At 34.1% G+C, this 140,081-nt stretch overlaps 2 protein-coding genes and 1 long non-coding RNA gene across 7 annotated transcripts; 1 reads left to right on the top strand and 2 right to left on the bottom strand.

The window, feature by feature from the left end:
* Positions 1-26,021: 26,021 nt before the first annotated feature.
* On the bottom strand, positions 26,022-41,464 carry LOC123666544. 5 transcript variants are annotated; one of them, XM_045600655.1, is made up of 6 exons: positions 41,294-41,464; positions 39,600-39,922; positions 29,938-29,991; positions 28,457-28,571; positions 26,631-26,813; positions 26,022-26,451 (listed from the first exon to the last, which is right to left on the bottom strand). In XM_045600655.1, the coding sequence occupies exons 2-6, from the start codon at positions 39,822-39,824 to the stop codon at positions 26,075-26,077; spliced, it is 954 nt and encodes a 317-aa protein (XP_045456611.1). In that variant the 5' UTR covers positions 39,825-39,922; positions 41,294-41,464; the 3' UTR covers positions 26,022-26,074. The 5 variants fall into 5 exon arrangements, with proteins under 5 accessions (XP_045456611.1, XP_045456610.1, XP_045456609.1 ...); XM_045600654.1 differs by having other exon boundaries at positions 39,600-39,914; positions 41,363-41,464; XM_045600653.1 differs by having other exon boundaries at positions 41,363-41,456.
* A 747-nt stretch (positions 41,465-42,211) lies between these two features.
* LOC123666499 lies at positions 42,212-67,877 on the top strand. Its single transcript, XR_006745255.1, has 2 exons — positions 42,212-42,460; positions 67,797-67,877. It is a non-coding gene; the product is annotated as an uncharacterized LOC123666499 (long non-coding RNA).
* An 80-nt stretch (positions 67,878-67,957) lies between these two features.
* LOC123666498 (guanine nucleotide-binding protein G(I)/G(S)/G(T) subunit beta-1) lies at positions 67,958-84,054 on the bottom strand. Its single transcript, XM_045600585.1, has 8 exons — positions 83,998-84,054; positions 80,619-80,764; positions 73,619-73,789; positions 73,080-73,202; positions 72,026-72,227; positions 70,947-71,163; positions 68,960-70,018; positions 67,958-68,431 (listed from the first exon to the last, which is right to left on the bottom strand). Exons 1-7 carry the CDS (start codon positions 84,052-84,054, stop codon positions 69,912-69,914), a joined length of 1,023 nt encoding a protein of 340 aa, XP_045456541.1. The 3' UTR covers positions 67,958-68,431; positions 68,960-69,911.
* Between the last annotated feature and the right edge of the window lie 56,027 nt (positions 84,055-140,081).

Genomic DNA, 140,081 nt, shown 5'->3' with positions numbered 1-140,081 from the left:
TCGTGAGCGTATATAATATACTTTGATTGCAACAATTTCAGTTATTACGAGTAAGTACATGTAACTTAATAACAGTTATTACAAGTGATTTGACATCGCTTAAATCATGCTTTGGCAGGTAAGTCGAGATTCAATTTTATAAAAATTTAACTTTAATTGTTATGGTTTAATAAATTTTTAGGATATTACCGCAGTTTTTGAAGTAATAATTAAATTAGTAAATAAAAACTCCAATCTTGATGGCCTCATGATGGATGAATAAATCCTGTGTTTCCTACACAAAAAGTCCGGAAACATTCCTAGAACAAAAACAGACGCAAAAAACCACGACATACACAATATATATACTACCCCACGCCCACTAGCCGTGCCCGCGACTTCGTCCGCGTGGAATTCAACAAAAAAGTTATTTTTCAGTTCGTAGAGTTGTAATATAAATAAATTTCTAAAATAAAAGTAGCCTAAGTTACTCCTTATTACATCAGCTATCTGCCAGTTAAAGTTCCGTCAAAATCAGTCCGGCCGTTTCAGAGATTAGCCGGAACAAACAGACAGACAGACAAAAATTGTAAATAATGTTATTTTGGTGTTTATATGTTAATATTGTCAACAAACAGTCCAATTTTATTCATTTGCATAGATTTGTCTTGAATAAATACGTTACAGCACAACTCGTGCAACTAATAATATCAGTAACTACTGCGCAAGTCCATCACTAAATAATTACACAGTCATCCGATCCTATGGTAGTCAATTTAATGCCCGTGTTATGGCTAAGTTACGTACAAATATACTTTAAACGACAGTCTTTTATATATTTATTTAAGCATGCTAACAATGTACATAATTATTTTTACATTGTTATATATAGAGAATGAAAAACAAACAATAATATAATTAATCAGGACATTGTGCGGAATTAAATAAATATGTATGTTCATCCGACAACACACTTGCAAACTTATGATACATCTTCAGCTTACAAAGGAAGAAATAAAACTATAACAAAAAAAGTTGATAGTATTGTAATAAATATTACACATTGGCTTACCAATCCAGGATTCATGTTCTGCTGTTAATTTAACAGCAGAGTCGGGCTGGCGAAGCTGCTGCAACAGGACTCCAGGGTACGCGATGTTGGCTCCAGTGCCGATCATGTACATCACTACACCGCTGACGGCTAGCAACTAGAGGAAAATAAATAAAAATAAATAAATATCTTATAACATACACTCACGGTTGTCTGTACCTATAGTAAGCAAATATATAACTGACAGCTATAGCTAAATATCTAATATATAAAATTCTCGTGTCGCGGTGTTTGTAGTTAAACTCCTCCGAAACAGCTTGACCGATTCTCATGAAATTTTGTGTGCATATATTGGGGAGGTCTGAGAATCGAACAACATCTATTTTTCATCCCCCTTAATGTTACTGGGTAGTCCACCCCTAATTATTATTATTTTTTTATTTTTAGATAAATTATTTATTTTTTATTTTATTGTGAGTTGGCGTTAAAAAATACATATAACCTTAAATTTTTACCCTTCTACCACCAACCCCTATTTCTTAATAGCGTTTAGCGGCAAGACAACGTTTGCCTGGTCATATAGTTTTTTTTTTATAAATTTACATAGAAATAATACATATATAAATACAAATTTTACATCCAGACTCAGGTGGGGATCGAACCTACCCCACCTTCCACCCGCGGAGCAGAAAGCAATCCTTACAAACTGCACCAACGGGCTAATCACCGGAGGAAAAGGAAAACTGTCATAGAAAAACGTGTCATGTCCATGTATTCTGCAGTTATGAACAGAGTTAAAGATAAGTGTTCCGTCTATTGAGGGTTGCATTGTGATTCCACTGATACTGTAAGCGCTCTTGATTGTTAACAAACTAATACAGGACTACCGAACTGGTCGGATGAAGAAGTAGTAGATTCCAGATTCACGGGTCTTATTTTTGCTTCTGGCAGATACTTGTACAGATAAAAATATTTGTTATTGGTCTGGGTGTAATCACCATGCTTCAGGGGTACGCAAAGCGGTCGTTTTCGAAAATTAAGCGACAGTCGAGCAGCGTTATGGGTTTAAGTTAAAAAATCACATGCAATAAGTATTAGTAAGTGAATGAGTCACCGATCAATCGGTCACCAACCCGCCTTCTCAGCGTGGTGACTATGGGCAAAAGACTTGAATTCACGCCATTTTTAGCGCGAACTTGTCAAGGCCTACGTCTAGCAGTGGACTGCGATAAGCTGAAATGAAGTGAATATGTAAGAAAGTACCATCTCTAGTTAGTAGGTAAGTAAGGAGGTTCGGTTTAAAGAATCTTTATTTTTTTTTTCTCATAAGACATACAATTTCAGTATATAGTCACTTAAAATGAGAAACATTAAAAATAATATGAAACGGTATAGTAATGTTCGGTGCGTGTGTCTATATGTTTTGGTGTGTGTGTGTGTGTGTGTGTGTGTGTGTGTGTGTGTGTGTGTGTGTGTGTTTGTTTGTTTGTAGACGTGTGTGTTTGTTTGTTTGTAGACGTGTGCGTATGTGTGTGTGTTGGTGTGTGCGGTCGTCTGTTGGTGCATGCCTGCGTATGTAGCGTGTATTTGTGTAGCGTGTGTTGTATTATTGTAGGATTGTAAGCTATAACATTCACGTGATGATATACAGATACGATACGGCAATAAAAAGCGTTTTGAGCTGGGCAGACAGTTAAGATACTTCAAGAACCGTTCGAGCTACACTGAGATTGGTGCCTCTCAAAAATACAGATGTAAAAAAATTATAAAAAATAATAATAAATAAATCTTCCTAAATAATCATTATAGGTACTTTATAAAACAAACCATAAAAAATTAATCACTTTTGATCGCAATAAACAACTAGGACGAAAGTACCGTTTTTTTATTTTTTTCGCCATTTTGTTATTAAGACGTACACGCCTCTGCTATGTGCATTGGGACCTTGGGACGGGTTGCAAATAAATTCAAGTAATTAATTTTAGATTAGGCAACTGGTTAGGTAGGTTTTTTGTTTTTTATTGTTCTTGTTAGACTTTATAGCCACATAAATATATAATCTAGGTATTATGTAATAATGTCTTTTTAACCGACTTCAAAAAAAGGAGGAGGTTACTCAATTCGACCGTATATATATATATATATATATATATATTTTTATGTATGTTCGGAGATAACTTCTTCGTTTATGAACCGATTTGGATAATTCTTTTTTTGTTGGAAAGGAGATATTCATAGTTTGGTACCATGATAAGGAAACCAGGATCTGATGATGGGATCCCAGAGAAATCGAGGGAAACTTTCAAAAATCGTAAGGGTGACTAGTAAATTTAATCATGTTTTCATTAAGTACTATAAAGCACTACTATTTAATAAAGGTCTGGAGTCGATCTGATGATGGAGAAGAAAGATAGTCGAGGGAACTCTTCAACAATTAATAGCAATTACCTGCTTTTTGAACTTAATTCGTATTTATTGATGAGAACTTTGAACCTGTATGAGTTATAAGTGCCATTACAGTCTGATGATGGAGACAAAAGTTAGTCGATGGAACTCTTAAACGATTTATAGCAATTACCAGCTGTTTCAACTTAATTCGTTTCTATTGATGAGAACTTTGCATATGTATGAATTATAAGTGCCATTTCAGTCTGATGATGGAGACGAAAGATAGTCGAGGGAACTCTTCAACAACTTATAGCAATTACCTGCTGTTTGAACTTAATTCGTTTCTATTGATGTGAACTATGCCCCTATACGAGTTACAAGTGCCATTAAAGTCTAATGATGGAGACGAAAGATATTCGAGGGAACTTTTCAACGATTTATAGCAATTACCTGCTGTGTGATCATCTGTGTCGCAGGACCAGGTTTGATGATGGAGCCCATAAACACTCGAGGGAATTTCTCAACAATTTACAGCAGTTACCTTTTGCTGTTTGACAACCGCTTTGATATAATGGTGCATGTGCCGTGTCGGCGGCGCCTAAACACCGACGGTCGCGGGTTCTATTCCCGCTTGGAGTGGATATTTATGTTTATACAAATATTTGGCACCGACTTCAAAATTATAAAATATTTATTTAATCATTTCTGAATAACTAAATCAAAATACGAATACCTTTGTACCAAGTAAATTTATTTTTCACTTTTTAGTTTCCTTTTTGAAGTCGGTTTTTTTTTTGTTAAAAATTATTTTTTTTTTCTTATTTTGACGATACATTACACTTTAGTATTATAATATAACACTGCTGAGGCCTCTTTTTCCATATAGAAGAAGATCAGAGCTTAATCCACCACGCTGCTCCAATGCGGGTTGGCGGATATATTCTCTACTATGAGTAACGATCGCTATCAGGTGTACATGATAACTTAAACCGGGACCGACACCTTAACGTGCTCTCCCAGGCACGGTCGGGAGGCCCACAAGGACTAATAACCGCATCGGAAATAAATATTTATAAACACAAATATCCAATCCGAGCGGGAATCGAACCCATGACCGTCGGTATTTAGGCACCGCCGACACGGCATACGCACCATTAACCCAGAGCGGACGATAGATTATTGAGAGAAAAAAATATTTTTAACATACTTTTAAAATAACAGTAGTGTGTATAGTACAGAAATATAATCTCGTCTTACTATTAGTTAGTTGTCAATTAAAACGCAATGTCAACCCATTTTGGAACCGTCGGCGTCGACTATTAGTCTTGATTACCATTCGCTCTTATCAACTTTTCTTTTTGGTCTTTATTGTCAAAACAAGGTTAATAAAAGGAAATTAAAAAAAACACGGAAGAAATAAATAAATATCTTATTTAAAACATACTCACACGGTCGTCTGTTCCTAAAGTAAGCAACTTAATGCTTGTGTTATAGGTAACAGCCGGCTGATAATGCTGATATAGTTACAACCTGAATGACAGACCTGTCTCAAAAACGGCGAGACCCGCTGTTTCTCGTACAGCGCGCTGTCTGACGCAGCGAGCTCATATTTCGTGTCAGCCATCTTGTATTACTGGTTCGTGTCTTGCATTTTACGGTGATGTTGATGATGGGTCTGAAAATAATCATTATTATGCAATTTGTATTGTACTCAAATAATATAGAATTACAAGCTGTGCTTGCGACTTTGTTGGCACACATTTTTCCCCCTTTCTCAGGGAATCCTAGTGGATTTCGAATAAAATAATAATAAAAAAATAATAAGTATTAAAATTAAAAAAGACAGGCAGTCCAATAATACATCATCTTCATCATCATCATTTCAGCCTATCGCAGTCCACTGTTGGCCTCCACAAGTTCACGCCAAAAAAAGCGTGAACTCGTGTGTTGTCCATAGTCATCACGCTGGGCAGGCGGGTTGGTGACCGCAGGACTGGCATTGTCGCGCCGAAGACGCTGCTGCACGTCTTCGGCCTGTGTATTTCAAAGCCAGCAGTTGAATGGTTATCCCGCCACCGGTCGTCTTTTTAAGTTCCAAGGAGGAAGTGGAACTGTGTTATCCCTTAGTCGCCTCTTAGGATACCCACGGGAAGAGAGGGGGTGGCTATATTCTATACGGCCGTAACCACATAGCACACAATAATACAACTTTAAATTAATTACCAGTTGCAAAATAGCCTGCATTTTTTTAAATTATAAACATAGATTTGCAACAGTATGCTGCCACATGGGTGTGTTCCTGAGAGTGCACATTAATAATTCTGTTTGCTCGCCAACGAAAAATAAAACCGACTTGAATTCCATCGACAACTAACACAACGCAGGAAGACGAAAAAATAATCAAGCAAATACGTCTTATCAAAGATTACTCAAAGTGTATAAGGTTTCGATCAAATTTAAATGGGACCACAAGACAAGCACAAGCTTTGTCTTTTTTCTTTGATTAAAACAAGAATGATCAAAATCGGTACATCCAGTGAAAAGTCATACGGCATAACGCAACGTAGGTCGACGAAAAAATTGTTAAGTGAACACGTTAGTAGATATAATTCGAAAAGTACTTATCAGAGCTCAATTAAATTTAAATGGTATCACATGACAGACACCACCTTTCGATAAAGAAAAATCTACGAAATCGGTCGACCCAGACAAAATCGTATTGAGAACCTCCTCCTTTTTTGGAAGTCGTTTAAAAAAGGCTAAACAGAATTCTGTCATGTTCTGGGCATGTCTTCTTGTGCTGTATGACTAACTACTACCAAAACTGGATGTCATTATACTGGGAGTGTTTAGAGTGAGGTGGTATTTACATAATTAATATTGTACAGCATTACACATAATTCATATTTTTTAACCGACTTCCAAAAAAGGAGGAGGTTCTCAATTCGACTGTATTTTTTTTTTTTTTTTTATGTATGTTACATCAGAACTTTTGACCGGGTGGACCGATTTCGACAAATTTTTTTTTAATCGAAAGGTGGTGTGTGCCAATTGATCCCATTTAAATTTATTTGAGATCTAACAACTAGTTTTCGAGTTATATCTAATAATTCGTTTTTACTTGACGCTTTTTTCGTCGACCTACGTTGTATTATACCGCATAACTTTCTACTGGATGTACCGATTTTGATAATTCTTTTTTTGTTGGAAAGGAGATATCCCTAGTTTAGTACCATGATAAGGAAACCAGGATCTGATGATGGAATCCTAGAGAAATCGAGGTAAATTCTCGAAAATCCGCAATAAATTTTTACTATGTGTACCGATTTTGATAATTTTTAATTTTATCGAAAGCGGATGTTTGTCATGTGGTCACATTTAAATTTTATCGAGATCTGATAACTGCATCTTGAGTAATCTTTGATAACGCGTAGTTACTTGACTATTTTTTCGTCGATCTACGTTGTATTACTCGTCGATGTAATTGAAGTCGGTTTTTTTTCGTTTGCGAGCAAACACAATTATTAATTATAAGGTACCATATCTATATATAATATTATAAAGCTGAAGAGTTTGTTTGTTTGTTTGAACGCGCTAATCTCAGAAACTACTGGGCCGATTTGAAAAATTCTTTCAGTGTTAGATAGCTCATTTATCGGAGAATGCTATGGGTTATATATTATCACGCTAAGATAAATAGGTGCGGAGCTCCAATGAAGAATGTTTCAAAATCGGGGTTTTTTTTTCAAGTAAATAATCCACGCGGACGAAGTCGCGGGTAGGAGCTAGTTTATGTAATAAATAGGAAGTAGGAACGTAGACGTCAGTATAAAGACCTCAGTTTAAGGTCAAGTCCGGGCAAGCACCTCGAGAGCTAACAAATTAACAATAGTTTAATTCCTATGTACTTGAACAGGAATCGTATTTTATTTATTAGTCGACCTTCAATAAAACAATCTAAAAAAAATGTTTTACATAATTTTACATATTAAGTAAATGTTAAAAAAAATTCGTTACTGTTTTCTGTTTTTTTTTAATGTTTATAATACAAATTAATAATCAGTAAAATAGTGTATATAAAAGTTTATATATAACGTTATATGAACTGTTAAGTAATGTAGTTTAGGATATTTAGAAGATTACCTATAAGTGTTGAAATTCTAACCAGTTCACTCTGTAAAGTGATGATTTAAAAGTGGTTTTGAACTCAAAATAAAGATTTTTTTTATTTTGATTCTGTTTCTGTGATACAAAACAGTTGATTTAACAAAACTATTACTAGCGACCTCTGTCCGTCATATTTTTTTACACGATAACTAATGGGAACATATCATATACCAAAACTTCCGAAACACGCTGCCTCTTTTGATATAAGTACTATTCCGATCGGTTCAGTAGTTTTCGCAGTATAACAGAATAAAAAAAACGGCTCTTCATTCTCATTAGTATAGATAAGTATCCTGGCGCTATGATACCTACTGTTGCATATCGGGGGGACTTCCCAAAGGTGAATAAATTTTGATAATCATAATTATTATGCTGTTATTGTTATAATCATAACTATTAACTAAATAAAATTAGTTTAAATTTAGGCGTATCTAAATTTAGTAAATTGTTGGGGAAGCTTAATAAAAAATTTCGTCAAAAATATGGTTTTAATAAATTTAGAATAAAATAAGCAAAAATCCAAAAATATCCCATCAATGGAACCACGAAATTTAAAACCGACATTTGTGGATTAAACACAGACTATCGTATTTTATATATTTAATATTATCATAATTTACATATTAATGATTTTCTATCACTCATCTTTCCTTGTGATAATACTAAATTTTAACATCTTTGCAATTTAAATTTAAATTGATTTTAAGAATCTAAGACAAAATGGCCTCGTTTGTTTTATTTTACGATCTACTTTTAAAATAAAATACTTAATAACCGAAAATCATAATTTATATCTTAAGTTTATGTTTTATATGAGTTTATATATTACAACATTTAAATATGCGGGTTATTCGTACTACATTTTTGAGGGTTTCTTTTCTATATTTCAATACATTTACTTTACGTCAACCACTAAATCTGATTTACGTTTATGATTATTGCAACTGTTCTTCTGTAATATAAACAGAATGATATTTTGTAAATGTTAGAAAGATTTTAAAATCTAAGGGTAGTTTCTAATATTAACTCTTGAATTGGTACATTGCATTAAAGGAACTATAAACAACAAGAGAACTAACACATGTCTAACCTAACCATTTATGTGTTTATATAATAAGCAAGTAGGTTTATGAGTAACTATTAACTAATACTAGATACGCCTCGCAATTTTTTTTTTTTTTAATATAACTAGGTCGGTATACAAGCGTACGGCTCACCTGATAGTAAGTGATTATCGTAGCTTATAGACGCCTGCAATACTAGAAGCAGGGCAAGCGCGTTATCGACCCTACCCCCAGTGGCGTAGCGTAGTGGCGGGGGCGGCTCGCCCCGGGCTGACTTTTTAGGGGGTGGCAAAATTTAACAATACTTAAATAATAAAAATATCTATTTAACAATTTAATATTATTTTTATCGCAATTATAAATTGGTACCGATTGAAAGGAGCACGGAATTTTTCATTACCTATTTTGTGGCGAAGTCGGGGAATCCCTTTTCCTTAAATGATATTTTGTAGCGACTGGCAACGTCTATACTTGTGGGAATTCCCCTTTTATAACCAATAATCAGCGAGAATGACTTCTATTACATACAGAGTGTAAAGGACAGCTTTATAAATTTTTTTATTTAAAATATAACCTGTACAATGCAAAATAATGATAACTAGTCTTGATGAAAAGTTTTCTATAATAATATATGTAATGTATAGTATACATTAAATTGAAATACCTAAATAAGAGGACGACAAAAGTTTTTCCGCCCCGGACAGCCAACAATCACGCTACGCCACTGCCTACCCCCAATCCCTTTCAGGAGCTCTGGTCACCTTACTCACCACAGGAACATAACACTGTTTAAGATCAGTATTACTTAGCTGTGATCTTCTATAAGGTCGAGGTACTTTCTCAGTCAACCAGCTCCGTATTTTTTGCAGGATATTTCCGCGGGATTTGATTTTTTAAGGACAAAAAGTTTCCAGTGTCATAGCTTTTTGTATGAACTTATATCAGGCTAGAAATCTTTTCAAAATAATTTAAAGTGGCTACATAATCAATAATATACCTATACTTACTACAAAAAAAAATGAATATCCTTAGGACACAGACTTCTTACAGTATTATTATAAACTAGTAGAGATGAAACCGCTCACCACAACAGTATCACATATCATATAAAAAAATATATATTAAAAAATTGTTATATTTTGCTCAAAATACGTAATTTTTATTATCTAGAAGCCCTATCGCCCCCTATAAGCTGTGGAGTTGACACTGTGTTTTAATACTTAAAAAAAAAAACTTATACTATTAACTTTTGACAGAACAAAGTTTTTCCGGGAGCTAGTTGTAAATAATTATATAGCTATGGCTATACAAAAATTAATCCTTGCTTCCTTGGTTCCGCTATAATTGAAAGCATTTTACTGACTTAATTCATTTGTTTTGTTAAGTTTTTTAATACTTTGCAGAATGTTATTACGGGGTATAAATATTTCAGAAAAACTATTGATACGTTCAATTTTACTCGTTTGAAAGTCCATCTTTCGGTTTAGCTTCTCTATGAAAAAAAATCTCAAAATTCACACAAATCTCATAAATTCTCATAGATCTCATAGCCTCTCAAAACTCGGTATGAGAATTTGGTCTGCATTTGCCAATTCTTTTACTTGATTAATGGGTTTTTTTTGTCGTCGATTAAAAACTTTTTGTCAAGGTTCTAGCAGAATATATGAATAATTTATATTAACTCTAAGGTCACTATTATGACCACATAAACATATTTATTTAATCTGTCAACGATATTGCGAAATATAAGAAAGAATAAATTTAAGATAATTTAAAATATCTGTAAGCCTATTACGAGTTGGTGTAGAAGTACGCGTAACTTTTTTAATGTATTATATGTAGACTTTGTTGTTTAACGAATACAATCATAAGAAGTACGTCAAGAAAATAATTACCGACGTCATTATTCACAACATCATTATATCGATCAAACACAGTACAATATTATTATTGAAGTTTTTATAGCTGGCAAAACGGAAGTGACATGTCGTTTGTGTTAATAATTCAAAGTCATTACCATGGAGCATCTATGCTCCATGGTCATTACAGAAATTGTCGTTTATGATAAAAATGGTTAGAAAAAGAAATCAAAATGAATTAAGGATTGAGTTTGATTGAGTAGTGACTTTAAAAAAAAAATCGAATTTGAAATACAATGAAGGAAAAGAAATATTATTATTTCTTTTACAAAATGATCTAGTTTTCATTACTGTAAAATTCAATAAAATTATGCGGTAAATGGAAGCGTATGCGATGTAGACAAACTTAAATGCCTATTCATACATACATATTAATAAATTTATGTACGCTATTACACATAGGGTAGGGTCTAATAACCTATCGACGAAGTAAATATGTTTCTTACTTTAGATAATTGTTTTATATATACAAACTGACATATAAATGTCAGGAAATAATAACTGACAAGTCAAGAATCATAGCAAGTGTTCCTGGCTTTTGTCTAGAAGCTAAATTAATATTTACAGATGATTTCTGTTGTAGTGATAACTAGAGTTGTATTTATGCTGATGGGTGTGGGATCGACTCCAGGATTCTCTCTTCTTTACACTTATTTGAAATTATATGGGATTAGGGTCCAGCAGGATATATCTTACTCAAAATCTGCAGCAGCCCAATCGGAGACATACTTTAAGTTTACAGAAGATCACAACCAAATAATATTGATAAGTAAGGAAGCCAGAACTTCAGGAAGGGTTGAGGGCTCGAGGGTAGGGTCGACAATACACTTGCAATCATTCTAGTATCCGCTTTACATTGGGCGAAATGTACCTTTTCTTGCCTAGTGGTATATCTTTGCTATATACTACACTATACTATAATCTACGCAAGATTGCCGGTGTAGGCTGGATAAGGATTGCAGAAAACCGGGATGTCTAGCGCAAACTTGAGGAGGCCTATGTCCAGCAGTGGAGTGCAATAGTCTGAACTGAATTGACTGTCACTATAACCTTTTTGATAAAATAGGTAAGTTGTGTATCGGTGTGCATGACCTTCAGACGACTATAAGGGCAAACATACAGACAAAATAACATCTCCAGAACTCGAACCGAAGCAAGAAACCGAAATTTCGTTCGGTTCTTAATTTATATAACGTTGTCTATATCTTGGAACAAGATCTAAAAAGTGAGTTTCATAATTAAAAAAGCGATAATAGGCACGAGTAGGTATGTTGCTTTTTATCTCGTACTGTGCAGCTAATTAAAAAATAAATTGCTTTGATATTTTTTATGGACAAATGTATTCTTATTACAGACTTCACGTTTACTTTATGAACAAAAACAGTAGGTCCTTGAGGTAGGGTACAGCAGAAAATATCCTGCTCAGAATATGGAGTATCCCGTCTGGAGAAGTACCTCAGCCTAATAATACTGCTCCCAAGTAGTATTGTGTACCTGCTGGTGTGTAGGGTAGCCAGAGTTCCTGTAGAGGATGGGGTGTAGGGTTTCGGCAAAGCAATTGCGATACTTCTGATGTTGCAGGCGCAACTTACTTAGTCCAATAAAAAAAAAAAAAAAAACGAATAGAGTTTAATTTATTTTCTATACTTTTAATATTTTTTTATTTGAATATCCCATTAAACGCCATTGTTGTAGTCGATGGACAAGCGTCTGATAGGCTTGTGTTTGACCACTATTTCACCTGATGATAAGTGAAAATGCTGTCTAAGATTACACGCTTACCTAGAAGTAACCTATGCACTCGCGACTTAAAGATACCCAGGTTATAGTTTTCCGGAAACACAGACAGATAGATTATAGATTAGTTCTAAGTTATATTTTGACGCGCGGTGTTGCCTGCGTAGCATTTACGTAAGTTTAACCTTGCCAATCTCATACATACCTATCATACGAGGACATATTATGCAGGGTATAAATTAAACTGACAACTGTATTTTTTCGTGTGTTACATCAACTTTTAACTTGGTGTACCGCTTTTGAATTATTATTTTTTTAATCGAAATCTGATACTTGTCACGTGGTCTCTTTAAATTTGATCGGGATCTTGATGAATACTTTTTGAGCTATATCTAATATTGTGTCTTTACACCCTACGTTGTTTTATTTATCGATGTCAAGTGAAGTCGATTTCAAATCAATTACATTATTATCGCAAGCATTAAAGTTGTACTTAGTGTATGTTATGCTACGCTTCAGCCTGTAATATCCCACTACTGGGCATAGGTCTCTTTCCCCATGTAGGAGAAGGATCAGAGCTTAATCCACCACGCTGCTCCAATGCGGGTTGGCGGATATATACTATGAGTACCCTACTATGAGTAACGATCGCTATCAGGCGTACATGATAACAACCGGGACCGACGGCTTAACGTGCTCTCCGAGGCACGGTGGGGAGACCCACAAGGACTGCACAAACACCCAGACCACGGCAAACACCTGTATGGCCAATACAAATGTTTTTCCTGTGCGGGGATCGAGCCCGCAACCGCCAGCGCAACAGGTAGGTACAATCCATGGCTGTAACCGTTGCGCCAACGCGGATACTAATCCGCGTTGGCGCAATAAATAAATAATGGTTTAATAAATAATGGTTTAATTTAATACCTTTCACTTGAATCCATCCTATCCTTGATATGATTTGTGCTTTATACCTACATTCACAGAGCTATTGCCAAATTGATCTTGAAAAATTATACACGTTTTCAAATCACTTTTGTAAGCTCCGAACGGGACAAAACAGACTAACCAACGAACTCTTTCGCTTTATATGTCATTAAGGGCCTGTTTCGCCGGTTGTGGATATACTTTATCCTACACATAAGTCACGAATAAACTTTAACAGCAGGTGATAATATAAGCCATTAAGAACTGTATCTTCTCAATTATTAAACTGCGTTTTACATTCATATTTGCGAGTAGAAATATCTCATAAATATAGTGGAATTTAATAATAAAAAACGAATAATATATCAAAAACTTTTATCCATTGGATAACGTCATCCGTCAAATAGTGTTATCTCCGATCGGCGATACAGGCACTATAGATGTAATGGTCAATATCGTACATATACATACACTAGCTGTGCCCGCGGCTTCGCCCGCGTTGAAATCAGTTTGTCACAAAGTTTTCCCAGCAAACTTCCAGTGAAACTCTCATCAAAATCGGCTTTGCCGTTCCGTAAACCTTCCCCTTGAAGCCCTCTCTCCGTTTGTTTCCTCAGATTTTGAGGGAATCGGTCACATACGCTTTTGGGAACTTTGTTTTATAATACACTAACTGTTGCCCGCGACTACGTCCGCGTGGTTATGAAGATATGCATTACTATTAAGATGCTTAACGCAAATTATTTTTTTATTTCAGTCACTTGAAATGCTTATCACTCTGAGTAACTTTTTCAAAGGCACAATTTAGTATAATTTAATAGTTATTTTTATAAAACCTCTCTATACACCACATTTTTAGTTTTTTTTTCAGGCTTCAGTATAAATAACCTATCAGGCGAACCTTATAGCTGCTGTATATGTTTCATACAAAGTATCAACCCCAGATAACTCCCCTTAGCGGTGGAATATCGCAAACTCCGTTCTTAGCGGACGTCTACTAACTATAACCTCGTACCTCCCTGCCAAATTTCATCTTTGTGCATCTTGGATGGATGGACCATCCAGTGGTTTTTGAGTTCTCGTGATGTCAATCAGTGACCTTTCTCTTTTATATATATAGATTACGATGTATTATTTGGACACTTCCTCGCCATCTATAGAGCATACATTTTAAATTTCAAGTCTCTTACCTTAATAACATATGACTTTCATATAAACTTCCAACCCCCGTTTTATCCCCTTATGGATCGAGTTTCGTAAAATCCGTTCTCAGCGGATGTTTACGCCCTATAACCTATCTGCAAAATTTCAAGTTTGTAGCTGTTATAGTTTCGGAGATTTCGTGATGAGTGAATCAACCTACCATCCCCCGTTTTAACCCCAAAACGGAGTTGATTTCTAAATATACATTATTTGGACACCTTCTCACCATCTATAGAGCATACATTTTAAATTTCAAGTCTCTTACTTCAAAAACATAGGACTTTCATACAAACTTCCAAACCCCGTTTTACCCCCTTAGGGGTCGAGTTTTGTAAAACCCTTTCTTAGCGAATGTCTACGCCCCATAAGAAGCCTATCTGCCAAATTTCAAGTTTGTAGGTGTTATAGTTTCGGAGATTTCGTGATGAGTGAGTAAACCTACTATCCCCCGTTTTAACCCCAAAATCGAGTTGATTTCTAAAGATTCATTAATTGAACACCTTCTCATCATCTATAAGGTATATATTTTAAATTTCAAGTCTCTTACTTCAAAAACATGGGACTTTCATACAAACTTCCAACCCCCTTTATACCCCCTTAAGGGTCGAATTTTGTAAAATTCGTTCTTAGCGGATGTCTACGCCCTATAAGGAGCCTTTCTGCCAAATATCAAGTTTGTAACTGTTATAGTTTCGGAGATTTCGTGATCAGTGAGCCGACCTACTATCCCCCGTTTTAACCCAAAAAGGGGTTGATTTCTAAAGATACATTATTTGGACACCTTTTCACCATCTATCTATAGAGCTTACATTTTAAATTTCAAGTCTCTTACGTCAAAAACATAGGACTCTCATACAAACTTCCAACCCCCATTTTACCCCCTTAGGGGTTGAGTTTCGTAAAATCCGTTCTTAGCGGATGTCTACGTCCTATAAGGAGCCTACTTGCCAAATTTCAAGTTTGTAGGTGTTATAGTTTCGGAGATTTCGTGATGAATGACCTTTCGCGTTTATATATATTATAGATAGATAATGACGCGTATAAGAGGAATAATCGAGAAATAGCTCCGATAAAGTGCAGTGATTGCATTTTATTCCTTGCAGTTTTATAGTCATTGTGTATTTTATAGCTCGTTATGAAATATTCTTTAATATTTTGAAGGCCAAGTTTACTTTAACTTTTATGTTTAGAAAGTAATCGGCGGATTTAATTTAAAGGTAGAATAAAGGCATACGTAATGTGAATGAGACGAAGTTAGAACGTGGACGGGACGGGGATGGAACGTGGTTGGTAAACACTTACTGGCATTTTCAAACAATTCATCATTTTCACTGCCAGATACAGACATTGAGTCAGTAACAGTAGGTAAATGGACATGCTTCCCTACTCTTGATCCTGGAACGAACCGTGCGACTGTACATACGCAGCGGAATCACGGACGGCATGGGTCACGTACGGAACGGGACGTGCTAAACATCATCGCCGACGTTATTTTTTCCTCCTCGCGCGCTTCACGTTCCCGTCCCGTCCATGTGTCCGTAACGTATGCTCTTGCGTCTACATTTTCTATGAAACGATATTTCTAAAACGTCACGCCCCGTTCTGCCCGATCACACATTCACAAATGTAGGAATATAAATATTTTATTTTTACTAAATGAACGAATTTGTCTGGCTACGGCAGTAAAGAATATAGCAACCCCTCTCTTCCCGTGGGTGTCATAAGAGGCGAGAAAGTGTTAACACAGTTCCACTCATCATTACATCATCATGACAGCCTATACAGTCCACTGCTGGACATAGGCCTCCACAAGTTTACGCCAAAAATAACGTGAACTCATGTGTTTTGCCCATAGTCACCACGCTTTTTAAGTTCCAATGTGGTAGCGGATAGTTCCACTACCACCTTAGAACTTGAAAAGCCGACCTATGGCGGGATAACCATCCAACTGCTGGCTTTGAAATACACAGGCCGAAGACGGGCAGCAGCGTGTCGGCGCGACAAAGCCAGCCCTGCGGTCACCACCTGCGTGGTGACTATGGGCAACACACATGAGTTCACGCCATTTTTGGCGCGAACTTGTGGAGGCCTATGTCCAGTAGTGGACTGTGATAGGCTGAAGTAAAATAAACGAATATCTTAATTTATTATTATAATGCATAATATGTGAACTACGTACAATAATTTTTGTTTCAAATATCTTACTTATTTATGACAAATAAAACTACGTGGGATTCAGCTGGTAACAAAGCAGATTAAAGCAAAAAAAACAGCAAAACACTATCTCAGTGACTTCCTTCAACACACACAAAAAAAATTACAAATTGAATAGGTTCGAATTCCTTTGTCTCATCTAAGCAATTTAGACTTGAATGAAAAACAAATTTATTCCTATTTATAATGCGAGAAAAGAATGGAAGAAATAAATATGATGCTTATGACTTATAATAAGGATTTTTTTGTTATACTCTTGGGTTCATTAATTGGCCAGTAAAAGTAGCCGTTTTTTTTTATTCAACCTTGCACTAAACTTACTGACCATGAAATTACAAAATGTTGACAGATTCAGGTGGAGCTTCAAGCGCCATATTGAAAAAACTCTATGGCCGGTATCTTTGAAACTGCACTTGAGGGCAATAGATTTTGTCTACCGTTTACAATTTATGATCCATTCAACGAACCGGTAGAAGAGTATAGATAGTTTTAAATGTTATCAGTTTGAATTTCGTAGAGACGTGACGACTCTTTTTTGACTTATATCTAATAACACGTATTTACTCGACATGACCGTCTACCTACGTTGTATTATAACGCGTCGATTTTTTTTCGTTTGCGAGCAAACACAATTATATAACGCGCTGCGTTGGCGCAACGGCCACAGCCACGGATTGTGCCTGTTGCGCGTGCGGTTGTGGGTTCGATCCCCGCACATGACAAACATTTGTATTGGCCATACAGGTGTTTGCCATGTTCTGGGTGTTTGTGCAGTTCTTGTGGGTCTCCCCACTGTGCCTCGGAGAGCACGTTAAGCCGTCGGTCCCGGTTGTTATCACGTACACCTGATGCGAACGTTACTCACAGTAAGGAATATATCCGCCACCCCGCATTGGAGCAGCGGGGTGGATTAAGCTCTGATCCTTCTCCTACATGGGGAAAGAGGCTTATGCCCAGTAGTGAGATATTACAGGCTGAAGCGTACAGCTATGTAAAACACATTTTCGACGGTAGCTTTTCATGAAGTATAATTAATTAATTGAAACAAATTAATATCATTTTAATTTAAATAAATAAAGTAATAAATAAACGGTTCACACTCAACCAGTAGAATTTTCTCTTGGGAACACACAATCCACATGTACAACCGCCCAGACCGCGACAAACATCTATAATATGGTCAATATAAATTTTTGCCAGTGCTTTAAAAAAGCTTATTTTTGATTCTGTTTTTTGAGTAAAAAATCTGAGCTGATGTTTAAAATATTATTTAAATAACGGTTAATCGCTAGAAACCGCTAACATTTTGTAATTAATGTGAAACAATTGTGTAAAATTTAGGATAATTATGTGATAAGCTATACATACGTAGTTTTAAATCTTTTAAAAGTATATAATATAAAAATGTTATCCGTTATTTCAAAGCACGTAATGATTTTTAAAATACAAACTTAGCACATAAAAAAATCTGGCTCAGTCTGTAACTGAACTGATGACTGTTTATCAGCCCACGTGTTCTATCCATAAAAGTTTAATTTTTATTTATAACATTGAAATTATAATAGTTTAAAAATTAAGTTATTGTTTCATCTATAATAATATGAGAAATATTACTAATTAGTTTTAATAACTATAATTATAACGAAAATAGCTTCCTTCTGTTATTTTCGTTATAATTATTACAAATACTATACAATCATGTTTACAATTTACAACTATAATTACAAAATCTAATAAATAATAATTTATCTTAACTTAGAATCACACTCAAACTATTTATTATAGAGACACTTTATTATACATTTAGCTTTTACTCGCGGCTTCACTCAAATCGATTTTTTACTAAAAAGTCTTCTAAAACCAAGAATATGTGTACAAAGTTTCATCAGTAGTTTTCGCGTGAAAGCGTAACATACGCACTTACATTCACATTTGTAATATGAATTAGTGATAGATAAAATATATATATAGTACTTACATTTTTGTCGGTTAAATATTTTGATTTAAACCATGAACTCGACACCATAAAATCACATATTAAAACCCCATGTCCGATGGGACTCGTCACTACAACAGCTCAGACCACACTAACGTCACTAACCCAACAACACGCGCGTGCCTGTGTGCATGAACTTGCATAAAAAAACTGCCAAGCGTTTTATTATTGCGTGTGCTAGGTTCCGTATAAAACAGAGAAATATATATAAATAAAAATGAATCGCTAAATGCTAAACTCGAGGACGGTTTCCGGTGAATTTTTTTCTTTAAAGTTTTTCATGCTGTGCAGAAGGTTCTTACGGAATTAAAAGTTTAAAAACTTGGACAGAAAATTATAAAATATTCGAAACGTAATAATTATTTGTTATTATTTCACTTATCGAACGTGTGTAGATTCACAAGGCATGACAACGACTTCTGAGTCGGTAAATACTTAATACAATGTATTGATCTTTTTTAACCGACTTCAAAAAAAGGAAGAATTCGACCGAATTATATATATATCTTTTATGTATGTTCGGGGATAACTTCGTCGTTTATGAACCGATTTTAATAATTGTTTTTTGTTGGAAAGCAGATATCCCTGGTGTGGTACCACGATAAGGAAACCAGGATCTGATGGTGGGGTACCAGAGAAATCGAGGGAAACTCGAAAATCCGCATAACTTTTTATCGGATTTACTGATTTTGATAATTTTTAATTTAATCGAAAACTGATGTTTATCATGTGGTCACATTTATATTTCATCGAGATCTGATTACAACTTTTGGATTGATCTTTGATAATGCCTATTTATTTGACTATTTTTTCGTCTACCTACATTGTATTACTTGTCGATATAATCGAAGTCGGTTTTTTTTTTCGTTTGCCTGCAAACAAAATTATAGACAAACTGTATACATGTGCGTAAACTTAAAAAAAATGTCAAGCGTTTTATTATTGTGTGAGTTTGGTTCCGTATAATTATAACAGTGAATATTCATTGTTTTTTTTTTCAAATCTCTTAAATATCATATTATTATTTTAGCGTTAAATTATAGTATATTTAATCACTGACAACCGTTCTAATATAGTTGTGCGATAAGACGGGCATCGGTTCGCTCCCGCTCGACGTAGATAGTAGCTCGATCTAGACCCTCGTGGAGCTCTGTACATGATTTAGCTTAACCTCTTGAACTATATTGAGAAAACGTATTCGTCCAGCAGTGGGGTGATTACACAGTTAATAACTATTATACTGATGTAATTGTTTAAAGAGCTTAAAAGAGCTTAAGTAATTTTTGTTAGTTTGTATTGAAAAAAAAAATACTATTAAACATATCCTGGAATTCTTTCACTGTCCAGTAGAAGTAGAATGCTATGTTATCACTTAGTGAGATAGGATATATTTTAACGGTTGAAAAAAGGACAGTCGATATAATAAAGTCCATCCAAGCGAAGCAATGGCGAAAAACTAGTCTAATATTAAATATTAAAATCATTCATATTTTTGATATATAAAAATATTTTATGTACATATATTTCTCTTTTGTATTTATTACACAATGAAGACGGGTTATCGCAATACTGGACCTTGAAATCATTATTATTACGTGACGAAATAGCGCGCGATAAACGTCTGACGGATCATACGTTAGTTCTGAAATTTAATTCATTTACATCGAATTACGTGTACGCTTTGATTTAAATAATTTATTATAAGACTATAAATAGTATATATCTTGTGGAGATAGGGCACGGCAGGAAATATTCTTCATGAAATTTGGAGCAACCCGCATGCAGGAGTATTTCAACCTTATGAAGGTCACAGCCAAATTATAGTGTTCAATAATATAGTGTTGTTATTGTTGTGACTAACGTGGCCATAGCACCTAGTGTAGGTCAAAGGTAGGGTTTGAAATTTCTTGTTGATGTTTCTGGTGTTGCGCGCGGAACCCTAGTGGTGTAATAGAAAGAAATGTATTTTTTCAGTTTTCAAGTACCACCTAAGTACCAGGTACATGTTCTACGTTCTATGTACATGAAAACGTATGAGTGTTGAGCATGAAATCTTTGAGAATATTTTTTATTATCTGTTATCTAAAACTAATATTGTATAATAAAATTGTAATCAGCCGATGTATGTGCATATAAGGCTTTTGATAAAAATGTATTTAGTGGACTTTATACTAACAATAGAAGACAATTTTGTTTACTTTTATTTCTTTTTATTAGTGAATTGAGTTTTATGAGTCAGTTTTTAAAATTCAATTCAATCTTGTTTTTAAATAAAATGATGTAAGTTTATTTAAGTATTTTTTAAATGGTGATGTATAAATGCGAAGAAATTTAATAAAGAAATTCACAAAATGCTTCAAGATTAAACACACTATATTTGTAATATTTATTGCTATAATAACGATATAAGTAGAGTGCAACCTTGCGTACCGAAGTATCGGGAAGCCAAAATTTATTTATTTTTTTTATTTGTAAGGATAGCCAACTGTTCACACTGATTCATAAATATACAACAATAAAATGACCAACAATAAAAATTTTTTTTCGATAGATTTTTTCTGTGACGGTGGCAAACAAGTGTACGGTCCACTTGATGGTAAGCAGATACTATAACCTGTGAACGCCTGCAACAATAGAAGCATCGCAAGCGCGTTGCCGATCCTACCGCCAATCTCCCCAGCACCTCTGTTCATCTAACAGGAATATAACACTACTCATTTAGCTGTGATCTTCAGTAAGGTTGAGGTACTTCTGGTGTAGCAAGCGTCTAGTTACGGTAACCACTTACCATCAGGTGGGCCGTACGATTATTTGCCGACCTAGTTGTATAAAAAACAATATTTATGAGTGTCACAGACTTTCAGTTTCCTGATTTTACATCACGAGTACCAAAAACAACAAATTTAACATAACTACGGCAATTTCTTGCGTAAATTATGTTTAACACCTAAAGTACCTAAGTATGTTTAAACATCCGTATAAAAACTGGTCACGAGGTTTTATTGGGTATATTGTTTTATTTTGATTTGATTGACTGGTCCGTTGGTGCAATTAGATTCCGCTCCAGGTTCGTGGGTTCAGTTATGCTGATCATGAGTGTAATATTTACACATGTATGTGATAATTATTTTTTTTTTATAAAAATGTATATCACCTAAAACTCAGGCATTAAGTGTCTACTTTAGGAACAAAGGACCGTGTTAGTATGTAAAACACGTTTATTTATTTATTTTATTATTATTGCCATTATATGATATTAATGTAAATATAATTAATTATATTTAAATAACGATTGAAAATTGTTTTTAAAATCCTACATGAATGAAGTATATTTTGTTTTCGATTTTGAGTAAAGCAATATATTGTAGGTACAAAAAAGCATTGTTCAAATGTTCGATAATAACGGTGCAAATAGGACTCATCTATGCTAAATATTCATATGACGTTCAACTTTTATTGATCTAGAAAGTTTAAACGTTTTACCGGTGCGCATAGAGAACCATAAAATCAGGTTGTACGGAAAGTCCTCGGCTGGATTCTGCAAGGTCTGAAACGATATACTGTAACATCTGGTTAGAAATTGAAATGATTAATTAGTCTGATTCCTAATTTAGAAATAGCTTTTTTATACGTCGATTAAAAAATTAAGGTTCTTAATTTGAATGTAAGTGTAATTTGAATCTGTTTTGCTTTTTTGTTCTTTTTTAAATTAGATTATTAAAAAATTATTAGTTTTTTTTTTGATTCGACCGTCTCTGACTACAACCACACATTTTACTTTTCGTTTATAAAGAAAATTTTAATGATTACGATAAATTCGAAATTTTTAAAAAATAATAAAGATTACAATTAAATAAATCAATCATGGCTATAGACATTAAAATTAGTAGGATACAGTTAAGATGAATTAGAGGAAGGAAGTAAAGAAAGATGGTCGCAGCTTGCGGCGCTTAATTTTCTTTTAGAATGTAGGTAACATTAATACAAAGAGAAAGTTCTAGTTCATTGACTTACAGGGTCGGGGCGATTAAGTAGTGATCGCTTTGCGCATCGTGCAGGACTTGCAGTAGTGCAAACAAAAATGTTTTCATTTTTAATACAAAAATAAAAAGTAAAAGAAGGTCAGCCCTCAATAACCGTGCCGATAACAATATCTCTGGGGTCCTCCATAATAAGGTGTCTTATACTAATGTGTTTAGATGACAACCGTATGTATGTCACACTACAAATATGTTGCGTACATTTCGCACTATACTTAATTTTTATATAACTACTTTCAAATTCGTGACTACAAATGATGTAATGATTTAGGTGATGTTTTAAATGTTATCCTGTACCTGTATGAGAATTGAGAAGATTGCACTCTAATATTAATTTAGTTCGTGTGTTTAGTTTGGTTCTTTATTAGGTCTGATTTTTTGGAAATTTTAATTGATCTGAAGAGGGTAAAAATACAATTTTTATTTTTACGATTTAAGAAACTATTTAAAAGAAAATCTATTTTAAATTAATTTAAATATATCGTACATAGTCATAGCAACTGGCTCAAATACACATGTTAGCCACGTTAATCCTGCTCATGTTAAAAGTATGTCTGTGTACACCTAACTCTTGTCTAGGAAGCGGCAATATAACAAAAAACTGTAGATAGTTACACATGCAGCCCAGACGTCCGTGTTAAATTAGTACGTGACTGTTCCGCTGACTGCATTGCCACTAGCTCATAGAACTAACTCCGTGTGACAAAACATAGATATTAATTAATTCTTGGACTTGTTTGAAGCGACATGAATGTAATAATATACTGTGTGAGAATTAGAAATATACCAACCTCGAAATCGGCAACATGTTTCTCATTTTATTTCTTAAGTTTAAATATATTAAGTAGTTATTTAAAAACTCTATGCCTAAGAGTAAAAGTTTGACTAGATTGTATTAATATTATTTTATATTTTAAATTGTTATTGTTGTCATTAGCACAAAGTTGAAAAATTGTTAAAAACATTTTAATGACCAATAAAGAAGGTTCCTTTACTTATTCCTTATAATTAAAGAATTAGTTGCTTTTGTTGGCGCAATTTTTACAATAACGGCTTTTGCATTAACTGTCATGGCCTCTTGGTCCCTTCTCATGAGAAAAATTTGCATAGGTTTCATACCGATGATGGTTTGTTTTTAAAGAGTAACAGCGGAGTTTCTTGCCGATTTTTCATTGCAGAATCTACATTCCGAATCGGTGTTAACTTTTAACCTTATAGTTATAATAATTTAGTGTGCAAAATTACGATTCGCAAGTGCTTTTGAAGCCTTGAATTAAGTTATTTTTGATTTTAATTACGGTCTAGGCGTTTATGCTTATGTGATGTGTGCTTTTGAACCACCGATGCAGGTTCTACATCCTACTGGGAGTTGGTGAGTTCAAGACATTTGTTTGTTTTCATACACACACACTTCAGCCTATTGTAGTCCACTGCTGGACATAGACCTCCATAAGTTTGCTCTAAAAATCGCGTGAACTCATGTGTGTTGCTTATAGTCACCACGCTGGGCAAGCGGGTTCGTGACCGCAGGGCTGAATTTGTCGCACCGAAGACGCTGCTGCCCGTCTTCGGCCTGTGTGTTTCAAAGCCAGCAGTTGGATGGTTATCCCGCCATCGGTCGTTCCAAGTTCTAAGGTGGTAGAGAAACTGTGTTATCTCTTAGTCGCCTCTTACGACACCCACGGGAAGAGAGGGGGTTGTTTGTTTTATTTAATTTTAATACTACAGAAATGACAAAAAATAAAGTTTATTTTAAAATTATGATTATCAACTTGACTGTTGTTTGACTTCATTCTAAGTTTAATTTTTCTATTCTTCCTATAACTTGAAGACACAGATCTGACGAGTAATTTTTGAGTTATCCCTAATCATGCATATATATTTAATTAGCTATTTGTTGACTACCTACCTGACTACCTTGTATTACTTTTCGATGTAAATTGGAGTCGGTTTTTTTAAAAATTAAATTAGTAATAATTTTGCGTTTTAATAATGTACGACTCATTTTCTTTTTCAAGAGGTAATTGTAATTATTAGCAATTGAAAAACATCATAAATTCTTATCATTTTTATTTTAAACTAACAAAAATACCACAGACACAAAATAAATAGTATTGTACACAGATTCTGTCGATTTAAATACTATTTCAATAAAAGGATTTTTAAAATAACGAATTAATAAAAAAATTGCGTATTAATACAATTTTTACAAAGTAATGATGTAATTATTTTTATTTTTTTAATGTTTTGTAAATAATTATTAGTAATAAAAATTTTAGTAGGTTTATTTATGGATGTTAAAATTATTACTTTAGAACATAAATAATTTCACGTCTAAATATAAACATTGTACATTTTTTGTGTGTTAATCAACGTAGGTACTATTATGACTAGTCCATGAACTGATTCATAATTTTAATGAAAACAAATAATTACGATAAATTAATAATAATAAAAAAGATCAATATTTGGTACACAAACTAAATGCGTAAAATAATCAAATGAAACAATACAAGAACATGTCACGTTAAATTTAAAACGTTCGAAAATGAATTTAGTTTTATTTACATATAAAACTTAATAATTTCGACTTGAAAGAAATCTTCATTCTTAAAAGATTAATACTTAACTGAGTATCTAACATTATAAATTCCGGATTTAGGGGAGGACAACCGGGGCTACAGCCCCGGAGCCTCACAATAGAGAATTTAAAAAAAAAAAAACAAATTTAGACTAGTAAACAATTTTTCCTTTCATATTTTTTTTCGCGTTTTACCTTTAAAAAAAATTGTACATTTTATTTGGAAAATAATTTGGAGCCAAGGGGCCTCCACTCCTTTGTTGCCCCGAGGCCTCGAGACCTCTAAATCCGGCCCTGAATATTACTTAAAAATTTATTGCACATATTATAGATTATTTACTTATTTTTATGAGTTTGTATTAAAAACTTTTTCTTATTCTACTCAGGACCGGTTTCACCGTTAGTGGATTTCCTGTAACTAGCTTCTGTCCGCGACAGTGTCCGAGTGGAATAGGTAACTTTCACCTGCGACTTCGTTTACGTAGAACTTGCGAAACTTTTTAAACTGTTTACGCAGCGCACGCAGCGGAAGGTCTCAAAAGTAAAAAATCATTGGTGCTCCGCTCCTATTAGTCTTAGCGTGATGATATATAGCCTATGGCCTTCCTCGATAAATGGGCTATCTATCTAACACTGAAAGAATTTTTCAAATCGGATCAGTAGTTCTAAGATTCGATGGTAAAAAATAATATTAATCTGTTTGATACCATCATCCATCAAAATAGTCAATCCACAACCAGTAAAACAGGTCCTAATTTTATTCCATAATATGGCAATTTTATAATCTCTTTTATAGATTATACAATTTTTAAAAATCAGTGTACCCAGCAGACACGTTACCAACGCCATCTAGCGACACTGGTCGGTAATAGTCCTTCATTTCGCCCCAACCTCTCGGCGCTACGTTGAAATTCGGACCGCACACTAGCGGTAAACGCGGGCTTTTGGGCGAGGCATAGACATCGTTTAACTTCGTTGGCGCTAGTGGAACTGGCACTTCTAGGTCTTGTATGGTTATCGATGGTGGTGTGACTGGGAATGGCTCCATTTTGGGTAAATTAGATGTATGTTTCAAAGCTGACTTTGGATATGTTTTCTGGTTTCGTAAGCTGGACGGCGGGCGGTAGGGCGTGTCATGGTTGGCGACGGGCGTCACTGAGGTCGCTGTGTTTGATGTGTTGCGTCCTGGAATATATATATATATATAAAATATGTGGTTTAACATGAATATAAAGAAAAATCTCTGTGACGCGTAATATTTCCAAAGTCGGACAACGTTGAGATGTGATTGTATGACTACTGTAATATAAATAAGTTCATATAAATAAGTTCAAGAAAAACGTACTTCAGTACAGTAAACCTACCTCTGCCTTCGTGCACCCACTTCACCGACCGCTTCTTCCGGTTCACGTACATACTCTGACCCTTGCTCATGTGGTTGCTGGAGTCAGACAGGGACTTGGAGATCGTTCGCGCGAGGTCCATCTGCTCCTTGACCGTTGGATGCACGCCGGGCACGTAGAACGCCGATGATGCGAAAGTTTTCTCTGGAAATAGTGACATGAGATGTTAATTCATCTTTATAGTCAATGTTTCCTAAAGAAATTGGTTGAAGAATCTTTGGTAGAAGATCTTTATGCTAGGAAAACTTATCAAATATTCCTGACTTCTGATGATATTCCCCCCTCCCCAAAATACACTGTTTTATACATTAGTATATAATTGTATAGTAATGATTATCTATTAAAGCGACTACCAAAGTTTTTTCCCTATAATCTAAAGTAACCGATTACCGCCATTACTATAAATATCCTGACGGCAGATTTTCTAAGTGCTTGCGATAAATTGCATGATAGATATTACACATTAACTCAGCTAACGACTTGTCGGTGCTCACTGATCTCGACATTACAGTGGTCGGAAGATATATAATGTAATAAGGAGATAGGCAGCCAATGAACACTTAATGCAATATTTTTTGCTTGAAGATGTTTTTGGCTACGTAGTAAATATTGTAGCACTCTAAAATAAGCAACAGAATTTTTCACTGCAAACAATTTTACAAAACTGTACAAAACAATTGATAGATTTTTCATCTGTTACAGAATGTATTCGTTGTCTTGTATGAGACAGATTGTGTTTATGGTTTAATTTGATCTTTTCAGTTTCATGAGAGCTAATATATTGATATCCAATTTATTCCCCGATTTTAAATAGCACATTTACCACTCAAGCCATTATCTCTAGTACTAATTCTTCATCTGGCATTGACATTACCGAATTGAGCAGACGTCTAGAGTTTATTAAAAGTATGCAATTCAATTCTTCGTCATATTGCTTATGGGTTTTAATACATGTGTTAAGATAGAAAACAATAGTTTAGTTTTTATTAACAGATCAAATTATCCATTACCTAAACTACGTCTAGATAGGACTAGATGTGAAGGTGAGATCTCGAGTTCAAACTATTTATAACAGCGAAGCAGTCCAAAAGTCTCGCCTCGCTCTTGGTAGTTCGGCGCAATAATTGGCAGTTATTTTTATTTACAATCCTTGGTATAGATTCCATTATGACTACTTGAATTAAAATAGATTATGATACATTTTTCGAGTAGGAAACATTTAGTGCAATAAGTCTTTCAAGACTTCAATATACGAGAGTGTTCTTATTGATTTAAAGAGCTTAATATTATAACTCTCTGAAACTATTCTAAAAGTTTACAGCATACGTACATATCAGACATTCGAAGCTTACTTTTAAAATACCTTTAGTGGTCGTCAGATAATATGTTACTATCATTGGATAATAAATTATGGATGAAATTAAGTTTCACATTTCTGACAAGTATTGATCTCAATAGTATTACTCTTCTAAAATTCTTATATTTTTACGTTTTTATGTCAAGATTTCAGTAAATGGTCTAGAAAAGGCCTTTGAATTTTAACAGATTATCTGGTGTTCGTGCTTTGTTCAATTTTTTGAATAAAACTGCATTTCGTAGAGCAAAAAGAGTCGAGATCGGGGGTAGAATCGAGAAAGAGTTTGCAATGCCAGGAACGTTGAAAGAGTTTTGCTGGCAGCCAAGGGGTACACCGCCTACGATAGTACTTGTTTCGTAAGCTTTTTGCCACTTTAGTTGTATAAAAAAGACAAAGAAATAATAAAACACAGTTTAAATTTTAAGCTTACCAAATTTTCGGTCTTTTTTGATGATGTGTTCCTCAGCGTCAGGAGCGGGTGTGAAGATCTTGTTCAAGTCGACTTCTTTGTCGCCTACGATTATGGGCTTGTTTTCCAAATCTTCCTGCAATTTGTGGATTATGAATAAACATATTATATATAAATGAAGATGTTTTAATGAAGTTTTGAATGGTACCAGACAAATGGCGCACATTTGAGCCCACGCGAAATATGTCCTTTAAAGTACTCATTTAGGACATGAAAGATGATTTCTCTGTACAAAAAACAATGAACATGTTGTTTTTTTTTTTAATTCATTATATGGAAAGTTATATTCTGTATATACAAATAACAATATAAAAAAGTTTTTAGTCAAGTCTAATTTTTCCCAACCTCTAGTAAAAAATTCAATGAATGAGAAATTGAGAGACATTAATATTTACTACTTTTGATTATACTTTGTAAAAAATAAATAGCATAATTTTATAATGACAATAAATTTGTAGCAGATATATTTTATATGATATGACGTCATTTCTAAAATATTTAGAAGTCACACAGTGCACAAATCCAAACGGATTAACACTCATAAAAATGTATAATACTATACATACAAGAATTTTCTATAGAATCTAGATTTAAGAAATTAACTCATCGTAAACTAATAACAAAAAATAATTATTCAAATATCTTTGTAGTACTAAAAAGAAAATGTACAAAATTAGTATTTCAAAACTGTCTATACTGTCTATAACACATAATCAAAGTGAGTGTTTACAAAATGTTTTATTAATAATCAAATACTAAATAAAATGTTGACAACACCTGACGTAAAATAAGCTGATGTTAAAAGCGTGAAATTAAATATGCATTTTATCGTAGTATTATTAAACTGTTAACAGGCTCGCTTATAAATTGACATGTGACGTACAATGTACAGCACGAGAAATTAATTTAGTGAGGTCGTAAAACGTAAATAAATAAATTAAATATTAAAAAAGTAATGTTAATAAAAACTGCTATATTGTTAAATACAAACAATAAAACACTTAAAATAAATACTATTGCGTAGGTTGGGCACGGAGTCTACTATATCGACTTAGTCAAAATTGTCAATGATTGATCATTCTTTCTGTCTATTATGGCATCAATGTCACGCTATAATTAGACTGTCCTGATGCTACAATGACGTCGTGACAAGAAAATTGAATTAGTAATACTAAATGAACCATTTCGTATATAAAATAATGTAAAATAATTTAAAATTCAATTTGTAGTTCTTAGTATCTAAAATTTATATTATTTTTGAAAATTTTCTTATAACATATATAAGTTACTTGAAACATAAAAAAATATGTTAATTCTCATAAGAATGACCATCTTTCGACCATTTTGACACGACTGTAGCAGCAGACTTGTGTTCCTGACAAACTATGCGATATTTACAATTGATGAAACTAGTGACAGAACAAGATCTAGGATAGTCTTACAGCGAGAAGATCGGGGAGTTCTACCGATTCGGTGCTGGGGACTTCGACGTCGTTCTGTTGGACATTGGTAGGTTCAGTTAATTTATCATTCACTTTATATTCAGAATAATAAGATATAATGAAGTCTCTATTTTCTTGTAAAATTAATTATGAATCGTAATAATTACTTAGCGTAACCTGTTTAAAGACTAAAAAAAAGTTACGATAAATAAGATATTAAATATTGTCAAACATTATTTTCGTCTGTCTGTCGATTAAAATATTGAGCTAGGATTGAGTAGACAATAATTTGGAATCTTCTTTCTTCTTCCTCCGTTCGGTCCGTAAGGTATTGATAGCAAGGGTAGGGACAGCAGGGTGTATCTTGCTCAAAATCTGACCTGAAACCTTGACCTTACAGAAGATCACAGCTAAATAATGCTGCTCACAACTAGTGTAGTGTTCCTGTGGTGAGTGAGGTGACCAGAGCTCCTTTTATTGGCTTTATTATTACGATTTTAACGTGCTTCGGAAAATTCGAAATTTTTCGATTTTTTGTACATTGTTTGGACTTGTTAGTTTTATTATGAGTACACTACATAGTTACACTGACAGACGTTTTTTTGTTTCGAGAACTATCAAACGAGGTGAGGTTAAATTAGTCGTTAGGTTTTCTGAAATTTTCCAATTATCTTAATTACTTTTCTAATTTTCTTAATTATAATTCGTAAGAACCTTCTACAAAGAAAGTACTTATTAGAAAATTTAAGGAAAATAATTGCCAAATTGAAAATACATGTCTCAAAATTCGTGTAGAAAGAAATTGAGTTATTAATTTTTATTTATATGGATAGATTAGTTAGGCAATTTTCGATCATAAAATCGATACGGCTTCACTATCTCTGAAATTGGGTTGCATAGCGACAGATCGCGTCTATTAGTTTAAACTATGGTTTTGGCGCACTTCCAAGGAGCGCTGTCATGGTAATTTACTATAATACAAAAAAAAAAAAAAATAATTTAAATTTTTAAAATGTGATCGTAACTTACAATATCTTTGATCAACTTGACATAAAATTACGCTTCACAATGAAGCGAGGCAAACACAATGTGAAATCATGAGGAGATTGATTGTTTTTATGTATTTTTATGAAAAAAATGTGGAATTTTTAATTAAAAATTATTTCCTTCATTCAATAGTTAGTCTTTTGAAATCTAAACAATTAATCACGAAACATCAAATGAAAAAAAATGAACGCTTCCGTATGTTAATACGGTATTTAAAGAAATCTAAACACTAGACTACTTTAGTAGTTAATATTTTAAAACCTAATTTTTATTATGAGTTCAAGAAATACATATTCCAATATCAAACTCATTTTGTATAAATTGAAGTAAGAATATTCGTCGAAATTATATGATTATACATAGTATATGAGTATTTTGTTTTTTTACAAGCAGTTTATATTGTTTCATAATGTACTTTTTTTTACGTGGGGAAAATCCATTATGGACACCCTCCAGCGCGGGGGCGTCAGAGGGTTATGTCAGACTTCTACTGACTAAAAAACCACCACATGTGAGCAGTCTTTCGCCTGGGTGGAGCGAGATGCTGTCGCGCTAGCATTCGCCACCTCGCCCCGGTGGTATACCCGGACAAAGCCTCCGAGCCCCGGCACAATGGTGGGGTGGCCTCGCTCACAACAAGGCCACCCCTCAGACAACACAAAGGTCTAATCAGGTCAGTCTAGGTAATTTATAATAAAAATATCATAATTATATCTGATATCGTATTTAAGTATATAAGATTCAATAGTACTCGTATGTAGCTGAAATATTTTTTTATATTATACAACATTACGAGTGTGTGTTGTCTGGCGGTTGCGGGTTCGAGCCTTGCACATGACAAATATTTTTATTGGCCATACAGATGTTTGCAGTCGCCTGGGTGTTTATTTAGTCCTTGATCCTCACCGAGCAAGTTAGCTGACGGTACCGGTTGTGATCATGTATACCTGATAGCGATCGTTACTAAGTAGGGAATATATTCGCAAACTCGCATTGGATCAGCGTGGTGGATTAGGCTCTGATCCTTTTCATATACGGAGTAAGAGGCCTATGCCCAAAAGTGGGATATTACAGGCTGAAGCGAACATTTATGTCTGATAATTTTGAGTGACAGTCTTTTGATTGTTTTGTTAAAAGTTTACTATGCAGTGTGGTGTGTCTACAATTAAACGTACTCGTACGTTTTAAATCGACCTAAAAAGAGCAGGGGAGGTGCTAAATCTTCGACTTAAATGTTTTATGTATGTTAATTCATAACTTTTTACAAGATGTACAGATTTTGTTGTTTTGATGGTGTTTCTCGTGTGCTCTTATTAAGATTTGTGCGAAATCTGATAAGCAGTTTTTGAGCTATCTTTTGATATTGAGTTTGACTGCGTTTATGATGTTATTATGTTAGAACTTGCCGATGTAAATAGTCAGTTTTTTTGTGTTTTAAAACAAATACAATTAGTATTTGATTGATGTTAAGACTCTTTAATATCAAGGTGTTTATTTTAAAATGAATTCTGAAATATTCATAATGAAACGATTTCCATAAGTTTATCGGGACTCATACTGAATTAATTAAATATAATTTTACCGATACATCAGAATTGTCACAAGTGCTCTAGTTTCGTAATCAAATTAAACTAAAACGTGTAATTAATCCATTCATCTGTGTAATACCTCATTACTCGGTACACGAGGTACGGAGCCAAGCAGCTGCGAGATTCGATGCAGCTTATATTTAAACTTTTTATCATAATTTACAGCTGACAGGTCTAGGTGACGTCTAGGTGACATCTATGTGACATAAGTTAATTTGAGAGATTGATTTACTCTATGGATTCTCAAAGTGGTCGAAATCAGTTTTTTTAGGAATCTAGATAAACGAAAATTGAATTTAAGGAGCGAAAGGATTTAATAATCGATCATTACCACAAGTTCTTATTTGAAACAAGATGGGTTTTGTGTATCCACTTGTTACAACATTAATATTTAACGAACTACAAAATTTTAAGTTGTTATCCTACTATTTTGTATGAAGAGGAAAAAAAATCAGAGGGTTTTAAAATAGTAAGGCTATGAGGGCTCTAGCCTCTACGTAAAGGTTCATAAAAGTTCATTTTGGATAAGGGGTCTCGTGTCCAATAATAGTCTGAGAGTCTTTGATTTACAATGTTTCATATATCTGTGAATTTTATAACTAGAGGTAATTTTAACTAAAGCTCCATACAAAATGTATCAAAAATTTATCGCTAGTTGGCAAAACTATCGATATAGGTAGGCGCAGGCCGGCAGTAGCGTTAGCGGTAGCGGTATCGACTGATACATATAAATTACGCGTCACGTTGTTTGTCCGCGATGGACTCCTACACTACTTAACCGATTTTTTTTTATGTCACTAGGTCGGCAAACAAGCGTACGGCTTACCTGATGGTAAGCGATTACCGTAGCTTATAGACGCCAGCAACAACAGAAGCATCGCAAGCGCGTTGCCGACCCAATCCCCAATCCCTCCCAGGAGCTCTGGTCACCTTACTCACCAACAGGAACACAATACTGCTTGAAAACAGTATTATTTAGCTGTGATCTTCTGTAAGGGCGAGGTACTACCCCAGTCGGGCTGCTCCATATTTTGAGCAGGAAGTTCCTGCTGTGCCCTACCACCTATTATATTTAAAAAAAATAAGGTGATACGAAGTTCGCCAGGTCAGCTAGTAAGCTATATAGATTTTTGTTGTGGCCTAAGCGATGTTGCTTGTGTTGTGCTTCTCTTTGAACCTCATAATTAAACACAGAATCCTATTTTATTGGGGGCAGTTGAGTGTAAGGCATTAATTGTTATTACAACAAAGAATTTCTTACACATAGGTATTTTAATATTCTTTTAAATATGTAGGAGATATTATATATTATTAGGTGTGCTTAAAAAAGGCTTATGCATAATTACGACGTGTGAATGACCAACGAGGACTTGTGAGAATATGTATTTACATGTTATTACAAATAATAACCCACCAACTCGTAGTGAATCAATGAGGTAGATTAAGTTCAAAGTGTCTAGCCCGACCATAATGGGGGGCACTTTGCAATAACCTTGCATACTGCTCCGGATTTGGATTCGATTCCCTTTCCGAATATAGCTGTAATATACGAATGTTTGTTTCTAAGTGTTATTAATATGTACGTTTGTTACGAAAAATTTACTTGTAGTTGGTCGTTGTTTAAAACATAAGCATACCTTAGGAACAAATGACCATCTTTGTATTTACAAACGAAAAAAAAAACATCTATAAGTGGGCCCTATATGTGGCTAAAAATTCGTCTAATTTTTATTGACATTACATAAAGAATTCCATAATAAACCTATAAAGATACAACATGTACGCTATTACAATATATAAGTGTATAAAGTTTTTAAAACAGAAGAACGGCACGTGTTGGCGTTGCAGGTTCAATGCCCAGTTGTGTATTGGGGTCGCTTTGGCGTGTGCTCTCAGTCAATCAAAACAATCATAGGAATTTATAGTATTCGTATTACTAATAGTCACAATGAGATGAATGTATTTGCTTGTAAGCAAAGGATTTTAAACTATTAAATAATTTTATTAATAATCTTTATTATATTTCGCCTTTAGAAAGATATTCAGCTAGTTCATAGTTCTAGTACTCCAGTTTCAGAGAGAGCCATTATTTTATTGTCTTTTCATTAGTTAAATTTCAACTTTACGTAAAAAAAATAAAGTTTTTATGGTTAATAAAAGTAATAAATATGAATATAATTGCAGTATTTACGTAAATTTGCAAAAATAATTGTGTTTGCTCGCAAACGAAAAAAAAACCGACTTCAATTACATCGACAAGTAATACAACGTAGATCGACGAAAAAATAGTCAAGCAACTACGCGTTATCAAAGATTACTCAAAAAGTAGTTATCAGATCTCGATAAAATTTATATGTGACCACATGATAAACACCAGATTTCGATTAAATTAACAATTATCAAAATCGGTACACCCAGTAAAAAGTTATTGCGGATTTTCGAGAGTTTCCCTCGATTTCTCTGGGATTCCATCATCAGATCCTGGTTTTCTTATCATGGTACCAAACTAGGGATATCCCCTTTCTAACAAAAAAAGAATTATCAAAATTGGTACATCCAGTAGAAAGTTATGCGGTATAATACAACAAGTAAAAACGCATTATTAGATATAACTCAAAAAGTAGTTGTTAGATCTCAAATAAATTTAAATGGGACCAATCGGCACACACCACCTTTCGATTAAAACAAAATTTGTCGAAATCGGTCAACCCGGTCAAAAGTTCTGATGTAACATACATAAAAAAAAAAAAAAAATACAGTCGAATTGAGAACCTCCTCCTTTTTTGGAAGTCTGTTAAAAATACAGTCGAATTGAGAACCTCCTCCTTTTTTGGAAGTCGGTTAAAAATTTAAAAAAATTTCCAAGGCGTGATTTGATATATTACTATGTTTCATTAATAAGTTATACTTATAATACAAATATTTCTATAAAATTAGGCTAGAAACACCAGTACATAAACATCAGACTTTTAGAACGGAGCAGCTGTAAATATCAATCCAAGAAAACCGGGCGTATATTTAATAAATAATATAATTGATTGGTACTAAACTCCATTTTAATAAATGAATAATAGGTAGACGGTAATAGATGTTGCCAGACTACTCGTTAATATTACGGGCACTTACTCGTATTAAAATGGCGCTGACCGCGTTTATTGATTATTTTAATATTGTTTACTTTACATTACTTGTAAATTTATTACAATTACGCTGCATTTTTACGTTTTAGATACTGAACCGAACCTAGTCTCATCTAGGACGTTGGAACTTTATTTATTATTGTGGACAATTCTTAACCCGCCAAACTGCGTGACAGTTTATCGATAAATTTAGCAAATAATCGATCAAGCTGATTCACTGCAGGTCGGCGAATATGGTCTGTGACAACAACCAGGACCGAGAGATTTATGTGAGGCAAGGTGGAGCGACCCACAACGACATACACCCAGAACAGAAATAGATATGTTTGCAAATACATATTGCAATTTTATGGCCGTTGGAGCAGACGGGTATTGGAGTGGAGACCGCGTTTTGGCAAACGCAGTGTGGGACGTCCTCCGGCCCGTTGGTCCGACGATCTACGTAAGATTACCGGTGTAGGCTGGATGAGGATTGCGGAAAACCGGGATGTCTGGCGCGAACTTGGGGAGGCCTATGTCCAGCAGTGGACTGCAATAGGCTGAACTGACTGATATTGCAATACATATTGTAATACATTTGTGTTGTGTGTCATATGTTACTCCTAGGATCATGTGTATTAAAAAGAGGCTACATCTCAAAATCTGAACAGGCCCGACTGGGGAAGTACCTCGACTATTCTACTACTACGACTTACAGAAGATCACGGCTTACCAACACCGCTCTCTATTGTTGTGTTCCTGTGGTGAGTAAGGTGACCAGAGCTCTTCCAGAGATTGGAGGTAGGGTCAGCAACACGCCTGCGATGCTTTTGGTGTTGCAGGCGCTTATAGGGCACGGTAATCTCTTACCATCAGGTAAGCCGTACGGTTGTATGACGACGAAAAACAAAATGAAATGTGACTAGCGACTAGTAAATACAACAAAGAGTTATAGACTAAAAATATATAACAGAAAACTGAGTCATCTTCAAAAAAACATTGGAAGTATTTACCGCTGCGATCATAACATCAATTATTTGCTTCCATTAAAAATTTATGTTATGATTGATTGGAATTTGTGAAACGGCGCTCTATTACAGCCGTTTGTTAGGATATTGAATGAGTATGCATTGGAAATGGTAATGTTTCTCAGTGTTAATGTTCTATACTAAAAGCTTGACACGTGAACCTAGTTATTTATACTCTGTTGTCCATCAGAGAGGCTGATAAAACACGTGTTTTTCATACCTTATTAGTTCGATGTTATCAATAAAATAATTAAATAAACGCCTCACACAGGAACGCCCACTAGGCACTCCTGTGTCGGAGGTCCGGATACACACAAGCACAAACGCCCAGACCACGGAAAACATCTGTATGACCCACACAAATGTAAATTATTAAAAAAAAAACCTAAACTCTTGTGTATACAATACCTACACCTATCTTTTGTTGTAATTCATTTTATAATGGATTTTGTCTTACATGTACATAAACTGTGATAAAAACGATTGACAGTTGCAGTTGGTCGTTTACAAGTGCATTGAAAACATTTCAAATTGTATTTACACGAGGTAGTTTATATGAAATTTTATTTGATTTCCATTTAGCTCTATTAAAAGGAAATCATTAAATTGGTATACAAAATAAAATGGTATGAGGTACACATATTAAAAAAAAAACAGTCCAATTAAGAAACTCATCCTTTTTTAATTTTTTTTTTAAAACTTATTTGTGCCTGGAACATAGCTCTTTGAACTTGTGTGTATGGAGTGATCAATAAATAAGTAAAATGTAGGTTATAAACAGCCACTTGTCTATTAGATATAAATAAAAAGGACGCTAAATGTGTTGCTGAGCACTAGCTGGACCGATTCTCGAAGTTGTCTTGCATAAATACACATTAAAAAACAAATTTAAAAATACAAAATTAAAAACTTCAAAAATTGTAAAGATTATTTCAACGTTACACGTTTGACAGTTCAGTAAGACAATTCAACGGCCCGTGTAGGATTACAATCCTATGTCGTCCGGTAAAACTTATAACACACGATCACAAACGCCAACACGGCGACAAATATCTGTATTGCCTATTACTATATTTATTTGTACACCTACACCGACACAATACCATCTCCTCTGCCCCTAGGTTGCCTGGAAGAGATCGCTTTTCAGCGATAAGGCAGCTCTTTGTACCTTATGATACTTTATTAAAATCGATCTGATATGTATTATTTCTGTTTTGGTGTACAATACAATACCATAAAGTGTATTGTTATGTTATTTTATGTTATATTATCATGTGTGGAATTCGAACCTGGGAAAGATTAGTGGAATAGCCAATTATTCTCACTATAGCGTCAAAGCTTTGGCGTGAATTGACAAATATTCCATACTAAAACGCATCTTAAGAGAGATTGTCATTTGCATATATAACATACTTTTTGCAAATATCTCTGAGTGCAACTAGAGTGCATAAAGAGAATTCGTAAAAAAATATTAAAAATATTACTTACACAATATCTATATTGCTTGTAGCCTATGAGGCTAAATGACAGAATTATCAACTGGAGACAATAATTAATTAAAAAATAGTGACCTTCCAACACTTCCTTATTTTAAATCAAAGTATATATCTCTTAAATGTAACATTTTTATAAGAAATTTTATTTCGCTGCATTAAAATAGTTATCTTAGCATTATTCTATACATTTTTTTAAAACTCTTTGGATCGGATTTATCTCATCACAGGGAAGTAGACACGGCCTACTTAGTAATATTTTTTGAATTTACGCCAACTTTGACGAATTTCCGTGAAAGTTGACACATGTTATTGTCAGTGCGGAATCAAAATTACTTCGACTTTGTTTTAAATTATATAAATCTTCAACTAGATACTAGAAATATCTTAACTGTTAAACTTAATATGTTAACCATTAAAAAGACGCCCTGCGGTCACCAACCTGCCTGCCCAGCGTGGTGACTACGGGCAACACACATGAGTTCACGCCATTTTTGGCGCGACCTTGTGGAGGCCTTTGTCCAACAGTGGACTGCAATAGGCTGAAGTGATGATGATGATGAAAAAGACGCGTTAATATTACCTAACCGCTCTTCAATAACTAAAGTGATAATTGTTAGGATCTAATAAGCAATTATTACTTGTATTATTGCTTTTTATTACGTTTCACGCTTACGTATGTGCAATTATAAATTATGTTAAGTACTTATGGGTAAAATAAACTCAACCTTTCTCTACACGTTTTTACAGTTTTCTTAAAAGTAATTAATTTAATGGTCTCGTTTAATTTAATTATATGACATAAAAATAGCTGTTTAAGTTAGGTAATGATTAAAAAGTTTAAAAGGAGTTATAATTCATGATGATGAAATAACAGTAATTACCGCTTGCCAGGCGTGTTTGTCATCAAGCTGCCCACATTCGAAGTATAGCCACAATTGTTAGATCTGAATGCGTTCAAGGAACAATCTATTTCAACAAACTCTGGAGTCGGGCCAGGCATATTAAATGCAGTCGTAATAAAAGTGATAGATTCTATATAATTAATAATAACTTAAAAATATATCACTTACAGTATTTTCTTATTTATAATTTTTAATACACTCATAATTAATCTTAAAAATGTATGTAATGTCATCAATTGTCGCTTCAAGGTTTTAAGAATCATGACTTGACTACAAATTGTTTAATATTATAAATTAATGTCAGTGCTTTTAAATAAGTTAGTAGACTATTAATCTAGCTACATTATATATTAAAATTATACTTAAATAGATATAAATATATAACAACAAACTCATATATACCGAATATCACAGGGCCCAAGGCGTCTGCTTGCGGTACACCGGTTAGAAGCTTAGATCTAAATGAAAAGATATAACTTACCCAACTTACAGGGAACAATTTATAACTGAGGTTAGTTAGGAACTCTTTTTTTTTAGGATCGAACATGTCAGACGGTTTGAAGCCACGTTTCGTGATGAGAGAGCTGTTGACGCTGGAGGAGCTTTTGATGTCATCGAAGCTATCCCGGTGAACCACGCGGTCGTTGATCTTGTGAATACTGGACATCTTGTTTGATGAATACTGGCTCTCGCTTATCGTCATCATTTTTCAAAATTATATCTGTCCCTTTTTAACACTATTCGCTCGATATCACTGTCTCACTCTGTGTAATCCAGTCGAATTTTTCGTTTATCACTGCAATTCTAATGTGAACATTGGCGTCAATCAAAGTTTTGTAAATTTAAAAAGAAATGACTAATGTTTTGTGTGTTTGTGCGCCAAGGAGACGATATTGTTTCAATTCGACATCTATTACAATATATTAAAGCATATTTTTCCTGCTTAACGTCTTTTTCGTAACTGTATTTTTTACAATGTATCTTGAATCTTATAGTTCGTTAAATTTGATCGTTATTTTATTTGAAAATTCCTTTTCTAATTGCAAGGAATAATGGCTTTTGTTGCTTTAGAATTAAAGACGTATATCGTATCGAATTGCTTATTCTCAAAATAACCTAAAAAACGGTTGCCTGGCCGAAATCTACGCGTTTTGTTTACGAAATGAGTGTTTTAGTTTTACTTTAGTTTCGTTTAACCTTAATGACGGTAACCTTAATTACACCCTTTGTCGATCAATAAACATTTAAACTTTTCTAATTATACTTTACATAAAATTAACACAACGTTTTTTGTTTGATTCGAGTTAAGGTGGGAGTCGTTAACCTCATGTCCTTCACCTTACCGTTAAAATTTAAATATTCGCAACGCTGTTATTATTTAGTAATACTAGTTTTAGTCACGTTTAAATTTATTATTGTAAATAATCTGTATGTCAGCAAATTTTAAATGTTGAGTTTTTTATTGGCTCTTCCAATGACCACATTTAAAGCCGGTGCTATCTTTTCGTTTATTGTAAAATATTATTGTTCAATGACGGCTTCTCAAAGGCCTTCTTGAATAACGTATGCTTAAATGTTCTAGTAGAACGTTGAAAGACTACAATTGAAGTCACAAAAGACTATCTCTACTCCAGTTTTATATCCAGTTATAATAAATATAATGATATTTTGAATTTGATTTATGGGTTATTGTGTTCGTCTACGGCCGTTTTATAGATACTTGGCGAGCGCACCGGTTATTGGTCACTTAGTTTTGTTTTTTAGTAAGTTAAAATTAATGTAAATTCAATAAATAGCTAACGAATATACGAAACTTTCAAGTACAAATCACTGCATATAAATATATTTCGCGGTGTAATATATCGGTCTGTATGTGCTTGTATTTCAAGATCAAGTCGGATTTTATCGTCGACGTTATGAACGATAAAATGTTTAATTTACAATTCAGTTGCACGTAAAGTACCGAAGTTAAAATAACGGGGTCATGTACTAGACGAGTGTTATGCCGATCTGTATAATAAATTGATGAAATTGCAAAAGAAAAACAATTTGAAAATAATAACGGAAATATTTAAAAATTCAACTGACCTTGACAAATGCACTACACGTATAAATATTTTGTTTTATATTTTTACTATTTTTAAATTATTTTGAATAAAATTTAAAATATAAAACCTATTTATATGTTGTTTGTAAATAAGAACGGTCTCCCAGGCGCACATAAACTCAAGCACAAACACATACACAACACACACGAGCCACTTGTTGTAATCTCGACGAAGTTTTCTGACGGACTAATACGTCTGAAACGACGTTGCATAACGCGTAGAAAAGCTTCGTTCGGACTAGAGACACTATCGATTACGGTTTTCTTGGACAATCGTTTTATTTCAATAAGTCGTAAAAGTTGACTATACAATTATGATAATGATATTGTTTAATTACGTATTAAAATATAATTACAATATAAAATAGGATCGAATTTTTTGTTATTTATTTTTTTAGCAAATAATATATTTCACTGACATGGTAATTTTGATTCATACATAAAAATACATACTTAAAGTTATCCATACTTAAAATTACACATTTTAACAATAGCAGCCATTAACACAAACATTGTAAAATCATGTTTGCGTGCTGCGTATATTTTGAAGGGAAACTTCATTACGCGCATGAGGGTAAAATTTTTACGGATGAAACGCAATAATAATAATTTTAGCGCCACGAAGATGTGCAACGTTGTGGTCGAACAACAGAGCCACCTAGCGTGTACTATAGAAACTACAAAACGGTTACATTAATATCGATAGTGTTACATTCCAAACTAACTAGATGGCGCTGAAACGGAAATCTACAGATTCGGATTTGTATTAATATAACACATGTCAGATGTGTACTATGTACGCACGCACTTTTTTGTAAAGTTGGTTTGATAGATTACAGTAGGGAATATTCTCTCATTCAATTGCTCAAAATCTGAAGCAGCCACAGATCAGGTAGGCTGTACACTTGTTTACTGGTCTAGTCATGTAAAAAAAATATCCTCGATTTCTGTAACCGATGGTCGCAGTAGCGGCCGCGCGCAGTGCCAACGTCTAATTTGGTCCGCCCGCCGTCTATGTTGCCTCACCACCGAACCACCGACTAATATTTACAATTTTATAGAAAATTTTACAATTGTTCCACTTCAGTACTTCATTATCTTTACGTCTAAATCTATCGATTTCTTAACTCAATATCTATTAGGTTTAACGAAAGAAAACTATTTGAATAAATATTCAAATTATGTTTATAATACTTCGTGATCTTTAATCGCTTTTAAAGATGAACTCCATGAAGGTAAGTTCAGTTCAGTTACCGTGTAATAAAAAATAAGTTTGATTTTTTAAGCATTCATTCAATATTTTATCGGCCATTAGATTTTGAATAATTATTAGTATCATTTTATTATTTTAAGGTGTGTATAATATTGAAACTGCGTATCCTTTTAGATATAGGTACCTAGATCATAAGTTAGGAACCTCTGTTCTGCAGATGTTTCTTTTTTTATATGGGTTCTATATTAATATAAAAACCCAAAGATTTTAGTTGTAGTAAGTTTTTAATGCTATTACTTATTATTAAAGCAAGTTGAAGTACTTCTCGGTCACCAACCTGCCTGCCCAGCGTGGTGACTGTGGGCAAAACACATGAGTTCACGTTATTTTTGGCGTAAACTTATGGAGGCCTATGTCCAGCAGTGGACTGTATAGGCTGTAATGATGAAGTACTTCTAGTACCAAAATTATTATTGTTATGTGTACCGCATGGCGTGTTACACTTCCTACTTACTTTTTTATCATTTTGTCTAATTCTAAAAGGAGTTATGACTCATTTGTAGCAACACAGTCGAGTGACGTGGATTCTTCAATGATGCTGTATGAATGTACTGTTTATTCTTTGGTAGAATCTACTGATGCTTTTTCTTAAGACCATTCATTTGTTGTATATGCTATCTGCACCCCTATTATCTGACCCTTCGTGTCAGAGAAGGTAAATAGCTGACTCAATTAGCGATAAATTACCGAACATCTGGTGCTTTTTTACCCGTACTTATCGTAATACCAAGACCGTTTACCACGGATTACCTCCAATATTAAAAAAATAAGTCGATCTCAGCTACAAGACAAACAGCTATAGTTACAAGGTAAATCCAATTAATTCAAACATTGCAATAGGTGCAAGTTTTTTATAAGTGCGGGGACTCGTCAATGTATGTATGTTTGTATGTAATATTCTTTACTACCTCATATTTCCATAACCACTGAACGGATTTACATAATTGAGGTATCGTTAGGTTCGTCTTAGCTGCCCAAGTGTTCTTAGATAGGTGACATTAAAAAAATCAAACATGGCGGCTGCGCGAAGCCATTGTAGTTAATGAAAAAATTTTTTTTTCTCGAATACTACAATATGGGTATCAAATTGAAGGGCACAATACAAGGATTTTAAAAAGGTATATCATGATTATTATTCTATTTCTTTATTTTATTTAGCTTTTTTACTATACAAGTAACCAAACGTCTCTCACTGTTTCGCCATTAATATTCATGTTATAGAGTCATAGCGTATATCGTTATAAGATATCGTAGTTATATTTTTTATACAACTAGGCCAGCAAACAAGCGCACGGTCCATCTTATGCTAAGCGATAGCCTATAGACGCTTGCGAGATCAGAAGGATCGCAAGCGTCTTGCCACCCCTACACCGAATCCAGCCCAGAAGCTCTAGTCACCTTATCGAAGTCAGCTTCAGAAATACAGCATACGATCTTCTGTGAGGTCGATGTACTTCCCCAGTCGGGCTGCTTCAGTTTTTGAGCAGGATATATCATGTTGTCGCCTACCTCAGTTATCTATGTGTTTTTGCTATTTACGTTCTGATAGTAAAGATTTAAGTAACGATCATTTCACAAGAAAGTAAAGATAACAGCCCAGACAACAATCTGCATGAAATTAACAATAATAAGTTTTAAAAAAAGTGCATTCATTTTTTAAGTTTTATATTATGAATAAACAAACTACTTTTTCCTTTATACTTATGATGTTATTACCTATAAAAAACATGTGTTACTTCATTTGATTTTGTTTATTCAACAATTCCTATGAAACACGTTTTTGGCTTAAATTGTGAGTACTTCTGAGAATACATAACGAGCGCCGATTCATCGCCACAAAATATGACAAGCGACACTCATATTTATGCCTACATATGGCGGATATGTTTCTTTATTAAAGTAATTAACAGTAAAACGCCAAAAGACAATGTTCAAGTAAAGCTGTGTCGCAAATAATGAATCACGACTTTCCCTGTCAGCTGTGTTTGCGGAGCAATAATATGCAAGGCTAAGACATGGTTCACTTTCTCATTGTGTTCGAAACCAGTACATCACGTAAAACACTTACTTGGAAAACAATAGTGTACCTACCTAGTACCGCTATTATTGCCTGGTACAGTGGCGTTTTAGTTAAATAGGCATTCTTTAGGATGAGAATAGTTTGAAGTTGCCAATGTGGTTTATTTAATTAATTTGCGACAAATGAATACCTAGAGGTAGACTCCCAGAGTCGAAAATATATGAAAACGTGGTCACAGGATAGGTAACAAATTGATCTGTATAACATAATGTTTAATTTTAAACTGATGTCATCTCAATCGTCTTGGACCTACTAAGGATTCAAGGCACTTTAGAATGATAGCGACTACGGCCATTTTAGGCAGCTATAACAATTATAAATATTAAAATTAGTATTTATAGAAATACCTATATGTCGGCAGTGTGGGTTATCGCGTACCGATTTGGCAGGATATAAAATGCCTTTATTATATTTTAATAAAAACTTTGATTGAGTTTCAATGTTTATAAATATGTAGGTATGTGTTTGTTAGAGTGGAATCTTCATTCTTCCAACTCAATTTAGAAGCATATAACTTTAACGGATTCAGCTAAAATTTTGTATACGCGTTTAGTTTTGATGACAATGCATGCTTAGCTGTATAACGTCAGTCTAAATCCAACATGGCGGAACACCCAAGATGGCGGAATAGTTACTTTTAATGGACTCCTACATAACTGGTACCAAATGAAAGGGATATGATATCTAAAAGGTAAAAAAATAATGAAATTTAACAATGTAAACAAGTAAATTAAATAACTTGTCTCATCACTCATCACTTCAGCCTATCGCAGTCCACTGCAGGACATAGGCCTCCACAAATTCGCGCCAAAAATTTCATGAACTCATGTGTGTTACCCATAGTCTCCACGCTGGGCTGGTTTCGTCGAACCGAAGACGCTGCTGCCCGTCTTCGGCCTATATATTTCAAAGCCAGCAGTTGGATGGTTTTCCCGCCATCGGTCGGCTTTATAAGTTCCAAGGTGGTAGTGGAACTGTAACAACCACCGTAGCCACACAACCTAACGACTACTTATTAGCTTTTCTTGATTGTTCCTGCTTAGTTTTGCCCAAATTCAGTCTTGGTCTTGCAGTCTGGGTCTTGTTCTTGCGTTTTTGCAAGACCAAGACCAAGAACAAGACCGCGTATTTTTAGCAAGACCAAGACCAAGACTGACCGTGCAAGACTTGAGCAAGAACAAGACATAGCCTGCAAGACTCTTGCGTCTTGCAGCTAGGACTTAGCGCTATTTCACTGAGTAGTTAGGTGTAACAGTTCGGTGTATAGGTAGGTACGCTTAGAAATTCTATGAGACGCAAAAAACTGTATCAAAGAATATGAAAAGCTGGACCTATGCGCATTACGACTAATACCATAAACATAGCGAATAAAAAAATATCTATTAAAATCAAACTGAGTGCATGCATAGTTATGTTTTAACCATCGGCACTTTGATAATGCGGCATCAAAGGTTTTGTACTTACTTCTCAAAGAAATTTGCCGCTTTTCGGAAGTACATGGTTATGATACACGCGCCGGCGGCTTCTTTTGAAATCTAAAACAATCGTTGCCGCCACGCCGAAATCATAGCATTTGACACTATTTGATTGCCGCCATAGGGCGTAGGTATACTCATGCAAAATAATTTCGAATTTTAAGAGTACCTACAGGTGTTCCAAAGAATAAATAAGTTTCAGAGTGCTTAGAATGAAAATGAATACATTATACTGATCACGCAAGTAGTATTATGATTAGGATAAAATGGTAAGGGTAGGTAGTAGATGTCATATTAATTCATTCTAGTAAGTATATATTATAATATTGATTACTTATATGGTTTTAAACTAATTACTTAGGTACTATTATTGTACATTTAGTCATTATATTTCTTAAGTTTTTACAAGAAAAAATAGCAAAAAGTGTTCAAATATCACCCGTTTAATAAATATTGTAGCCACTTTTAAATATACTTGAAACGTGTAAAAAAATTCTACAAAACTAATAAAATAATATAAAAAGCGTAGGTACTGTGCTGTGTGGCTACGGCACTAAAGAATTTAGCCACCCCCTCTCTTCCCGTGGGTGTCGTAAGAGGCGACTAAGGGATAACAAGGTTCCACAATCACCTTGGAACTTAAGAAGCCGACCGATGGCGGGATAACCATCCAACTGCTGGCTTTGAAATACACAGGCCGAAGACGGGCAGCAGCGTCTTCGGTGCGACAAAGCTCGTACTGCGGTCACCAACCCGCCTGCCCAGCGTGGTGACTATGGGCAAAACACATGAGTTCACGTTATTTTTGGCGTAAACTTGTGGAGGCCTATGTCCAGCAGTGGACTGTATAGGCTGTAATGATGATAATGATGAGGTACTTACCTACTAATAAAATAAAAAGCCTGCGATAAGAGTTTTGTATTACTTACCAGCCCGAATATCTCTGAGAGAGATGATGAGAGTAAGTATTTACTAGCTGTGCCCGCGACTTCGTCCACGAGGAATAGTAACTTTGGAGGTATAGTGACGTTCAGGACTTATTTATTTATTTTAAAACTTCTGTCATCAAACATACAAACGAACTCTTCAGCTTTATAATATTAGTATAGATGTACGCCAAAACATTCACTTATATGTAAAGAATAGTGATTGGCACTAATTCTTTACATATATTTTATTCACGCGTCGCGTCTGTACAAGTAGGTAATATTTAGTGTGTGTTTGTACGCCGCACGCGGCATTGTTTGATTTGCGGCGGCATCCTTTTCATAGAGCCGGCACGTGGCGAGGCGGCGCGGTAGAAAGCAAGGAAACGTACTATAAATAAAGGAATTATTTTAATTCCAGTCATTTCCAATTGAGCTGTGCTTCGAGTCTAACTTAATAATTGTTTTTACTAATTCTCGTTGTTTTCTAAAAACGTATCACGTGTACAATTTAATATGAGTGACGAAGATTCAAATTATTCTAGTCCGAGTAACGAGAGTTTGAGTCACAGATCTAAAAGACCCAAAAGCAAATTTGAGGAGTTTTTCGAAATAATTCATGCATCCCAAACTGCCTTCTGTAAATTGTGCCAACATAAAAAGATTGAAATAAAAATGAAAAACAGAAACACTTCAGGCTTAAGGAAACATTTTATTTATTTATTTAACAATTTATGTACACTAAGAAAGCAAAAGGAAATAGCTTTTATAAACAATGCTGGTACAAAGGCACTACTTATCCCATGATGGAATCTCTTCCAGTAGTCCTGCTACAGGAAACTTATAAAACAGTCGCAAAATTAGCGTGTACAATCTAAACATATACATAATAAAAATATAATATAAATACATAATTATACAATATATAAATAAATACATAATAATTTATACACACGTAGATACAAATAATACGATACTTATACATACACGCATACACATATACGATACATAATATAATACATACGATAATAAATTCCAATACGCATAAGGACACTTAATTAAATTGATTTTAGACTAGGATTGATTAAGGTAGAATTTTCTAACTCTTTTCTTAAATAGCGATAGTGTTTTGCAATCGCGAATTTCATATGGTAGGGAATTCCAAAGTCTAACGGAATGTACAGTAAAGGAGTAAGAATAAAAATCGGTACGGTGGGTGGGCATCTGAAGAAGAGAACGTTTAAGTGATCTGCACTGAGAATCATCATCGTGAGAGAAAGAAAAGCGGTCCCGTAGATACGAAGGAGAACGAGGATTAAAAAGAGTCTTAAAAAGGAAACAAAGTATTCTAAAATTTCTACGATGGCGGATAGGTAGCCATGAAGCTGTTTACGAAAGTGACTTACATGATCATATTTTTTTAAGCCGAAAATGAAACGCAAGCATAAATTTTGTAGTCGCTCAAGTCTGTTAAGCAATTCTTCGGTGGTATCTAAGCAAGTGACATCGGCGTAATCAATGATCGGATGTATGAGAGTTTGCACAAGAGAAACTTTAGTCTTGAAGGGTAAAAAATTTTGTAGTGCTTTTAGAGAATGGAGCGAAAAGTATACCTTACGACTGATCTCATTGATATAAGCATTCCAGTTAAGATTGGAGTCAAAAACAACACCTAAGTTCTTAGCCGAGTCGGAAAAAGTAATAGGAACGCCGTTGATGGTAATAGGGGGTAGTTCAGCTATATCAAGTCGAGAGCGAATGCGTTTACTACCTACGATTAATGCTTTAGTCTTTCCCGGGTTAACAGTAAGACCGAAACTATCAGCCCATTCAGTAATACGCCTTAGATCATCATTGATGGAGATAATAGCAGACGCGACATCATGTAACTTACAATGGCGATAAATTTGCAGATCGTCAGCATATAAGTGGTATTTGGAAGATATGACCTTAGTGATCGAGTCAATAAAAACTGAAAAAAGAAGAGGGGAAAGTACGCCACCTTGGGGAACTCCCACAGTAAGGTTACACCAGTTGGAATACGATGTATTTACTTGAACACGCTGTGAACGATTCCGAAGATAGGATTCAAACCAGGCTAACGCGGATAAAGAAGTATTAATAGATTTTAGTACGCCAAGAAGGATATCGAAGTCGATAGAATTGAAAGCATTACTAAAATCAATAAGTATAAGGATTGTAAGCGATTTATTCTCCATGGCTAAGCGAATATCATCAGTTACGTCGATAAGAGCCGAAGTTGTGCTATGGCCTGGACGAAAGCCAGATTGATGTGAATTGAGAAGATCATTAGAGTATAAAAAGAAAGAGAACTGCTTGCGGACAATGCATTCAAAAACTTTAGAGAGAGTAGGCAATATGGAAATAGGTCGGAAATTAGCTAAAGAAGAAGGATTGGTAACTTTAGGCAAAGGAATAACATTCGCTTGTTTCCAGGCTTTCGGAAAGGTACTAGTGGTAAGAGAGTAGTTAAAAATATGGTTAAGAATCGGTAATAAGAATGGAAGAATCAGCGTAATCATTTTCAAACATAACTTGTCATTGCCAGCGGCCTGCGATGAAATTGAAAGGACTGCAGTTTTAATATCTGAATCAGTTATAGGTGTAAAGGAGAAAGGAGTATTGGACAATGGTAATTCTGATAAATATTTTAGAGTGCCTTTTTTGACGTTAGAACACAGTCTCGTAGGAGAATGGGAAAAAAAATTGTTGTGAAAATGGGAAAAAATCTAATATCTTTCCACAAAAAGGAATCAGAAATATTTCTTCCTGTTAAACCAAAATTAAGTGGAGATATCACAAGCTTTTTAGTAACCGCTGGAAGAAGTGGACAGGTAAGAATATTTTTTTAACAGTTAAAAGAATTTTAACTCTGCGTAGCTATTCATGCGATACTTTCAAAAACGCCATTAACTTACGTAAGTATTTTTGAGTTAGTGGTGTTTTCATCTAGGGGTGCGACATATTAAGTATGTAATTATCGTCTTAAATATTTTTTTATAAACACCCATATTTTCATTTAATCGGCCAGTAACAACTAAGTACTTTATTTTGGTAAATTACAGTACAGTGCAACCTTAATATAACAAATATCAATTTAACGATTTTCTCGATTTAACAACAACAAACCTCCTCCTCTTATACGCTCAAACCTAGTATGTTTTAAATAATAACACAAGATTTATTGTTTTGTTTCAGTCGGAAAACAGCAGTGACAACATCACGACAGCTACAGTTGATTGGGTGGTGAAAAAATATCTTCCCTTCTCATTTTTCGATGACGAAGCTACACAAGTATATTTTCGATGTATTTGCCCTAATATGGTGTTTCCTAAAAGGTCTACACTTAGAAGGAAAGTCAAAGAGCGATTTGAAGAGCTTGGAATATGGCATAATTGATAAAATACAAGGTATCACGGTCGACAACGCAACTGCAAATACCAAATTTATGTATGAACTGGGCAAACAGCTGCCGCCACACTTTGATTCAGACAATCAACATTTCCGGTGCTTTGCTCACATTTTAAACCTTGGTGTACAAGATTTATTAAAGACCTTAGCATTACACTGTGAGTCTGACACTAACGCGCAAGATCAGCAGTACGAAGACTATGCAGATGAAACTGAGGATGAGGAAGATGAAGAATCTGCACCAAATATTGCTGACTCGCGTACATCTGTAACAAAGTTACGCAGTATTTCCAGTAAAATAAAAAGAAGTGAGATAGTGAAGAAGAAGTTTCAGTCTGCTTGTGAAGCAGCTGGCGTGCCATCAAATCTAAATGCCATTCTTGACTGTCCAACGAGATGGAATTCCACACATGATATGATTGGATTTGGTTTAAAAGTGAGAGCGGGCATTGACATATTGTGCAGTTCTGTCACCGAATTAAATGATTTTCAAATCACAGCTAATGAATGGCAGGTACTCGAAAAATTACATAAATTTCTAATAAACTTTAAACTTTTAAGTACAAAACTTGGTGGAGACAAATATGTTACATTACCGCTAGTCATTGTATCATTCAATCTCTTGCTAGATAAAATTGGATCCATGGTAAAACAGTTAGATGAGAAACCTAATCGATCTGAAGTGGATGAAAGGCTCATTCTAGCTTTCCAAGCAGCTCGAGACAAAATGCTTAAACATTACAAGAAGAGCAACTGGATTTATTGTACTTCTTTAATTTTAGACCCAAGGCATAAGGCTCAGACTTTTGATCTGACAATGTGGGGGAAGCAACTTAAAACAGAAAGTCTGCGCAAGTTCAATGAACTTTATGAAGAATATAAAAGTCTACACTCACTGAACAAATCTCTGGAATTACCAGAAAAAGAAAATAAAGTATGTGATGAAGATGAAGACGTAATAGACTTTGATAAACTCTATGAATGTCCCTCGACGTCATCTGGATCTTGTCTTCAAGGCTTAGTGATAGACGAGTTGGAGGAGTACCTGAGAAAACCAAGAACTGCCAGCTCGGAAGACATTTTAGATTGGTGGAGGACGCATGAGACAGAGTATCCGATTTTATCGAAAATGGCCCGTGATTTTCTCTCAATACCTGCAACTTCAGTACCTGCTGAGAGGTTATTTTCTAAAGCATCATTAGTAATTAGAAAACATAGAAATAGGTTAAGTGATGAATCAGCCAGATGGTTACTTTGTATTAATTCTTGGTCAAAAAAATTGATATAAAGTATCATAACCTAATGATAAAGCTGTTGATTTGTGTTGTATTTTATTTTTTATTCAAATAAATGATAAATCGTAAAACTCTTTTATTAAATTTCTTATAAGTTGAGGGTTCAATCTCTTTCTAGACAAATAAGTATTGTTCTTTAAAATACAGTCAAGTTATTGTAATTAATTTGTTTTTTTACATGTTTTAGCAAATGTAAGCTTATAAATCATAAATGTTTATTAAGAAACAGTTACTTCCATGGAAAACGACATATAGGTCAGTTGATTTTTCGAATTTCTTATCAAATCTTCAGTTATTTATTAATCTGCTTGATCTTTACTATGGCTATGTTAATTCAAGCTCACAATGTTCCAATTCTAATACGTTTTTCTAAGATTTAAAGTAAACTTTAATAAATAGTAATAGACTAATAGGTAATTGCAAGACTTGCAAGATTCTTGCTGCAAGACCAAGACCAAGACCAAGACTGGGAGCGCAAGACCAAGACCAAGACCAAGACCAGGTGTATTGGCGCAAGACCAAGACCAAGACTGGCTAAGTCTCGTCTTGTTCTTGCATTTGGGCAACACTATTCCTGCTGTAGACTATAATATAGGTAACATTCCTCAAGAAATAGTTTTACGAAATAGCCATTATAATCAGACATGAGCAATCAAACACCGCTTTAACCCTTAGAACAAGGGTGACTGTTTAATCAATATATATCGCTTACGGTAACAGTTTGCCAAAGTCCTGCTGTTAGGACATATCCTTCTTCTCCTATAATCTCTTACACTAGTCTCCATAAGTGACGATTCAGACAGAACTATTTAAGATTCAAATCCATTTTATTTGGATATATAGGTAGGTAACTATTTTTTAAACACAACAAACAAACTTTTCATCTTCATTACATTTGCAAGGAAATATACTTGTACAATATAATTAAAAAAGCATTTTTCTCCTTATTCCAAGTCAGTTAACTTTTTGTAATTTTTTTACTCATGTTACATAAAGTTACTAATAATCCGATTCCGACAATAATTCGAATTTATCCGGAGTGTTAAGAAATAATGTAAAAACTAATTAATGATTTAAATTATGCATGTGTTACATGACATCCTCAGCCTAGTGACAAGGGGTCATGCTACGTGCCTCACGTCATGCTCATCATGACACACGTATCAACACCTGAAGACATGTGATTCACAAATGCGCGTTGTTTTTAAATAAAAGAGATAAAGCACTTTGAACTAGACTAATAAATCCTAGTTGTTTATATTTATCATAACCTACGTCATTTTGATAATTTATATAATTATATTATGCTATAGATGGAGTTAGTTACATTTTGTTGTCTTGTTAACCGATTTCAAAGAAGGAGAAAGTTCTAAATTCGATAGTTTTTTATGTGTAACACACAATATGTAACATTTTTTACGCGTGTAACCTCATAACTTTTTACTGGTTGAACCGATTTTGATGATTTTTTTTTTAAACGAAAGCTGGTGCTTGCCATGTGATCTCAGCTAAATGTGATCTGATGAGTACATTTACAGTATAATGCGTATTTACTTGACTCATTTTTTGTTTACCTACGTCGTATTACCTACATGTCTATGTAATTGAAGTCGTTTTTTTTTTCGTTTTCGAGCAAATACCAATATTGTTGATCCAGGAGCCGTATAACCATAGGAAGTTAGTTCAAGTGTATTCTAATTATTTACTACCTAGTACTACTGGGTAGTAAATAATTAGATTATACGCGTTGGCGCAACGGTCACATTACTGGTTTGTGGCTGTTGCGCTGGCGGTTGTGGGTTCGATTCCGCAATGACAAACTTTGTATTGGCTATGCAGATGTTTGCCGTCGTCTGGGTGTTTGTGCAGTCCTTGTGAGTCTCCCCATCGTGTCCCGGAGAGCACATTAAGCCGTCGGTCCCGGTTGTTATCATGTACACCTGATAGCGATCGTTACTCAAAGTATGGAATATCTGTCAACCCGCATTGGATCAGCGTGGTGGATTAAACTCTGATCTTTCTCCTACATGAGGAAAGAGGCCCATGTCCAGCAGTGAGATATTACAGGTTGAAGCCACTATTAGGAAGGTTTTTAATGAGTTTATCTAAACGAATCACTCACTTGGAAAACAAATTAGAGAAACACTGTTCCTTTCTTCAGTTATTTTTTAAATCTTTTACTTATTTTGACATTCCCGACTTATGATATTCGTTATTTTTTTTTTTTTTAATTTATTTATCAAATAAACAATATTGTACATATTTAATATAAATAGCATTAAAAACCACGCAGGTTTATGACAATGCTATTTAGTAACCAATGAACTAAATATATATATAAAATAATTACATAATTATCCACCCTCCTATTAGAAGCAAGCTGGCAAACTCAAATAAAAAGACGATAAATTGACGATACGTATCTACATAAAGCATGTAAATTATTGTTTTTATAATAAAAAGCGCTTTTTTCAATAATGATTCTACGTTGTATTTTGAATTTTAGGTGATTTAGAGTGAAAAATACAGTCAAATGATACTGCTCTCCAGTGCCGGATTTATATTTTTTATGAGTGTAGGCCACTTTATTTCTGCCGCCCCATGTAGGCCCCTACATACTTTTATAAAATAATAATTTTCCATTGGTAGTAAAGCGATAATATAGGTTTCGATAGGAATAACTTTCTTTCTATAGGGATTTATTGAAAGTATAAAAAAACCATTAAGAAACCAGTGGACGTGTTTGACTTTTATCCTCTGAAATCAAGTGATCGTCCTCTGAAATCTGCCGCCCCTAGGACGCTGCCGTCTCTAGGCCGCGGCCTATACGGCCTATTTATAAATCCAGGACTGCTGCTCTCAAGTACGAGGTGCTGCAGAGCACTAGCGATGCTCCTGAGTAGTGTTGCCCAAATGCAAGAACAAGACGAGTAAGCGATATATATTGATTAAACAGTCACCCTTGTTCTAAGGGTTAAAGCGGTGTTTGATTGCTCATGTCTGATTATAATGGCTATTTCGTAAAACTATTTCTTGAGGAATGTTACCTATATTATAGTCTACAGCAGGAATAGTGTTGCCCAAATGCAAGAACAAGACGAGACTTAGCCAGTCTTGGTCTTGGTCTTGCGCCAATACACCTGGTCTTGGTCTTGGTCTTGGTCTTGCGCTCCCAGTCTTGGTCTTGGTCTTGGTCTTGCAGCAAGAATCTTGCAAGTCTTGCAATTACCTATTAGTCTATTACTATTTATTAAAGTTTACTTTAAATCTTAGAAAAACGTATTAGAATTGGAACATTGTGAGCTTGAATTAACATAGCCATAGTAAAGATCAAGCAGATTAATAAATAACTGAAGATTTGATAAGAAATTCGAAAAATCAACTGACCTATATGTCGTTTTCCATGGAAGTAACTGTTTCTTAATAAACATTTATGATTTATAAGCTTACATTTGCTAAAACATGTAAAAAAACAAATTAATTACAATAACTTGACTGTATTTTAAAGAACAATACTTATTTGTCTAGAAAGAGATTGAACCCTCAACTTATAAGAAATTTAATAAAAGAGTTTTACGATTTATCATTTATTTGAATAAAAAATAAAATACAACACAAATCAACAGCTTTATCATTAGGTTATGATACTTTATATCAATTTTTTTGACCAAGAATTAATACAAAGTAACCATCTGGCTGATTCATCACTTAACCTATTTCTATGTTTTCTAATTACTAATGATGCTTTAGAAAATAACCTCTCAGCAGGTACTGAAGTTGCAGGTATTGAGAGAAAATCACGGGCCATTTTCGATAAAATCGGATACTCTGTCTCATGCGTCCTCCACCAATCTAAAATGTCTTCCGAGCTGGCAGTTCTTGGTTTTCTCAGGTACTCCTCCAACTCGTCTATCACTAAGCCTTGAAGACAAGATCCAGATGACGTCGAGGGACATTCATAGAGTTTATCAAAGTCTATTACGTCTTCATCTTCATCACATACTTTATTTTCTTTTTCTGGTAATTCCAGAGATTTATTCAGTGAGTGTAGACTTTTATATTCTTCATAAAGTTCATTGAACTTGCGCAGACTTTCTGTTTTAAGTTGCTTCCCCCACATTGTCAGATCAAAAGTCTGAGCCTTATGCCTTGGGTCTAAAATTAAAGAAGTACAATAAATCCAGTTGCTCTTCTTGTAATGTTTAAGCATTTTGTCTCGAGCTGCTTGGAAAGCTAGAATGAGCCTTTCATCCACTTCAGATCGATTAGGTTTCTCATCTAACTGTTTTACCATGGATCCAATTTTATCTAGCAAGAGATTGAATGATACAATGACTAGCGGTAATGTAACATATTTGTCTCCACCAAGTTTTGTACTTAAAAGTTTAAAGTTTATTAGAAATTTATGTAATTTTTCGAGTACCTGCCATTCATTAGCTGTGATTTGAAAATCATTTAATTCGGTGACAGAACTGCACAATATGTCAATGCCCGCTCTCACTTTTAAACCAAATCCAATCATATCATGTGTGGAATTCCATCTCGTTGGACAGTCAAGAATGGCATTTAGATTTGATGGCACGCCAGCTGCTTCACAAGCAGACTGAAACTTCTTCTTCACTATCTCACTTCTTTTTATTTTACTGGAAATACTGCGTAACTTTGTTACAGATGTACGCGAGTCAGCAATATTTGGTGCAGATTCTTCATCTTCCTCATCCTCAGTTTCATTTGCATAGTCTTCGTACTGCTGATCTTGCGCGTTAGTGTCAGACTCACAGTGTAATGCTAAGGTCTTTAATAAATCTTGTACACCAAGGTTTAAAATGTGAGCAAAGCACCGGAAATGTTGATTGTCTGAATCAAAGTGTGGCGGCAGCTGTTTGCCCAGTTCATACATAAATTTGGTATTTGCAGTTGCGTTGTCGACCGTGATACCTTGTATTTTATCAATTATGCCATATTCCAAGCTCTTCAAATCGCTCTTTGACTTTCCTTCTAAGTGTAGACCTTTTAGGAAACACCATATTAGGGCAAATACATCGAAAATATACTTGTGTAGCTTCGTCATCGAAAAATGAGAAGGGAAGATATTTTTTCACCACCCAATCAACTGTAGCTGTCGTGATGTTGTCACTGCTGTTTTCCGACTGAAACAAAACAATAAATCTTGTGTTATTATTTAAAACATACTAGGTTTGAGCGTATAAGAGGAGGAGGTTTGTTGTTGTTAAATCGAGAAAATCGTTAAATTGATATTTGTTATATTAAGGTTGCACTGTACTGTAATTTACCAAAATAAAGTACTTAGTTGTTACTGGCCGATTAAATGAAAATATGGGTGTTTATAAAAAAATATTTAAGACGATAATTACATACTTAATATGTCGCAACCCCTAGATGAAAACACCACTAACTCAAAAATACTTACGTAAGATAATGGCGTTTTTGAAAGTATCGCATGAATAGCTACGCAGAGTTAAAATTCTTTTAACTGTTAAAAAAATATTCTTACCTGTCCACTTCTTCCAGCGGTTACTAAAAAGCTTGTGATATCTCCACTTAATTTTGGTTTAACAGGAAGAAATATTTCTGATTCCTTTTTGTGGAAAGATATTAGATGTTTCCTTAAGCCTGAAGTGTTTCTGTTTTTCATTTCTTTTATTTCAATCTTTTTATGTTGGCACAATTTACAGAAGGCAGTTTGGGATGCATGAATTATTTCGAAAAACTCCTCAAATTTGCTTTTGGGTCTTTTAGATCTGTGACTCAAACTCTCGTTACTCGGACTAGAATAATTTGAATCTTCGTCACTCATATTAAATTGTACACGTGATACGTTTTTAGAAAACAACGAGAATTAGTAAAAACAATTATTAAGTTAGACTCGAAGCACAGCTCAATTGGAAATGACTGGAATTAAAATAATTCCTTTATTTATAGTACGTTTCCTTGCTTTCTACCGCGCCGCCTCGCCACGTGCCGGCTCTATGAAAAGGATGCCGCCGCAAATCAAACAATGCCGCGTGCGGCGTACAAACACACACTAAATATTACCTACTTGTACAGACGCGACGCGTGAATAAAATATATGTAAAGAATTAGTGCCAATCACTATTCTTTACATATAAGTGAATGTTTTGGCGTACATCTATACTAATATTATAAAGCTGAAGAGTTCGTTTGTATGTTTGATGACAGAAGTTTTAAAATAAATAAATAAGTCCTGAACGTCACTATACCTCCAAAGTTACTATTCCTCGTGGACGAAGTCGCGGGCACAGCTAGTAAATACTTACTCTCATCATCTCTCTCAGAGATATTCGGGCTGGTAAGTAATACAAAACTCTTATCGCAGGCTTTTTATTTTATTAGTAGGTAAGTACCTACGCTTTTTATATTATTTTATTAGTTTTGTAGAATTTTTTTACACGTTTCAAGTATATTTAAAAGTGGCTACAATATTTATTAAACGGGTGATATTTGAACACTTTTTGCTATTTTTTCTTGTAAAAACTTAAGAAATATAATGACTAAATGTACAATAATAGTACCTAAGTAATTAGTTTAAAACCATATAAGTAATCAATATTATAATATATACTTACTAGAATGAATTAATATGACATCTACTACCTATCCTTACCATTTTATCCTAATCATAATACTACTTGCGTGATCAGTATAATGTATTCATTTTCATTCTAACCCTATACTTGACATTGTGAACTTAAATGCACATTTATTTAAGTTTTTTTTTAAATGGAATGTTAACATCGAATCGCTTTAGTAAAAAATCTAAGTGACTTCGTAGATGTTTCTTTACATAAGAAAAAGAAAATTATGTCCCTCTCGCACACATATTGTCAGTGGTGAACAAAATGGCGAGCCGTCGGTCAACGCCTGCGCAACGCCCTGTAAGTATCTTATTTTATCTAAATATAATTAGGTTAGATGTATAAAATTGTTATAATTTTACTTTCTGAAAGCTTTATGCAATTATTTGGTGATATTATTTTTGAGCTATTTGTTTTGTATATATAGTAATTCACAATTTTTGTTATGTGTGCATTAAAATACGCACTGCCTGGTTCACCGTGAATGACTCAATATTTCTTGTGTATATTTAAATGCACACTGCCAACGTCACAGACTATAACTGTTTGTGAATGTTGTGTCTTAAAGTGCACATTGCCTACTGTGCTACTATATACTCAAGCCTTTGTTCAAACCGAGGTTTTTTTTTTCACAATGCATGACAACAATTTATATTACCCGTTTCACCAAATCCCTATTCCTTAGCTTGCAACACTTTTCTTTCAGATGACTAGGAGTAGAAAAATCCTAGCTTTGGTGCCTAAATGCGGAGTTAAGTCTGATGTGGAATCCAGCGAATCTTCGGAAGATGAATTCCAGATATTATTTATTATTTATTTTATACTTTATTGTACGCCACAAATATATATACAAACAAAGCATAAAAATAGTTACAGACAGTGAAGTACAATGGGCGGACTTATGGCTATTTAGCCATTTCTTCTAGACAACTCATAGATAGATATGTAGGCCTTGTCAAGACATCTCAGAAGACAGTTCCTCTGTCCGATCAGTAGCGTCTTCTGTCGAAAATGTAAACATCGCCGATAGTGATGACTGTGAGTATCAAGAAATATACGCCATTGCTTCTGTCCATGGAGAGACGAGATTCAGACAAAAAACTGTCGATTCTACTACAAACTCACCTTCTATTCTTCTTCGAACTGGTGCATCATTTGAGGAATGAGTACGGTATATTCTCTTTAGGTACTATTAGGGCAAATCGACTTCGAGGGGTAGAGAAAAAATAGCCAAGTGATAAGGATTTGAAGAAAAGGGGCAGAGGGGCTTTTGCTCAAGTCGTGTCTCACGAACATAATATCGCTGTTGTAAAGTGGTTTGACAATAAGTTTGTTTTAGCTGCAAGTACTTATATTGAAGCCCATCCTGTACAGAATGTAATGCGGTACAAGAAAGAAGAAAAGAAGAAAGATCCAGTCACAAGCCCAAATTTAATAAAGCACTATAACGGAAATATGGGTGGAGTTGATCTAGCCGACATGCTAGTCGCTTTATACCGTACTGAGTTGAAAGGTCATCGTTGGTATTTAGTATTATTTTCACAGATTCTGGACATCTGTATCAATAATTTCTGGCTGCTGTATCGTCATGAAAACAGTGGTAAACAAAAACTATTCCCACTCAAGAAGTTCCGAGTCGCATTATTTAGGCAACTGCGTTTATTTGAGAGGAGTTTTCAAATCTACAGCCTGTTGCATTTTCCAAATTTGAGAGAAAAGTAAAAACGCCAGTGGCGGTGAGGCTTGATGACGCTACTCGTTACGGCCTGACGGGACATCTTCCTACTTTTACGACAAAAGACAGGTGTAGAAACTGTACCAAACATCAAACCAAATGTTTTTGTCCAAAGTGTAACGCATGACTATGTATAGTTGAAGGGCGAATTGCTTTATGGATTTACATACTAACAATAGTGATTAAGTTTTTTATATTTTTACACGGTAGATAGATAATTAAGTAAACTTTGATCTCAGAGCATTATGACTGCATTTTGTGATAAAAATTAATATAAAGTATAACATTGTTTTTTTAAAGTAGAACTATATGTGATAATTATGTCGCGACATACCATACTCATAGATTTAGTTCCTAAAAATTCTCAAAACTTATTGATATGTTGTAATTTAGAGACTTTTATTTTAATTATTTTAAGAAATTCATGTTATTTTTTATGTTTTGTTTCTTTTTTAGTTTAGTGATTACATGGCAGTGTGCACATAAAGACACATAATATATCCTGAAAACTGAAATTCAGGGATTTTTTATTTTATTTTTCCTTACATCCTTTTAATCCAATTAAAGCCAAAAAGTAGCAAAAGTTTATTTTTTTTAAGTTAAAATTCTCTGCCAAGTATAGGGCTAAGCACTCTGAAACTTATTTATTCTTTGGAACACCTGTAGGTACTCTTAAAATTCGAAATTATTTTGCATGAGTATACCTACGCCCTATGGCGGCAATCAAATAGTGTCAAATGTTATGATTTCGGCGTGGCGGCAACGATTGTTTTAGATTTCAAAAGAAGCCGCTGGCGCGTGTATCATAACCATGTACTTCCGAAAAGCGGAAAATTTCTTTGAGAAGTAAGTACAAAACCTTTGATGCCGCATTATCAAAGTGCCGATGGTTAAAACATATACTATAATAACTATGCATGCACTCAGTTTGATTTTAATAGATATTTTTTTATTCGCTATGTTTATGGTATTAGTCGTAATGCGCATAGGTCCAGTTTTTCATATTCTTTGATACAGTTTTTTGCGTCTCATAGAATTCCTAAGCGTACCTACCTATACACCGAACTGTTACACCTAACTACTCAGTGAAATAGCGCTAAGTCCTAGCTGCAAGACGCAAGAGTCTTGCAGGTTATGTCTTGTTCTTGCTCAAGTCTTGCACGGTCAGTCTTGGTCTTGGTCTTGCTAAAAATACGCGGTCTTGTTCTTGGTCTTGGTCTTGCAAAAACGCAAGAACAAGACCAAGACTGCAAGACCAAGACTGAATTTGGGCAACACTACTCCTGAGTTGTAACCATCCATAGGCTACCATAACCGCTAGAGACTATTATACACTAATTAGCCGCTCTATTGATACAACAAAAAAGAAAGGTTTTCATCAGGCAGTCAGCACGCCATCTCAATCTTTCCTACTTAAATGAACAACAACGCGCGACGTCAGCGAGTCTGTAAAAAAATCAGACTATTTTAGATATTTTACTGGCCTCATCAAAAGTTGATGCAGTTAGTTAAAAATCGTATCCTTATAATTGCAACGCTAAGAAATTATTGACCCAATTTTCAGTCTATTTTGTCCAAAAGTAACACAGACTAAACAAAAAAACCTGATGAGTATCAGAAATCATCGCTAAAGATGCTAAGAATGTCCATTATCTAACAAACAATATGATTGAAGCTATAATTTGAAGTAACAGTTTCAATAGTTCTAAACGGTCGCGATTTATGGTAACCTTGAAAAATTGCCAATGGGGAGCATGTGCGCCATGCTTCATATGCGAAGCTTACAACCTTGTAACAACGTGCAAATTAGCACAAATTATTACTCATTTGCCAAAACATTCAATATTTACAACTTCTTCAAAAGTATCCTCTATAACATTCGCGATAGGATCGAAATTTATCAGGAATATCATAGTAAACATGTGCACCCGTTAATTCATGAAACTCTGCCAACATACATATCGAACAAATTATTGGCCTGCATTGCTTTGTTGTAGAACGTAGTTTTGTATTATTGCAACCTGCGCTGCATTTTTGCAATTGAAAATCAAAGCACGATTTTGGCAATGAAGTGCAAAATCGTTGGAATATTTTTCATGCTTAAGGTACAGATTATTTGATAAACAGCGTCTAGTGGAGCATTTTACACAAAACATTAGTATTAATGTTTTCTGCAACTGCGCGTAAGAATTGGTTGTTTACTCGTCGTTTTTACCAGATGTCTGTATTTTCGTTGTAACACGAGATATTTTAGTATACGGAATTACTTTTTTAATTTAGATGTTTTGAAGAATCTTAAATCTTCTAATTAATAAATTTAACATGATAATTTTTTTTTTAAATTGTTACAGACTACCTATTTACTATCCTACTGCAAATTTTACTCATTATAAAGGCAAGTCCGTTAGGTGGAGGTATATATGTAGGTATACTATTAGTTATATCTACTCTTTCATCCAAAAATTACAGAACCGATCCGATCAACATCACAGGACATCCCATGGGATTGGCAATTTTGCTGTGAAAATTAGATGACCTAATTTATTTAGGTGCTGTACCTAGCTTGCTTAGATTATATATTATAATTTTTTGTCTATATAAATAAATAAAATTGGAGTGTGCGTTTTAATAGGCATTAAAATAATCGATTTTTACTAAATGCAATGCAATTGTTACATATATACCAAAATAACATTTTTTACAATTTTTATCTGTCTGTCTGTTTTTGTTTCATATTGGCGAATAAAAATATCTCATAAATACAGTAAAATTCAACTGTGAAATATAATAATATATCAAAAACTTTTATCTGTTTGATATCGTTATCCGTCAAATAGCGCTATCCACAACTGATGAAACAGGCCCTATATAGTGAAATAGCGTTGATGAATATTTGCAGTTATGCCAGCTTGATGTAACTGACCTATACCTACGATACTAAAAACTGCATGGAATTTGCATTTGTAGTTGAAACTCGCAGGGTGCGCGCACCATCCAAATTATTTTCACGCAATGTCGTTGTAAATAATTGTGACGATGAATCGGTATTACAAAAATCATACTTACTATTTGAAGTATTCCTGTAATTTTTGTTTAACATTTTTATAACGCATCATTGTGAATATTTGTGTTTATTTATAAACTAGCGACCCGCCCCGGCTTCGCACGGGTGCAATGCTAATACTAAATATACCACAGAATGTCTTTTTTTTTTTTTTTTTTTTTTTTATGTCACTAGGTCAACAAACAAGCTTACGGCTCACCTGATGGTAAGCGATTACCGTAGCTTATAGACGCCTGCAACACCAGAAGCATCGCAAGCGCGTTGCCGACCCAATCCCCAATCCCCCCAGGAGCTCTGGCCACCTTACTCACCAACAGGAACACAATACTGCTTGAAAACAGTATTATTTTGCTGTGATCTTCTGTAAGGTCGAGGTACTACCCCAGTCGGGCTGCTCCATATTTTGAGCAGGAAATTCCTGCTGTGCCCTACCTCAGTTAAATATCTCTCTTTATTTATAGTGTGAAGCTAGCTTATAGTATGGTTATTAACATAATAACAACAACATTCAAATATGCGTCGTTAGATCGACTGTCCCTACGTATAATATCGAAATTGAAAAAAGGCACTTTACATTTTTTACGCTGAATGATTTGTTAAGTATCGATATTGAGTATAAGCTCACGAAAAATGTGATTTTATGTGTATTTTATAGCATTTTCTTCTGTTTTTTCTTTGAAAATATACATTAAAAGTAGTTTTTTCATGCAATAAAAAAATAGAAAATTTTTAGTTTCGATACTGTACGTTGGGACAGTCGAGATTACACGTTGTTACAGAATGCGTCGAAGAAATAAAGGTTCACTGTTCGTTCCCCGTAGGTGACAGCGTGACAATATTATGTATCCTATATGTTGACCCGACTTCTTAATATATTTGTGCCAAATTTGAAGTAAATCCATGCAGTACTTTTTGAGTTTATCCCGGACATACATACAGACAAACAGACAAAAATTCTAAAACTATATTTTCGGCTTCGGTGTCGATTGTAGATTATTAGACCCAAGTATTCTTTTAAAAAAATATTCAATGTACAGTTTTGACTTTCCTACCATTTTATTATATGTAAATACCTAGATGGGTCTTTAATCTAAATTATAGTTTGGTCCTCGTATGTCCTGATGAAAGTTCCAAATGAAAAACGATGATTTTAAAGGAAGTTATCTGGATTCCAGATAGCCCAGATAAAAACAGATAAAAAATGTATGAAAATTTTGGAATCCCTGTTTCAAACACATAATAGTTTCCATAACATCCCATACAATCATCGTTTTTTATTTGGATCTTTAAGCAGGGTTGATAAAGAAGAAGTCAAATTAGTAATGCATATTCCTTATTTTTTTTATTTACTGGTAAGTATTGAATGTTTGAACAGACTTGTATTAGTCAGATATTGAATTGTTTCTAAAAATCTACCTACAATTGTAAAGATTTGTCCTTTGTGACAAGAACTCAATTCAAGACCATACTTATTTCTTTGTCAATGTAGTGTCAGGTCACCAGTAATAAGGAAAGCGAGTGGCTCAGGTATTTTGTTTAGAAATTATCCATCCAAGTATATTCTGCATATAATTTTACACGATAAGTGATCAACAACATATCATACACCAAAAAAAATCCGCGAAACTTGCGGCATCTTATGGTATATATCATCGATTCAGTAGTTTTCGCAGTATAATCTAACAAAAAACCGGCTCCCTTTTGTTAGTATAGAAGATGCTATTATATTATTTATAGACCTAGATGATAGCGCTCATCGTGGCTACACGCAATATTTGAATATGGTTTTTGTACTGTGGCGACATCTATCTCGCGACATGTAAACTAGAGAAAACTGACGCTATATCAAAGTTATCAGAGCGATTGATTATATATACAAGAACCCGACAACAAACGTTGGGGCATTAGCCCACTAGACACAACCCGTCTGGTTGGAGCACCATCGCTCCCCCAAAGTACCACAAAAGTGGCAAACAGATGCAAATTTACATTTCTACAACACCAGGCACACCTTATGGAAAAACTAATACAAATATAGACAAATACAGACTAAATTGTCATAGATCTCATAGCTTCTTATAACTTGGTATGACAAATTGGTCTATGTTTCTATGACGTTTATGAGATATTTTCCATAGGGCATAACAAGCGCTATAGTCATCTTACTTCGCTGTCAAAATAGGGTATCCTCAGATCTGGCTTACAACGGGAGCACAACACTACTTATTCTATAAGGTCGAGATGCTTCCGCAATCGAGCTGCTTCCGATTTTACGCAAAATAACTCCTGCTGTGCTTACAAAAATATATTATTGTCAGTTTTTTTTTTTTTCTTAAGAACATTAAAATCCAAAATATCATGCCCAATTTCTGCCAAGAAAAACCGCCTATCGACCTTTTCATTTTCGCCAGGAACATAAATACTTTACCCATGATATCGTGCATTTTAAACAAATGAATTAAGAATTTTTCATTGATAAATTATACATATGCTACTTTCCATACGCCCAATATGAAAAATATGCTTCCCAAGAATATCTTTACTACAGAATCACGTATTACATTCTTAATTGTATCTAAAAAATTTATATTTTATACGAAGACCATTTAAGACCAGGACATGCAAATTTATAGAAAACCCTTTTGACGGATCCACATCCTTTTTGATTCCATATTTGTAGCCACGGCTTGTCCGTTTGGATCTCATCACTTCACTGTAAAACATAAGAAATAAAATTGGAAATACACGCTGTTGTCTGCCAGTTGTTTACTCACTGAAATATCTCCTCCAGGGTAAAGAAAGACCAAATTAAAATAAACAAATTTTAATTTATTGATAATAATAACTAAAAAAAATATTTTACACAATACATTATAATTAGTTATACACTACTAAGGATAATTATTTTTAAACATATCAAGACGTGGACTAGCAAATAAAATTAACTTATACAAAAAAAAAAAAAACAATTTTTTTTTCTTTTTTAAAGTGTCAAAGGAATAGGTTTTACGTTCTGGGGACAAACATTTTCAAATCATATCTTCCGATGAGTTCAGTATTCACTATACAACGAATCTAATAACTTTTCAATTAAGGTTTGTTTTATTAAATGACCAAAAACCTACCTCGTCTTAGACCTATCAGGTGTACACGCGTCTACCCCATTTTAATTAAAGTTTTACATTATAGTTAATCAGTAACAGGTTAAAATATGGCAGTCCATTCCGATACCACTATGTAAAAGTGAGAAAAATTGGTCTGAATAGAAAATATAAACGAAATAGGAGCCATAAAAACTATTCATTAAATATTTCATATATATATATTAATCATAATAGTGTTATCGTAAGTTTATCATACACCGATCTGAAAAGAAGCCAATACAGTAGAAAACAATTTTTATTTTTTTATTTTTAAAAAAGTCTTATAATCTAGGCATAATTCTAGCAGACCAAGAGCTAACTTTATATAGCCTTTCTTTATCTGTCCAAAGTGACGGATTCCGTGGTAAACATTTTCCCGCCAATACTTTGACACTTCGAATTGGACAGATAAAAAAACATCGTCCGTTATGGGAAACATCCTTACATATAGACAAATATATGCATGCGTAATATTAATCCATTTGTTGAATGGAAACAGTATAGAAAAAAAAGTAGAGAAAAACAGAATTTTACAAACATGTCGGTGAGATATCATATTACAAAATGCGGTGCGTTTTTTTGATATGCCATTCGAGAAATCACTTTTTAGACGCGATGGTTAAAATAAACAAAGAAATATCTAAATCTGTAATCATTTTCGAAAAAATTTGTGCTTCGAATATAAGTTTTACAATTGAGCATGATATATTTGAACCTACATACCAATAGGTAGGCTATATATGTGCGATAAATTATAAGCATATCTTATTTATATCCACGATAACCGTCTGGTGTAAATGTAGCCGTACACTTTGCTTGCCTTAATAATAAACACCTACACTTTACATTGTAACCTATCTAGACAAAAGGCTTAAGTTAAAATGAAAATTAAAAAAAAAAAAAAACAGCGCGACAACCATACATCGACTAAAAAAAGCCAACCTACAATTAAAAAAAAACAAAAAAAAATAATAAAAAGCGCACACTGCTCAATCAATTAAATACTGCGAACAGAGGTTACATTACTCACCGAAAATGTTACAACAACGAAAAATTAAAATTGCGTCGACCGTCCACGATTTTTTTTTTAAATAGCAACACAGAATGTTGAAGTTAAAAATGCCTAGAAATAACGCTTACATTCCTATACCTAGCTTAGTCTAGTAAAATGAACTCGGTTGATGTTAGGACCCGATTTTGATGTACGCTCCTATCGACGCTCGCAACTTGTTGAAATTTTTACAATGCAGAGTTCGATAATCGTTCTTATTTAAGTGAATATAAGTACTATTTTCGTGTGATACATAGACGGGTGTCGTAGGAGCGTATGTATAAAACACGATTGAGTAGTATACGTGATTTTCATTATATTATATACTGTACTCCAAGAGACGTAAAGTCGACATTGACATACATACACTGGTATAAACATTAAGTTCAGAAAAGTGGAAAATTTTATTAACTTTACGATTTTTATGGAATTAATTACAGCGATATATTTCTTTTACTAATCTCATAATTTCTGTTACAGATAATTGCCACGAGCGATGGCTGCGATCATCAATCGAATCTCATTTCACATATGACAATAAATTCAATTTTTTCGAGGAAATCGTACAATCATTTAATGAACAATTCCCATTAAATATTACACATTAAATATATGGATATTGTAGAAAGATAAACAATATCAATCATTAAAACTGTTTATTGTAAACGAGATACAAATCGCCCTACATAAAATCTATTCTGAATTTCAAGGTTTCACACAAATACTTTTTTGGACGTGGCAACGCTGAGTTCAAGATGGCGTCATTGACGGATCCGTCGATGTACTTATCATAACTTTAAGTGTTGCCAGTTAAAAAAAATATTTGTACAAATTATATTAAGATGCGATCAATTTTAGTACATCCAGAGATCTTTACATTAATTCGATCTGTTCTTATATAACCGGATTAAATCTAATAAAACAAAATAATAATTCACATCATAAATTAGCTCAGAATTAATTATTTATTATAAATATATTATGTATATATATGTATGTATACAGCGACGAACAAAATCTTCCCATACAATAAATTACACAATTATATTAATATTTGGTTCTTTAGTTTAAGATGATAGTTTATGCACTCACTTTTGCTTGTGCGATGTTTATATCTGAAAAGGAATAAAAAAACGGTTATAAAATATAATACAATGGTAAGTGTCAGAGATATAAAAGTAACTATCAGCTGTTAACAAGAAAACCATTCAAATTAATTTGGTTTTTTATTTCATTTCCAAATTATACGAGAACTAGCGACCCGCCCCGGCTTTGCGCGGTTGCAAAAACTATGAGTGTTTCTCTACTATATTATGCATGTGTTATGCATAAAAACCTATATAAAACTTCCTCTGGAATTACTCTATTTACTAAAGAAAACCGCATCAAAATCCGTTGCGCAGTTTTAAAGATCTATCTAAGCATACAGACAACGAGATGCGATTTTGTTTTATACTATGTAATGATATTAGTCATATTATTAAAACGTTTAATTTCAAAAATTTCAAGGCATCTTTAGATCGAACTTAAAAAGCAGAGGACCAGTTTAGTAGACTACATCTGAATAAGCGTTCCTCAACTTTAAAAAAAAAAAACAGTCATCATATGTTACTCAGTACCTGATAATAATAAAACAGACTCACCAATCAAAAGAAACAAGTGGGACAGCGTTAGCCGTAGGACAGGCTCCGTAGTCTATACTATCGTACATTACATATATAAATATACCATGAACAGACAGACACACATCTCTCACACTTAGTTAACTATTCCTTAAATGCTTCATCCTTGTTAGAATTTACCTATGTATACAATAAATAAGCGAAAAAGTCGTTACCCCGTTAATGAAAAAACGACTATATTTCAGTCGTAACAGGGTTCAGACTCGTCTCAATCGTCAGATCAGTGTAGCATCGAGTTCAACAAACAAGCGAATATGATCTTTATTTTTAAGGGAGAAGTTTTTAAACGAGTGGGACGTAGGTTTTTTAAAGTAATGTATTAGAAAAAAGCATTTACGCGATCCATTCACACCGCAAATCATTGTTGGGAGATCGAGCGAGGTTCATATAAAATTATAAATGAGGCTTCTAGAATGTTCGGCCGTTTTGTTCGCGTTTTCGCTCTTATATTCTGTGCGTCGTGTTTGATTTTCAATATAACATACATTTTTATATTTGAGCGATACGATTTCTCTATCGATTTAAATCGAATCTCAAGAGGTGAACACAATTTTGACATTCTAACACACAATATAGGTATTTAAATCTTCCACATCAACATATATATCAAATCGTTCAATCTTTTCAAGTTCAAAGATACGCACAGAATACAGAAAACTGTCGTCCAATGATAGAATCCCGCATGAAAATTTTCAATAAAATTCTTCAATTGAACAAAAAACACTTCGTAAAACAAATATTAAATCGCCTACATTAACGAAACGATAATTTTCGAATCATAATATCTTCCAAAATCAAATCAACACACGGTACTCTTTCGTCGGAGATCAGAGGGAGTCCGGAGGGTTGGGGAGTGGGGAGTGTTGGGGAGGATTGGGGAGAGTAAAGAGGTCGCGGTGCGGAGGAGGGCAGCCTAATTCCAGATGCGGAGGAACGAGTCCCAGGAGCCGGTAGCGACGGCCATGCCGTTCTCCGTCACGCCAAGACACGACACGCGGTTGTCGTGGCCGGCAAGGATACCTGCGACAAAAATATTTAATTACTAACAATTATTTGACAAAGCCTCATTCAAATAAGTAACTAATCAATTAAATGCAGTACTATTATTTATGAGCATCATAAAACATAAAGAAATATAAGTTTTAAAAGTAAAATAAAAGTAACATAATAACTTTAACCAGAAGAAAAAACTGATTTTCTTTACAAGAGATAAGTTAGGCAAGAGTAAATAAGTGAAGATGGTTAAGTTTTTAGGAGTGTATATACTCTTTTTACGCTTCAGCCTGTAACCCACTACTGGGCATAGGCGTCTTTCCCTATGTAGGAAAAGGATCAGAGCTTAATCCACCACGCTGCTCCAATGCGGGTTGGCCGATATATTCCCTACAGGTGTACACGATAACAATCGGGACCGACGGCTTAACGTGCTCTGCGAGGCACGGTGGGGGGACCCACGGGGACTGCACAAACACCCAGACCACGGCAAACACCTGATGTTATGGGCTTACTCTTGACCTCAGTCTAGCTCTAGAGCACAGACGAGGTCGAAGACGGAGCGAGTTCGCCCAGAAGAAGCCTGTTCACTCGCGCTTTAAACATGTTCGGGTTGTATGAACTCGGAAATACAGACGCCGGCAGGGAGTTCCATTCCTTGGCTGTGCGCATTAAAAAAGATGATTCGAAGCGCTTCGTACGTATGAAAGGTATATCAATCGAACAGTACAAATGTTCGTCACGTGCGGGGATCGAACCCGAACCGCCAGCGCAACAGGCACAATCCATGGCCGGGGATCGAACCCGCAACAGGTACAATCCATGGCTGTAGCCGTTGTATTTTAATGTATTGCTTAACCGCACCGCTGTAGTGGTACGTGTGCCCCGTGGGCACTTAAGCAGCGGTTCGCGGATTCGATTCCCGTTCGAACGTTGCCGAGGCGCGGCTCCGTACCGGCGCGCTCGCTCTTCATGGAGTCCCACACGTTGCAGTTGAAGTCGTCGTAGCCGGCCAGCAGCAGGCGGCCCGACTTGCTGAAGGCCACGGACGTGATGCCGCAGATGATGTTGTCGTGCGAGTACATGGCCAGCTCCTGGTCGGCGCGGATGTCGAACATGCGGCACGTGGCGTCGTCCGAGCCCGTCGCGAACGCGAAGCCCGACGGGAAGAACTGCGGGTGGCAATGTTGTTTTATATATATATAGATATATACTAGCTGACCCGGCGAACTTCGTATCGCCTAACACAAACTTTATCGTATGGTATTAAAGTTCAAATTGACTTTTAAGTATTATCACAAATCTTTTGTATGGGAGTATAGAAACGTGTTGTTTTTAGACTTTTTCAGTAAATTTAATTTTTTTTTTTTTTAGAATTTCTCTCTCCGTAAGAACCATCCTCGTACTTCAAGGAATATTTTAAAAAAAGAATTAGCGAAATCGGTCCAACCGTTCTCGAGTTTTGCGCTTAGCAACACATTCAGGGACTCATTTTTATATTATAGGAGATATATAAAGTTATGTCCACAGGCTTATAGTGCCCGTGCTTTTGTTATTCCGATTTTTAGTTTTAGGCAGCTTGCTTTAAGAGAACTAATTATTCTATCTTAGTATTCCTAATGCAAACGTGAGTCCACCGACCAAAATTGACAATGTTTCCACGGACGAGTTAAAGGGTATCGTCTACCGTAGTTCACTTGTCACTTGTGTAAACGTCGTTTAACTTATCGGATAGGTTTCTACTAGAATGGTAGACAATGTACTGAAGTAAATTGCGAATCGAGGACACTTCAAAATTTCAAAATTTTTACTTCAAAATATAGAATACCCTAAGGTATTTAGAGCTAAAGCTTTATTAAGAGCTACGAGTAAAGAAACAAAAATTTCATATACATAAAAGTTACTCCGGGAATTCACCTAGGACCACAAAGTTTTAATCATCATCATCATCATCTTCCTCAGCTTCCTTAACAGTAACATCAAATACTATTTAAAATATTCTTAAATACAGTTAAACAAATAACCAAGACTCACCGTAACCGCATTGATATCGCTCTCGTGACCCGGGAAGGTCTGCTTACACTGGCAGTCGCGAATGTCCCAGAGCTTAGCGGACGCGTCGCAGGCCCCCGATACGAAGGTTCGCTGGTCGGGCGCGAGTGAGAGCGACATGACGTCGCCCGTGTGGCCCGTGAACTGACCGCACTGTTGACCGGTCTCGATGTCCCAGAGGGCGCTGCGTGGTTAATTGATTATTTAGTACTTAGTAGTATAGTACTTAGTATGTATATATTTATGTGTGTGTGTATATATGTATATATTTTTATGTGTATGTATGTATGTGTGTATGTATGTTTATGTGTGTGTATATGTATATTATATAGTATACACTAAAATATTTACTTATTTATATGTTTTTTTTTCTTTAATAATCATGTAAGTCTATCATATCGTAGTTTTTATCTATTTATTATTGATTTTTCCTCCTTAATTTGTGCACACTTCTAACCGCTGCTACTGTATCGTGTCCAGTTCCCAAAGGTTATCTGGAAGAAATCGCTATTTAGCGATAAGATCGCCTTTGTACATCTTGTATTGTATCTTGTATTATATGTGTCTGTATTTTGGTGTACATTAAGAATAAATAAATAAATAAATAAATACTTTAGCTTATTATCGATTAAAGATTATTAAGAGAATGATTGTAATCATTAACTGTTATATTTTAAGTTTGATATTGTTATGTATCTAACGAATTTGTGACAGAATCCACCGATATATTACATTATGTGACGTAAGCAAGCAAGTTAGTCTATTAACGTTTTCCTGATCTCGGAAAGTCGCGCTGAATAGATATGTCTAACTGATATGTTCTTAGACTAATAGTGACTTTTATAAGTGCCTCACATATTCTACTCAACAGACACTCCATATCCACGTAATACTAACGTAAAACATGACTAGAATCTTGTAATAAGCAACTCCCAAGAACAAAGACATGATAAAAGTACTACTATGAGATAAATGACTCAAGTTGTCTATTAATTAATCATGGCAGTTAGTAATCAACAATAGGTACAACACTCACCAAGTCATATCACCAGAGCTGGTCAAGATCTGGTTGTCGTCCAAGAAGCGGCAGCAGGACAGATATCCAGAGTGCCCTGGCAACTCACGCGATACGCGTACATTGCCCTCGCGTGTCTTCAAGCTGATTTAAAAAGCAAAAGACGAGTTAGAAAATATATTTAACTGAGGTGTGGCACCTGGACCTTACAGAAGATCACAATTTTTTTTGCTAATAGTTTCCAACAGAAAGAAAAAGACAATTGATATGAAAATTGATTCATTTCACGTATTATGAAATATAATATATCACATGTCGGAGACAGTCATGTGGGCGAAAAACGAAGTTAGACGGGGCATCCGGAGGTTGGCAGCAATGTCGAGTATTTCAAGCTTGATGGAATGTTGCAAGATTAATCAAATTTGTGAAAAACATTAAAACGAAGTAATCTATTTTTTATGGCAGTTACGAAGTATGTAGTTTCTTTTCTCGATTATTAGCTATGTTTGCCCACATGATGTCTGAAAGATACAATAATGTTGTCATCGAAACATGTTTACCTATAAATGGAGCAGATATTATCGAGCCCGCCACACGCGACGTAAGATCCGGAGGGAGCGTAAGCACACGTCATCACCCAAGAAGACCGCAGCGGTATCGCGTGCACCTTGTTCGTCGTGTGGCTGTCCCACACGATCAGCTTACCGTCCTGGCTGGCGGACACGAGGTTCCTGGTGAACAAACAATCTTATTAGTTTAAAATGTTTAATATAGTATAATAATTAATTAAGGTACGACACAGCAAGAAATATCCTGCTCAAAATCTGGAGCAGCCCGACCGGGGAAGTACTCTAACCTTACTGAAGGCCACAGCTAAATAAGTTGTGATGATCCTGTGGTGAGGATTCAGAGCTTCTGGGGAGGATTGCAATTTGCTAGCTAATAATAAACCTGAATATACTATACTCATAGATTATATATGTTTATACTTATTTTTCGTAGTATTTTTCCCCATATCCTATCCCCGATCGAATCATCCCCATATAATTCGATCAAAGGCATTGATCAAAGATTGTTTACAAGCCAAATAGATTCCTCAACAAAAGAATTAGTTTCGAAATTTAAGGAGAAAGGAGTGAATTCATGAGCAAAATTCTTTTAATATAGGAATCGATTTTTAAACATTCTCTTGCCGTGTTTATGTAGAATTGATTATATATGAATTATTACATATGAATGAATACAAATAAGATCCGAGATGCTACATAAACAGCTACTGCTTTCACGAAAACAATACTATAAAAAATTCCGAGAAGCATCATCCAATCGTTTCAGTTTAAAAACGTAAAGTAATTTCACAGTCATAATTTTATTTTCAACGAGATTATTTTGGGCTAGCTTTCACTCGCGGCTTCGCTCGCACGAAAAAACCGAAACTAGAAGAAACATTATTTGTTTGTGTCTGTAATGCTACCAGCCGACCTCATTTTTGCAACATATTTCGTGGATACGCTGCTCCTATTGCGCATAGCGTGATGTTATATAGCCTACAGCACTTTTAGATAAATTGGGTATCCATAATCTTTCAATTCGAGCTCGTCATTCCTGATATCCGTGCGTACAACGAAACAAACTCCATCTTTACAATGTTTTTATTATTATATTTTAAAAGATCTACGGGTTCTTAGTTTCCCGTGCCATTTGTACTAAGTACATAAAATATTTGTTTTAATTTGGGCGTGCGTTTTTTTTTACAATTGTAACTTCAGACCAGCAGTTCTAAAACTGTTTAGGTTTGCTAATATAGTCCGACACTGACAGTTTTTGCTGTTATGAATATAATAAATATTTAATTTAATCTTTGCAATATTAAAACGCAATACTATTATTTTATTTTTAAGTCTATCACAATCAGTAAAATTTAATGAAATTATGAAATATTATTATAAATAACAATCAGCGAACGAAAATAAACTAAAAGAATCCAATCGTATCTCAATCGCGTCTCTGCACATAGATTTTGTTTCTCCATACAAGACTCTCGGTATATACGAAATAAAGATAGGTGACCTGATTTACACCTGGATTACGGATTTCAACGGAAATCTCTGTTATTGCTAAACTTTATTTAGCCTCTGACACAAACTTATTGCATTAATTCTCGATTTTAGGTATTTATAACATTTAAATGCCTAAGAGCATTAAAATAGCTTGAGCCTGTAATATCTCACAGCTGGACATAGGCCTCTTTCCCCATTTAGAAGAACGATCAGAGCTTAATCGACCACGATGCTCCAAGGTCCCTACTAAGACTAACGATATCTATAAGTGTAAATGATAACAATCGGGACCGAAAGCTTAACGTGCTCCCGAGGCATGGACCCACAACTAGACAGGAAATAAAATTTTGTACCAACACAAATATATCCACTCCGAGCGGCAATCGAACCTACGACCGTCGGTGTTTAGGCGCAGCCGAAACGGCACACGCACCATTGCACCAGAGAGGTCGTCATTAAAATAGATATATTGAGAAAATTAAAAATATTTACTATAATACCTTTCAGTTAAAATCAATTCGTAACTTATGTGCGAGATTAACTATAATATCAACCATAGGTCCTGACTTCTGAGGGCCTGTTTCATCGGTATTGATGAACGAACGAGTGACGATTCCAAGATAAAAATAAATTACCATTGAATTACAATATATGAGTTATTTCTATTTGCAATTATGAATCTAAAAATATTTCTTAGTAATTGAGGAGAAACAGATCCTAGTGTCCTAATTCTACCTCCAACTGTTAAAGTATATTCGTAACTTATTTGCAAGATAAACTTCATGAATAATCGGTGAAACAGGCCCATTGTATTGTATCACAGACTACCATATTATTACAGTATTGAGGAAAACGCAAGAGGATGTTGTTTGTGTATCCGACGTAATTTCCTAAGAAAACGTAACGATAAAAAAAATCAAATTCTATTGAAGTGTATGACTTTGTATTCGAATTTAATTTAGGCGAATTAGTGGTGTAAATTTTTTATCGTCCGTCTTTATGAGGGCGTTAATACGTTTATAAGCAAATAATCTTGGCTTGCTATTTCAATCGATGGTATTGATACCTGACGATGGACACGACATATTACGGATGCGTCATAATTTATATACCTATATGGCTAAGTTTTACTTTTTTACAACTTCAGCGAAAGTAATTAGAATAAGGAAAAATCTCTGTAACGTCCATTTTCAATAATCGATCTATCTCTGATTATGTCTACTAGCGATAAAATTTTGACACAATTGGAGTATCTTTTCTAAGCAATTTCAGATAGAGCATCAGTATTGATAATCTCCTCAACGATTAAAATTTTTTAAATTTAAATCACACATATCGCATATCATATACTAGCATCCCGCTCCGGCTTTGCACGGATATTTAAAAGCGATTCGCTAGTACATTCTCGATCCGTACAGCCAAAGAATGGAACTCTCTACCAGCGTCTGTGTTTTCAGAAAATTATAACCTGGGGATCTTTAAGTCGCGAGTGAATAGGTTACTTCTAGGTAAGCGTGCTCCATCTTAGACCGCATTCTCACTTATCATCAGGTAAAATAGTGGTCAAACGCAAGCCTATCATTGTATAAAAAAAAAAAAAATAAATAAATAAATAAAAAAAAAATCAAAATATTTTTTCCCCCAATTTTTTTTGAAAATATATCTTAGCCTATGTCACCTGCGGATAGTGTAGCTTCCCAACAGTGAAAGAATTCAGTTCAGTAGTTTCGGAGCCTATTCAATGCAAACAAACAATCAAATCTTTACTTTTTATAATATTAGTATAGATAAGCTTTATGTAAACAATCAGTAAAATAGGAGCAATAATTTCGACACGACAGGTTTACGACTAAAGCTATACTGCTTACAATTGACTGAATTATATTCATAGATTAGAAGTGGTATGTATCTGTATATAGCTTAATGCCTCTACCTTGCACACGATACAATTCAGCCTGTAATATCCCACAGCTGGGAATAGGCCTCTGTCTACATGTAGTAGAAGGATCTGGCGATATATTCCCTACTGTAGATGGGTCTACAGACATCCAAACCGAAAAGAAATATTTCAACAGCTACAAATATCAATCCCGAGTGGGAATCGAATCCGCAAAACCGTCGATTATTTACGCCCATACACGCCACATGAACCACTACACCGGAGCGGTTGTACACACATATAAATATATATAGAACATTTAATACACAGTACCGTATATTTCATATAATAGACAAAACTTTTCTCATTACTTAAGTTCAGTGAAGTTGTTACATTTTCTGACCTAATGAATTAGTCCGGAATGTATCTCATCTAATTAGCTGTCTAACGGTAACGGCTCGGTATCGATTCTTTTGTGTTCGTTAATTACGGACATGTTAATCATTGTATATTACGTGACTACTGGGGCAATCCAATTTTTATTTTATGACGGTATCTTTATTTTCTATTGACCCAGATGACTCAGATCCCAAGGGTACGAGACCTGGACTAAAAATATTTACTTATATATGTTTGGAAGAGTGTGAGGAACATCACGTCGGGGTCACCAGTTTGAGGGATGTGAGGAACAGGGTGTAAAGTTCCTCATCCGCCATCGCAAAAGGAGAATCCTCCGACCAGACGGGTGTTGAGTCTGGTGGGCTACCACCCCGACGGTTGTTGTCGGGTTCTTGTATATATGTTAAATCTTCGGATAACTTTGATCTCGCGATGTAGGGTACGTCAGTTTTGTCTAGTTCGTATATCGCGAGATAGATGGCGCCACATAAATAAATATTATTTATCGTAAAAAATGTAGCTGTACCAGTCCACTGTTTACGTCTATAATACAGGCATTAAGTTGCTTATCATACGAACAGACGACAGTGTGTGCGTTTATAGTTTATATTTCAACTACATATTTATTTATTTCATTAAATATACGCAGAACTGTGCTGTCATATTTTACGTCAATACGGAAAATTTCGTATACGATTACGATACACACACGATGGTTTTATTAATACTGACTCTGTCATATCAAAAATGTTATTTTATGATCGCTTACGTCATACGTACGTCACACCCAATGTACGAGTGACCTAGACGACTATTTGGTCTAAGTGTTCCGCTAGCTTTTGAGCTAGGTTCGATCCCCTTTCTTGACAATAACTGTTTGAGCGTTTAAGTTTGTGTTGTGTTTTAGAACGTCTGACACAAAAATATTTGTGACGTTTCAACAGTTAGGTAACACGTATGTTCGAAAATTAAGTAACGTACGTACCCATACTACGTGAGCCGTTTTTACAACTTTTAAACCGTAGGTATTTGCAAAGACCCTCCCTCCCCCTCGAGTTTTTAATTAGGAATTAAAAAGTATCGTTTAAATATTTTTTTGCAAACAGAAAGTTAAAAATATATATTTTGGCTCACGTTTGTCTTTATTATCATAGCATGAGATTTTTCAAGAGATTATTGACTACGTGACCAAACCCCGCCTGTGTGACCAAGCGTCGTATTTAAATCAAACGTGTCTCCCCTCGAACGGGTCACGTAGTATGGGTACGTTCCCTTGTACATAATAGATCGGGGAGTCTTTTCATATTTTCTAGTAAAAAGTTGCAATAAAACTTTTTGATGTATTCTTTGTAACTGACTGATTTTGATACAATGAAAAGGTTTATATAATGTTATGCCAGCTTTCCAACAAAAAAAGCTACATCATAATAATTGCATTTCTTCATGCGCTACGATATCACAGACACACGGCATTTCAAACTCAATACCGATTTTTTTGTGTCGGGGGTCATAACACAAGCGTAAAATGTTTTTCGACATTTAATATAATCCATACGTTAGCCACTACTTTCATTTGCACGATAGTTAAAATGCGTTCTCAATGTGTCGAAATAGCATTTGTGTCTGATCAAAGTATCTCACGTGATGGATGATACGTAAATTTTACATTTACACACTTAAAGAAATAAGATTTAGAGAATGAAACTACTTTTTCGGATTTTCCGACCGACGTTTCAGAAACTTTACAGCAACCATGGTCACGGGAGGACTGACGTGACAGTTGTCCTAACGTTATAAAGTTATTCGAAACTATTTTATGTTACATCAATATTTTAATTAGTCCTCTCTACGCAAAAAGCTACGATAAAAGATTAAATTATAAAGACAAAGCTCAGTGATTTTTATTCGTTTATACATTCTTGATTCGTACGGCCAAAGAATAGAAGCCTCTATCAGCGTCTGTGTTTCCGGATAGCTACAATCTGGGGATCTTTAAGTCGCGAGTGAATAGGCTACTTCTAGGTAAGCGTGCTTCATCCTAGACCGCATTGTCACTTAAAATCAGCTGAAATAGTGGTCAAACGCAAGCCTAATTATAAAAAAAAAACCGAAAAAGTTATTTCATTGTAATGAGTAACATTAGAAAACAATAAGATTTGGAAAAATTCAAGTATACGAGAAAAATAGACTGAGAGTGGTCAGTGTCTTATATTTCAGAATACTATGACATATGTATATCAAACAAGATATCTTTCTAACAATTGACGAGATTAGAAGTAGTTATGATGTTCTTAATGAATTCTTTGACCGCTTTTAATAATCATACACATTATAAATATTTCTTTATTAACGTTTATTTATTATTATTCAAACACTTTTGCAGTCAGTTTTGTTGGAGTTAACTTCTTAAGAATCGATTTTCATATAAGGCGCCCGGTATGAAAAAAATATGAGAAGTAAAATCTACTGAACGAATGACCTCGTTACGTTTCTCGTAACGCCATCTATCGAAACCGACTAGTGTTCCGATAGACGACGACGTTTTGTAATAACGCCATCTCCGCCACCCTAATAGATGGCGTTATTTGATTCGTTTATTTACCATTTGATATGGTATTAAACTTTTTCTTAGACTAGTAAGCCTTTTTGTGCCTATTTACACAGTCGATCTGAAGGAGTAAACTCCAGTCGTGCGTCAGAGCTGACACACACACTATTTTTTTTAATTTTTGCAAGTGTTAAAATTACTATTATTTTAAGTACCTGTTTTTTAACAATTTATTCAGTAAATATGTAGATGTGTTTATACGAAACCCTACAAGATAATTTTTAATAAGAACCTCGTTCAGACCTCTCTGATTCAATTATATTTTGTAACTCTTATTATATCTATATTATACACTATATTTTTGTAATAAGAAGCTGAATTAAAACATACTTATGTAACGCATTGTTTGAAGATTTTTAATCCCCCCTTTAAATTTCGTTACGCAATACTTGAAGGGCCCCTAAGAAATAGACCACAGATAATAATACTGCTCTCAAATAGTATTGTTCCTGTGTTGCTTCTGATGTTGCAACCGTCTATAATTCAATAGGCTACGGTAACCGCTTACCAAATGAGCCGTAAGCTTTATGCCAACCTAAATCAGAATATAAAAAAAAATCCGACGAGAAGTAAGCTACCAACATAATAAATTATCTTTTATACAGATACATTACCTCGAGTCGCTGCCCCAGTGCATCGCGTAGATCTTGGCGAGGTGTCCTCGCAGTGTACGGCGGGTGCGCATCTGGATGCGACCAATCGGCTCCAGGTTTGCCGTCGCCTGGGCGAGCGACGTGTCGCATGCCGCTTTACGGGCATCCTTAGAGACGAATTTATATATTATTATACATAGATAATCATTATAAATTAAATAAATAGCACCTCAAACTCAACGGCCCCCACAAAGATTCACTCCTGGGGTCCGGAAGAAACACAAACCCCGAGACGATGGCAAACATCTGTATGGTCAATATAAATGTATGCCATGAGCGAGGATCGAACCCGCAATCGCTAGCGCAACAGCCACAAGCCAGTGCTGTGACCGCGCGACCGATGCGCTAATGAGCCTACAATTATGTGTAATATAATATCACTTTTTTTCATCAATAATAACGTAATATTAATGGGATAGAAGTAAATAAGCTCGGCTAAAACAATAATTTTAAGTTACACGAATAATAATTATAATTAATTCTGATAAAAAATCTGTAAATTTTTTTTTAACTATACCATATTGTTATTAATATTTCAAATCCATTTCAATCCGTATTAATTAAGTGAGGTATAAAATCACATGCACATAGTTAAAAATGGAATGCAACAAATACAAAGTTTATGTCATTAGTTTCGGAACAGCTTTTATTTAATTATTTCAATGCTTTATTCCATACTATATACGCTACACATCATTTACAAAATTCGGGCTAACACTGCAGTTTTTTTTATGTATTCATAATTTTTCGTTACGTAACCTATTTTATTATTTGCAAAATTCTAATCCATTTTTGTAACGAGAGTGGGGGAGATTTAGTTCAAACGTAACGTAATGTTCGCTCCTTATAAATTACTTACTTAACCAACGTATTAAGAAAAAATACTAAGAACAAAACCGCAGTACGTTTCACCTGAAATCGAACTATTAAAACATATTCAGAGAATTCAAACGACGGAATTGATCGACCTTGCGCAGACGCGGCGCGTACTGTACTCTGAAACTAAATGTTTTCCGTTCAATGTTTCACGACGATGACGGACGAAGTGGAACAATTTATAACTATAACTAGCTGTGCCCGCGGTTTCACTCGCGTTAATTTGAGGAAAAAAATAGCCTATAGCCTTCCTCGGTAATGGGGCTATGCAAAACAAAAATATGTTTTCTATTCGAACCAATAGTTAGCTGTGTGGTTACGGCAATGAAGACTATAGCGTCTTTTTCCGAGGGTGTCGTAAGAGGCGATTAAGGGATAACATAGTTCCACTACCACATTGGAACTCAAAAAGCCGACCGATGGCGGAATAACCACTCAACTGCTGGCTTTGAAATACACAGGTCGAAGACGGGTAGCAGTGTCTTCGACGCGACAAAGGCAGCTCTGCGATCACCAACCCGCTTGCCCAGCGTGGTGACTATGGGCAGGCAAAACACATAAGTTAACGTCATTTTTGGCGCGAACTTGTGGAGGCCTACGTCCAGTTTTGGACTGTAATTGGCTGAAGTGATGATGATGATGAACCATTAGATCCTGAGTTTAGCGCGTTTAAACAAACAAACTTTTCAGGTTTATAATTTAAGATTCATATAGATTCGGGAAGTGATTTTGAAACCAGTTAAGACAGATTAATTTAAAACGCCTTATACTTTACGAACTTACTAATATTTACTCTTGCTTCGAGGGCGCGAAAACACAAATCAGTATACACCACAAGCACAATCGTCTAGAGAACAGGTGGTGAAAGCTAGCGCGACCCCATCTTGTCCCACCTATAGGCGGAAGACTGCTCACACGTGCGGTTTTTAGCAAGTAAGAGTCTGGCATAACTACTCTGATACCTCTGAAAAAAGGTCTAGGGAAACAGCTGTTGGGCCTAAACTGCGCTGTGACCTGTCTACCTTTCTACAATTACAAAGGGCGCTACACACAAAGGGGAACCGAATGGTCCGCAAAACTAAAAATGCTGGACATATTATATGGTTTTAAAAACTTTTAGTCTAAAACTACTATTATGCCCCGGACGCGAGTTGAGCTCGCTACGTCACTGACCACAAGCCACGTGAACAGTTTTGAAAACATATAAATTAATTTAGATAAACTTCAGTGGGATACACAAACACGTATAGTATTAGGAAAATACTTCATATTATGTATTTACTTATTATTGTAACATGAATTGATGTCGACTACAGTATCGAGTGGCATGAACATTAGCCAATCACATTTTTTTTTAGGAAATTACTCTTAAATTGGTGAACGTGATTGACAAATATAGTTTGAAAGGCAGGATTGTGTATTATTATTGAATTTATTTGAAGTTTAACACTATCGGAACCGAGCTTCGATCACGGGTTTTAGAATAAAATTACCTTAAAATGCCTACTTAAACAAGACTTATTTTGACTTTGATCACACCTCTCCTTTATTAAGCTACTAAATGATTTTGAAAGTACAGCACAATATGATTAAAACAAAAAAAAAAACCTAAAAAAACTAACACAGTAACATGTTGCATTCTGGGTCGTATACTTTTTACCAGAAAAAGTTGATAGCAACTAGGGAGCAGTAAAAAAGGGTATTTCCATATTATACGCCCAGGAAACTGGGTCAAAGGAATCATTAAGTAGAGTATGCATGTGTAGTCGGAGTAACGAAAATTCGATGTTTTAATTTGAATTAATATGTTGGAAAAAAGTGATTAGATTAATGTCCATTTCTAGCATCGTGAAACAAAAGGACAGAAGGTGGTATATGTTTAACTGTGTGTCCGCCTGTATCAGTGTGATTATTATATGAAACTAGCTGATTCCGCAAATGTTTTTTTTTTGTCATACGTAATTAACCTCCACAATCCCCCGTCTTATAAATTAGATTTTGGCCGATTCTCAAACCTACCCGATATACACACAAAATTTCATAAAAATCGGTCCAGCCGTTTCGGAGGAGTGCGGTAACGAACATTGTGACTCGAGAAATTTTTATATTTCATTATGACGACATAGTGACACAATACTAGCAACATTGCACAAACTTGTCAAAAATATTATGATGTCATTGATCGACCTTCGACTGAAATATTATCACACGAATGTAACAGTAGACAAAAAGGTTTGAGTTACATTGTATGTTATATTTTCTTTGGAATGTTTTTTATTGTTGACCCTAATGGACTTTACAGCGTCACCTATAGGAGAGATCGCGTACTAAACATGAAGCCGTGAAAAAAAAATGGCAGCCCTTTAGAAGGGCACGAGGTGGACGTTCTTCCTAAGGGTTTCACCTCAACTTAAGAGGTTATCGAAATGTTATATACAATGTTAAAATTATTGTATGTGCATACCCGAATGGCATTCTTAAGGGTCTCCGCCTCCTGGCGCAGGCTGTCTAACTCGTTCATCCTCAGTGTAGAAAGCTTTCCCTTCTTACGTTAGACTCTTGCTACGCACTCGGCACCAAGCTGTAACGAAAAGTTATTACTTCTTAATAAAATATACTAATAATAACTACACTAAAGTTACATTAAAAAGGCAGTGCTGCTTGAAACGAATCACATTGTGAGGTGTGCCTCAGTCTGGAGAATTAAATACCGGCGGACTGGCCGTCATCCTGCCACTAGTAGCCTAAGATTCCGCTGCAAAATCATTACGTTCATCGCGTAGATATTAAAACTAACTTCTACATAACAAATACATTGATAAATAAATATTAATTTTCCGAAAAAAAATTCATTGACATCTCGATTAAATGAAATATTATTTACATCACAGCAATGTATATTGAAAAATTAAAAAAACCATGGGTGTTGAAGCCCACTCGGCCGCATTTAAATATCAGCCATAAGTAAACAGGTAATAATTTGTAGTATTTTTACGTTCATGGCGTACTTATAATATTCATGTTTTCTTATATCAAATTAAAGCTTATTTTTTTTAGTATGATAATATAGCGTCTGTTAGAAAATGACCGCAAATAAGGGTTACTAGTAATTAATAATTGTGTTTGCTCGCAAACGAAAAAAAAACCGACTTCAATTACATCGAAGAGTAATACAACGTAGATCGACGAAAAAATAGTAATACTTTGTTCGTATTCCATATAACGCGACATTATAAAATTGTAGAATTATATAATGTTCTACTGTTATTTCTAACATTTTGTTAGCGATTGTAGGCAGAAATTTCATAAAAGGCCCGTCGTCGATTCGCGCGAAGCGCTGACATCGCTTATTACGGCGGGTTTTTTAGTTGAAGCGGATTTATATTGAATTACGGTTTATGTCTTTTTTATTAAAAATATGTAATGTTCATGTTTTCACACAGCTCCGATGCACTGTCTAAGAAATATATTATTACTATATCAAATTGTAAATAAATGAATGCAATAACGCCATCTATCGGAACCTAATTGCGTTATTAGAAAACGTCTGAACGCCATCTCTAACAAGGTCATTCGTTCAGTAGATTTTACTGTTCAATTTTTTCATTCCGGGGCCTTAAATGAAAATCGATTCTTAAGGAGAAAACTCCAAAAACAGTCAAGTAAATACGCCATATAAGATATAGCTCAAAAAGTTCGAGTCAAATCTCAATTATATTTAAATAGGACCACATGACAAGCACCACCTATCGATTAAAAAAAGAATCATCGATATCGGTCCACCCAGTAAAATAGTAATGAGGTTAATATAACGTTGGTCGACGTAAAATAGCCAAGTAAATACCCAGTATTAGCGATAACTCAAAAATTAAAAGCTCAAATATATTTATAACGAATAAACTGCTACTCTCTACTCTAGTGGAATATTGTAATTTGATCGATAGTGAACGAAGTAATTTCATTACATTTTGATAGATGGCGTTGTGGCAAAGTATTGAACATGACCACAGTCGTCTTAACATCGTCATGTAAATACGTGTCATCAAAGATTACTCAAAAATTGCTCATTATATCTCAATCATATTTAAAACGGACGACATGACAAGTATTAGCTTTTGATTTATACAAAAAAGATCAAAATCAGTGCACCCAGTAAAAAGATATAACGTATAATACAACGTAGGGTGACGAAAATAATGTCAAGTAAATACGCGTTATCAAAGATTAATCAAAAAGTAGTTATCAGATCTCGATAAAATTTATATGTGACCACATGATAAACATCAGCTTTCGATTAAAGTAAAAATTATCAAAATGGATACACCCAGTAAAAAGTTATTGCGGATTTTCAAGAGTTTCTCTCGATTTCTCTGGGATCCCATCATCAGATCCTGGTTTCCTTATCATGGTACCAAACTAGGGATATCCCCTTTCCAACAAAAAAAGAATTATCAAAATCGGTACACCCAGTAGAAAGTTATGTGGTATAATACAACGTAGGTCGACGAAAAAAGCGTCAAGTAAAAACGCATTATTAGATATAATTCGAAAAGTAGTTGTTAGATCTCAAATAAATTTAAATGGGACCAATCGGCACACACCACCTTTCGATTAAAACAAAATTTGTCGAAATCGGTCTACCTGGTCAAAAGTTCTGATGTAACATACATAAAAAAAAAAAAAAAAAAAAAAAAAATACAGTCGAATTGAGAACCTCCTCCTTTTTTGGAAGTCGGTTAAAAATGGTATCAAAGATACAAGTGAAAGAGAGCTATCGCGCAACGCTACTCGTTATCACCTTACTAGCGCACTTATTAGCACACATTTGAGTTGCCCCATGCATGGCTGTGTTCACAATTGATATCATAAGCCGCCATATACAGCACAATGATGCATTGAAAGCCATATACCGCCATACGTTTTACTTTTAGCAATGGTTTGTTCGATATATCGACGTGAAAATATCATTAAATATGTTTAGGAATCAATCAAAGCAGAAAAATTAGCGCATTCGTTTAATATTCGTTTCAAATGAATGTTAACTGAGGTTTAAATTAATTTTGATGATTTCCAAAAAGGAAATTATTGAATAGTTTGTCATCCTTTATTGTTTAGACTAATACAATAACTTCACTTGCCCTATTTGTATATCATTTATATCTTTTATATATTAACTGTCATCACATACTGGACATGTCAAATAAATAAGTTGACTCTCTATGATAATATATCCTAAAGCACTGCACGAACAATGTTGTGTTTGCTCGCAAACGAAAAAAAAACCGACATCGACAAGTTATACAATGTAAGTACACGAAAAAAAAAGTCAAGTAAATACGCTTTATCAAAGATTACTCAAAAAGTAGTGATCAAATCTCATTTAAAAAACATGACACTCACCACTAAAATCGATCCACCAAATCTAAAGTTACTTAAAGTTAAGTTTAAAATACATTTAAAAAATAAGTCGAATTGAGAATCTCTTCCTTTTTTTGAAGTCGGTTAAAAATTTATAGAAATAGAAATTTTTGTTGTACTAGACAAATCCGAAAACGTATATGATTGCACTTTGTGAAGAACAATTAAAAATATATATATTCACAGCATATTTAATAATGATAACCTCTGGGTAACTTCCGATAAACTATTTATTCGACAAAAGCAAATATAACTTTTACTTTAGAACGTCAAATTTACGAAAAAATAATAGTTTCATTATCACAATACACTCTAATCACATTATCACCGAGCAGATGATACATATTCAGTGTGAAACAGCTTTAAATAAACTACAATCGTGGGTCGCCCATTAGCAGGTGTGTTCTATTGTCTTTGATACTAACATCCTATTTATACAGCCTAATATATAATAACTAGCTTCAGCCCGCGACTTTGTCCGCGTGGAATAGGATCAAATCTGTCATACATGAATTTTACGAAATTACAGCGTACGCAGCGGAAGCTCTCAAAGGGAAAAATAAGCCCGACTTTGAAACATTCTTCTTTAGTGGTCCGCTTCTATTGGTATTAGCGTGATGATATATAGCCTATAGCCTTTCTCAATAAATGGGCTATCTAACACTGAAAACATTTTCAAATCGGACCACTAGTTCCTGAGATTAGCGCGTTCAAACAAACAAACTCTTTAGCTTTATACTATTAATAAATATATAATACACTAGCTGTGCCTCTGCTGTGCTTTCACAAGCGTGAATTTAAGGCAAAAATCTGCCTAAATCCTTACTCGGCAAATGAGCTATCCGGAACAAAAAGATTTTTTCAACTCGAACCAGTCGTTTCTGATGACAGAAGCTTACAAAATTTGATAAAAATTGGTTCAGTAGTTTCGGAGTTTATCGCTAACATAATTATATAGATTTTAAACATTAATTATCAGGACGTGACAATTACTATAATAAAAGCTAGTAAAATTCAGTTCATTCAGATTAGATTAATGTATTACATTGGGTATAATGATTTAGGAAAAACAAAAAAAAAAACGTGTTTATTTTTAGCAACAATTTTTCCATTCCAGATAAGGACGGCGATAATTTTGTAATTTAAATATTGTTAAAACGAGAAAAATAAACGTTGAACAAGTTTCGATATTAAATTATTCGTGTCTTATATTCTTGTTATATTTCACAACTAAGTAACAGTTAATAAATAGGTTAAGAGCCTTCAACGATTGCTGACAGAGTTCTCTCACAGATTTGTTACTGATGGTATACGCACTTAATTCAACATTAACTATTAAAAATATAAGTGCCTATTTTCATGTCAGAAATTTACAAAAGCTTTATTTAGCATATCTATAACAATAATAAAATATCTAAGTAAACAATGTTAAATCAAAAGTTATTACTAACTTAGTATACATATTAACAAATGATTATTAATTTTCAACGATAACATTGTCGTCATAGCGAGGACACAAGTACAATGACATTTGTGGATAGCTGCCAAACGTAATAAGAGAAACGACAAGAATGTTGTTGGTAAAACAAACGTTAGCAAAAACTCTTTTAATTCCATCTTAAGGGATGTATTTTTATATGTAGACTAGCTGTGCCCGCGACTTCGTCCGCGTGTAATTTAACAAAAAAGCTTTTGTTCAGTTCGCAGAGTTATAAAATAAATAAATACCTAAAATAAAAGTAGACTAAGTTACTCCTTACTTTATCAGCTATCTACCAGTGAAAGTCACGTCAAAATCGGTCCAGCCGTTTCTGAGATTAGCCGGAATAAACAGAGAGACAGACAGACAAAAATTGTAAATGTTGCTTTGGTATATGTACTTACCGTGTATACATCCATATGCATTAAGTAAAAAGCGGTTATTTTAATGTTACAAACAGACAATCCAATTTTATTTATTTGTATAGATATAGAATATATTATCCAACTAGACGGACTAAGAATATGTATATAAACAGTCTGTGTGTTTGAACTCGCGTGTATGATGGAAGTTATGAGTTATTATTTACCGTATTACTATTTTAATATATTATATATTATTATACTTTATTGCACTAAAAAAAATTACATGTAAAAACAACATAATAATAAGGTTAAGGCAAAGGTGGACTTATCTCTGAAAGAGATTTCTTCCAGTCAACCCATGGTCATGAGTAAGTGCTTTATATAGCGAGGCAAACAGCGCAAGAGGTATTTACTTAAGAACAACTTTTATTTGATTAACAAGCTTTTTAATACCAGATATCTCTTAAAAAGATATATAAATATAGTCGAATATTCTCGCTTTTAGATAAATGGCTGTTTTTTTTTTTTTTTTTATTAAGCTAGCTGACAGCGATCTTCGCACCGCCTTATTTTTATCTAGAAGATTTTGCTCTCCACTCAAATTTTGTTTAGTGTTTTATTCAATACGTGGCATTTACTAAGCAAGTCTTTCATACACCGGAAATCGGGTAAACCGTTCGAAAATCATTAATACAATTACGATGCAATTATGACAACATTAAATTGCTGAGATACCAACACTATTAAAATAAAAAAAATATGAGATTTGATCGATCGATGATCTACAACTGTGATACATAGGTACAGATTTTTCTAAATGTGTTTATTGAAAAACACGCAACATATAAGATAATACATATACATACTATAACATTTGATAAAAGAATGAGGTAGGCAAACTGCGGCAGGGCACAGCAGGAAATTTCCTATTCAAAATATATAGCGGCCCGACTGGGGTAGTACCTCGACCTTACAGAATATCACGGTTAAATATGTAATATTGTTTTCAAGCTGTGTTGTGTTCCTGTTGGTGATTAAGGTGACCAGAGCTCCTGGGGGGAATTGGGTATGAGGTCGGTTAGGCGTTTGCGATGGTTTTGGTGTTGCAGGCGTCTATAAGTTACGGTAATCGCTTACCATCAGTTAAGCCGTAGCCGCTTATTATTTATTTACGCATTCCCCTAGTACCTGCTATCACTATTTTGTAAATTATTATATCGAAACACTAAATATTATAATGTCGGACACATCGTAAATTAATAATCGGGTTCGCATTAAAAATACTACGGTCGATAGTGATTTCACGACGGTTTTATCTCATTGCCAATCTAAACATTTCCTTATCTTTGTAAAACAACAAATTATATATATTAATTATTTAAATAAATTTATTTATTTAAAAAATAATAATAAATAAATAAACATTTCACACTTAATGGCCTCCAGTAGAATTTTCTCCTGTGTCGGGGGTCCGGAAACACGCACAGTACACAAGCACAAACGCCCAGACCACGACAAACATTTGTATGGTCAATACAAAGGTCTGTCGTGAGCGGGGATCAAACCCGTGGCCGTCAGCGCAACAGCCAGTGCTGTGACCGCTGCGCCAAGGCGTCGTCAAAGTTTAAGATAGAAAACTAACAATAAAGCACATTCTAGTCTTAATTCACTAAATTTAGAATAAATATTCTACCACACAAAATCCCGAAAAATAATGGAAGTCCGTAAATACTTCGTTTGAAGAACGATTCAATGCTTATGATGACCATCATTCTAATGAAGTTCCAGACCGTTCTCGTTACTACACGGTTTTATACGGAAAACACTAAGTCACTTACGACTTCGCCTGCAGTAGTTTTACTTTCATTACCGCACTGAATAACTTGGGCTAGAGCCGTGGTCACTACCGACGGGGCGAGGTGGCGAATGCTAGCGCGACCCCATCTCGCCCCACCCAGGCGGACGACTGCTCACACGTGGTGGTTTTTTAGTCAGTAGGAGTCTGACATAACGCCCCCGCGCTGGAGGGTATCTATGATGGATTTTCCCTACGTAAAAAGAGCCGTGGTCACGGGTGCATTGTGCATTAAAAACTCTTTTCTTTAAATTAAAAGTGTTTCATGAAATGGAGAAGGTCGAAGATTTTTTTTTTTGTAAATATTATAGAGGTCAAATATATTTCACTACGCATTAGCCGACTTGACTGACTGACGTCGTCCTGTAAACTATAAAACAGAGTTGTGATTATCGTAAAATCATCTTAAATTATCCAACTTTTCTTAATGTTTCACTTCACTGAGCCTACGAAGATAAAAAAAAAAACTTTAAGAGAGAAAAATAAGTCGAATTGGTACAACCAATCTCGTTTGAGCTTAGCAACACATTCAATCATTCATTTTTATTTATGACTGATTATTGTAAGAATGCAAAGAATTTCTTTAATTCTGCCTTCTACAACTAATTTTAAATCTGAACAAAATTTAAAATTGTGACGTATAAACATGTAATAATTAACTTGCAGTTTATATAATTTAATTTCACGTGACGTGACTCAATGTAATTATAAACAAACAAACGATGAGAGCATCATTTATAATTATTTATTACTGATTCTGAGATGAAAGAGGCCCCACGTTACGATACTTTGTTCTTTAAAATAGTTTACATCCTAGAAAAGAATAAAAAAGGTGCAGCGCAATAAGGTTGGCAATGTTTTGAATGATCATGATTAACTCATACGTTAAAATTATTTATATAATTAGATGTAATAATCCATTTCACTTTTAACCAATTTTTAAAAAAGGAGGAGGATGAAAGGTGGATGAAGGGTGCTCGTCATGTGGTCCTTTTTACATTTAATCAAGACCTCACAGGTACTTTTCGAGTTATGTTTAACTAGCGACCCGCTCCGGGTATAAAATATAATTATAGCCTATGTCATTCACTGAAAAATGATTAAAATCGATCAGCTTTGATTTATTCATTACTGCCCGTGGGCCGCACGCGATAACTCTAAGAGTAAAAGCCGGCCAGAACCGCCGCAAACGCTACGTACCGCAATTTTTAAATCTGTAATATCTTCGAAAATATTCATTTAAATCAGCCATACTCAACCATTTTTTTATATGGGCCACAAACAAGTTTCAGTTTGGTGTCGCGGGCCGCAAGCAAAAACTATTTAGGTTTCAATTAAAACGTAATTCCAAGTTAATAATGTAGTTATTTTATTAATGAAAAAATAAGCTTTGACAAAGATATATAGATTTTTACGTATTTTAATGCGATTTTTGTATTTATGAACACTTTTTAAAACTTTTTTAAAGTCTGGTTTAGCGCTACATCCTATCCTTATTACATCTTCCAGATGAGAATCTGTAAGTTTGTTTCTATAAATGTCCTTTGTGCATTTCACTTTTTGAAAAAGACGATTGCACACATACGTATATCCAAAAAATGTTTGTAGGATTTGCGCACATCTTTGGACGTTTTTATACTTTTGGTACTCAAAATTCTACATATTCTCTATTTTTCCCTTCTTTTCTTTAAACAAAACTTCAAGATTAGTGTCGTCTTTAAAATCAATGAACTCATCGAACAATTCAGAGTTATTACAATTTGGATCGTCTCAAATTTTTGATCCGAACGCCCATTTTCTAATGGGTACAAAATTTAAATTGATTTACGATTAATTGGTAACTTCAGATGGGCCAACAACAAGAGCCCGGCGGGCCGCAGTTTGAGTATAGCGGATTTAAATCATATGTAAGGGGCCATATAGATCTATATTAAATCAACAATGTATTTAAGGTATTTAATTCATCATTATAGCCTTCACAGTCCACTACTGGACATAGGCCTCCACAAGTTTACGCCAAAAATAACGTGAACTCATGTGTTTTGCCCATAGTCACCACGCTGGGCAGGCGGGTTGGTGACCGCAGGGCTGGCTTTGTCGCACCGAAGACGCTGCTGCCCGTCTTCGGCCTGTATATTTCAAAGCCAGCAGTTGGATAGTTACCCCGCCATCGGTCGGCTTTTCAAGTTCCAAGGTGGTAGCGGAACTATGTTATCCCTTAGTCGCCTCTTACGACACCCACGGGAAGAGAGGGGGTGGCTATATTCTTTAGTACCGTAGCCACACAGTACGGTATTATACAGTAAGGTATTTAATTAGATAAGGATTAATGCTGTATTTGTTAAAATCGCTTTGAAAATCAGCCATTATTTGTCGTAAAAAGTAAATGACAAAAAAAAAATGTATTGTGGGATATCCATAAGAGATAGACATATACCATAGCGGAGTTTTCTGTTGTCCTTTTCAATGTGTGCAATACTTAGTACATTATTTTGATAAATCTCGTAGGGTTCAGGGCTGCGCTTGCAATGTAAGCGGAAAAAAATGTAATTATTTACGACATCAGATTAGAAACCTCAAAAATAACAGTATTTCTCCACTATTTAATGGATGTTATTATACATATAAACCTTCCTCTTCAATTACTCTATCTATTAAAAAAAAACCGCATCAAAATCCGTTGCGTAGTTTTAAAGATTTAAGCATACATAGGGACATAGGGAGAGAGAAAGCGACTTTGTTTTATACTATGTAGTGATAATGCGTATCTATTTACCCGACTATTTTTTCTTCGACCTACGTTGTATTATACTCATAATTTATTAATGAGTGTATTGATTTCGATGATTTTCGTTTCAATAGAAATTTGATGCTTGTCTTGTCTTGTACTTCCATTTGAATTTGATCGATACCTGATGAATCGTTTGCGAGAATTATTCTAGAAAGAGCAATGAACACAAATTAAAAAAAAAAAGAAAACGTTAAAACACGTCAAATAAATAAATTCTTAAGCTAGTTCTTCTGGTATTATTGTTTCAGAACCATTTAATGCTTACTTAAAAGCACTGATGACTTCACTACCAATACAATGGATATAGCATCAAAAAAGTACAATTAACAATTAACAGTACAGGCTTAATTAAAAAAATAAATTTAAAAAAATTAAGGAAATAATTATCACCATTCTTCAAGAGACAATAATGCATTTTATAAACTATATATAAAACATCTTCGTACGTCAGACGACAATGTCATTGTAACGAGGATGTATAAAAGGTGTAATTATGTATATTTTACATGAGGACATAATACATGAGTGTAATTTTTTTCTTGTATTTTTCCTTTTGTGCCTTTTACGGCATGTCAAAGATAATAAGTAAACAATTTATATAAAGGTCGATCGTAGTTTCTGTTACTCTTTGTAATTAATCACTAACAGACTAGTAATATTTAAGTTAATAATCATACTTATAGTCAACAATGATAAAATGAAAAACATTTTCACTCGCGATATACGAACCTACTTGAAACTATTTAACAAACAATATCAAGAAAGACAAAACAACACGTAAACATTAAAGAAATATTTTAAAAGGGGTATAAATAAAAGAAATTAATAGATATAGCTCACTGTCAGGTGCAGGATTACTTAGATGATAAAGATGTGTGGATAAGTCCAGTGACGCTGTGTTTCATGCCAGATACTAATTTTGTACTAGAACACAGTTTATATATTATTTTCAAGGGTAACTGCGGAGTTTCTCGTCGATTCTTCTCTGCTGAATCTGCATACCGAATCGACGGCAGCTTCACTTTTAAAAATAATTATCGCTTTTAAGATAGATATCTTCATGTGCTGTATGGTTACGGTAGTAAAGAATATAGCCATCACCTCTCTTCCTACGCGTATCGTAAGAGACGACTAAGGAATAACACAGTTCCACTACAACCTTGGAATTTCAAAAGCCGACCGATGGCGGGTTAACCATCCAACCGTTGGCTTTGAAGTATACAAGCCGAAGACGGGCAGCAGCGTCTTCGGTGCGACAAAGCAAGCCCTTCGGTCACCAATCCGCCTGTCCAGCGTGGTGACTATGAGCAACACACGAGTTCACGCCATTTTTGGCGCGATCTTGTGGAGGCCTATGTCCCGTAGTGGACATGATAGGCTGAAGTGAATCATTTTAAAATTTCAATTTGTAAAATAACGATTCAAAAGTGCTTTCGAAGAAGCGTATTTGAGTAAACTTTTGATTTTGATTTTTATAATATTATACTATATGTACTGTGTGGCTGCGGTAATAAAGAATATAGCCACCCCCTCTCTTCCCGTGGGTGTCGTAAGAGGCGACTAAGGGATAACACAGTTCCACTACCACCTTGGAACTTGAAAGGCCGACCGATGGCGGGATAGCCATCCAACTGCTGGCTTTTTAAATGTACAGACCGAGGACGGGCAGCAGCGTCTTCGGCGCGACAAAGTCAGCCCTATAAGCTAGCTATAAGCTATTAGCTAGTCTATAAGCTGTTTTTGAGAGTTGTTACGAATCGTCTCGCCAGAAGATTCGACGAATTCCAACCACCGGAGCAGGCTGAGTTTCGAAATGGCTACAGCACCGTAGACCACATCCATACTTTTCGGCAGATTATTCAAAATACGGAAGAATATAATCAATCGCTGTGTATGGCATTTGTGGACTACGAGAAAGCCTTCGACTCTGTCGAGACCTGGGCTGTCCTGGACTCTCTGCAGAGATGTCATATCGACTGGCGATATATCGAGGTACTGAAATCTATGTACGACGCGGCGACGATGACCGTTCATGTCAATGACCAAAGAACAAGACCTATTTCCCTCCGGTGTGGGGTAAGACAGGGGGATGTAATATCACCGAAACTGTTTACCACTGCGCTAGAGGATGTTTTTAAGACCTTGGATTGGTGGGTCAACCAAGGTCAACGGTGAATTCATCTCTCACCTTCGTTTCGCCGACGATATTGTCATCTTTGCGGAGACGCTGGATGAGTTAGGCCAAATGCTGGCCGGCCTAAACGAGTCCTCCCGACGTGTCGGTCTCTGTATGAACTTGGATAAGATGAAAATTATGTTTAACAACCAAGTCATACCGATACTTACCGGTATCGGTCGATGATACCCTTGTCTAGTTGTTCAGGATTATATTTACCAAGGCCATACTATCCAACTAAGCCGCAACAACTTCGAGAAGGAGGCCGATAGGAGGATTCGGTTGGGCTGGGCGGCGTTTGGCAGACTTCGTCGAGTCTTCACTTCGAAGATTCCGCAATGCTTGAAGACAAAAGTTTTCGAGCAATGCGTCCTGCCTGTGTTAACATACGGAGCCGAGACGTGGACACTGACGAAGGGGCTGTTCCACAAGTTTAAAGTCGCTCAACGTGCAATGGAACGGGCTATGTTTGGGGTCTCTCTCAAAGATAGGATTAGAAATAAGACTATCCGCGAGAGAACGAAAGTAACCGACGTAGCACACAGAATTAGCAAGTTGAAGTGGCAGTGGGCTGGTCATCTGTGTCGCAGGACCGATGGCCGTTGGAGTAGACGGGTCCTAAAGTGGAGACCGCGTCTTGGCAGACGCAGTGTGGGACGTCCTCCGACCCGTTGGACCGACGATCTACGTGGGATTGCCGGTGTGGGCTGGATGAGGATTGCGGAAGACCGGGATGTCTGGCGCGAACTTGGGGAGGTCTATGTCCAGCAGTGGACTGCGATAGGCTGAAGTGATATATTAAAAATAAATTTTTCCATTTCTATAATTGTTTACAGTCGCGATGTAAATACATATACAATCATGTAAACAATTAAGTTTAAACAATTATTATAAGGAAATGAAGAATGATCTTATTGACTAATTTATTTCATTTTAGCTTTAGTTATTACCTATGGGCTATGGCGGAGACATTGAGTTACTCAGCTTAGAAAGAAGATTGTATGTTTATTGCAAAAAAAAAAAACACTGCTGTTTTGTTGTTTAACACAACTTCAATCCCAATATTTTTTTTACCAAGGGTGTCATATTGTTTCATAAAGAGTAAACTTCAAGAAGTATTTTAAAAAATTATAATATCCTAGTAACATTATAATTGCGGAAGTTTTTGAGGATGTATGATGTAAGTATGTGTATTTTTTGTTACTCTTTCACGCAAAAACTACTGGACCGTTTTTAATGAAACTTGGTACGTAGATCTGGAGATAACACAGTGCCTACTTCTTATCCCTACATTCCCACAGTCACAATTACATATAATATATGCTTTATAGTTTATTTAAGCGAGGCTGTAATCATTAACAACTAAATAACTACAAAACGTACTGGTCACAAGTGTAATTCGGTCTTCAGAGATGTGCTAAATACTTCATCTTAAACGTAAACACGAAAACACGGAATAGGCGTGAAATTTACGAACCGGAGCGATTTCGAACGCATCTCGCACTTGTGTTACGTAAACAAACTAACACGTCGTTTATAATATAACGAACGTTACGCAACAGCTTGAAATATCTTTTGACTAAATCGGGAATGCATTCGCCGTGCGCGTTCGAAACGCTTTGATAATATTAAAAATTGAAATATAAATATCTCGTTGAACAATAATCGATTATAAATTATTTAGGTAGGGCACAGCAAAAAACTTTACCGGGGAAGTACCTCAACCTTATAGAAAATCACAACAAAATACAATTGTTGCCCATAAGTGTTGTGTTCCTGTTGTGCGTAGGGTATGCGAGAGCTCCTGGCGAGGATCGGTAAGTATCTGTGATTTGCTTATGTTGCAGGTGTCTTTTAATTGCAGTAAACGCTCACCATCAGGCGTACCGTATGCTTGTATACACATAGAAATTGTGAAATATGTTTATGTACGTATTTATACTTTATAGATATAATAAAAAAGAAATATATTGTATTTTCTCGCTAGGTTTCGTTCATGTTCTTTAAGATTATAAAGCTCATACATTTTGAATCAAGAGATTACCGGATTATAGACTTCAATTTCATATGCTATGATTTGTTTTATAAGACGCTCGTTTCAACATATTATGTATTTATAATTCAAACAAGAAATTAACGTTGTGAAAGCCTTGTTTACAATTTCTTGGCTAAATAAATTGTTTTAGGAAATGAAACTGAGACAGTAATTGATGGTATAAAGCATTGATTCCCAAAGTGGTCCAGGTGGACCCCTACTGGTCCGCGGGACACTCGACGGGGTCTATGTTGGCGTGAACAAAATTGGGGGTTCACAAATCGTAGGGACCCACGAAAATTTAACACAATACAACGTATCGATAACGCGGATCCACGGTTGTAGGTATTATTTCGACACCAGCAATTTATACTAAGCTAATTCTTAAAAGTGAACTTTACAATAGAGGCGTATAAAAGGGAAAAACGTGACACCTTTTACATTAATTAAGAAACCTTTTTGAAATTTGGTATCTTTAATAGTTAATTTATTCATTGCAATTTCACAATTTTTTTATTACATATAAAAACACATTTTATCAAGTACGCATTAAAAAAAACAAACTTATGGAAAAGTCGAATTGGCGTAGTATAAATTGTTGGTGTCGATTTATTAGCATTCAATGGAATTATGGAATGAGTAGCCAAAAAAAGATCATCCTAAAAAATTTCATTCGTTTTTCCTTAATTCACGGCAAACTAAATTGTGCCAATGTAGCCAAGGAACCAGCAAAATTTTGAGTGTTCTACGAGAAAAAAGTTAGGGAACCTCTGACATATATAATCTAAATATTAAAATACAAATAAGTTTTTCTACAATGATAGAAAAACACAATTTTTTTTAAATAGATATCTAAAATAATAATCAATATTTAGTTCCAAAAAAGGTTGGTTTCAAATAAACTACAATTGGACTAGCGCTTAAGAAAACTTACAAAAAGTCACTGGTTAGTGATTTTCCTTTGACCTCAAGAATAAAAAAAAAAAAAAAACAAACATTTACCTCGATACAAAAAAAGCGATTGATTGAAGTGTCCTTTTATTCGTATTATAGATTAATGTTAAAAAAAAAAAAAAATATAAGGAAAATATAATGATGATTATTACTGTATTTTTCTTATGCTTAGGTAATCTAGCCAATAGGACCAAAATTCAGTACTGTCCATACTTAAAAAAAAAAAAAAAACTCATTGTAAAATTATCAATGGTAATGTTAAGAAGTGATAACGTAACCACGAAATATTTCATACCAGAACACAGGTTTTAACGAAAGGTAGTGCCCATTTAACATACGAAGAACTATTAGTTATTTTCATAAAGGAATACATTTACTGGTCATAATTGCTTAACTAGAATAAGTATTGTTCGTTAATCACTTTTCACAAGTTCCTATATAAAGGTGAAATGACAGGTAAAGGCTGTTTTTGTAAGGAACGCGTAAAATAACATTTTAAAAACACCAGTCCCACTTTCGGACTAAGGCCAACGGAAAAATACAAAGCCCAATGTTATGCTATTACGAATACGTCCATGTAGAATGTGTCAAATAATTAACGATTTTTATGGGTTTTCCTTTTGCTAGACAAATCTTCTAATACTTATCAGGCATGTCATATCATGTACATGTCAGGCGTGTTTCATTTACAATACAGTTTCTAGAAAACGGATATACTCCTTCAAAATTTTATATTAAGACTCTGCGTTATACCCAATCTTCATATTGTTATGTATAGTGGGTTAATTGGTTTGCAAGCTGCAGGGCAAATTAATTGTTAGTTTTTTTTTTTCGAAACAACATACAAAATGGAATGGAACAAATGGAATAACAAATAAAATGGAGTTTGTTGTTAAATTAAAAGAAAATTTTCACCGGCTTAGATCTGATAGGCACCATTAAATGTCAGCAACTGCTGAAATTGTTCCCAAAAATTGTAGTTTATCTCGCAGATAGTTAGGCTATCGATGATATTTTTTATCAGGAAATGGAACAAGACCTAAGATTTATTTTTGCTCGATACTCCGTCATTTTGATCAATACTCATCTATATAGACCACATATAAACACAAAACGAGAAATACAAAACGAATGCTACGGTTTAATTAAAATTCAACCATGGGACTTCCCTTATGATTCATCGGTGTAAGTTACTATTATATTGATCCGTCTGGGGCCGTGGTCGCGGTGCGTCCCGCTCCCTACCAATCAGAAGTGGATTTTACATAAGTTATGTATTATGCTGTTCGACGTCCAATGATACGCATTTAAATTGGTCAGCTTCATTTTCGAATGCATTATTGAATGTATTATGTTTTATTAAATTATTTATTTCACTTTTTAATTGGATAGGCTTTTCTTTGTTAGAATTTAACACTGATTTGTTATTTATAAAGCATTACTTGAGTAAAATATAATTGTTTTAGTATACTCAACTTAGCTTTATATTAGTAGCGTAATTAGCGTAAAAAACAACCCACAATGTCAATATATTTCTATCCTGGCTTTATATTTATCTCCCTAGCTTTTCTTCGGAATAATGTACTAATTTTAAAATACCATATATATAAATAATTCAAGTAATTGGAAGAGCCCAATAATATAAAATTCAACGATAATTTCTTTTTAAATATATGTTTAAAGTCTAACTAGATCTATTAATACGTAAAACTGTGTACAAAAAAAAATATTATCACAGGCTCCGGCAAAACAAATATAAAGTACAACAAACCAAACAGCAGATATGATAAAAGAATTTGTGGCCTTTATGAATATTTCAATGCTAGCGGAAATGAGCAGGCTGCATGTGACGTAGAAAACAAAAACTGAACAATGCTTGAAATGGTCATCCGAGTGACGCATGTAACTCATTGGCTTTCAGCTCTTAACACCACAACTTTGGCATTACTTTAACATCAGCGGTACTTGTTTTCGAAAAAATTCTGCCGAATTTCTACAAAGGCTAGAATTTGTCCAAATACTTTTTCTTCAATCTTTCGTCTTTGCTAAAACTAACCACCATATTACCTTTTCATAGTTCCCTTTTAATTATCGTCCTGCTATATCAATTGAATGGACATATCGTCATGCTAATCAATAACCCGTATAATACATACCTCATAATTTATCTCATGGTCAGTTGTAAAGAGAAAGCGAATCCCCAATCGTCCATAACTAAACACATGAGTATAGTTTTATGTAGTATTAAAAGTCGGTAATTTGACCTCTGTAATCGTCTACATTCTACAGTTTAATTAGCAATAACCCGGTCAGATAATTCCTATCAGAGTTTAGCGACTTTTGAACATCTAGCTATATCTAATGTTTTACGTATTTAAAATTAGACCAGGTTTTATATTATTCGTAATTTCGTAAATACTCCTCTAAAGGCAAAGGTTTTTGAAGTCTGCTTACGTATACGAACTTTCTCATTTCCGCTTTAATAACACAACTAAAATTTCGTCACTTAAAACCCTCTTGATATAATCATATCACGTAGTGGATTCCACGCCTTTATATGACACAGCGCAGAGCCGTCGAAAATGTGTTTATGATTAACGCTATGGTTAACTTCCATATCAAAAACTTTAAAGCACAGATAGGTAGTTGTACGTGTGCCAGATAAGATCATTTATCTGTAACATCTTAAGAAACCATCAAATGTCAGACTTACTTCTTCTTCTCCTTTAGGGTTAACGGTTTTCAATAGTTCCAAATGAGGACAGATGATTTCGCTAATGTCACATAGAAATGTAAGACTTAAATCATTTAATCAAGGTATTGGAAATGGCATAAATAAGACAAGCACAAAAAAAGAGTTTCAAAAACGACTACCATTTAATTTAAACATTATTCTGCTAAATCTTCTAGACAAAGTGGAGTAGGCTAAGCTTAACATATTAGTATTGCAGATAGTATACGATTGGATTCTAATTGTTGATGAACATTTTTACATGATAATAGCTATAATCTGGGTGGATTCCGTTTAGCATTAGTATTGAAATATGCCATAAGTTTACTAATAGTACTTAATTATTGGTTTTGTTTCATTTCACATAATACCATATAAATTTTTCATTTGAAACTAAAGCGTTAAACACATTTAACGTGTACAATGTCTCGACTTTTCTACTATCACATACTAAACAGTTTTCCAATCGGATAATGAAGATTATATATAGCCTAAAATAGTTTTATTCGATCCGTGCAAATCTCTAGAAACCAATATATCGGCGAAAGATTTTTACGAGTTATTTTTAAACCTAATGGAAGATGTCAATGATATTCTTCGAGGAATCAATTTTCATCAAATACACGTAGGTTTTGATGTTATTCTAAACAGCTGTTGCTTAAATGAACGGCAATATTCTAGCCGTCAATCAAATGATAAAGCGACTTATTAAATGTTCTTTTACGGCCGTTCTAAAAAAATACCTATCTCTTACTTTATCAATTAGTGGTAATTTGACAAAAAAAGCCTGGAGTTGTGATGAAGACCTAGCAAGAAGATAAATTAGATATGCTTTCCAGAAATGTATATACGTAATTACGTATACAATAACATGCAGCAATTTTTTTTTTATATATTGCTATAAATTTTCATCCTAACAACATTTAGGACAGGTTTATAAAATTAGGAATTTAGTTTACTCGTATTCCTTCTCTATGGTCACTTATACTATTTATTATTTATTTTATTTTATACTTTATTGTACACCACAAATACATTACAAACAAAGCATAAAGATAGTTACAGACAGTGAAGTACAATGGGCGGACTTATGGCTATTTAACATTTTTTTTTCCAATTCATTATAATTATAGGTATTATAAAAATGTACTTCTAACCGCTGCTACTGTATCGTGTCCAGTACCCAAAGGTTATATGGAAGAAATCGCTATTTAGCGATAAGATCGCCTTTGTACATCTTGTATTGTATCTTTCTTTATATGTGTCTGTATTTTGGTGTACATTAAGAATAAATAAATGTAGCTAGCCTTGTTAATAAAATCAGTACATGTTCCGTACCAGAAATATTGCTCGTACACTTTTCGCTGTCATATCAGGGTGTGGTTCAAAAACAATCACGTGTTCAAATACATAGTTAGGGGACTTTTAACGCCGAATTGTACAGGTATCATTTTAGGGCTCTGTTCCGCTTACGAGACACTAGCCACGAAATAAAGGACATTTTTTTATTTACTCTAGGTTTGTTACTTACATTTAGGAATGTGTAAACGTGTATGTACGTTTATAATACAGATTAAGTCCGTTCAAACTGTTGCTAGACGGAATTTTAACATAAAGTCGGAACACGACTATATTTTCAAGGGTTTTAATATGTCGTAAACTTTATCTTTCTGAAGGTATTAATTCTGTATCAGACCTATGCAAGTTAATTTTTAGCCATGTCGATAATATCGGAATAAATATCTCCAGAATTGCTGTTTACTGGCCTCCGTTGAAAAAAATTTAAACTAGGTTCCTAGTTCTTAACACGCTTTATCTGTCGAATTATAATAGTTTGTAGGTCCTTAAATATAAATAATCTTTTACATATCATTCTTATATCTATTTAGACTATAAATAGCTTTAATTTTTTTATAGTTATATGGAACGTTTTATGCTTGTCAGACTTACAAATGCCTATTTTTTAAATTGTACCAATTAGAACAGATAATAACAATTATTTTGAAAACTTCAAATACTTTTATAGTACTATTTTGCGTTAATAATTGCGACAGATTATATCGACTAAATTTTCTGGAGCTAAAAGCAAAACGGCTTAAGTGACACCACAAAATAATATTTTAACCATGTAAATATAGTTACAATAGTAGAAAAACCTATATTTATTGTTACAAACGTATGTATAGCTTACATATATTTTACCATAACAACAATGTTGACGCATTGTTATAGTTATCTTTAAATCGGCTCTAAATCATTGTCATGTCATAAGTCCTTGTACATTATTGTTATGTTATTATGTTTACATTGTATGTAAAAATATTACTAATTACACAAACTATACAAATATAGTGTATTTTTAAGTTTACCCTGTGACGAATAAATGAAAATTTATATATACTAGCCATACCCGTGCAAATAATTCGCACTAAATAAGTATAATAATTATCACTTTACAAAATCACAAAAAAAAAGTATTTATACGTGAGTTGATTTGAAATTGAACAAAAAATTTATCGACCGTCTACCATGTTGACATTGTTTCAAAATTAAAGCAGTCTTATATATAATTTTAATTATTAATTAATTTACAAAAACGAAAGAAATAATAAATTTTTTAGTTTTTGATGCCGGTAAGCAAGCGATTATCTATAAAATGATATATTTGAGGTTTTTTTCTAAAGAGGGAAACAAATATCTTAACCTTAGGGTATTAATATATATGACGTTTTTTTAGTTATTTACACTTATTTTCGTTTAAGTGTATATGTAGTACCGCAACAGATTCAAATATAAAATTGAAGTACAGTGTAAATAATAGTACAATTTATATGAATAAGAAAACCAATGTTGTATTAATAATTTTTGTTTCTTTAAAGAAAATATTTTATTCACTATGATTGTCTAGTGTTAGTAGAGCCTAATAAACATATTTTGAAAATGCTTTTAGAAATGTAATAAAAACTATAAAACTATAATAAATGTTCAATAATTTCATCAAAAAAAAAAAAAAAAAAAAAAAAAGATGTGATGATGCTTCATTATTTTTAGTACAAAGTATTTTTACATTTTTTCCATAAATGATGAACTAAAAAAATTATATATTTATAAACTCATCTACACCAACTTATTTTGAATATATTTGAGAGAAGTTTTACTTAAAAATATATATAAGACCTAATTATAATCTTAAAAAAAAAAAACTATCCCAGTGTCCTTCTAGAAATCTAGACTGTCAGATTTCTTTCAACAGACTTACATAGAGTGATAGGAAACTTCCAGCCAGCGACAATTTTGTAAAGTCATGTCATGTTTAAGCATGTCACTTATTACAATATTTTTTTTTTAAATGGGTCAATGCATTTATTTCACATGAATTATGCATTACCTTAAAAAATTAACCTTTTATGTTATAATCAATTATTTTAAATTTATTATAATAATTCAATAATACCATTAAATTTATTTGTTTAAATTGACTTTATATTAAAACAAGCTGTGCCCTGCGGTTTCACGAGCATAAATTTAAAGAAAAAAAAATAAATAGCGTACAGCCTTCCTAAGCAAAAGGGCTATCGAACACAGAAATAATTTTTCAATTGGAACCAGTTGTTCCTGTGATTCACTCTTTTAAACAAACAAATTTTTATCTTTATAACACTAATATGTTACACATAATATTCTTTTAACGTGGAGATAATAAAGATATATTTTTTTATACTACTAGAGAGGGAAATAAACATACAGCCAAAAACATAATGGTAAGTGGTAACCGAAGTCCATAGACGCCTGAAACCTTAAAAGTATCGCATGTACATTGCCAGCCCTAACCACCCTCCCCAGAAGCTCTGGGCACCGCAAAACACAATATTACTTGAGGGTAGGATTATTTAGTTACTGTAATTGTTAAGGTACTACACCAGTCGGGCTGCTCCAAATTTTTATAATATTTCCTCCTGTACCCTAGTTTTAAAACATAGTTGTAACAGGAAATCTACACAATTTTTAGAATAATTTGTACCTAAAGTACATATATATCCTAAAGTATCTATAAATCTTATTAGTTATAATATATATGTAAAATGAGATATTTACTATGTTTGTAATTGGTCATTTTGAGTTCCAGATATTTCAGCACCCACAGACTGCACAATGCATCTGTGCTCTATGACGCTAACAATAGTACCAAAATATGGGTCAAATTAAAACATGACAAATTGGTTACATCTTAATCACTGCATTTACACCATAAGATTTTTTATACAGATTGCTATGAGAAATGCCAAGATCATGTCACTTTAATGTTATCTTATAAATATTTTTATTATCATAGGTACTTAATACTTAATAATTTTAACGTTACGTTTTTCAACTAATCTTTCTTCCAATTAATTTGCTCTTGAAGTGACGTAGTAAAAGTATTAATAAAGCTGTTTACCAATTATAAATCTTTTTACAAATTATTTAATTTGCTGTATCAGCACAATGGTCAAAACACTACATTATCTCTATAAATGAGTCTATGATTTTTGTGTTTGATTGTTCATACAACAGTATGATTTTTGACTTACAGTTGTATTATAATAGTGTGGGTTATGAGCTTACTTAACATACATCACTGAGTAAACAACTTAAGTAAGCAATTGATTGTAGTGGACAAAATAAAAAAGGTTTTTGAGTAAAAGCCAGAAGCTTTATTAAAACATCTGTTTAAAAAAAGAGCCCCTAAATATATGGTTAGTGGGCAAATATACCCGTAGCAAACCTGGGCAGTGAGCGCATAACAGCTTTACAATGCTGGGTTTTGTTTCTGCATAAACCTACTTACACAGAACACGTTTACAACGTTAAAACCACGAAAAAGTATGATAACTGAATAATACCTATCTATCAAAAATGTTTGAAATTAATTCGCTATGCCTTGTTACTATGCAGTAATATATTAAATACAAATGTTCTAACAGGAAAGTAAATCCTGTATCGGATGTCTGAGAACAACCACAGAAAATATTTGTATGGCCTATACAAACGTGTCATGTGTGGGGATAGAAAAAGAAACTGCTAGGACATCAACCAGTTGCTATTAAAAATGTGCCAGTGTCAAAATCAAACTACCTTTATTCAAATAGGTTTCAAAAGCATGATCTTAAGATCTTGATAAGTTAAAGGATACATCATATTATAGAAAGCTAAGAATAATTCCTAACTTTCCTTAATTAGATTTAATTTACCAACCTGCATCTAATAGACACCGCCTGATAATGACAAAATAATTTTTGGCAATTTAATGTGTCATATTGTTACAGACAGATTATTACTTTCATTTCTATATTAAGTCTAATATTTAGTCATAGTAAAAAAATCAATAACACAGACATAACACAGCATATAATTTTTGATTTTTGACATCTTTTAACATCCACGGCTTCGAAAACTAACTACTATATAGTAAAAAAAAAAACAATTTTAGTGATATTAAATAATATTACAATACATTACATGTACTGTAATAACTATTATATAATACTATTTCATCCAACAATATTGGTAGTTTTATAGAAGAAAAAGAAAATATTGATTTTATTTGTAATTTTTACTGTACCGGTCAAAATCACAGATGTGATATTAATGAAAAATTCAAAAGAAACATACAACACTAAAAGTGAGAAAGTCTCTGCTTTCTGCTAATATATAAAAAAAAAAACACTAACTTTTTAATAACTAAGTAAAGTAAAATGATTTTCCTGTATGACTCAAATTCATTTAGAACCATTTAAAGTAGGATTAATTCCTTGTAATATAACTAAGATTTAAAACTCCAATGCATTACATTTTTATAAGAAACTAATTGATTTGCAAGTAATCTCGATGTGCCGCCATGCATAACAAAAAAAAAAATATATAAAAAAAGCAAAGAAAAAATGCATAATCTCTAAACAGTTGTGGTTAAAGCATGACTAACTTCACTAATACTTTAACATTTTAATAAACAAATTCCATTTTGCTTAGGCATTACAATTAACACTGCAGGAGACATATAAAAATATAATTATGTATTAATTCATCTTAAACCATTAAACTAAAATGACTTATTAAAGTTCCTTATGAAATAATTTTTAATATTTTTAACTATATACCTCGTCTTTCTTAATAGCAAAAGGCTATTAAGAAAGACTAAACGTTAAAGATTTTACAAAAACATTTCGTTAGGAAGGAAAATTAATAAATTATTCATTGAAATTATAATCACGTACGCGCGTACATTATACGAAAAGAAAAATCAGCTATATTGCAAAAAATCCGCGAAGAAAGATCTAATATGAACAAATAACGCCCAAAAACATGGGAGAAATTACAAATTGATAAGGCAAACGTACGAATCGATGTTCTCCATATAATAGGGCCGTGCCTTCCAATTTTCTATACATATAACGATATAGACAATTAGTTACCTCTAATTTTCGACAAATTCAGGATGTGCTTCCGTAAAGTAGGCCCCTAAGCGATAGTACTAATGTATCGTAACCACTGAATTGATTAATTCATCCTAGTAACAATAATTTCAGACATAGGGTGTACCTACCACGCACTCGGCCGGCGACCATTTCAGAGTTCATCGTCTACTCATTTGTCACACCCTAATATAGAATATCTGCACTGCTTGCAAGGATATAAACTTAGGAACAGAAAATAAGCTTAACGATAACGAATAAAGCAATGATTTTACCCCACAATCAGCGATCTCTGCGATAGTTCCTCCAGTGGTTCTCGGCGTTTCCTAAACCACCATTAAGACTGGATCCTATCCTTTTGGCACATTTTGTATCTTTCCAATAACACTACACTGAACTAGAGATTAATCACAAGTTTTTAACACGGATTCTTCCACCATTTAGTACTTCAAGCACCCTCCAGCTCAATCCTTTTCACGGCCATTTGCAAATTGCGTCAAAGTTCCTTCTATCCTATTGGTGAGTTCTGCGCTAGTGTAGATATATTCAATCGCGCTCTCTAGAGGTAAAATATGGAACTAAATTTAATGCTCCAGAAAAGTCAACTCTGTTACCAGAACATAAGACATACTAACCTTCGTATCGATTGCACTTACACTGTTTTGGAAAAAATAAAATAGGGTGCGGTAAGGCTTGTTCGAGAACCCCGTATTGTGACGTCAAACTGGGCGTGAGATGAAAAAAGCGGTCGATTTAAAATAATTGATTTATTTCTTTGTACAAATCTGATATTTATTTGTTGTTTTATATACTTACATAATATACAATTTCTACGGAGTTTTATGTGCATTTAAAGCGCTGTCGTGTCAAGTAAAGTATGTCAAACCCATTTCTGTAGCAATTTTTTTAATAGAAAAAAATGTAAAAAGAAAAAGTTAATATTGCGATATGTTGATGCTTTGTTACAAATGACAAAAATTCTTATGATTAAATGATTACACAAAAGTGTGAACACTTAATATAATATACAATAAATTATTTTTTTCCAAGCTTACAATACGACATAACTGTATTCTAATAAATAATATTAATAATAAAAAAACTAAACGCTAATATAATAAAGTACTGCAAGTCTTACTTTTTATTTTTAAATAATGTTGGATTATTACATGGTTGGTAATAATTATTTGAACTTTTTGTTTGTATAATTAAACTTGTAATGTATATAAGTATATGTATATTGAATGTGTGTAACACGTGTTTATTTTTATTCAGTGATACCAAAACTACAGTAATTATTTGAACGATATAATCATTAGTGTAATTCCTCAAATTTGTATCTTAAAATGTTTAAATGCTATAATTATAAGTATTAACTCAATGAGTATAATGGCAATACGGTTACACAAATTTTGGCGTGTGGCAATTACAAGTTCTTTGTTATTGGTTAGTGAAAGAAAATCGATCAACTTACAAAACTATGATTGGTTAAATATGTTCAATTTGCGCTGCTAATGGTCAAAAAACTTACGCTGTCATAGAATGTTTTCGCAGGCATTTAAAAAGTCATAAAGTGGTAATCTTGCTGCATAATAATAGTGTTTTTTAAGTTGGCGCATTTAACGAATGTTGGCAACCAGTCGTCTTTGTTGATTTCGACAAGTTGTTTACAGTAGGCTTGTTTACAACAATTATTCGGTACGCAAAAAATTAAGTTCTTTTGCGGCTTGCTAGTTTCAAGTGCTTAAAGATTAAAGAACGAAATATAAAAATAATATTAGTGCTGTGTAACTCTATAAATCCTACTTTAGTAGGATTTTGTAGAAGACTATTTTGCGCTAAATTAAATATATACTTTTGTGCCTTGTGCTTCTTGGATATTCGCGACATTTTTGGTAAGTAAATTAATATTAAAGAAGTATAATTATTTTAATAATATTTACATTAAATTACATTAAATGTCTTTTGTTCGTAATTGATTTTACCTTGACTTCGTCGTTATTGTTCTGATAAGAATCGCGTAAGATTTTCCTTTACATAAAATTTTCACTTGTACTTTTTACGCACCAATGAGAATAACATAATATGTAAGAACAGCAGTAAATAATTAAACATAAAACCAATTCAAACTATATTTACCACCAAATATTTTATATGACGAACAAAAATATGGAATTAATATTTTTAAATCTACACAATTTAAATTATAAATAAAAAAAATATTTATTATTTAAATAAATGTAATTATTATTTGTTATATTATGAAAAATAAAAACAAAAAAAATGAAATAAAAAAAATATAAAATATATTGTAACACCAAAAATGAAATTTTATTCTACCACCCATTGTCATACACCTAATCACATTTTCATTTGTTTAATTAATAATAAGGTATTATACCATATCTGATCTCATATTTATTATTATACGAGTACATGCAGAATTTAGATAAATGTTTTTAATATGCAAAATTAGAGCATTTCTCTTTTAGGATTATTAGAGTATGTAAATAAATTTTTTATTTTTATTTATATGTGCATTTTATTTTGTTAATTTTTAATTATGTGCACATGGTAGTGTGTATAATGCAAGTATCAAAAACTTGCTTAGTACGTCATTTTTGTTATCTTAATGTTAATAATTCTTAAATGTATTATTATTAATAAAGAAATAAAAAGAAAATTGTATTACTGAAATTAATTTTCTGACTTTTTTCTTTTCTTCTTTTATACAAACAATTGAAAAAATATAGGTATTATGTTATACCTATTACATTAAATTTGGCTATTACAATACTTATTTACTAATATTCATAATTGAATAAAAATTAATATACAACAATAAACTAAACAATAATAAAAAAAATTAAACAGGAATTTTTATTACTTAATAATTTTAATCATATAACGTAACCTTCAAACATCAATCAAATCTTCGTTGTATCCATTCTATGACATTGATAACATCATCTATGCTAAATTATTCACAACGGCAAAGCTATTAGCAAATATTGATTTAAAAAAGATATAATAAACTATTAATACCCGTGCGAATAATTCGCACAAAATAACAATAATAATTGTCAATCATGTTGAAGTTGTTTCAAAATTAAAGCCGACATATATATAATTTTAATAATTAATCAATTAATTTACAAAAACAAAGGCAACAATAAATTTTTTAGTTGTGGATGCCTTTAGAGCATGCAATTATCTATAAAATGATATATAATTGTGACACACTGTGATAATGGGTGACTTCAATACGTGCTTGCTGAAAAAAGATGCTCGAGCATTGCGTTTGACTTCAGCTATTAATGGATCAAATTTAAATATTCTTCCTCTTACTGCAACTCACTGCTTTCCAAATTGCGCTCCCTCCTTGCTAGATTTAATTATTGTTTCATCTATTGATCATGTTGTGAAACATGGTCAATGTCCTGCACTTGCTTTCTCCTATCATGATCTTCTTTTCCTCTCATATAAAATCAAACCTCCTAAGCCAAAAGCGAGAATACTTCTGCAGCGCAATTTTGGTGGAATGAATCTGGAACACTTACGGGAAGATGCTGGTAAAATTGACTGGTTGGGGGCTGTGGATGGTAGGTCGGTTAATGAGCAAATCGATATCTTCAACTCCTTACTCACTCAGCTGTACGACATTCATGCTCCAATTCGACGGATTCGCATTAAACATCTCCCTGCACCCTGGATTACTCCAGAAATCAAAACATTACAAGTGAGAAAAAACTTAGCAAAAGCAAAATATAGGTCAAATCCAACAGTTGAAAACCAATTCCGTTACAAAATAATCCGGAATCGCTGCAACAAACTCTGTAGAGATACTCATCGACGGCATATTTTCACATCTGTAACAGAAGACTGCAATACCTCTAGAATTTGGAAATTTTTAAAAACACTTGGAGTCGGCAAAGTACACAATCAAAATGCATTTTCAAATGATATTGACCTAAATTTACTAAATAATCACTTCTCCTCTTCAGATGCTATTGATAATGCTATCAAGTCCAATACCATTTCTCTTCTTTCTGCCAATGTAAACTCAGCATTTTCCCCATTTTCTTTTAGCCAATTAACCGAGGGTGATGTTAGGAGGAATATTTTAGCCATAAAGTCTGATGCTGTTGGTTCTGATAGCATTAGCCGGAAAATGATTATCCCTGTTATTGATTATGTCACTCCTGTCTTAACATCCATTTTCAATAACTCAGTTGCGACTATGACTTTTCCTTCCCCATGGAAAGATGCCCAAATAATCCCACTTCCAAAAAAAAGAAATCCCTCTTCATACAGTGATTACCGTCCTATTTCCATTGTCCCGTTCCTCTCTAAAGTTTTAGAACGAATTTTATACCATCAACTTGAATGTTTCTTTTGTTCAAACAACCTTCTAAATCGTTTTCAATCCGGCTTCAGAGCGGGTCATAGTACGACTACTGCTTTGGTCAAGATTAGCGATGACATCAGACAGGCTATGGACGGCCAGAAACTCACGGTTTTGACGTTACTAGACTTTAGTAATGCCTTCATCACGGTAGACTTTGACATTCTGCTGGTGGTTCTTAATTCCCTTAACTTATCTTCATCGGTAATTGGCTGGTTTCATAGCTATTTATACGGTCGCCGTCAGCGGGTTCGAGTTCAGGACTCATATTCTGATTGGCGGACCGTCAATGCCGGTGTACCTCAAGGAGGCGTTCTATCGCCTCTGCTATTTTCAGCTTTTATTAATAATGTAACTTCCCGTATTTCTTCTCTCTACCACTTGTATGCAGACGACCTACAGATTTATGCGCATTCTAGGTTAGATGATATTCACCATACAATTAACTCAATTAACTCCGACTTAAGTGAAATTGTTAATTGGAGTAACTCATTTGGTCTAAAAGTAAATCCTGTGAAAAGTCAAGCTATTATTATTGGCAGCCAACATTTGATTCGTCGTTTGGATCACTCTCTTTTGCCATCAGTTATATTTAACAACAATGTTATTCCTTATAGTTCTGAAGTAAAAAATCTAGGTATTATTTTTGACCAAAATTTGACCTGGAATTCACAGATTATGGAAATTAGTCGTAAAATGTTTACTGCTATTAGTTCCATTCGTAGGTTACGAAATCTTTTGCCAATTCCCACCAAGATTGCGTTGGCACAATCCATCCTTCTTCCTATTCTCGACTATGCCGACACCTGTTACCTCGACCTCAGGGAAGATCAATTAAATAAACTCGAGCGTATTCAAAACCTTTCTATTCGCTTCATATTTGGACTTAGGAAATATGACCACATTTCTGAGTTTCGCAAAAAGCTCGGGTGGCTCCCAATTCGACTTCGCCGGAATACTCACATTCTTTCACTTCTCTACTGCGTACTGTTTAATCCAAAGACGCCTTCCTATTTAAAAGAGCGCTTTGAGCTACTATCAAACTGTCACGATCGGTCTCTTCGATCGGATAATAATCTTATTCTTAAAATTCCTTCTCATACTTCTTCTTTTTATACTAACTCTTTTTCGGTACAGGCTGTTCGGTTGTGGAATGCTTTACCCGTAAATATAAGGCGGGCACAATCACTAGACACTTTTAAAAGTTACTTAAAGAAACACTATTTAAACTGATGAGTCACGTTATAAGTTTATAAATTTAATTTACTACAAATATTACTGACAATGACTTTAGCCGGTCCTTCCACTCTTCTGTCGTATGTATATTTGTATTTTCATATTCTTTATATATTATGTTTATATATATTTGAGATATATATATATATGTGTATGTATATGTGTATGTATGTGTGTATGTGTATATGTGTATGTATGTGTGTATGTGTATATGTGTATATGTATATATGTATATATGTATGTATGTATGTATGTATATGTATATATATGTGTATGTGTATGTATGTATATTCACGTATTATATGTATATATTATGTATGTACACCTCCATGCCGTCTAATTCTTTAGTCATGTCCTTTTCATGCTAGAGGTTGTCTGGAAGAGATCGCTCTTTTAGCGATAAGACCGCCTTTTGTACATGTCTATATTTTCTTTTACGGTGTAAAATTTTTCTCTGATAGTGTACAATAAAGAGTATTTGTATTGTATTGTATTGTATTGTATAATTTATATATACCTTAGCATATTTATATGATAGTAAAAAATACCAGATGAGGTAGGTAAGTTGCTGCCAGTATTATTGTTACTGTGCTGAATTATCAATTTACTGCATATTATACATTCTTTTCTTGTTTTGATATATAATTTATCACAATTTAGCCTGTAATATCCTACTGCTAGGCATAGGACTCTCTCTCCACGTAGGAGAAGGATCAGAGCTTAATCCATCACGCTGCTTCAGCTTGCAGGCAGATATATTCCCTAGTATGAGTTACGAAGGAAAGCCGTTAACTCTATGTAATAATAGTGCAAATGTCACTTAGAATCGAGTGGAAATGAATCTTGTATCACAGCTACAATAAAGGATATGACTTATTTATTTGGTTGCACCTTCAACTTATTACTAAAGTTCAACAATAAAGATTAACTAATGTCTAACTATCTAAGTTATATCTATATAAAAGATTATAAACAACATTACATAATTATGTTACATGTAAAATTTTAATGCTAAATAATTATTGTTTTTTTTTTGTTATTAAATATCACCAAATAAAAGTTAAACAAAAACCGTGATAGGATGTGACTCATCTTTGTTCAACAAAGAGTTTCTTTGTGTTTCCGTTTACTTAGTCACTTGTGTTTGTTTTAGGGTTGATTTATTAGACAATGTGTACACAAATTGTTGATTAGAGACATTGTCTAGTATTTGTTTGATAAAATTTTTAAAATTGTATTTGTAGTTTTTCTTTATAAATTAATTTTGTAAATGATGTAACAAAAGACTAGAGGTTAATAAACCTCTTATTATTTAAAATATTTTTATTATTTTTTATTATTATTTAAAATATGAAATTTCGGCTTCGTCAGTTCAGAATTGGGGGCTGGGGTCCAATGAAATCTCACCAAATCTCATTTAAACCGTGGGGGGAGGATAATCGAATATCTCACCTTAACTTCAAAAAAAAAAAAAAAATATTACACGAAAAAGTACACGAGTCACCATGGATTGACTAAAAATTGTAAGTGTTGTTTTTAAACTGTTTTTGCTTTGAATTTTATTTAATAAACGGTTTATTATTTTCCCGAACAATAAAAATAAATTTAGTTTAAAATATTTTTAGCTTCAATCTCATGTATCGTTTGTTCAGGCAAATTTCACGCATATATTAATTTCTGTAAAAATATATGTATGCGTTTTTAAGTTAGTCTATAATGTAGGTATGCAAATTGTTTTTAATCAATTCCCAAAAAAGGAGGAGGATCTCTATTCGATTGTTTATATTTTTTGTGTATGTTCCCTGAAAACTTTTGACTGGGTGGACTGATTTCAAAGATTTTTATTTAATTCGAAAAGTGGTGCGTGTCAATGGCCCCATTTGAATTTACTTGAGATCTAACAGGTACTTTTCGAGCTATACTAATAATGCTTAGTTACTTGACTATGTCTTCGTCGACCTACGTTGTATTATACCGCATTACTTGTCACTATTCACCGATTTTGATACTTCTTGTTTTAATCGAAAGCTGATGTTTGTCTTGTGATCCCATTTAAATTGATCGCGGTGTGATTATTACTTTTTGAGTAATCTTTGATAACGCGTATTTACACGACTATTTTTTCGTCTTCTTACGTTATATTACTTGTCGATGTAATTGAAGTCGGTTTTTTCTCGTTTGCGAGCAAACACAATTATTTTGTTAAGATGTTGTAAAACGCCATGTTGGCGCATTAGTCACAGTTGCTGGTATTGCGCTAGCTGTTGAATTTTGACTTTCGCTTATGATAATGGTTCTAAAGGTCATATAAGGGAATAGGGTGTAGTAGTTTCTGTTGAGTATGTCCAGACTTCTGACACAGGATTCACGTACTCCTGGGGGCAATGAGAGCGAGGTATTTGTTTGTCAGCCTACTTCAAAATGGTTAAAGAGTTGCGTAAACATTAATCTTTACATATGAAATACAATCTATAGTAAATAAGTATATTTTGTGTTAGTTTACGAAAATTTTGACTTGCAAAATTTAAACAAAGAGAAGTAGTTGCAAGACTAACACTTCACTGACCTCAACGTAGGCTATGAAAATCACGCTACGTCACATAAAAGAGAAATAGTAGTCGCTAACTTCACGTTCGCTCGCTTCAGCCTATCGCAGTCCACTGTTGGACACAGGTCTCCCAAATTTCCCGCCAAACTCCCGGGTTCTCCGCAGTCCTCATTCAGTCTTCACTAACTGCAAAGTGAATAAAATTGCTAAATGGTAGGTCATTAGGTTTGAAATTTGAAAGGTAAGCTCAATAATCTCGACCGTGGCTTAAACATAGGGTTATAATGTCTTAACCGCATTTCGGGTTCAGTGAAGGGACTCAGAAGGTCGTTTCTATTGCGTATCTTACAACGAGATTTCGTATTTCGCAAATGGCTGATAACTTAAAACTATTCAAGGTATGGAAGGCTACGTTTTAGACTTTTTTAATTTTTGTTTCGATATACTCGCGTGATAAGAGTGATTTTGATAATTTCTGTTGTAACGCTGAGTTGGTGTTAACACGATTTCAACTGTTATAATCGTTTTTTATTACATTTTTTAACGGTTTCGTAAATTTTAGTTAAAATTTGTTTTATACATGTTTTAAACGTCTAACATTGCTTTAGTCATTTTCTGAGATCATTGTAGTAGCAAAAACTCGATATTCTGTATAGCAACTCCATATAGTGCTAATGTAACTACTAAGTAATAATACTGCGGTTTTATTTTTGGTAGGTAGAAGATATCTTCTAGTATTGGAATTGACCACCGACGCCAAGTAGTTTTTTTTTGAAATATAAGTTTTAACCTCCATAGGCTCTTGAGTGCCCACGCCTTTTTTATTTACATTTTAATTTTCAAAGCGTTGAGGCGTATTGTTTTCAACATTGCATGCTTCAAATTACGAACTAAAGCTTATTTTCTCTAATTCGATGGTGAGTCCAAAACTGACCGTGAGAGATATATATACCTATATATACATATATATTTATCGCCAAATAGTTACAAATTCAGTTGAGATAGTCCTATTAACAAATTTCGTGGTTGTTCAGATGAATTAGCATTGTTGAATTCGCATAATTGAGGTATACTAGCTCGTGAGGCAAAATTAATGTCACTCGCCAGAAATGTTGAGAAAGAAATAATACTAACTTCTGCCAACTTAGACCAGCTGTGGAACATAATTGGGCTATAATAACAAATATTCTTCAATGTCGCAATTTTTAAGACGATGTTTTTAGATCTTGATTATCCGTTTGTCGATTTGGGCACGAGTTACGCAGAAACAACTTTGTAAATTTTAATAATGGTAGCACGAAATTGTTATGAAATATATTGTGCGATGGAAATAATTTTCAAGTACAATTCGATATGAATCTTGCTTTTCAGTACACTTACTTACTGACATGTCGCGTGTCCTTACTTTTCAACATTGATATTCTACACTTTAATTGCATACATTACCAATGTATTTTTTTTATATGGCTCTTGTCTTATTTAAATTATCATCAGTTACTAGTTTTATTGTTTCCACTATATTAGTATTGTACTCATTAATAATTATGCCAGTTAACTTATTAATATTATGTTATTCACTTAATATTTCATTTAGTATTTTTATAAGAAATATTTTTTTTTCCAAATAATGATACTTAACTTAAATTTTTTGTCCAAATAATGTTAATAACTTTTAAAATCTGCAAGCTGAAGTGCCAATAGTTAGGCATTGAAATAAGAACCGATGACCGATGGTGCAGGACCGGACGGAGTGGTGAACATTAGAGGAGGCCTATGTCCAGCAGTGGACTGTTAAAGGCTGGAATGTTATCTTTGAAAAGACTGTAAATAAACTTGATGAAGTGAATGAGAATGTAAATTTAAGGCTATTTTAAATACAGATACTAATAACTATTATACAGGTACAAATGTCATTTTTTAAGACAAAATTATTATTACCCAAGAGATCCAGAAGTCTAGAATCTAGATCATCTATCTTTGTCAAATTATTATGTGTCACAAGTTTAACACATATTGTACACTCACTAGGTATAATAAAGTATCCGTATACAAAAAATCGTGTTCAGTGGTTCATATCAAAATGGTGAGGATCCTATTTGATACCTACATTACACCTGATTTTGCAATGAAAGGATTTGAATGATATTCGTCAAGTAACTCTATAAATGGCGTTTTTACTTGACATATGTGTAGTCAACACCAAAACGATAACCTTATATATCAAACAAGAGAAATATTTTTAGCGGTAGGTACTGTTTCTGTGATTTATATGTAAAACGGGATATTTATCATTTTTGTTATTGGTCATTTTACAAATATTGTTATTGCTTATGATTCTTGTTCTATGGAGTCTATGAATAGATAATATACCATTAATGCGCAACTAACAATAAAAACAATAACAGCGAATGATATGTTATCAATGGTCGCCCCATTCTAAACATCAAGTTCATTCGTCCTTGAGACAATTAAATTATCATCTTAATATATATAAAATACGCGTCGCGTTATTTGTCCGTGATGGACTCCTAAACTACTCAACCGATTTTAATCAAATTTGCGTACAGTGTGCAGTTTGATCCAACTTGAAAGATTTTCGATTTTTTTATGAAATGTTTGTCACGTTTTTGATAAAGTAATGCTAAAATAGAGTCATGATGTTCGATATTTTATGTATTCACGTATTCAGTTCAATTTAATTTGTATTAAAATGTTTGTTTAGAGATTCGACGTTTATTATTACTTATTGCTTTTCGTGTTCCATGTCTTTAATAAAAATAAAGATGTAATTGATTTACGCTACGCTTCAGTGTGTCTTTCCCCACGTAGAAGAAGGATCAGAGCTTAATCCAGCACGCTGCTCCAATGCGAATTGGCGGATATATTCCCTACTATGAGTAACGATCGCTATCAGGTGTACATGATAGCAACCGGGACTGTAGGCTTAACGCGATTTCCGAGACGCGGTTTGGAAACCCACAAAGACTGCACAAACACCCGGACCTCAGACCATAGTAAACATCTGTATGGCCAATACAAAATTTTTGTCATATGCGGGGATCGAACCCGCAACCGCCAGCGCAATAACCACAAACCAATGCTGTGACCGTTGCGCCAACGCGTAATTGTAATTTATTTCAGTCAGTCAGTTAGTCAGTTCAGCCTATTGCAGACGTAGGCCTCCCCAAATTCGCGCCAGACATCCCGGTTTTCCGCAACCCTCATCCAGCCCACACCGGCGATTTATTTAAAACATCTTAATTATATTATTTTTTCAGTATATGTGCGGATTTGATTTTAACTTTCAAGGCTCCATATTCTAATAGTCTCATATTTAATGTGGCCGATTATTACCTTCGTGACTATTTCAGATGTGTGACAATAGTGACTAAACTATATTTCGATATACAAAATCTTGTATAATAAATATAAATGCAATAATGTATGACGTCAATTAGCTATGCTACTGGGACGATTGTTTATATTGTTATACAAATATACTTGATTGTACGACCAGAAACAATAATACATGTTACATAAAATAGCCAAGAAAAAAAAAAAAAAAACAAAAAAAAGAAATGTGTACAATAGGCGGCCTTATCGCTAAAGAGCGATCTCTTCCAGGCAACTTTCAGTTAGAGGACATGAATAAGAATAATCATAGAAGTGGTGTGTGTATGTATATACATACATACACATTACAGCCTATACAGTCCACTGCTGGACATAGGCCTCCACAAGTTTACGCCAAAAATAACGTGAACTCATGTGTTTTGCCCATAGTCACCACGCTGGGCAGGCGGGTTGGTGACTGCAGTACTGGCTTTGTCGCACCGAAGACGCTGCTGCCCGTTTTCGGCCTGTGTATTTCAAAGCCAGCAGTTGGATGGTTATCCCGCCACCGGTCGGCTTTTTAAGTTCCAAGGTGGTAGTGAAACTGTGATGTCCCTTAGTCGCCTCTTACGACACCCACGGGAAGAGAGGGGGTGGCTAAATTCTTTAGTACCGTAGCCACACAGTACATGATATATATATATATATATATATATATATATATATCATCATTACCATATTATTATCTCTTTTTTTGTTTTGTTTTTACGTTTGCATCCTCTTTGTATTTAGTCCTTGTTGTAAATTATGTACATTGTGTTTTCTTTTTATATAATTTTAACCTAATGTGTGTTTGCACAAATAAATTTATTATTATTATATATATAAACATATACTAGTTATATACACTAGGTATTTCTTACGATTTTTATGGCAGGAAGGTCTTTTCCCAGCGGGACGCTTACAAGTTGCATTAATCAATCCAATATCTACATCATGATAAGTATAACTCTTAAGATAAACATTCAGATAAAAGATCTTCCATAAGTGAAATTCATAATTCCTTTATTCTATGTCAAGTGCGAACTAAAACGTGAAATCTGCAGACCCTGATCGTATAAAGTGGGATCGCGTGCGTGTCGTCAATTTACAAGGCGTTCCATCTTTCACGGTTCGCCATCACCATTACCAACATTAGAGTGATGGCGGAAGTGTGGCATCGCTGTTTTCTATCATTTACTGTAAGTGCCTCTATATCTATGTCAGATATAACATAACAATAAGAAAATAAGTTTTTGTTTGTGCGTTTATTGTAGCTATTGGCCAAAATTTATTTGAACGGGACGTTTACTGTCAGCTAAGGTTTGATTTTTCTGATTTCTTCGGCAATTTCCCAGAACTTATTTAACCTATTTGAATAGACGTTAACGCATAACTTTAATTATAGAAAAATAGTTAAGATTAAAGTTCTGACCGAAAAAATTGGCATTTTTCAAAGTTTCGTAGATGAAGTAGCAGCTAGTAAATAAGTAACAGTTTTTGTGTATCAAAAATAATATATCTTTAAAGTGTGGTTGGTTTTGAAATGGGTTATTTTGTTTTTTTTTTGTTACTGTTCTGGTTTCTTAGAACATATTTTGATGAAATGTGATCAGTCACTTTTGAAGCTAGAAGAATAAAATTATTTTGTCTTAATTTTGTTTTTATAATTAGAAATTAAGTAATGCGTTTTAGCTTTTGCTATAATTTGACCGTTAAAAGTGGATGCGGCATGGAACCTTTTATAGCAAATGGTTGAAAATATCATTGTTATCATTGTTTAATAGTATCATTATTTTGTCTATTGTTTAGACACCAAGTGTGTTTTCCGCGTATTTTTATTTCACCTCTGACTTCCTATTTCATCATTATCATCATTTCAGCCTATTACAGTCCACCGCTGGATATAGGCCTCCACTAGTTCGCGCCAAAAATGACGTGGACTCATGTGTGTTGCCCATAGTCACCACGCTGGGCAGGCGGGCTGGTGACCGCAGGGCTGGCTTTGTCGCACCGAAGACGCTGCTGCCCCTTTTCCTTCCTATAAACCTCCTTCTATATCTTCCTTTTTATAAACCTTTAATTACTTTATATATTTATTACATATAACCTAATTCCTTGCGAGCATATCTGCGGCAACAAGCGGTAGGCTGTAAAACATGCTTAGATTTATAACTATGTAACGATATTTTATTTAATCGTAACGCCAATTCACGCCAAAAAACTCGATAATACTAGTAAGACTAGGGATATTATTAGACATTCCGTAATTTCTCGTCTAGTGTATTGCGCAATGTGTTATTGTACCGAGACTTTGAAATTAATTTGGTGTACTTTGTTTTGACTACAATAAGATAACTATATCCATTATATGTTGAGTACTTTAGTTGTCTACGATTGAATTGTATTATATGTGAATTTTTTTAGATAAGTGGAGAATACCGAGATAATATTTATGGATATTTTTTTTAGATTGAATCAATATCAAAGTCAAAATCAAAAATAACTTTATTCAAATAGGCTTCAAAAGCACCTTCGATTTCGAAAAATTAAAATTTTAACTGTTTTTAAAAGTGAATCTCCCATCGGTTCGGAATGCAGATTCTGCAGAGAAGAATCGGCAAGGAACTCCGCAGTTACTATTAAAAAAAAGTATAAACTATGTTTTTATACAAAGTTAATATCTTGCATGAAATACAGCGTTACTAAGTCCACACATCTTCATCATCTGTGTAATTCTGCACCGAATAATAAGCATTTGCTATTAATTTTTTTAATACAAACTACATTTATAAACAATTTCACCGTTTGTCGTCAACTAGACAAAATGATAATAAAGACACATTTGTGTGATAAACGATTTAAAATATTAATTATTCAATTTATTTCGATTTATTCTATGTTATTTTTAAATTAATTAGTGCTTAGATATTAATGTATACATAGTCTGTACGTGTATTTCTCATCTAACTTCTAATAATAAATTTTGTGTTTACGTCTCAATGGGTTCAAGGATGGCGGTATGCCGTACGTAATGTAAAGGAACTATTCCGGGCATGACAACCGCTGCCGGGTCCGCAAATAATATTTTATATAGTATAATAAATTGGCTTATATATACGAATTCGTCGATTTTATTTAAACAATGTATTTTATGAGATCAATGATGGTAATGATTAAAAGCTTACACAATTGTGTTATATTTTGTACAAATCGGTAGTGTTTATGAATCGCTTTAGTTTTTTTTTTCAGTTACAATATTTTTGTAGTTTAGCGCCAAGTATCTATGTAATTTAGAAGATTAATCGAAATCTAGTAGTTTTTTCCACGATACTAGAACAATGGCATCATAGTATTAATATAGAATTATATATACATAGAATTATATATAATACTTAAAATAAATTAAATGTTAATAATTAACTAACGACCGCTCTGGTGTTGTGGTGAGTATGCCATGTGCGCTTTTAACAACATCGATTTGCGGATTCGATTCCCGTTCGGTATGGATATTTTAATTTGTACAAATATTTCTTTGCGGTTTAGATGTCTGCCCTTGTCTCCACCGTGCCCCGGAGAGCACGTTAAGCTGTCGATCCCGGTTGTTATCATACCTCATAGCGACCGTAAAACATAGTACATACGCCTATTACAGGTGTATCGCCAACCTGCAGTGGGGCAGCATCGTGGATTAGGCGCCGATCTTTACCCTACGTGGGGAAGGAGCCCTAAGCCCAGCTGTGGGATGTTACAGGCTGAATCGTAATAAATAATTAAATACGAAACAGAATTATGTAAACCTTAATAGTACATACATATTGGTTACATATTATCATGTCTCTGACGTAAGATTGTGATGAAAAAACTGGTGATTTACTGATTGGTTGCAATTACGCCCCTTTTGTACATCACAGCTAAAAATACTGTAATATAATGTTGTGTTCTGATTTTTGTTAATATGATGAAAATATTGTATTATTCCAGTTCGAATGTATGATTAATTTAAAACAATTTTTTTCCTATGTGGGCTCGCTTGCCTGTCTACTGGTGATGATAACCAATTAGAATTGAGTGTGACGAAGACGGTGGACAAGGGCCCATTCGATTACGGCAGAAAGAAGCCTACACAAGTATACTCAGCTATTGTAATTATTTATTGAATATTTAGTCATTGCAGTCTTTGAATTCATCACAGTTGTGTACCTGTTGAGTAAGGTTGCCAGAGCGCCTGAAAGACGCTGTGTTGACAGCGAGCGTCCATTCAACAACCGCTTACCATCAAACAGTCATTATACTATGTATTATAAATTAGACACACGTCTTTCCTGCATTAACGTTTTTTTTTCCTCATCTTTGCTCCAATGATTCACAATGTATTGTTTTATAGCCTATAAAATTAGCCTTTTTTTATGTCACTAGGTCGGCAAACAAGCGTACGGCTCACCTGATGGTAAGCGATTACCGTAGCTTATAGACGCCTGCAACACCAGAAGCATCGCAAGCGCGTTGCCGACCCAATCCCCAATCCCCCAGGAGCTCTGGTCACCTTACTCACCAACAGGAACACAATACTGCTTGAAAACAGTATTATTTTGCTGTGATCTTCTATAAGGTCGAGGTACTACCCCAGTCGGGCTGCTCCATATTTTGAGCAGGAAATTCCTGCTGTGCCCTACCTCAGTTAAGCCTATAACATTTCTCTGTATTCGGACTATATAATGAGAATCTTTTGAAGTAAAACTTCGTTACGCGCGCTTGACTTGGGGAGTAAGCTGGTGAATGCGTGACGAGAGCGTTTACGAAAATTGTGATCGGGTGAGGCGAACGGAAGTTAAGAGGGAGATATAAGTTAGTGAAGATAGAAAGATAGTTACGTTTCGTATATTACTGTAGGAGCTAAACTAGTTTTACATCAGTCGTGTGGTCACACTCGTGTTTTTTTTAATTGTGACCTTATCTTTTGTCCGTTTAAATAAACTCATTCTTTATCTTTATATTATATATACCTACATGTAGATACAGTTATAACGGAGTTTAAACTTTTTGCCGGAAATATAATTTGTTTTTTATCTAACTCTTATCAATCGTCTTAATAGGGTTAATTAATTTTAGCATTAAATACATTTTGAATTCAGTAAATAGTTTTTAGTTGCGTTTTGTGAAGTATTACAAGTACACAAAAATTATGTACACATGTAGACAATGTTTCGCTAAAAGTATATATGTATGTATATAAACAATTTACATTTTTAATTGAATTATATACAATTTCACATTATTTTTATTTTTAGTACAATAATTTCATTATCAGAATAACAATATCATCAAAGGCATACATGCCTTGTAGAGTACGTAAAGCATCTTTTTGGTTATTATCACAGAAATATGATAGCGATCGTTATAAACTCTCCTATCATGAAGAGAAAAAAATCTTTGCTCAGCAGTGTCATGTTAATAAATTGTTTTATTACAATTCAGCTCAGATAGATATAAATCAATCAACGCTTCAGCCTGTAATATCCCACTGCTGGGCATAGGCCTCTTTCTCTGTGTAGGAGAAGGATCAGTGCTTAATCCACCACGCTGCTCCAATGCGGGTTGGCAGACATATTTCCTACTATGAGTAATGATCGCTATTAAGTGTACATGATAACAAATGGGACCGACGGCTCTACGAGGCACGATGGGGAGACCCACAATAACTGCACAAACATCCAGACCACGGCAAATATCTGTATGGCCAATACAAATGTTGGTCATGTGCGGGTAACGAACCCGCGACCGCTAACGAAACAGCCACAAACAAGTGTTGTGACCGTTGCACCAACGCCTCATGAAAATTATCGTATAGGTCACATACAGAAGTTTGTTGAACCCCACTGACACATGAGTAAATTCCAAGGAAGGCTCCAGTTGTCAGTTCCAGTTGATTATGGCATTTAAATAAACATTGACAATAAAAAAGTTTGGGTTGTCAATTTTTTGTTCAAATAGATAATATTACATTTAAAAAAAATTCTATTACGGCAACAGACGTTAAATTGTGTAATAGTTTCAGCAATTTTTGCGTCTACGAAATATCCATTATTATTTTTTTTGTTACAGTCTATTGATACCTTGTTACAGAATTTGCTTTAGTTTTTGTTTCCTTTCGCTTTTAGCACTAATAATAAGTGGGCGTCTTTAGGAATAGCGCATTGCGTACACCTAAATCTATATAAATAACTAGCGAACGCGGCAGACGTTGTCCTGCCCGAAAAACAGCTACCAAATTTGATTGCTTACATACCGATAGCAGCGCCACCTACCGGGTGAAATTGAGCTAAAAACTACCCTATCTCCCAAGTTAAACCAAATTACAGATGTTAACAAAAATTTACACGGGGAAGCCATTGCGGTCTCGCTCGAAATCTCGAAGGCATTTGACAGGGTTTGGCATGACGGCCTTATTAGCAAACTTCATACGGCCGACCCGCTTCTCTTTGTGTTTGGATATGTGACTTCCTGAGGGACTCGATCAACCAGCGTAGTCATTGATGGCTGCGATCCGTTGATCCATCCGATCGTTTGGGCATCAATGCCGGGGTGCCTCAGGGGTCTATACTCTCGGCAACGCTATTCTTGCTGCACATCAACGACCTGCTCAAACCCGGGACATTTGGGTATTCAGATGACGCACCGTTGTCGAGCATTACGTGCCCGACGCACGAGCGAGTGGGTCTGAGATCCATTCGCTGAGAGAAGCCATGATTGATGATGAAGCATCTGACTATCTCTGATTGGGGTAACGCAAATCTGGTCAAGTTCAACGACTCTAAGACCCAGGCGTGTCTCTTTTCGGCAAAGCGGAGTCCTTTCCATCTGACTTTCTCTTTCCGAGGTGTGCCCGTGCCTATAACCGGCCACCTAGAGCTTCTTGGTGTTACTTTGTCATCTTCCCATTAATTTTAGCTCATACATAGAAGCTAAGGCTCAAACAGCTGCCAAAAAACTGGGCATCCTCTCGAAGGTGAGACAGTACTTCACTCCGGAACAGCGTCTAAATTTATATCAAGCTCAAGTTCGATCATGCATGGCGTACTGTTCTCATCTTTGGGATTGCTCAGCCAAATACCAGCTGGAGATTCATGAGTCAATTGAGAAACGAGCCAGGAAGTTCATCGGTGATGATGTACTGGTCGCTGCAAAGCTGCAAAGCTTGCGTCATCGGCATAGGGTGGCCGTCCTGTCGATTTTTTTATCGGATATACTTCGGAGAGTGTGCGCAGGAACTCCATGACTTGAGTCCTCCTCCCCCTTCCATCTTCGTACAACCAGACGCTCTGCGTTACGACACCCTTATATGATTTACATTCCCCCTATATGCACCAAGCGATTCGCTAGTACATTTTTGATCCGTACGGCCAAAAAATGGAACTCTCTACCAGGGTCTGTGTTTCCGGAAAACTATAACCTGGGGATCTTTAAGTCGCGAGTGAACAGGTTACTTCTAGGTAAGCGTGCTCCATCTTAGACCGCATTTTCACTTATCATCAGGTAAAATAGTGGTCAAACGCATACCTATCATTGTATAAAAATATATATATAAAAATTGGTTCAGTAGTTTCGGAGTTTATCGCTAACATACATCGTGACACGAAATTTATATATATATATATATATATATATATATATATATATATATATATATATATATATATAGATATGAATCGCTAAATGTGTTGCTAAGCGCAACATTCGCGAACGGCGAAACCAATTTTGACTATTTTTTTTTACTTTGAAGAAAATTCTTATGTAAAAATAAGAAAATTCCATTGTTTGGGCATGTTGTGGTTATTTAAACGTAACGCGTTTGATTGGTGTGTGCGTTTTAACTTCAGTTTACAAACTCGCAACGACTATCCCAGCAGGTTATTTTCGAATCTAGTCAAGTTCGTTTTTCCACAACTCCATCTACAACATTTGAAAGTAAATTCGTTTGTAATAAGCTATTTTAAAATAGGAATAAATTTTATACCATTTAAATTTAGAGATATTTTTGAAAATGATTAGGTTTTAGGTACATATTTATGGTTATGTATATATTTAATTAGCAAATGTTTGGTATGTAAGTGTATGTGTTCGCAAATAAATAAATAACCTTAGAACCATTTTTTTTTATAAACTAACTCTAACCTAACCATTTTAATTATAATTGAAAATTGAACACAAATAAGTATATAATTTTATAATCTATTGAGATGTATTTTAATTTCTATAACAATTATTTGTACACTTCCTAACCGCTTTTCTATGCGCTGTCCTATACCCAAAGGTTGTTTGGAAGAAATCGCTCTTTTAGCGATAAGACCGCCTTTGTACATCTTCCTCTAATTATACTACTTTTGTTTGTATCTTTTAATGGTGTGCAATAAAGAATATTATTATTATTATAAGATAAACATATTAATGTATTGTTGTAAAAATATAGAGGTTGAAGACTAGATGCTTCCCGTACTTTTCATTTTGTGAGAGTAAAGCACAGTCTCCTCGGAGGCGTGCAATTAATTATTTACTATACTTTTATTATTTTTAAATTCAGAACTTAATAATGATATATTCAATAAATTATTAAACAAGGTCTCAGTAATAGACTTCCACTAGAAATGATTACGTGCACTTTCTACTTGTGACGTGTTAGGGTTGTCGAGCCGCAGTTTTTGTCTAATCATACAGATTGTAAAGAAAAAAAAAACTTTATGGGTTATATCTGAGGCAAAAAGATGTAAGGAACAAGGGCTGTGTCTGTGATTTTCGTATGTCACATCGTAAGTCCTAAACTTTGTTTAAAATATTCAAAGCGATTTAGATTATAAGCCAACCAATAAAATCTAGCTATCTGTTAAATATATCAAAGATTTGTTAACAACGTGACCCTAAGCTAGTTGGTTTCCAATTGTCTTTATTATTCAAAGTTACAGGGTCACAGCTTTCGTCATTAAATTGTCCATAAAAAAGTAAGTCGGCAAAATATAAGACAACTAGCTGGTGTCCGTGACTTCGTCTGCGCAGGATTAGTAAGTACTTTGAGTAGCTTATTATCTTCTCAATATCTCTCTTTATACCAAAATTTATCAAAATTGGATTTGCGACATAAAAATCAATTTGTTACTATCAAATGTGCATTACAAATATATTTTCAATTTTTACTGTATTTATGGTTTACTGTTTTTGCGATAATCGCTTACTCATAAAAGATAGATATATGCTGTCGCGGATTTTTTTGTAGGATTAATTAACATAAACATTTCTCTTATACATTATATACGTGTAAACTCTACAGTTTTTGCAGCGCACGCCAGAATAGCTCGCAGATGGCAGATTTTTTCCGACTTACTTGACAATTATCGTTATATTTTGGACAATTCACACAATATCTTAAAAAATTATAGCGTTGTGTGTTATTCTAATGTATAAGCTATATTGTTGTAAACTTTCATTAAAATCCATTCGGTAGTTTTTGCGTGAAAGAGGAACAAACATCCATACATCTATACATCCATACATACAAACTTTCGCGTTTATAATATTATAGTACGACTAGCTACCTCTGTCCGTCCATATTTTTTACATGATAAGTAATCACCAACATATCATATACTAAAACCTTCTCCGAAACACGCTGCATCTTGTGGTATAAGTATTATTCCAATCGGTTTAGTAGTTTTCGCAGTATAGCCGAACAAAAAACCGGCTCTCCATTAATTAGTATAGATATGGCGTCTATTAAATATTTTTAAAACTATATTTTAATTAATGTCATATCTTAGTAATGATTTACGGTCTGATACTGTGGGGTAATGCTACAGATATTGAGTCTCTATTTATTTTGCAAAAAGGGGATGTTAGTGGCATTTACGATCTTGGAGCTCGAGTCTCCCAACGGGATGGTTTTTCAAAAGGTAGACATATTAACAATCGCGTCGCGATATATTATTAATTTTGTACTACAACACAGTTTATATATTATTTTTACGAGAGTAACTGCGGAGTTTCTTGCCGTTTCTTCTCTGCAGAATGTTCATTCTGAATAGATGGTAGCTTCACTTTTTAAAAATAATAACCACTTTTAAAATTTTGATTTGTAAAATGACGATTCGAAAGCGCGTTTCAAGCCTATTTGAACAACGTTATTTTTGAATAAATACTGGTATAAACATGTTCTTAATTAATGTCCTTAAAATTCCTTATCAATTTTTTAATATATGGTGAAAAATTTAAATGATTGATTTTTTGGTGTTTTTTTTTTTTTTATACAACTAAGTCGGCAAACAAGCATACGGCTCACCTGATGGTAAGCGATTATCGTAGCTTATAGACGCCTGCAACCCCAGAAGTATCGCAAGCGCGTTGCTGACCCTATCTCCAATTCCCCGCAGGAGTTCTGGTCACCTTACTCACCAACAGGAACAGAACAGAGCTTGAAAGCAGTATTATTAAGCTGTGATCTTCTGTAAGGTACTACCCCAGTCGGGCTGCTCCATATTTTGAGCAGCCCTACCCCAATTAAAATTTAATTGAAAATGAAATGAATGATGAAAAATTTGTTGTCCGTCTGGTTTTTTTCCGAAATCTGTGTAACATCTACTACACTATATTTACACTGCACTATGTTTACACTATAATTAAGGAAACAATTATATTTATTATTTACTAACATCCAGCCCCGGCTTCGCAAGAGTATTTAGTAATTTTTCAAAATAATTTTTTCCTATTTTTTTCGAAAATGTAATATAGTCTATGTCACCCGTGGATAGTGTAGCTTACCAACAGTGAACGAAGTTCCAAAGCTTATTCAATGCAAACAATTACTCATCGTCATCATCGCTACAGCCTATCGCAGTCCACTGCTGGACATAGGCCTCCACAAGTTCGCGCCAAAAATGGCGTGAACTCATGTGTGTTGCCCAAAGTCACCACGCTGGACAGGCGGGTTGGTGACCGCAGGGCTGGCTTCGTCGCATCGAAGACGCTGCTGCCCGTCTTCGGCCTGTGTATTTCAAAGCCAGAATTTGGATGGTTATCCCGCTATCGGTCGGCTTTATAAGTTCCAAGGTGGCAGTGGAACTGTGTGCAACAATGCAAAGAAACAAACAATCAAATCATTCCTCTTGATAATATTAGTATAGATATTAAAATACGCACTTTTCAAACGACTTCCAAAAAAGGAGGAGGTTCTCAATTGTATTGTCTTTTTATGTATGTTAGTTACCTCAGAGCTTTTGACTGGGTGGACCGCTTTCGATGATTTTTTTTTAAATCGAAAGGAGCGCGCCAGGTCTAATTTAAATTTAATTGAGATTTGAAATGTACTTTTCGAGTTATATTTAATAATGCGTATTTACTTTACTATTTTTTCGTTGACCTACGTTGTATACCGCATGAATTTTTATTGGTTGTACCGATTTTGATGATTCTTATTTTAATAGGAAGATGATGTTCCCTTGTAGTCCCTTTTAAAACGGATTAAATAGAATTTGATAGAGATCTGATGACTACTTTACGAGTGATCATTGATAACGCGTATTTACTTAACTATTTTTTCGTCTACACACGTTATATTACATGTCGATGTAATTGGAGTCGGTTTTTTTTTTTCGTTTGCGAGCAAACACAAATATTCTGATTTTGTTAGTGTATGTCTTGTTGATGTTAATATTAAATAAATAAATGTTACATAAATATCTTACAGTAAATTTTCTCAATTAATTTATGTATTAATTATTCTAGTGTCAACCCTGCCAGTGTAAGTAGTGTCACCAAACATTTAGCACCTCTCTCTCAACGTTTTCTCCGACATCGTTGGTATGTTTACAAGAAACACTATTTTCCGAGCCTAGGTTTGATACAACTATGTTTGACCTAAAAGTGAAGGGGGATGTATAGGAAGGGAGGGAGGAGTACAATATATTATAAAGATGAAATATATTTATATTACAAATTGCCGTTACTTGCAAGAGTGAACTTAAGATTATCTCTAGCAGTCAACACATGAATTTCATTTTGAAAATATTGTGTTGTGTCAAAAATGAAGGACATAGCAGTAGTCGTTCTTAATCATTCAACTGTCTTTTTTATAAATTTCAGGTCACATTACTTGAATTAATCCCTTATAAAAATCTATATAAATAGAAATGAATGTTGCTAAGTGCATAACTCGAGAATGGTTCGTACAATTCGGCTAATCTATTTTTTTGTATGTTCCTTAAGGTTCACGGAAGGTTTTTATAACAAAAAAAAAGCAATATATATAAAAATTAAAAATTAAAGTCATCACTCAGAAAACGTTACATTTATTATAATACTAGCTATGCCCGCGACTTCGTCCGTGTGGAATTTAACAAAAAAGTTATTGTTCAGTTCACAGAGATAAAATAAATAAATCTCTAAAATAAAAGTAGCCTAAGCTACTCCTTATTACATCAACTATCTGCCAGTGAAAGTCCCGTCAAAATCCGTTCTACCGTTTCAGAGATTAGCCGGAACAAACAAACAGACAGACAGTTGTACAGAATGTTATTTTGGGATATGTACCATGTATACATCCATGTGCTTTTGGTAAAAAGCGGTTGTTTTTATATTACAAACAGACACTCCAATTTTATTTACTTGTATAGTTAAATGGGCGGCCTAACAGAATGAGGGTGTGTCAAAAACGGCAGAAGTGAAAATTCTGAAAAGTGGCCTGCGAGAGTAAGATAGATATGTATTTCTTTTATTTATCGTGTCGCATTTTGGTTTCATCGAATTTCAAATTAAAACGATTCATAAAGTTTTACTTCGAACAAAATCAGCCGAAAAATTAAAATGGCCCGGGGCGCCGAATCTTAAAATACCCCACTGTATATCTCTTACCTCAGGATAGATTTACCTAAATTTGGCTAAATTTCAATAAAATTAACAAAGTAATAGAAATGATATACTTATTTCTCTTTCCACAAAGCCTCGGAGTACACGTAAAGCTATTTATCCCGGTTTTTATGATAGACACTTGGTAGTGATCGTTACTCACGAAAGGGAAATTATCTAGCAAAGTAGAACAGCTTGGTTGATTAAGCTATCCTCTTTCTATATGGAGAAAGATTCCTTTATTCAGCCGAATGACGTTGAAGGTCGATAAAACACAGTATGCAGTTTTTTAAAGAGTAACTGCGGAGTTTCTTGCCGGTTTTTTTTACGCAGAATCTACATTCCGAATCGGTGGTAGCTTCACTTTTAACGATAATTACAATTTTAATTTGTAACATGATGTTTTGAAGGGGCTTTTGAATACTTCAGCCTGTAATATCCCACTACTGGGCATAGGCCTCTTTCCCTATGTAGGAGAAGGATCAGAGCTTAATCCATCACGCTGCTCCAATGCGGGTTGGCGGATATATTCTCGACTATGAGTAACGATCGCTATCAGGTGCACATGATAACAACCGGGACCGGCGGCTTAACGTGCTCTCCGAGGCACGGTGGGGAGACCCACAAGGACTGCACAAACACCCAGACAACGTAAAACACCTGTATGGCCAATACAAATGTTTGTCATGTGCGGGGATTGAACCCGTAACCGCCAGCGCAACAGGTACAATCCATGGCTGTAACCGTTGCGCCAACTCGGCGTGAAGCCTCTTTCAATAAAATTCCTTTGATTTTGATTAAGTGATTCTACATTTATTTCGAATTTATCGGAATCGTATCGTTCGTAAATCTTACGTTTTTTTTCTGAGGTTGCTTTGACACTTACGTCAATGAAATATATTTCTCAGAATCAAGATATTTTTGCATTTCGAAATACTCATTAAGAACCACCGCGACTAATAATATAAATAAAACAAGTGTCTTAAGTAGAATTCTCTGCAGTTTTATTACAATTTAAATGTGTTAATATAGTTTTTTTTTTTTTATGCGGACGAAACATTAAGAGATAAAATCTGTTTTTCTTGGCTAGTTGTAAAGTAGTTAGTGTGAGATAACGAATAATTATAAAAGTGGTAGAATAAAAATAGTGTAATTGTGTTTGCTCGCAAACGAAAAAAACCGACTTAAATTACATCGACAAGTAATACAACGTAGGTAGCCGAAAAATAGTCAAGTAGATACGCATTATTAGATATAACTCAAAAAGTACTTGTTAGATCGCAATTAGATTTAAATGGCACCACCAACGCAGCAACTTTTGATTAAAACAAAAGTAATCGAAATCGGTCCACCCAGTCAAAAGTTCTAAGGTAACATACATAAAAAAAAAAAACAAAAAAAAAATACAATCGAATTGAGAACCACCTCCTTTTTGGAAGTTGCTTAAAGAGTACATGTCAGATCTTGATACAATTTAAATGGAAAATGACAAGCACCAGCCTTTGACTAAAAAAAAAGATCAAAATCAGCTAATCAGCCCTCTCAGTAAAAAGTTACGAGGTGTGGTGAACATACATAAAAAATACAACCGAAAACTACCTTCTTTTTTGAAGTCGGTTGAAATATATGTTCTTGGACATATGTATATGACACCTATAAGGAAAAAAATATGAATGCTAATAGAAGATTTATCAGAAATGTTTATAATCGATTAAGATGAATATTGAAGTATGAGGAACTTGTCTGTCTCAACCCCCATCACAATTATTTTTAATTTTGTCTTGATTACTTCCTGCACTAAATCTTAATATACTCCTATATAAATGACGCGTCATGTTGTTTGTTCGCGATGGACATGTTCTTTATGTTTGCATATGAAATCCATATGCTATGCACATTGCTTCCCTCCAGACAGCAGTCAACTGCTGGACATAGTCCTCCTCATGCTCGCGCTAAACATCCCGGTAACTTGCATTTAGCTTACTCTCGTTGGCGTCTGTCGACTTGAAAAAAAAATAGTAGGTGTTAAAAAATTTTAGGGTTAGGCTTTAAATTAGTAGGTGTAAAGATACTTTATAGAAACCATGGCCACGGGACCCCCTCAGGTTGTTTCATTAAATGAGTGAAATTCGCGTTAACATATGAAAACAATATTTTATTTATACACCTTCGTCTAATATTATGAGCGATTTGTTGCTAATACTTTTTTTTCTAAGAAAAACGTGTATTTATTTCAATAAATCCTGCATTCGCGCCACTTTATGTAGATTGTTATTCCACTAGTATTTATAAACATTAATTGTTCAATCTCTTCAAGACAATGGGACATTAACATCCGTGATATCATTAATTATTATAATATTTATTTTTTAAATTTAAATATACAATAGGAAGGTTATTATGATGAACGTTTTGACTTTGTACCGCCGTTTTTGCGGAGGAATATTTCTCGAAAATCTTAGAATTTTAATGTTAAATATACTGCAGGAACCGTCAAGACGATAATTAATTTTGCGAATATCTAAAACCTTGTCTATTTCTTTTACATTATTGTTAACTAACGTTAGATATGAGATTGCTTTGTCATAATATATAACATACTAGCTGTACCCTGCGCGCGTCGCTACGCTTTTTTTATATTTTTTTTTTGGTCATACCAACTCAGAAACCATTGTGGGCTCATACACAACACTTTGCTGAAGATCATGACACGATGCACATGCGTTTATGATTCTATAAAAGACTGTATGTCTTGACAATCATTATTTTTCATTTTCTTTGTATTTTTTTAACATTGTTTTTACAATCAGTTTGTTATTGATAAAATATGTGTAAAATTAAACAAATGGTTAGGTTTACGGTTCTTAACAAATATTTCCATAGCACTGATGACAACTCGCATACAGTTGCAGAATTTCGAAACAGTTTGCATCCTCTCGCAGTGTTGCGACATCTTTTGAACTTCACAGTCGCTAACTGTATACAACTTAGCGTCAGGTGTGCTAGGTTATATTTGAAAGTTGCGAAATTTGTCGTAGATTAACTGTCTCTCGGCAAAAATGAAATTATATGTACGGGGTCGAATCCGAGATCACTTACGTATGTATTAACGTGTTGCTATGACCACCAATTGTTTTTCAATGTTGGCGTAAAACCTACTTCATTGAGCATTTCAATCTGTATTTGGCAAGTTCAAACAAACAAATAGAAATGTTGTTCAGTAATATATTTTTTTCTTCAGTATTAATGGCTTTCAGCGGTATCAAACGAGACAGATGATTTCGACAACGTCATGTAGAAAGCTCAATCAGCAATACTTTTTTTTATGTGACTAGGTCGGCAAACAAGCGTATGGCTCACCTGATGGTGAGGGCTTACTTAGCTTATAGATCCCTGCAATATCAGAAGCGTCGCAAGTGAGTTGCCGAACCTACTCCCGATCTCCCTCAGGAACTCTGGTCATCTTACTCACAACAGAACACAACATGGCTTGAAAGCAGTATTATTTAGCTGTTATCTACTGTAAGGTCGAGGTACTTTCCCAGTAGGGCTGCTCAAGATTTTAAGCAGGGTATTTCCTGCCGTGCCCTACTTCAGTTTTTAGGGATACGCTCTGTAAGGGATGTAGGTTTGACTATCTTTGTAACGGCTGAGAAATAATTTTCTTATTAATCGTAATTTGTTGAATATTTGCATAAAAACATCTAACCGTCACGATAATTTAATACAAGTAGTGCAAGCCGCTATTATTTATGAATTAACGAAAATAACTCAGCAGCTAAACCGGTATTCAGACGAAGTGAAAAAACCGGTAAAAATTGCGACGTAGTTACATAAAAAAATCGGTATCGTATTTTATAAACTACATTGTGCTACTAACCGTGACGTTACGTATTAATCTGTTATTTTTTGTAAAATGAAACGTTTTCGTAAAAAAAAAAAAAAGTGCTCTACGTATACTGCCGTGCTTATGTAAAAGGCAGTAAACGTCAACTACTGCTTTTTTTATACGACAAGGTCGGCATAAAGCGTACGGCTTACCTGATTGTAGGAGTTTACCGTAGCTTATAGACGCCTGCAACATCAGAAGCATCGTAAGCGCGTTGTCGAATCTACTCTCTCTGGCTACCAAGCTCGTCGCAGGAACACAACACTGCTTGATAGCAGTATTATTTAGCTGTGATCTTCTGCAAGGTTCCCCTTCCCCGGTATGGCTTCTCCACATTTTAAGCAAGATATGTGCTGCTGTACCCTAACCTCAATCGAATTCTTTAAATTTTAACACCATTACATTTATCAACATTCTAATATTATTCATGCCAACCATTTCATATTTAGTTCAAACAAAGTCAGAATTTTACCAAAGTTTTACCAGATTTCTATTTTTCAAAATTTACTGCCTTTTACCTGGCATGGGCAGTATATATTTATTGTCTACATTTAGTATAAATCTTATGTTATCAAGTTTCCAACGATAATAATGAATCTTATGTTTAGAAGGATTTCAATTTTTTGCTTTGTAAAATAAATAATGGTTGACTAATGCATTTTTTTCTCGCTGTAACTAGCCTGTTGACAGCAGTTTGTATTGACCCTGCTTTCTACTCCGAGGGTTGTGACTTCGATTTCTCACCTGGGTGTAATATTTGTATTTGTATATGTATTGTTATTGTAATGTACCTACATGTATATTTATAAAATTAAATATACACTTTAAGACCTACCTTATGAACAGACGACTGTGTGACTTCTGTCATATTACATAAAAAATAAATGACAATAATGTTTGTATGAATTTAATATACAAAAATTAACTTCTTACTAAAATAGTTGTGATTGTGACTTCCTTGAGAAAAATATAAATTCACTGTAATTTTGTAATATTTGTTTTGTTCATAACTACGTCTTAAGGTTTTAACATTCTAGTTACTAACTTTCTAGTGTTCAAATTAAATTAAATAATTAAAAGTAAAGTCTTTTGATTAATAAGCCCCACAACATATAATAATCAAAATCAACACTTTATTCAAGTAGGCTTTTAAAACTTATGAATCGTCGATTCAGAGATCAAAATTTTATTCGTTTTTAATAAATTAATTGTACCTAATGTGTAGAGTCTCCGGAGAAGAATCGGTAGGAAACTCAGTAGGTATGCTTTTCAATGAAACTTCAATCTGTACAAATAAATAAAATTGGAGTGTCTGTTCGTAACATTGGATTTATACACGGTACATATACCAAAATAACGTTTTTTTTACAATTTTTGTCTCTCTGCCTGTCTGTCGATTTCAGGATTTTGACGGGACTTTAACTGGCAGATAGCTGATAAAATAAGAAGTAACTTAGGCTACTTTTATATTAGAAATTTATTTATTTTATGTCTGCGAACTGAACAATAGTTTTTTGTTAAATTCCACGCGGACGAAGTCGCGGGCACGGCTAGTTCATTATAAATGTAATCATGTCTTGCATTCAGCGCCACTAAACTCACACATCACCTACAAATATTAAAAAAAAATCTTAGATTATTGTGCTTCTCTTTAGTTAGGCAATTTGACGCTGTTCTATACATCGCTCTATGTGACGTTAAAGCGCATTCTCTAAGTATCTAAGCCTATACAGGTTTTAACGGTCTTGCGAAATGAGTAGCAAAGGGCTTTCAGAGTTAGCTACGGCTTATCTAGGTTAAACTGCACTAGCGGCTTAAGAGGAAAGGGTACCGAAGAGACTTTTCAAGAATAGGTATTTGAATAAAATGTTTCTGTCGCGCTGCATGCCGCTACCGCGCCCCGCACCATCTCCGCTCCGTTCTTTCTATGTGTGACTGTCGTGTTGTTAGTGTGCGTGCGCCGGCTATTCAGCTACTAATTGTTGACGATATTTTAGTATTCGCATCTTTCGTTTGTGATTGACTACGAGTACATATAGCGCATAGTGCTATTTTTCTGAATTTGGCTTGTTTTATTGAATTTTTTCTGCATCGTATTGCTGTGACTCTGCTTACTATTATTGAATTTCGTAAACTACTTATTATTATGTTTTATTATTTTGACTTGGATACTCTTTGTGACTTGATACATGTCTATATTTTTGTGGGTAATTATCGAAATACTTAGGTACTTTATTTATGAATTAGGTACCTATGTAATGTAGGTACATGGTTGAGGTGTGTGTAAGAATGGATAATGAAATACATACATAATTATAATGTATACATGTAGTAAATAGTATAAGTGTAAGTATAATATAGATATGTAATGTAGTACATACATAGTATAAAATGTTTGTCTTAGTACCTATATAATTTGTAATGTCTCATGTTTGTCGCAGTTATTAATACATAGGTATAGGTCATATGTATTAATTAACATATAATTGCGGCGATATAACAATGGTTAAAAATAATATTATAATTAAAAAAAAAAAACAACAAAAGCCGCCTGCGTGAAGAACAACTATTAGAAAGTCAATTGAAAAGGCTGGAACCAGATAAAAATTCAGTAATTACACAAAGATAGCTAAATAAATCACACCAATTTCACACATTATGTACTGTACACTTACAAAAATCATGAAGGCGACTTTTACAATTATTATTTTATTTATGTTTTTTTAGTTAGGCAAATTACGTAATCGATTGAATTTTTTTAAAGAGTGGTTGATTAACATGACATAACATAACAATACACTTTATTGTACACCAACAGAAAATAATAATACGAATCAGATTGATTTTTAACCGACTTCCAAAAAAAGAGGAGGTTCTTAATTCGACTGTATTTTTCTTTTTTTTTTGTATATATGTTACTTCAGAACTTTTGACTGGGTGGACCGAGTTCGACTTGTACGCAAAGGAAAAAAAGCCTACCTAGCCTGCCAAGCGACTTCAATTACATCGACATGTAATACAACAAAGGTAGACGAAAATATAGTCAAGTAAATACGCGTTATTAAAGATTACTCAAAAAGTTGTTATCAGATCTCGATGAAATTTAAATATGACTACACGATAAACATCAGCTTTCGATTAAATTAAAAATCATCATAATCGGTACACCCAGTAAAAAGTTATGCGGTACAACGTAGGTCGACGAAAAAATAGTCAAGTAAAAACGTATTATTTAGATATAACTAGAAAATTTGTTGTTAGATCTCAAATAAACTTAAGTGAGACCAAATGACACACACCACCTTTCGATTAAAAAAAAAAATTGTTGAAATCGGTCCACTCAGTCAAAAGTTCTGAAGTAAATCAACATAAAAAATACAGTTAAATTGAGAGCTTCCTCCTTTTTTGGAAGTCGGTTAAAAATAGAAACCGATTTTACACGTCTATAGAATTCTAAAACTAAGTCGACAAGCTTGAACAGTGAAAGATTTAGTATAAAATAAAGAGGAGTAAGAGGGAAATTCAAGAAAGAAGAGCTTTCCTCAGAACGAAGACTGCGTTCATTGGTATCACTAAGAAATTTAAATCGTCGTTTTAGATAAGCAGGTACAACAGGGTTAAAAAGGATAGAGTAAAGTAAGTTGAGAATATACGTATTCCCGCAGTAGGGAATTGGGTGCCACTCAGGGCCGTATCAGCCGTATCAATGATACGGGGCCCCCTATTTACAGGGGTGTTTAAGGGGGGTTTTAAGGTGTGTAAGCAAAAATTAGTAGAATGCTATCCACAATGTCACTTAATTTTGTGCTTCCTGGAAAAAAGAATAAAAAAACTGTCATACATACCTATAGAGTTTTCACTTCAGAAATGACTGAAGTCTGAAAAGCAATCCCCTTTTATCCGAGTCAAGCGTGCGCCCAATTGTTGATAACATTCTGTATCGTTTATTTCGG

The sequence above is a fragment of the Melitaea cinxia genome, chromosome 26 (assembly GCF_905220565.1).
Source record: "Melitaea cinxia chromosome 26, ilMelCinx1.1, whole genome shotgun sequence".
NCBI classification, from domain to species: domain Eukaryota; kingdom Metazoa; phylum Arthropoda; class Insecta; order Lepidoptera; family Nymphalidae; genus Melitaea; species Melitaea cinxia.
The sequence above is the reverse complement of the archived record's forward strand: the minus strand, read 5'-3'. Positions and strand labels throughout refer to the sequence as shown.

Bases quoted from the DNA above. Each gene is read 5' to 3' on its own strand.
- LOC123666544 (XM_045600655.1), bottom strand. From the start codon at position 39,824: ATGATGACGATAAGCGAGAGCCAGTATTCATCAAACAAGATGTCCAGT. The intron at 29,992-39,599 runs GTAAGTTATATC...AATGTCCAACAG, and splicing joins AATTGTTCCCTGTAAGTTGG to AACGACGTCGAAGTCCCCAG. The intron at 28,572-29,937 runs GTAAGACTATCC...CACAAATTGCAG, and splicing joins AACTCCCCGATCTTCTCGCT to GAAGATTTGGAAAACAAGCC.
- LOC123666498 (XM_045600585.1), bottom strand. From the start codon at position 84,054: ATGAACGAGTTAGACAGCCTGCGCCAGGAGGCGGAGACCCTTAAGAAT. The intron at 80,765-83,997 runs GTATGCACATAC...TTCGTCTCTAAG, and splicing joins CCCTTAAGAATGCCATTCGG to GATGCCCGTAAAGCGGCATG. The intron at 73,203-73,618 runs GTAAACATGTTT...TTTTTAAATCAG, and splicing joins AATATCTGCTCCATTTATAG to CTTGAAGACACGCGAGGGCA.